The sequence below is a fragment of the Colius striatus genome, chromosome 1 (genome assembly GCF_028858725.1).
Source record: "Colius striatus isolate bColStr4 chromosome 1, bColStr4.1.hap1, whole genome shotgun sequence".
NCBI lineage: Eukaryota > Metazoa > Chordata > Aves > Coliiformes > Coliidae > Colius > Colius striatus.
Window position 1 is genome coordinate 44,533,731 of NC_084759.1, and position 144,179 is coordinate 44,677,909.

The following is a 144,179-nucleotide window of genomic DNA, read 5'->3' on the forward strand; positions in this document are numbered from 1 at the left end:
TAAAACCTCAACACAGCGAAGAATCTGTCTCTTTTTTTGCACGACAATGTATACTGAGTTTTCTGCTAAAACATATTTGTACATACATTTTGGCAGTTGAAAAAAAGCCCCCCTTAAAATTAGCGATGGTCAGATGCTTCTTGCTAAGATGATGCACGAGGGACAGAAGGATGATTCTCTTAACATGAGGTCTGAGTGTCTGATGTCTTTCATGTGTTTGTATTCCCAACACCCTGTGGAACAAGGAAGCCTTTTATTCCTATTTTTAATTGTGGGGACAAGAAACTGGAAAGGCTATGATGTGGATTCATGAGATAATGCAGGTGTTTGAACACTACATCACCTAACACAGGCACATCCAAACTGCCTGCCTGGTGAGTCGGGCTTACCCCCATCTCCTTTTGTGCACATTTTTGACAGAAGCATTAAATGAACTTGTTAAGGCAGTAGTTCCTTTACTTTTCCTTCTACTCTGCTCCACTTCCCACAAAACCAAACTGAGCCTCAGATACATTGTTATTGGATAGAAATGGGCAGTCCTTCCAGTCCATCTTTTGTTCAGTTTTGAAGAAACGGCTTAGCTTCCCAACCTCAGTAGTGGGTTGAGACCTGGGAAAAGCTCCTGGTGGAGCTGAGCAAGAGCATGTCTGGGTGAGGTTTCCATCAGTATGTTCCCTGCTGCCTTGCTTGCTGCCTCGCTGCAAACAGGGACATTTCATCTCTGTATTTTCAGTTTCTCTTCGCACTTTTTGTCTGCTGTGTTTATTTTGACTAGAAACTCCTTCTCAGGGTGGTAATGAAGGGAGCACTGGCTTCTGTGGTATATATGCACAGCACAATATACTTCTGAGGTGATCTGGATGCTGCAAGCACACATCACCAATGCAAACAGTAAGAATAAAGTTACATAGTCTTTCCCAGTTTTGAAATACATGAATTACCCTGGATGACACATCACCTGTTTACCCTTTTGCATTTCTAAAAAAAGGCAAATCAAGATCAACTTGTTTGGGGTTTGGGTTTTTTTGAGGGTTTTTTTGCATGGTGAAACTTGAACAGGAATGACATTCTCAAATCTTGTAAGAGACTTCCTCACGACAGACTTTCTATACTCTTTCAGAGCTGCTGCTGATTTTGTTTGGTGCTGCGCTCTTAGAAGTCAGGGGTGTTAAAATCGATCCCTTCTCTGTTCTGTTTGTCAATTAAAAATCTCCTTTCACTTTTGTGAATTCAGGAGTTAATCCCTTCTTTCAGTCAACACTCTCTTCCTTGGGCAGCAGCCAGCTTCCAGCCTGAACACCCTGATCTTGCCTGGGGAGTCTCGTCCCCATTGCAGCCCCTCACCTCTGCACAAACTTCTCTGGTTTGACTGCACAGGTCAGCTAGCAGGACAGAGACCTCAGCGCACAGCCTGAAAAGTCATTCAGCCCCAAAAGTCGTGGAGTAATACAGTAATGTAAAGTAATACCTAAACAAACCCACAAAACCTAGAAGGGAAGAAATGTAAGTCCTGTAATTGCCCTAAGCTTTTCTAATTGTGAGACCACCGGCTGTGATAAAGGAAATTGATTTCATCAGTTGTCAGTCATCCTTCTTTTATTAATGATCAGAAGTTCACATCTCCTTCAGGCGGTGCAAAGTCCTGCTCTGCTCTTCCCCTCTCTGTCATGCTAAAGGCTACAGAAAACCATTGTTATGCAGCAAGTTTTCTTTCTCCCTGGTGGTTTCCCTTGCTGAGATCATGCTGAGACGAGTCCTTATCCCAACAACATCGCTTCGAAGTTTCATGTCAGCCTTGTTCCTTCCTCCTTTTTCTTATGAACTAATATATCTGACTTCTAGGACAGAATTTTTCTATGCTATGACTAAACTGGATTCTGTTAAGTAGAGCTGGGCAACTACATGATTACCCTGAGAGGGTGTTGCTAAGTATGACAGCTAGTATAGAGATGCATGACAATGCTGACTGATTGTAAGGGGAAAAAAAAAAGGGCATGCTTCTTTCAATTTTACATGAAACTGAATTGAAGTTACCCATACTACTAGTAAAGTTTCTTTATTTGACAATACAACAGGGCATGTTCCTCACCACCTCTCCACTTCACTCCAGTGCAAAACTAACTCTTTAAAAAGCTGTTGAGAGATGGAATTTTATCAGAAGAGAATTTGAAATTTTGCTGGCTGCGTATCCATCAATTGTTGCTTGTTAGGGTTTCAGTTTCAGATAGATGTGTATTGACAAGCCTTGGTACTGCTCTTGGAAAAATGAGTGAGGTTTTAATAATAAACAAAAAAGACTGAAAAAGAAAACCAGAACAGACATGTCCTCCCTCTTCATTCTAAGCAAATGGTTCTGGCAATGCTTTTCCAGCAGTGCTGACTCGGTTTGTACAAAGAAAAGAGCTGCATGATATTTTTAAACTATCAGCACTAAACTTTATACTCAGTAGAAATGGATAATTTTGAAATCCACTGAAGGAGCATTGTGTGGAAAAAGATATGTTTTAAGGTTATATTGGAGGTTTTGCTTAAATGTTGTCTTGACTTTTACCTCTTTCTGTCTAGTGTATTGAGACGTATCTAGCTAAGGTTTAGACACCTGCAGTAGTGCACAAGAAGCCCAGCCCTGCAGTCTCACAGAAGAACTGGTGCTGTGGTATACAAGTGCTGCATTTCATTAGGGTTCCTGTGAAGAATTGTAAGGTTATGCATCTTTAGTGCTTCAAGTAAAAGTACTGTAGGCTTTCACATTGGAGAATGAAAGGAGGAGAATGAAAGTATCAAGCAGGGTCTTGAGATCCACACTGACTAGGCAGTACTATTTGTTAATTTTGCGCTTAGACTTGTGAATGATGACCTGGGAAATTCACTACCTTCAGTGGTATTCATCTGTGAAAAACTTGTCTTGTAATCACAAAACTCCAGTGTCTCATAGAATCTCAAAACTTTATAAAGTCACATTTGCACCATGGCTGAGTAAAAAGGTAACTTTCCTGGGAAGGAAATGGATCGTATATTCCAGAAATGGTAAATAGAATGGGGATCTAGTGAGCTGGGGTAGAAGAGATGAGGAAAGAAAATTTTTGCAGAAGAATAGTAGGAGTGGAAGATGACAGAGAGGGGAAGAGGAATGGGAGGAATTAGAAGGTGAGCGTCTGGGTACAAAATCTCATTGGAACTGAGGCTTGACTGAGAGCTGGGCCTACAGAAAATACCAGTCCCCTCAGAGTGCAAAGGAGGTTGTGCAAAAGCTGGAGTCTTGTGTTTTCTGCAGCAGCAAACACGTGCCTCAAAGGCATCCACAAAAAAAAAAAAAAGAGAAAAAGGGGAACTGAGTGTTGCCCTTTGTGTTGTGCAGAAAGCTTCTCTGGAAAGCTCACACAGGTGCTGCACAGGGCCAAGTGTTGTGGCGAGGAGGAGTGCACTGCTTGTTACACTTTCTCATCACTCTATGACCTTGATATGTTTTATTATTCCAAACACTTAATTGTGTTATTTAAAACCTCTTACAATTACACAGCTCTCTAGAGACTATGCTTATGGCTTTTGCATAACAATCCTGGGTAGATCCTGAAGCAATTATTGAGGAAATCCTGTGAAATACTATACTGTAAAAGCCCTCTGTGAGTTGCTTATATTTTAACAACTATGGGAACATACATAACTTGATAGCTTACTGTGTCTTCGTACCTGCAGCAGGAAATGGCAGTTCAGAAGGGGTGATACAAGGGACAGTAGGGCAGTCCCTGTCAGAACTATCTTGCTCCACAGTCTCTACCTGAGCATGGCTCTCAGTCTGAGGCAATGTATAGCAATACTCTGTCCAATTGGGATGCAGTCCAACTCGGATGCAGACAGTCAGAGGCTGGAGAACAGAAATGTCAGGTGTTACCACTGCTGGATGACTCTCTTGGTTTAATTAATATTTATTAGCTATTTAGTTCATAGAATCTTAGAATCATAAAATTATAGGGTTGTAAGAGATTGTCTAGTCTGACCCCCCTGCAGAAGCAGGTTCACCTAGGTCAGGTCACACAGGAATGTTTCCAGGCGGGTCTTGAAGACTTCCAAGGAGGGAGACTCCACAACCTCCCAGGGCTCCCTCACCCTCACAGTAAAATAGTTTTTTCTTTTGTTGAAATGGAACTTTTGGTGTTGTTTTTTTTCTAGTTACAACTGAAAGAGCTGTAGATTGAGTCAGATGTGTTAGAAAGTAATAAAAAAAATTAACCTTTTCCAGCCTTTTTTTTGTTTTCATCTCCACTTTGGGATATGTAGCATGATTTCTTCTTTCTGTAAAGTGCTTTGGGACTTTCCTCTGTACTGTTTATTTTACAGATTTTTCTTCGCTCTATTGTAAAAACATGAAGTGATGTGGAGCAAGAATGTTGTGTTATGTGTAGGCACCTTGCTGTGACTCTACCTGTCTGGAAGTGTTACCTCTGACAGGCAAGAAGCCTGGTGTCCATTTGATGAACATCTGCAGGAGAAAGTAAATATTTTTAAAGGCATCCTCAGGCAGAAAACCAATCGTTACCAGTTCATCTCTGTGTTTAAACAATAATCAAGTCTTCCGCTCTCAGTTGGTAATTCACAGTAACTTTGTCCTGTGTAGGCTCTAAATTAGATGAAGGCAGCTGCATACATTTGATCAAACTCTCACATCAGCTGAAGTTCTGACAGGCTGGCACTGCCCTGTTTTAGCACCATCCTTCATGCATGCAAATGTTCTGGCATGAGGGTTTCTTAAACTGTATGTTTGAGGCTGACCAGCATGGGAACCCTGCTACTGCTGAGAATGAATAAGTGCCTTGCCTACCAGGTTCAGGCTATTTTGTTTCCCATTCAAGTTGCTGTGCTGGTAACGTGATATGTCCAGTTAATCTTCAACGGGCGATCTCAGACATTATAGATCCACTTATACCTTGTGATGAATTACTTCAGTGTTTGGCAAATATTAAGTAACATTTTTTTGTTGACATGGAAGTGTGACCTGCAGCCTGCAGCTGGTCCCAGTGTTTGGTGCTGTTTGTGTCCTGCTGTCTGGCTCTTCCTCCCTCTGTTCTCTCTCTCTATTGAGGCGCAGCTGGTTTACGTCTGTCACAATCAATGGATGGAAAGACATTTCCGAGCTGGTAATTGCCGAGAGGATCCGGTGCTGATGGCTTCTGGAGCTGCCAATCTGGGCAGCAGCTTTTGGCTCCTGCTGTGTACAGTATGTCTGCAGTTTTACCATTTATCTCACTTTACATACTTGAACTGAAAGAAAGGTTTGTGCAAGCACTTGCTGCTCGTTCCCTGGCATGTCTTTCACCCCCTCATCCTCTCCCTCCCTCCCTCTCTCTCTCGTGTGTTATCAGCTATTGCAACAGAACTAAATTGTGTCAAATAAGGTGAACACTGTTGGCTGGTTCTGAAGTAAGGCTCACTTCACAGCAGCCACATTCGCAATGTTACTTTTAAATAATCACTGTTTCACAATTGTGGGAAGTTCGTTCTGGACCACTTTACCGGCTACATTCTAACTGAGTGTTGTAGGCCCAAACTGTCAAACTTTAGTCTTTGAATGCAGCTACAGAAAAATTATTTAGGCATTTTCATGTGTGTTTTTAAGCTATAAAACTGGTGAAGAGATGCTGCAGGTGGAAGAACAGTGAGATCAGTCTGCTGCTGTAGGTAGCTGAATTGCTTCACTTAAGATATCAGATGATAAAAATATTTAGTGGCATCCAGTCTGCAAAATCCTGCTTATGCTGTGACTTAAGGATCCTAAAAGCCACTCAATTTCCAGTCTTGTTTAATCCTGTAGGCATTTAAATTCACTAAGCCACAAAGCCTCACTATCTAGTTGAAAGCTTCTTGGATTCCTGGTTTTATTCACCTGCAAATGCTCTGATTGCTGTTGCTGGGAAGTGGATGTCTGTCTGTCATCTAAAGCAGTTTAGGATTCAGGCTGAGGAGAACAGGCACTCAAATACTGCCCAAGCCCCTTGGAAAGGAAAAAGCCAAAATGGTGATTTCGTCAAACCAATGATTGCTTTCATTTGACATAATGACACTGCCCATGTGTTGCTCATTAGCTGAGTGTCTAGCTTGCTGACAGAAGAAGGGAGAAGCTGGGTGGTTAGCACACTGACAGAGAATTGACAACAGCACAGAAATACTGTTTAGCATCTTTCATCCAAAGAGCATGTGGAACCCTTAGAGCTCTTAGTGGTGTCTAGCTGGACCCAGATAACTGCAGTGTGCACCCTCTTTATGTTAGATTATCAGTGGATAAACAAAAAGGGGTCAGAACAGCTAGAGTCTATCTATTTCCTATGCAGTTTCTCAATTTTTTATCAAGACACACAGAAATTATGTTGAAGAAAGGGCCTCAAATAAAAATGTTACCCTTTTCCCTTCCTTTCTCAGTCCTGCTCATTCCCTTTGTTTCATCTGTTTAACTTTAACCATGCGCTACTCTGCATCACAAATTTCATGGCCCTGCTCTCTCCTCTGCGGCTCATTGTGCACATATTTGTATGGAGAGGAATGCTGTCTTCCTGCTTTGGCATCTTCTTTGTTTAGCTCACCTGTAGGTCAAACCTGTTCACATTCATTTGTTTCTCAGGCTCCGTGGAGACTGCGTATACATACAAAGTGAGGTGACAAAGATATCATAAAAAAATATGTTTGCTGCAAGACAGATGTTGAGAAATATCTGATATGTAGCCACCAGGTAAGTGGAAGTAAACATCCTCCCAACTTTACAGGATAAAGAAAGTTCAAAATAACCTCTCTTGTTTCTTATCTCGTGCCTTCAATGAGGTGTCACCAGATGGTAAGAGCTGTAATTAGACTCCCACCCTATTTTTTCTTCCTCATAATTTTCATCATTGGTCTATCGTATTAGACCTTTACTAGGTGTAGTATGGAGAACATCACTCTTTTTACAAAAAGACTGAGTTTAAATAACTACTATGCTGATCCAGCATAGTAGCCTAGGTCCATATATGCCAGACTCATGTGTTTGGCTGTGTTCTGGTATGCATATAAATAGTGTGGCATGGTATTTGGAGGAAGCAAAAAGAGTCTGTTCCTCTCTCTTACACTTCATTCACGGATGTACACAACTCAGCTTTGCAAGGATGAGCCCCAGGAGGAGGGAGATCAGCTCAGTGCTGTGTCTGGTGTGGCTGTGGAAATCCATTCCCAATTCAGTTCCTGAGAAAAAGAAAGAAAATCTTTTGGAATGGCTCTCTGGCTCAAAACTGCTTAGTTACTGAAATGTGTCAGAACAACATGGAAGGTTATTTGGGATTAATCTGACAACTGACAGAAACAGTGTGGAGCAATCACATATTATTCAATGGTGCACATTAAATTATATCCTAAAACATATTCTTAAAGGGAAAGATGTTCAAAACAACAGGACAAAATGTGTGTAAGACCTTCTGTGCTGACTTGTTAGCAGTGTCTGGCAGCTTTTTGTGGCTGCAGATGACTATGAATAGAGCATGATAGAGCAAATCAGGCCACAGCAGAGAAGCAATGATAGCTAAACCGACAGTCAATAAGGCACATAGGTAGCTGATAAAAATACTTGCCTTTTTAAAAAATTAATGGAAAACATGGAATCATAGAATTGTAGGGGTTGGAAGGGACCTTTAGAGATCATTTAGTCCACTCCCCCTGCAGAAACCATTTCACCTAGATCAGGTCGCATAGGAACATGTCCAGGAGAGTCTTGAAGACCTCCAAGGAAGGAGACTCCACAACCCCTCTGGGCAGCCTGTGCCACTACTCCTTTACCTTCACAGTAAAATAGCTTTTTTCTTATATTTAAGTGGAACTTTTTGTGTTCCAGCTTCATCCCATTACCCCTTGTCCTGTTGCTAGCTACTACAGAAAAAAGGGATGCCCCGACCTCCCGACACTCACCATTTAGATATCTGTAAATGTTAATAAGATCTCCCCTCAGTTTCCTCTTCTCCAGACTAAACAGCCCCAGTTCCTGCAGCCTTTCCTTGTATGAAAGATGTTCCAGTCCCCTGATCATCTTAGTGGCCCTGTGCTGGACTCTCTCCAGTTCTCTGTCCCTCTTGAGGTGAGGAGCCCAGAACTGGACACAGTACTACAGATGAGGCCTCACCAGGGCAGAGTAGAAAGGGAGAAGAACCTCCCTCGACCTGCTGGCCACATTCTTCTTGATGCATCCCAGGATGCCATTGGTCTTCTTGGCCATGACGGCACATTGCTGGCTCATGTTTAGCTTATTATCAATCAGTACTCCCAGATCTCTCTCTGCAGAGCTGCTCTTCAGCAGTTTGACCCCCAGCCTGTACTGGTGCATGGAAATGTTGTGCTTTATTCCTATTTTTATAGGACAGAGAACACTGGAGTTAAGGATCTTCGCTATGACCTAGGATAGCCTTGTTCCATAGTTTTGTTGAATTTTTATGGAAAGCTTCTGGATGTTTGAGTAGCAAAAACATCTCAGAGAGAATACTCACAGATTTCCTACTGTCTACGAGTTACCTGAGGGAATAGAAATGTTTTCCCTTATTTGAAAGATATGAAAAATATAAACTGAATATAAATTTTGGAAAAAACTGTTCTAGGGTTCATTCTCAAGAAAGGTGAATATATAGATATTTTTTAAAGAGACTGATGTCACACAAGGCTTAAATACTCCTAAGCTGCCACATAGTTCCACAGAACTTACTGCAGCTGATATTGTCCTTAAGAGGATCATAGTGCATGTGTTCTTACCCTAAACCAAGCAAAACATTTGCAAATAGGTATGACATGTTTGTCTGTAAGTTAAAAGAATAAACATCTTAAATGACAACACATGCACAAAACTGCAATAACGACAAAGGAACTGCAGGAAATGATCTTTCCAATTGCACCAAACAACAGCAGGTGGATTAATCCATTTGCGCTCCTTATGGGAAGGGAAAAACAAAGAGAAGAACACAGCTTATTCATAAAATTGTGAATTTCATTTTTATTTCCTGAGGTAAACAGTGGAACTTTATATCAAACACCAGGTGTCTATCGCATTACAGCCTTGAGTACTAAATCAAAATATTTGCATGTTGCAAAAATGTTGGGATGTGAATATAACTGAATCTTCTTTGGCCTTAGTGAATGAACACTTAAGGAAAACTAAAGAATAGACTGTACCACTCATCATGCAGCTCTGAATCACATGAAGACACTAAAAATGACTAACTATACCTTCAGAACTGATTTAAACCACTAATTCAGTAGTAGACAAAGAGGACAATAAGAAAAACAGTCATAGATAAGTGCAGGATACAGGTTTGCCAATCACAGCATTCTTTGGCAATGACTTTATGTGTTAACGAAATAGCAGATGCACAGCACACTTTTTGGTTATCAACAACTACACACACACACACACACACACACACACACACACAAAATGAATATACATTTAAACAAAGGGGAAACAATGGCAAAGAACAGAATGCGAAAAAACCATCTGTACTGGATAGTACTAAAGGTCTTTTTATGCCGGTTTTCTTTCTCCTGTGAACAAATTCATTCACTCACTACATGGGCCTCATAAATTAATAATCACTATTTCTGATACCTCTGTATTGAGTATGAAGATGAGGAAAGATAAGGTCCTTCAGGACTTCCTTAGCTCGTCTGCTACCCTCTGTCACATGTCACCCAGTCTTTGGGGCCTATGTGACCCTGCAGCTTCCCTCTCGCCAGTAAATACTTGGCATAGACCAACTACCTGACACTGAATTTCCTGATATGTCTCAAGGTATGATTTTAATGCAAATCCTGCCATCTGATACAGTGAGGGTGGCTATACCCCTGTCACTTGACACAGTTGGTGGTCCATCCACTCTTCCGGTTACCATCACCCCATCATCTTATTCAGAAGTTACCTGTGCAGCAAACGAGTTTCTTGAAGAGTTATCAAGATTTTTTTTGACAGTGATTTGTCAAAGCTGTGTGACTACATACTCAGAAGAAAATTGGATTATATTCTCTTCAACTTCCATCTTTCTTGAGTCAGTTTTGCTTCTAAAAGAGATACACTTTCACTTTTAAAACAAATAGAACTAAATGATAAGGTTCTTGGTCAAACTTCTGCAAATAATTTTTATATTTTGTTTGACCCGTTCACATATTTGCAGCTACACCCTAAGTACAAAGTGACTGCTTCCCTCACGCTCCTGTTGTATAAGAAACTGCGCTCTTAAGGTGGTTTCTGAGCCTATACCAAGAATAGTTTGTCTTGTGTGTATAAGTTTCAGCATTACTTCATATTAATGGTTTTGCAAACTCCTTTATTGTCCACTGTCAACAACATTTCTTGCATAACATTTCATTTTAAAATGCAATGTGTACTATCTATTTTACTGTTCTTTATCACAACACTTTGCATTCCTCCGACATTGCATTACTACTTTTCCTATTAATGTATGTCAGAAAAAGCAGAAAAAGTGCTTTCTCACTCACCAAAGCAATGCTTTGAACCTCTACCCCAACTTTAAGTGCTTTGACTCACATCTCAGAGGTGTGAGTAGAGAAATAGAAAACACTACCTGGGAGATATATTTGGTTTGCAAAATTCTTTAAAACTCAACCTATGAGAAAAAGCTGATTCTCTGATTACTACATTCACCAGATAATGTTGAACTGCACCAGGTTTTGATGCACTGTCTGAAAATGAATTTAATTGAGAATGACAAACCCACATTTAATTTTTTAAAAATTGTTTAATAAAAAGATTCAGAACTTACCTTCCAGAATTCCTCATTTAACATACTTACTGTTCACACAAGGCTGTTCACATTTCTGACTGTTCTCTTTGCCTTTTTTCAGTATGGTTAGTAGCTGCAAAACATAATTTCCTGATCAGAGGTCTGGGAAATAAGAATTTGATACTAAAAATATAATACAGATGCTCATGGGTTTTAAAATTAAACTTTCCTTTTTAATTTTATTTCATTTTCCTTCTTTTTTTTTTTTTTCTCCCAAAATTAGCATTACTAATGTAATTCTCAAAAGCAGAAGCTCTTATTTCTTACAGTCAGAAAACTTTGCTGGAAGGAGAATACAATGGGTTATAAACTAAATTTTTCATTTGTTTTTCTCCTAATTATAGCATCTCGCTTGATTAAAATAAATTATTAACACCGTGAGTTCATAAACAACTTGAATAGCGTCCTTTCTTAGAGTATTTTTTATTTAGTCCAGTCAGTCTGAATCCAAAACATTCCTGTAGCTCTAAAAATATACATACTCCTGGGTTCTTCTGTTACAGATTGGTTATTACACTTGATACTAAAGTCTACACACTAGCAGCTCCAACATAGAATTTTTTAACACATTTGTTTTTCTTTGTCTCAGTTGTAGACACAATAACACCAGTTAATAACTGCCTAGTTGTACTTGCTCTCTAAAATACATAGAGCATTTTCTGTCCTGTGCTATGATAACCAAAGGAAAAATGAATCGTAGTAACATTTATTTACTCTGATGTTGATGAGGTTAGACTGTGTCATTCATCAGACTCTTCACAAATATGCTTCTCTACATTTTGGAGACTTAATTCCATTTTCTTCCTCTCTACTAAAGTCTCTTTCATACAACCGAATTGCATACTTATTTATTGAAAACTTCCTTTAGAGTTGTAAGAGCTGTAATTTCTACTATTTCATCTGGAAATGAAAAATACAAGAGGAAAATAGATGTGAAGATTTGTCTTTTTTTTTTTCTCTTTTCCTCCCTTCAGCTTATTTGAAATATCAGAATCATTTTCTCCTTGCAAATAGCAGTTAGAGGCTACTTCTCTTTTTAAGTGTTTCTAACTTGCTCAATGTAATAGCTTCACAGTGTGAGTCTGGCAAAATAACAGATATTATCTAGTTTTTTTTATTGAGACACTTCTGTTTTTCTTCTAAGACCACTAAAAATTTAGTGATCTGAAAGAAAGAAAAAGTGCTTCTGGATCTTTGGTTACAGGAGGAAGCCTCGGAATTTCCAATTCAACTCCCATTAAAGAAATTCATTGAGTATTAAAGCTTTAACTAGGTATTTAGTCAAAGGACAGCCCATGTTTAAAGGGTACCATGTACAACCATATTAATAAAATCCAGAGTCTCTAGATGGAGAATAATGGACAATTTAAGCTCTTTAAAAGTGAATTGGTCACTCATGAGTGAAAATGTTTTTTCAAGCTCTTCCACTAGCAGTGGAAATGATGAACCTACTGTGTTATAAATGAGTTTCCTACATCCCTACACCCTCACAGTTGTTATATCTAGTGAAACATAAAAATAACAAAACCCACAATTCTCCCTGAGAGCTCAACAAACTTGTAAATGGCCTGGATTCCCTTTCTGTGTCCCCTCTGAAACATGAGGCAGCCTGTGGTGTGTTTGATCTTGGACTTTGCACATATTTATCGACTTGATAGGAAGCACAAACCAAATAGTCAGGTTAACAGAGGATATCTGTCATCCTTTATTGGGAAATACAGCTGAAGATCAGTGGATAAATGGAGTAAAAGGGAGGACTTATACATTGACTTGCTCGTGGAGTCTTGATTCCTGAATGTGGAGGAGTCAGTGGATATTTGCAGCATACGTCTCATTGTCTAACATGTCTATCCTCATATCAACCTTCTGTCAGAAGTAGCAGCCACAATCACAAAGATTACCTCTCCCACAGATAGGTTTTGCAAGGCAAACCTACTGAAGCAGTGATGAAGCTACTGTGAACTCCAATAGGTCCCATAGCATGACCAGGAAATGTTATGACAAACTGTGTGCTGTAGCATGGTTTTCCCATCAGTTCTAATCTTTCTATGCAGTTATAGCTGCATTAGTTCAAGTTATGTCCAGTCTGAGGCCACAGTGGTCTGAACTTGGAGCTGCTGCCTTTAGGTGCCTTATTGGGAAATCATCTCACTGACATTCATGTATCTCCTTTCTGGACTATGGAGAAAGGCTATTTGTTAAATGGTTTCACCTACATTGCTAAGAAAAAGAAGGCTAGTGTATGAACTGAAGCCTCTATTGAACCTCTGACTGTCCATATAGCTTAACTGCTTGTTCGCTTCCTGTCTGGTTTTGGGTCATTTCAAAATGTCACAGGATCACAGAGTGGTTTAGGTTGGAAGGGAGCTCATGAGATATCTTGTCAACTCTCTCCATTGAAAAATAGTTACCTAGAGTAGAAAATGTAAATCAGATTTTGACCCTCTCTGCACCACTTGCTTCAGTATTTGACCAGCTTCACAGTAAAAAAATTTCTTGCTTTCACACGGAATTTCAGGTGTTTTAAACTGTACCCATTGCCACTTGTCCTATCACTGGCCATGTACATTTTCATAACATATGACCATAAACAAAATAATTTGTCTTTATGAGTGTATAGTTTTTGGTAGGACATGCGCAAACCACTGATTTACACTTTTGCCTGAAAACTATACTAATAACAGCCTGTGGAGGCACCTGTGGATATGAAAGGATTGAGGCTCCTGCACTAAATTTTGTCCCTTTTCAAGAATCTTTTCATCATATCTTATTCCCAACTTTCCATTGTAATGGCCACACTCTTGTATTTGTTCTTCCACTGTTCAGCCAGGCAGGCCACAATTGCCCTGACCTTACTGCACTCCATTTTATTTCCTGAAAATCTTATTCTTATTTGATGGAATTTCTATTTTACTATTAGAAAATATTAATTTTGTTTAGTAGAATATCTCTGTCTCCTTCTAAAACTGCTTAGATTCACTGGTTATGGTCCTCCATTATTTTTCCTTTGGAAAAAAAATGATATTTACATAGACCTTAGTAGTCTCCTTAACATCATAACATTTACGTTATTTTCATTGAAAAAACTTGTTACCAAATAGGAGCCAGATGGTGACTTATTTTTCCAGAAGATAATGTTTAATATAGACAAATGTGATGGTATGTCTCCAAGGGTAGAAAAATATTTTATGTCAATAGTATGTCTCAAAAAAACCTACTTTGTGGAGACCATATTATCTTTTTCTACATTTAATATATCTATCTTTTCTCTCTACAGAGTTTCTTTTTTGTCTCTTTTACTTACTATCTGATTCATGGAAAACTTAATCTTCCTCTGATTTTGCACAAAGGGAACATCACAATGAATAGTCTAGAAGCTCAGTTTTGATCATATGTTGATGGCATTTTACATTATTTTTAGCACTGAACAGGTGGGAGCTTCCTCTCATATCACAATGAATGATGTTGATTTATGAATCTATTATTCACATCCACTGTATAAATTCCCCTTATAAACTAATCTTTGAGAGATGCTTGAGTTTTATCTCATTTATTTCTTCAGTTTGGACTTTTATCGCAGTATTAATATTATCTCTATATTAACCTGTGCATCTATCCAGCTTAAAATGAGTGATATTCCACTTGCTTACATGATATACCGATGTTTGCCTGTGACATAAGCAAGTACTCTACCTCAGAAAATTCATTTAAGGTAAGGCTTGTGTTGCCATCTTCTTTGTCTAAGCAATGAATGTCCTGCTACCCTTTGAATAGTTTTGACAACACACTCCATTGCAATCCTGGCTTTTCTCTTAAGTGCCAGGGATTTTCTGGGCTTATTGGCCAGCATGTATTTAGCATGTTGTGTTTCAGGGACATAGGCAAACTTTAGGGACTCAGAAATAACTTAGTGATGTATGATAAACAGACACGGTCTTCTCCAGAGAGGCTAAAGCTGAACAATGTGGGTATACACTACTTAAAACATTTGTACCACATGATGCTGGGCATATGCATCACTCTCTGGGAATAATATTTCTAACAGTGCTGTTATCTACCATATGAGCTGATGAAAGGCTGGCAGCCTTCAGGCTCAGCTTCCCAGCAATCTGTTTGGTAGCCTACCAGCAAGGCAAGTGAAAGGACAGGAACAAACAGCTTTTGGTTGGAAACTTTCAGAATTAGCAGATTCTGAAATCTGCATGTGCTTCTTGACAACTTTGTCAGCCTCATATGATAATTCCCTCCTTTGCATACTGAAATTGTTAACAGAGGATATACTATTCAATTCCAGTTCCAGATGTCAAAGCTTTTGTTGCTTTTCTTTCCAACTTGAAGAAAGGTTTCTGTACCTAAAGGTTTGTCTGATTCCTCCACCCACATCAGCTGATCAAACAATAGATATTACCTCTGCCAAAAAAATATTGTCCTGCCTGTAATTTTTTTGGTTATGATTACAGCAAAATACTACTTTAGAGGGAGATGTTTTCTAGACGGTATTTTGGAGAGCCTCTATCTCTTTTTCCCTTGACTATAAGGTAATGGAAGAGACACTGATCTCCTAGTTTAGGCACTTTAAGTAATTTGAGATCTGTGCAAGGTATCTACTTAAATCTTGATCCTGGCTGCTTCATCAAGTAATCAACTATTCAAGCAGCTCTAAAGATGCCAATATAGAAAAATCCAAACCATCAGTCAGAACACAGCAAAGATTTAATTTTAGATTTCAGGAGTGTAGTGTTTGGGCTGCTTAATATTCTTCCACAGGAAGAACCACAGATGCTTAAACTGTACCTAAGAGCTCCTTATCACCAGAGACCCTAGTAGGAGGACGTCTCAACCTCTGGGGACCTGCAGTCTCACATCATTGTGATGCAGCTTCTAGGAGCACGTTATTTTCAAAAGAGGATGAAACCAGGGAATGCTGTGTTCACTCTGTGTAATTTGTTATAGCCACCAAGAAATCACTTCCTTGTGATAGCTCTTGAAGGGCTAGAAATATCCACTTCTCCTCCATGCCCTGAAATTGCCTCTGTGGCAGTGCTGAAAAACTATGCAATCTTTCAGGGGCTTTGTGTGGTTCTGCTTTTTCTTTCACCAAAGTCAAAGGAAACTGTAAAAAGAAAGGCTGCACAAGTTAACAGGAAAGGTGAAACAAAGACACAGATAACAGCTTCAGGTTCACAGCTTCAAAAGAGTTCAGATAACAATGGCTAGGCCATCAAGTGATGGGAAGCATTTGTCTGCCTGGTTCCATCAAAAGACATGGAAAAACCTCAAAGACCCTTGAAAAGGGAGGGGACTCAGGAGAGTGCCCAGATTGTGTCAGTGAAAAAAATACCGGTGGGCTCACTTACACCCACATTAAAGGAGTGAGTAGGCCACTTCTTTTAACACAGAAACTGGGAATGAAACAGACCTTCCTTTAGATAGGGTGGAAAAAAATTGGTAAATTATGCATGTGAGTAACAGAATTTGAAAAAAATAATTTTCCTAAGATTGCATTGCTTCAGGCAAAAAACCAAAATGCTTTGCTTTCTATTAGAAGTGTTTTCCTTCTTCTGTAAAGATATTCAGGCTCCAGGAAGAGAGCTCTTACAATGAGCCAAAAATAGTTGTATTGGTCTCCTGTTCATAAATAAGAGAGTGATAAAATGTCAGAGGATGTCTTTTAGATACTTCTTTAAGAACAGGCTAAATGAAGCCTGTCACTTTTGAGGGTGCATTTGTAAAGGGTTGGTAGTCTCTTACACTACGTATGTCACCCTGTGCATAGTAGTAAAAGGACCACATAGACCACATTCAGACAGAATATTTGTTTTTCCCTCAGGAGACGCCTCTGAACACAAGTATTGTGGTCAGCAGATCCGCTCGCCCAGCATGCAGAGCATTTACTGCTTTTCCATAAATGTCTGCAGCCCATGTGCTAGCTGACTGCACCAGAACTATTGATCATAAAAGCATATGAGCAAGAACATAATTATTCATATTGTCAGGAAGCTATCTGGCTCTATCTGGGCCTGTGGTAGCTATTACAGGAACATGTCACAGGTGTTGAGGCTTTCAAGCATTCAGGATTTATTGATAGACTTTTTAGCAATTGTTCACAAACAATCATATCTCCCTTCCTTCTCTAGCCCTTATAGAATCATAGAATCATTTTGTTTGGAAAAAGCCTTTAAGATCAAGTCCAAACACTAACCTGACACTGCCAAACTCAACCACTAAACCAGTCCTCAGCACCTCATCTACATGTTTTTTAAATAGCTCCAGGGATGGTGACTCCACCACTTCCTTGGGCAGCCTGTTCCAATGCTTAACAAACCTCTCAGTGAAAAGACTTTTTCCGGTGTCCAATATAAGCCTCCTCTGCAGAAACTTGAGGCCATTTCCTCTTGTTCTTGTTTTAGTAGTTATCTGTAAAACATTTCACTGGGAGTTTATAAACCTGGACTAATTCTGTTGTCAGTGGAAAGAAACAGGTATGCTCAGAACATAATAGTTGTACCTCTTTTATCTGGTTTTGGATGAGATGACTCAGCCTTGGGAGCTGTGTATGTCTTTATGTTGACAACAGAGGGGTAGTCAATTTACTGATTGAACTTATGCACTGTAGCTTGTCAATATATTGACTTAAATACCGTATATATGTATGTGATATTAGAGATCTGCAAACCATGAGCCACAGAAAACTTTCAAATAATTTAATATTTGTAATTTTAAGAAGAAAACACTGAAACTATACATTTTCATCCTGAATAATTAAACAGTAGCTACAAAGAGAAAACAGTTCTTTCATTAGTTCACTGGGTTAGGAAAATAATAGCTCCCTAACATTGGTGTAGGATGTATTTAGGTCTGAAGAAAAACAAGTATGGTTATCAATTAAATGAGCAGCCAGTGGAGATTATGGGATCTTTGTCTCTGGAGGTTTTGGAGAAGTGGGTGGACAAACATCTGTCAGGAGTTGTAAGCATTTGTCATGCATCATCTATCCCAGCACACAAAACAGATGATCTCGTCATGCTCCCTGTATCCTTGTGTTCTAAGACTACATCTGTACTGATAAATTGAATCTGCCTAACACTTTTTTTTTCTGACATAATTACAGCTAGTATAGAGCAACATGTATCTATAGTATTAAAATGCGTTGGCCACCCAAAACAAGGCAGCCAACTCCACCCTACTCAAGGTGGACACTGGCTTATGTCAGCTGCCAGAAATTGTTTGAGAAGCTACTAATTGATATTAACCAAAGTTGTGTAGAGACCCTTATAGCAACTGACCAGTGCAGATGATCAAGACAAATTTTTTTTGAATATTCCTTAGCAGTGTTTAATTTTCTAGCTCTAATCCATAATTCTGTGGTGAGATCTGTCCACACCCTCATCAGAACCATTCTCAAATTGAAAAATGACATAAATCTGAACATTCCTGGAAACAATCAGTTGTTTACTAGTACTAGCTTGTGAAGATTCTCTGTAGCTCTCATATTTAGACCTATCCTTTTTTTCTCAGTAGAGGGCATCCTTAGTACAGTCACTTCAGTAGTCTGTATCCATACAGCAAAGGGTGGAAGCAAACTTCATATTGCCTCCAAAGTAGACTAAACTGAGTAAACACTTGGTACATGTGCATATTTATGAGAAACACTAGGTCTTGTGGAACAACTTGTGCCAGTATTCAATTGAGCAGGCTTTCTGCTCTTCACTGTAATAGGCAAAAAAAGGGGAAATAAGGACTGCGAGACTAGAAAGTGCTTATGGAAATTACTTGCTTAACTTTTTTTTGAGTACAGAAAAAAGAGCCAGTATGAGCATGGAGTTAAAATATCATATTTAAGTTCTTGTCAGAAGAAGGAGGGGAGATTTCTCCATTTATTTAATTAAAGTTCTCCGCAAGCTCTTCTTTTTTTTTTTTTTTTCCCCCTTAGATTTAGGAGCTTGGCAGGCTCTATGTTTTTTAAAAAACTCCAGCTTGCTCACTAGGCAAATTTTCCCATGCTTTCAAAGCTGTACTGTTTAGGCAATCAAATGTAAATCCAACCACAGTCTAGCTTTTGCTTTCTTCCCAACAGCTTGATATCTATTGCCGCTAACGTTATACCCTCAGATGTAGGGTAGACAGTGCTGTCGCTGTCCAGCACGTAAGTGGTAACGAACTGCAGCACAAATAATGAATTGATAACATGCATGTGTTCCTCACCCCCAGAGCATGTGCATGGGTAAGCCAGCTGCAAATGATTTCTTCCACGTACCAAAGCTGTACTAAATCAAGCCAAACAATATTGCCTTAAAAAAAAAATACATATGTGTGTGTGTGTATATATATATATATATATATATATTTCCCGCAAAGCTGCTAACATCTATCTATTAGCTTATAATCTATATATCTCAAATGTTTTGCTTTATAACACTCTGCCAGTGGTAAGCATCAAAAAAATTGAAGACAATCTGTAGCGGAGAGTGAGCATATAACTGAAGAAGGCACATCTATAAAAGAGACTATAAAAGCAAAAGTCTAAACTGGTTAAGAGATCTCTGCATTTGAAGAGAGTTTTTTTTTGCTGAGTCTGATCTGCAAACAGTTACCACCATGAATACTTTGAAAAGCAGTCTGATGTAAAACTTGAATTACACACCTTAAATCTACCTGATCTCTATTGCTGGGCATTGGTGGCTTTTAGTGATACATTTAACGTTCATCTAACATCACGGTTATAACTGGCAATAGGGGAAAAAGTGGAGAGGAAGTTTTAAAAAATACATTGTTTCATCTTCTTCTGACATCTCCATTATAAGGGAGGTTTGCAATGAAACTTGTGATAAAAAGTGTAGCATTTCTTTATTGGAAGCTAAATTTGATTGACAATAATTTTGCTATGATTGTTTTTGATGATAAACTGGAAACAGCATACAGTGATCACTACCACATGTATTTAGACTTGGGTTGGCTAGACTTGTATTCTCCCAGGGAAACTGGGTACTTCAACTGGATTTCATTTTTCAAAATTTATATCTCACTGAGAAATTTCCAACTTAGTTTCCAATCTATTTAATCACAAGAATTCTTAGGGTTTCCACTAACTGTTGCAGATGTTCTTTGCTAGCCTGGGTTCCGCAGTCTTGGAACAAGCTCTCAGGAGAGAAAAGGCCTATTTTATAGGATCAGGCTGTTTATTCACACTGAAGTCAAAAGGACTAGCTGTATCATGTTGCAAACAACAGCAAATTATCTGAGGAGATAGATTCCTTTTCATTGCAAGGATAAATGTGCACGTACACACATACACACAGATAGCCACACAGGCATACGCACACGTACGCAGGAACTGTTTGGGAGTAAATCTGAGAAAAAAAATGAGGGAGGGATGAGGTTAGACAAATTTAATGGGAGAAAAATAACCCCCTTGGGCTTAAATCTACTCCTGTCAAAGAGTAATAAAGAGTGTCTGTTTGGTTTAGTTTGTTTTCTTTTTCTCGCAGTGAAAAGAGATGACTGAGGTCTGATCCTGTTCTCAGCAAAAGTATAGTAAAATCTAGAGCTGTTGTGCTTGCCCAGAGAGGGGATTTTGAAGGTTTAGGGCCTAAAGCAGTAGTGTGACATTAATGTCAGACAGTTTGGTCTTCTTTTTTCATGAAAAAATGTCTATATCTTTTTAGGTGCAGAAGTTAGAAGGATGCAATGGTAACAAAGGACACAGTTTCTCAGAGATTCTTAAGAGTTGACAGATAAAATTAGGGTTTCATAAAAAGCTGAGAGAGTGCAGACGCTCGTAAATAACGATGCTGTCCTCCTTCCTTCAACTGCACTGCAGTGGTACTCTTCTGCAGGCACTGTGTTAACACTTTTAATATGCTTTCAAAATGAGGTTTATTTTTTAATGAAACAATCTTGCATGTTTTGAAACAGATTTTTTTTTTTTTTTTAATGGAAAACCAAAAGTTGTTTTTGTTGAAACGATATAGACACCTCTTCTTCCTCATCCAGAATGTGGAATTTCTCCCCTGAAAACTCATAATGAATTGCACAAACCTCATTGACATGAAACTCCTTGAAGTCACTCTACCTCCAAGAGGTGCATCTCTGGATGTCACTTGTACCCCAGAATGCTTCTTACATGGTTGGGATGGGAGCAGAGGGTGGTCACAGTTTGTCACTTGTTATATTTACAACAGAGACTATGCTGTATCATGCTGGCTTTGCCCCAGCGGTCATCAGAAAGCTGGAAGTGAAGAAAGGTGATAGAAAGTTTTCTTCTTTAATCCTTCCTCCCAGCCTAGAAACAACCTAAACCTTTCTTCTTATAAATGGGGAGGTTTAATTTCATTTAAAATAATAGCAGAATGCATATCTGTGTATGCATATCTAACTGCTAGATGGTAATGTTTTGTGTCCCAGAAAGCAGGTGTTTGCACTGGCCAAAGCATTGCCACATGAGTCAGATGACTCAAAACAGCTCAGTGTAAATGAGAGTCAGGGAAAATCCCTTTTCTGGTATGTTTCTTACTCCTTGTCTTTTAGAAGAAAAACTATTTCACTACTCTTATTTTTTTTTTTTTTAAAAAAAAAGCAAAAAATGCGGGCATGAGGACAAATCACCAAAAAAATCCCAGGCCTAAGCAAACACATACTATTTGGCTGAAATCATCCTTTTCTATGAAGGAAAAAAACCCCTCCTGAACAATTGAAGCAATAACAATAGCGAGTCTTCCCTTACTTTGGAGTATGGGCATCCTCCATGCCTTGTGGTTTTGTTTCAGAAGGAAATCCACCTTCCAGCCATTCAGCCCCAGAAGCTCCTTGGAACAGGTGGTCTCTAAGCTCCAGAGGGAACCAGCAGACTGAAAGGGAACAGCTCCCAATTGCCTCCTGCCATAGCCTGAGAAAATACTTCATTATTTGTGTTTCTTTATTGAAATACAGTCTTTTTTATAGCTGAGGCCGTACAGACAGCTGTTCCATTTATTTCAAATGCTCTCTGTTTCTGAGGTAATCATTTAGAGCTGGTAGCTGAACATCTGAGCAGAGTCTGCTTGACTTCTTAAACAGGGATGAAAACACAGAGTCTGGAGATTGACAGAAACTTTTCTAGTAGTTATGGTTAATTAATTTAAATTTTCTTGTTATTGTTTTCTTTATCTTACAGATGGACAGTCTTCATACAGGAACAGAGGAAAAATGATAAACTAATTAGTAAAAGCCTGCCCTAAAACTAAATCTTAATGTGCAATGTAATCTCTCCTTGGGTAAGGAGTTTGTTTTTCTCAACCAGGCTACATCGCTGCCAGTTCAGTGACTCCAGAATTTGTGAGTCACATCTGAGTGAGTAAAGGAGCTGGGGCACATGCATCATCATACATTGCACTTGCCTTTCCCATTGCTACTGTCAGCAAGTGTTGCCAATTTCATTAGTGTGGCTAATGGTTCTAATTCACTTCTAGTTTATATTGGCTTTAGTAAAAGCAAATATAGTAACTCTTCACTTTAGGTGGCACTATTAGTAGTAACTCTTCACTTTAGATGGCACCAGTAGAACTAGATTTGTCATGCCACAAAACAGCCAAAAGAAATACAGTTATTTCTGGGAAACAGACTTATTTACATGTAATATTCTTGTTAGTCCTATATTGTTATAGCTGTCTGTATACTTAACAGGCTTGGACACAAAAGGTCAGGATAATGGTTGTAAAAGAAGCAGGGAAAAATGGAATAAAATAAGTGAAGTACTGGAAACAACAAAGAAAAACAAAACCTGATACTTAGTGAAATGTAAAACTAAGACAAGAGAGTAGTGAGGAGGAAAACATTGGTAACATAAGAGAAGGAATTGAATGTGGTCAAATTCAGGCCCTTAACCTCAGCTGGGCCCTCTTTCCTTGTCGCTTGAATGTCTGGGACTTTTGTTCTTATTATATCTTGGTAGTAATTATGTATAAGCAAAAAAATACTCATAATGTATATATAAATATATTAATGTTGATTACTTTACTCGAGTCAGGAATGAAAGTACTAGATGAATCTTTTACAACATTAATTAAAATCGCAGGATGGCAAAACATTTCCAAACACGCTTGTGTGATGACAATCAAAATGTTGGTCCCCAAAAGGGTGAGAGCAAGAGGCTGACCTTAAGACACCTAAGATGTCAGAGAAACATGGAAAGCTACTGGGCCTTGCCAATCTCAGAAAATACCGTGAAAATTGTAATCATGGCTTGTGAGATAGGCATTTTGGAGAAGGCTAAAACATTTACCGATTGATAAATAAGCATATATGTTTTTAAAAAGTGGTCGGATATAAACCTGAATTACAGCCTATACTGAACTTGTGAATCTGCAGTGCATGCTGAAGGAGTGTTAGAGGGAAATTATGATCTTCATTCAACGGCAAACTGGCAGAAGAAGAGATTAATCACTATCATTTTCTTCAATAATTTCAAGGGGTGTGGAGAAGCCTTTCTGAACAATTCAAATATCTGAATTGCAGAGCACTGAGTGGAAGGAGACAATTGCAGCTGATTTCTGTGAACTATTGCCCAATAGCAAAATATCTTTTCTTTTTGAGGAATGCATATTCCAGATATCCGCTGCTGGCACTTTGTCATCTTCTTCATCGGATGCTGTGCTTCCTGTTTTGAATCATATACTGAGAACATGTGGTAACTAACTTTTATCAGATCTGACAGTAGACCACTGTTTGATAGGCTAGTTTCTGAAAAACGTGTGTAACTTTTTCAACTTAAACACAAGGAAGCTCAAACCCAGTTGGCCACTCTCCAGTGACCTTTATGAAAAACTACTCTGGTTGAAGATTATTAAGAGCATTCTATTAGAAATATCTCTAAATCAATTTTGAGACAAGTCCATAGCTTGTCTTGCTATAGGGAAAGTGTCTGGAAAGTTTAATTTCTTGAAGGCAAGTAAAGATGGCTTTTCCAGATATCAAGCAGACGAAGCCTGATTGTGACATCTCCATAAATGCTCAGGTTACAGCTGCCAATTTTAAAGCCAAGAAATACTCTAAAAAGAGCGATGACAAAAACTGTCTTTGGAAACTCTAGGTTCAATGTCTATCAGGGAGAATACGAAACCTAAGAGGACATGACTCTATTTCTACACAGTTTCCAGTCTTCAGAGGAAAGCCCTATGGAATTTAAAGAGAATTTTTACCTTTCAATCAACTCATCAATTTCTAGAGTAGAGTTGTAATCATGTGTTGAATTTTATTGGATGACTTAGAGACTTTCAGAAAAGCTCTAATTCTAAATTATTTTCTACAGAACAATTCTCTACATTTTTATCAGCTTCACCTCTATTATCTTCTATGGGATTTTCCGCACACGTGAAGAGAAGCCCTTTATTATCTGAAAAAAATAAACCTGTCCATTTAAAAGCTATGGGGTGAGGACTGCACGTATGGCAGAGTTCAGTGTCATGCAGAGATATTGAAAGCCACTCTGGATAATCCTCCTGGGTTATGGGAATCATTATTAGCTGTATTAACACAAGACTTCATCTAGGATCATATCGTTTGCTTCTCAGCTGAGCTCATGAGCCTGTAGAAGGTGTTGTACTGATGCAAAGAGCGGTGTTTTTTGTGGTTCACAGTTAGCTATTTAGGTTTCGCTTAGCCTTTTTGAGTCGTCACGTGCTGTTGAACAGACTCTCCAAAAGTGTCTAGAAGGAAGAAAAACACTTATGTGAGAGATGACTCAATGTTAAGTTAAATTCACTGTATCCCCTATGGAAGGTGTCAACAGATGGGTATGCCAAAGGCAAGTTATTTACTGTTGTTCCTGATCTCAGAGATTATCTTCCAAGAAATAAGTAGACTAATGTACAGAGAGGAGGAGAAAAGTGCTTCTAGTGTGGTTGAATAGGTTAGCCACAGGCCCAGTGATCTGATCTAAGACTCTTGAGCTGAAGTTTTCAAATGCCTCTACCTTCCCACTTGTGCACTTTAACATAGTGAGAAACTAGTTCTTCCAAAGCACATACAAATCTGATCTTAGACTATGTCTGAGATTTTAAAGTGAAAATGTAGAGCTTCCTAAAATGTACCAAAAATGAATACTATGTACTCTAATTCACACTATTTGGTGGTGATTTTTATTATTCAGATGTCAGTGTCCCCCTATCATGCAGCTTTGATTTTTCAGTAATAACAAAAGACGGTATTTCTTTTATTTGGGTTTTTTTTTGCAAGGGGCCGGCTGCTTAATCTGTACAATGATAACTGAGATTTCAATTTAAAAATTCACCCCTTTTGCCAAAGCCAGGAATTTTGTTCACCACATGTGTCTGGATTTCTTTATATTATCTTAATACACACACACAATTGTCAGGCTAGACTTTGACAATGAAATTAGTGTCATGGATGAAAAAAATAGGAGCTTTAGCCCCTAGGTGCACCTGTTTAAGGCGACTAGTCAGGCTCAGCCAGGGGGTGTGTGTCTATGTCAGTCTGCCACTGCAGCTGTTGCATTACCATAAAAACCATAGTATTTATAAAGTTTTAAGCCTTTCTGAACTCCATAACTGTGGCTTACAAAGGAAGGCTGTAATGCTATGTCTGGACTGTGATAATAGTTCAGATAAAGATCCAGCATGTGACTCCTAATGACAGCATTAAGTCCATTGGAAGGAACTATATCAAACTATATGCAGTAAAGCAGACAGCAAATATGAACCATGAAGAATTAATGATTAACTACTCTCTGCATGCTTGACTGGGAACAGCACTGCCATTGAAGGAGCCTGCAAACTCTGCAGAAGACGTTAATTCACAAACTGGAGTTACACAACAAGGTAGAAATCACAAATGCCCTGCTTAAACTTTGAGTGAGTGTTTTTCAGTGCAAGGAAGTTATTTTCTTTGCAAACAAATGTCAGTTCTTGCTCATGTCTCCAGTCCTGCAGCTGATTCTACATAGACAGGATAGCCTTGTACCTTCAAACGACCCCCCACGCAGAGAGTGAATTTAATGTCAGTCCCAGGGATGCCCACATGAATTCAGCTAAGGCACAGGAGTTCCAGTTATGACAAACAATCAAACTCTTAAGACGCTGCTTTACATGTTCGTTATTCTTTAAAGACTACTTGTTGTTTTTATTTTTCTAGGATAAAATTGTGGGGGGTTCCACTTGTTAATCTTTGCGCATTCGGTAATTTCAGCAACCCATGACATTTGAAAACTAACTTTGGAGGTGCAGCCTTGTAAATTACTTCTATGTTAACATTCACAGCTTCAAACTAACATCACTCAGAGAACTGGCTGCAAACACTAGAGAACCCAATGCCATGGTTACTGATAGGCTGTGAAGATGACATCCATCTCCTTCTGTTTCTGTGAGGAATTTCTGCCTTATAACTGCTCTTTTAGTTCTGTGCAAGGCACAAGCCTTGGCTCCCTCTGCTCTGGGAACACAGTGGGAGCCAGAAAAGTGGGCAGGAGCACCTGCCTCTCCCAGAGATGAAATCCTGTGGTCAGTTGCTGTATTGTGGGTCACCACTGTCCATCTCAACAGCTTAAGAGCCAGCCCACTCTGCCAGTCCTGATTCCCCACCCTGAGTGCCAGGGATGAACAAGTGATCAGCGATGCTGTATGAAGCTCTTTCTGTAATCAACAGAGGAAAGCAGAAAACCCAAAAAGTCAATTCAGCCTGCCTCAGGTTTAAATCACCTAACTGTGGAAGACTGCATTGATAGTGTGAAATGATGAGGCTCCAAACTTAAGGCTTACTGGAAGTGCATAGTTGTTTACCTAAGTCAAGAGCCAAGTACAGAAATTATGTTTATGCCAATACAGTTCTATTTATGGCACTTCTATTTATCTTGCAATCATGAATGGGTCTAATGAAAATGAGGAGGAGCTCCAGCATATTGAGGAAAGTAGGTTATGTTGTTCTCTTCCTAAAACTGCAGAAAATTTTCAGTGTTAAACAAGAAGTACTTAATGGTTTGGGTCAGTGTTTTGGCCTAGACTGCTGCAACTTTTGATTGCTCCACCTGCTGACACTGTATCCCATCACTTTATACCAGAACAGTGTACGGTGATTCCATTTAGATTTTTGCAATGTCTTTAAATTTGTTTTCTGCTGCTAGATCAATGGGAATTTGAAGGACTCTGAATTATGTTTTATGACACGTGTGAACACCTTAACCTCCTGTGGTGGGCTGACCTTGACTGGCTGCCAGAAGCCCACTTCCCCACCTCAACAAGACAAGGAGGAGAAAATAGGATGGAAAACATCATGGACTGAGACAAGGACAGGGAGATGACTTATCAGTTACTGTTATGGGCAAAACAGACTTTACATAGAGAAAATTAATCTAATTTATTGACAGTTAAAATAAAGTCTGATGGTGAGAAACAAAGACTAAAACTAGTACATCTTCCCCCTCCTCTCTTTCTTCCCAGGTTCAGCCTCACTTCTTTGTTTCCAGCTCTTCTACCTTCTCCCCCAGAAGTGGTGCAGGCAGATGGAATCAGTCCATTGAGTCTGCTCTAAATATTAGAATCATGTATGGGAACTCTCTCACCTATTTTATTCATACAAAGTCAGGTCTCTAGTCCACAGTTACCCATCAGGGGCCTTCTACGATCAGCTGCAAGAGACAGGCACCTTCAGATGCACTTTCAGTATGCCCTAAGCTATGGATAGATGGCTGGGCTAGACATTCCTTAGTGAGCCCGTCCACCTCCCCTGGCTACAGAATTAGAGAGGAAAAGATGTTATTCCCTTCTTTCTGTTTCCTGGAGGCCACTGTCTACTTTAAAACAATGTGTTTTGCTGCCTTTTTATTCCTCTGTGGATCAAATAGCTTCTAGAACCATAGAATCGCAGAATGGTAGGGGTTGGAAGGGACCTCTAGAGATCATCTAGTCCAACCTCCTTGCTAAAGCAGGTTCACCTAGATCAGGTCACACAGGAACCTGTCCAGGCAGGTTTTTACAAATCTCCAGAGAAGGAGACTCCACAACCTGTCTGGGCAGCTTGTGCCAGGGCTCCCTGACCCTCATAGGAAAGAAATTTCTCCTCCTGTTCCAGTGGAATTTCCTGTGTTCCAGCTTGTGCCCATTACCTCTTGTCCTGTTACTGAGCACTACAGAAAAAAGAGTCATCCCATCCCCTTGACATCTGCCCTTGAAGTATTTATATCATGGCAGTCCAGCCTCTTGTTATGGAGAAATCAGAGCCTAGTACCACAGCAGGATTCAATGAAGTTTCACTCGGGTTTTGGAGTCTTTGGGTCTTGGATATGTACCTACATGTGTGTGTGTGTGTGCATACAAAGAGGCTTGAGTGTGTATTTGTGTGTATGTATATGCATATATTACTGAAGGGGAGAGGTTAGAGAGTAGATTTGAGTGCAAGACCTATGGTCATCCACTCTGGTCAAAGAATAGCTCTTTAACTCTGTTTTATATAGCCCTAACTAGCTGTCTCCAAGTCCTCTCAGAAGGGCTGAAGCCAATCGGTTCCAAATGACATGAATTAACAGCAGAGACACAGCTATTGCCTGTGCTATAGCAACATTAGATTACTGTGTGTTGAATGGGCCCAAGGCACAAATAAAGTACTGGGTTTCAGGGAAGAAGTTAGGAAATGTTTTTAAAAATAAGGATGTGGAATGATGACTCTATGGGAGAGGTCAGATTTCTCAAACAAAGGCATTTAGAGCCATTTGAGATGCCCTGAGATACCAAATGTCCACCCCGTGCTGGGGGACAGCACAGAGCCTATCCTAGGGGATTTGCTTCTGGCATAGAAACCAGGCATGCGCTGGGCTATCCCGCGGTGCCTACAGTTACAACTGAGCAGTATGTTTAGGAAACTGTATCATACCCATGTTCATTAATTACAGATTTACACATTTTCTTTAGGGAATTGATTTCAAAATCAGTTTTTTTCTTTTCTTCATTTTCTATATAGCTATTTATGGAATTATGATATCCTTAGTGAAAATGAGCAGCACTTTACATAATGAGTAGACTTAGTCTCGGTATTATTTATGCCAGTGACAACCCTGCTGATGAAGTGAGAATGGCAAAACCAGACCGAAAATGAATGTGTGAGAAAGCGAAACTGTTCCTAATATTCACCTTTAATTTGAATTATTTTTGTTTGAAAGGATTTTTTTTTCTTTTCATTTCCTTTTTTTTTTTTTTTTAAGAATTTACAACCAGCTAAATCTTTCTGATTTTTAAATGAATCATTGCTTTGGATTCTCCAGTTTGATAAACTTAAAAAAAAAAATCTTTACATTACAAAATAATATTTTCTTTTAATTTAGTGGCTACTTTCCAAAGCAGGAAGCTAAGAAAATAAAGCAACTTTATAGCCAGTTTAAGATAAATGGTACTTTCCTAAGAGGGAACACTATTTATATCCCCTTTGTATTTATATTTCCCATTCTATCTTCTTCCCCATTCCATTGACTGTAGTTAAAATCATAGCTTCTCAAGTAATTTTACATTTCCTCTCCAGTGCTAATGCTGTTTTACCCCCTACAGAAACTATTATGATCTGATTACTAGTGTAGGCAAGCTAATAAGGACAGCTAACACTTTAATCGGTGCCATTTAAACCTGCTCTTTGTAGACAAGTCATTATGATGAAATAGGTAATGATTTCACCAATATCTTATCATGAGTAGTCTTGACATTTGCACATATTCTAATAGTTATGTTGCTGTGAAGAAATACTCATCTTTCTGAATGTGGATTCCCTTATGTGCATCTGCTTCTCAAAAGAAGGGGAGGTAACCTGCGTTTCAGGTGGGGTAGAGTCATACAACATTTACATTGTCCATCATTCACTCTATATAGAGAAATAAATACCTGGGGTGCTTGTTTGTCTTCTGGAGCTCTTTGTAGGCACGCATGCATCTTCACTGAGAGTAGAGGGAAACATTGCATCACTTATTAGGACCATATTGCTCACGGTGATACACATCAGCTGTAGACACACATGTCCTAGAGCTGGGTGCTTAAATTAGCCACTCTTGACCTGGATATAGGCTATTACACAAAAGTGCTGCTATTATCATCATCATCATCATCAACTTGACAAAGAAAAACTTGGAAACAGTTCTAGCTCATGGACCCGAAGCAGCTGAGATCAGATAAGAGACAAAGAGAGGAAATGTTTCAGGAATACCCTTGTCCTCAGTAGCTGTAGCGGCGATGGCACTGGGGCACCAGCCATGGACAGCCATGTGGGCTGGTGGGAGCGATCCCAAGTTCTGTCTCCTTAAGAAAGGTCACAAGTCTGGAGTCCCAGAGAACCAGTTGCTTGCTTTGAAAAGAAAGTTGGAGGACTAATTAGTGCTTATGAATTAGTTTATCGACATTAGATAATCGGAACTGTAGGGAGGGGTGCCAAGATATCTGTCAGTGTAAGAATAACTATTATTTCCTAAATTATTTCTCCATACGAATAACTTGTTGTAGTGAAGTCGTCCTGAAACACCTGTGCTGCACTGACTAACTAATTATGTGAAGCCTAACTAAGGATCTGGACTTCACTATAGATACACTTTGGGCTCAACACTCCTTTAATGACTCTAACTATGAGGGCATTCATAATGTGATATTGTTTGTATGTGGTGCTGGACAGGACCTTCATGGGACTGACACTCATTAATACAAAATGTACTCATAAAAAACAGAGACAGAATTATCCTACTATCATCAACTCCTATCTTTTGGGACTTATGAGTCATTGTAAGCAGATGGAAAAAACCAAACTGAAACAATGCAGTGATAATTGGCAAGGCTTTTTTCAGGATGAATAAATGTTCTTTCACACAAATTCGAACAGTGTCAGACACAGAGGAGGCTGATCCCTATTTGGGATCTAGAGGCAATATAGGAAAACTGTCTCGAGGCTGCCTCATCACACTCCTTTGAAGGTGAAATAGAGGTGGCAGCACTAAATCCTTCAGAATACCAGAGCTTCAGTAAGAACAAGTGCTGCCCAGTGTCAAACAACATGAAGAAATGCTGATATAAAACAGTGAAACATACCTTTATCCATTCTTCCTCTAATGCCAGTGACTGGTTTGAGTAAAACTCAGTCATACCTAGACCTTTCCCAAATTGGCAATGTGCGTAAGAGCTGTCTAGCAGATGTGGAATAAATCCAAGACAAATGCAGGACATGCCGGACAGGCTGCACGTGTGCTCAGGCTGCCTGTCTGCTGCTGCTCCCCAGAGGTGTCAGGTGAAGGTGGGTGGCCAGAGAGGACACCTTGGAGGGGATGAGACTGAGCTGTCGGATGACGGGCAACTCCAGGTATAAAGGTTTTGACTTGTGCCAGGGCTATCAGACATCCAGAAGTCACAAAGAAAACTATAAATGTATCAAAACATGCCTAGAGGGAGCCTCTCAGTAGAAATTGGAGGCAGGAGAGAGGCATGTTCAGAAAAACTTGGAAAAGACCTCTTCGTGCTAGAGTGCTTGCAGACTGTGACATGAAACAGCTCTCGACTCTTCTCAGTGTTTTTGAGGTGAGAACAGTTCTTTTTTAAACATCGCTAGCTTTTGTGAGCTTATAAAACACGGTCAGAGTAACAGTTTGTTCATCAATAATATGCTCTAGAACTGAGCAGTGATTCCTAATTGCAAAATGGGTAGTACTCAGCCCAGCCTTCTGATTGGCTTCAGGGAGCTTGAATGCATGGCCTTATTTCACTGCAAAGCCCTGGCAGACTTTGCACATTAAAATTCTAAACTGTCTAAGTAGGTGTGAAACTAATTTCGTGTTTATTTTTTAGAAACCACCTATGATCATTTAGGGCCATCCACTTCACTTTGGGAGGCCCTTACCTTGCTGCAGGTGGGCCCTAGGAGACAATAAAGCCCACCTCAGAGAGGATAATGTCTTGAATCTCGTAACCTGAATATTTATAGTTTCTGGAATCGTTGTAGCTACTTATCCATGTTTCCAGCCACAACTTTTCTTAATAAGAAGGGCTTTGAAAAACTTGCTAAATCTGGACATAAAAGGAAACAGAAGTTTTCCTAGTGCAGTGGAATTTTTTGAAAGTCACATAGTAACTTTATTGATGAAACAGGGAAGAAAGCACTTTTCCACCAGACTTTGCAGAGCTTATTTACAAAACACAAGATTTTTTCATTAATGTGTAGGCAAGGCAAAGTCATGATGAGGTTTTCTGCAGAGCGAGGATGCTTATGTGGCTAGTCGTTTCATCAGGGGGTTATCTTATTTCTCTGCTTGTGGTGTTTTAACATGTTTATGAGAGACAAAACTTGGGAGGAAAGAAAAAAAAGCATTCAAAGAGAGAGGAAAGAACCCTGCGACATTTTGGTCTTTTACAGTTTTATTTAACACTTGAAAATGCATTCGACATCTCATTTCCATAAATGTAAAATGTTTGAAAATCACCTTGTGCATCTAGAATTTATATTTTAACTCACTCTGCTTTGCAGTTCACTTCAGAAACAGATGTCTAACTCAAGGTACTAGGAGAACTCATGAGCTAGAGCAGGATACTCACCTAAGTGTGAGCATATGGTGTCATGTGAAATGCCCAAGCATTTCTCACCAGGTTCTTTCTGGTGTCTCAGAGAGGTTCAGGTCACTTTTAGGTGGGTTCTGTGCCTATCTGTCAGCCCCATGGGGGTGATCACAGGATATCTCAAGTGGCACAGGTGTGTTAGGTAGCAGAACAACACTTTTAGGTATTTGAATCTGGAGCTGCATCCTAGTCTCAGTCACTGAATATGCACATAAAGTGTAATGTTGCTTTTGCTGTTGTGTACTATTCTCTGCATTATTTCTCAGTGCTGCTGTTCAATAGGTTTTGAGAGTCAGATCCCTATCTTTCTCACCACCTACGTAATGGTTGCATGTAGCTCTGAGAAGTCAGAAACTATGGGTTTAATAATAGTCAAGTAGAGAAATTAAGAGAGCATAATAACTGTTAGCACGTAGTTAAGTAATAGCATGTAGCTGACATAAACATGCACATACTCATGACATATCTACTGTATGGAAGGATGTGTGACTGATAACTAATTTTTATTCTTAGTATTTATTTATTTCTCAGACTCCAAAGACCTAGAGATGAAGGAACAGCCAGGATGCACGTGCTAAGCAGTTGGGTGTCCCCTCTCAGCATGAATGACAATGGAACTACAGCTAATAGTGCAGACAAAAATTAAATTTTCAGAAATGGAGCCAGATTTTCAGACATCCTGCAACCCATAACTTCATTGTCTTCTGCAAGGATGGTAGGGTTGAAAAAATGCCTTTGCAAATTGTGACCCTTTTTTCTCAGAGCTACAAAAAGATCTTGTCACCACCAAATGAGGTGAATTTAGTTGCTGAATGAGGTTTGAAACTTAGTGGTACTAGGTTATAAACCATCTGGGGAAGCTTTAATATCATATTGTGAATGCTGGGGGCTAGGAAGTGTTGCAGTTCTCTGGAAGTGTTATTACTATGAATACTCAATATGCTACTACATGTGCTTATGTTTATATTACTATGTAAGCTTGTGTTATTATAATGTTTATAAGTGTAGGGACTAAGCTAAAGTATTATTTCTCCACTATGTATTGCCCCTCTAAATTGGGAGTAATGATTCTAAATGCATAAAGAGAGTGAGTCAGTGATGACATTCTCTGTCCCGTGAGTAAATCATGGCTCTGGAGACTATCTACCATCAGTTTGACAGCTTTTACCATAAGATATTAAAAACAAAAAAACCACTCTTTCTAATCATGAGGACTTTTCTCATTTAAGGCAACTCTCACAAATAATAAACTGAGCTGGATCCCACCAGCTTTGTATCCAGAAGGAGGAGCCTTTGGTTCTTTAATTAAGCAGTTTGAGTCCTTTTTTTTCCACAGTGTTGGAAAATAAAATAGAAAGACTGATTGATTATCACAACAAGCTGAACACCAGATGTTTTATGAATATATGTCTTCCTCAGCCCACACCCATGTGCATGTAAGAGAAAAAGAAAAACAAAGGACTGTTTATAATTGTCAGAATATTAAAACCTTTGCTTATTCAATGTTCTTTCTTCGCTGGCCTGTTCATGCAGCCAAAAAATTGATTTATGACATAGACCATTCATTGCTTGAGTTTTGCTTTCCAAACTTGGTAGAAGTATTTCATGGCCATAGTCAGATGTCTTTCTTTATGTAAATTTTGATAATTTGGAGGCTATCTTTAAACCAGTTCCTGAAACCGCAGGCCGTAATAACTCACAAGGTTTCATGTGCTCTGCTCAGTCCCATCAAGACAAATTGCTGGGTTCAGTGTCCTTTGCCAAAAGAGAGGAACATTCCCTTCTCCTGTTACGTAACACTGAGACACTTGAGTGGGAGAGACGGGAACCAAGGCTTGCTGACTAGCAGGTATTCTGCAGCTTTGAGGCTTTCTATCACGCTTTAGAGTATCTTTTATGGAAATCCAAACACCGTTCTACAAATTTGCGAATGTAGCTATTACTAGTGCATCAGTTTTTCCTTAGAGAAAGGCCATGGACCAAAGCTTTGCTACTGTACTCATACAAACGTTTCTCTTTGCTTTTAAAGGATTTTTTGTTGCAGCAATAGAAGAATTAGTCCAAGAATGTACAAAAAAAAAGAAAGTCATCATACTGTTTTATAGTTTATATAAAAAATTCAGGTTATTTTTCTGGAGCTCTCAAAGAGCAATATCTTTCTTAGGATTCATTGCTACTTTTAACTCCTTGGATGACAAGATATCTGAAAATGGTTTTTAAAGACTATTAGTTTCATAGGTTTATTTTTTTCACGTCATTTGATAGCGTTCCAAAAGACACATCAGACTTCACAGATTGGTTTGAGTCTGGTGCAGCCACATTTTAAAGACAGACAGTAAAACTGGAAAGTATGTATTAGCGGCAAACAATAACCTCCCTGCGCAAGGCTACTGTTGACTTGAATTAGGATCCCAAAGTGCCCAAATTCATGCTTTGCATATGCTACTCTTTGATGTAACTGAGAAATGACGCGACTACCTTGTTTAAACTGTGAGATGGCTAAAAATGTGTCACATAAAATCCCTTGCTTTTCAGTTTGAACTGTTCTTTAGCAGTTTTTATAATCTGTATATTTAAATTGAGATAACTCCCTTAGAATTTTCCTTTGGTTAACTATATACACATATGTGCATAAGTTTAGCTTTGTTTCTAAGAGAAATGAGGCTTAGGCCACCACATGGTGAAGAGTATGTCTATATGTCTTGCTCATTCCTCCTCTGTAACAACTTTTGAACTAGTTGCTATGTGACAACCAAAACTAACAAGCAGTAGGTCCCAGAAACACTAGCTTCCTACATTTAATGGAAGCTGATGAGAGACCCAGATAAGGGTTGCCTTTGAGGGAAAAGTCGTTATGATCCAATTCTGTAATGTTTGAAGGTGATCGGTTTGCCCACACAGCTGGCCACAGGACAGCACATGTTGCTTTCTTACCAAAATGCCAGAGCACATTGGAGACAATCTCAGAGGACTGTGGAGGGATGCATGGAGTGACAAACAAAAGGGAAAACAAAGCTAGTTCATGCCACTGATCACTGAACAATGTAAGTGTGTATCTGTAGGTGTATGAAATAATTGGAAACCTGAATAGGTTTTATATGTACTACTAAGGGCAGTGAGAACTGATCTCTCCTGGTATCATGTTGGCAGCAGCCCTCTGAGGATCTTGTGGTTTGCTTAAAGAGTATTTAACCAAAGAAGGAGAAAAAGGGAAAAGAGAATATTCATATCATAGGCTAGTTATTTCTGGGTCTTAAATATTTTGTTAGTTTACTAGACTTCCCAGACTAGACTCCAAGTCTTCATTGTAATGGACAGATCCAGATCAACAGGTTTTTTTTTTTCTGATGCAGAGAAGGATACAAGATTCTGTCAGCACACTTATTCTCAGTAAGACCATCAAATACACTATAAATTTCCTCTTCAATCTATAAACGGAAACATCTGATAATACACAAATGTTTATCACTTTTCCACTAAAAATAAAAGCACCAGGCTTGCCTTTTACCCTCCAAAATTTAGAATGCCTGATACTAAAATGCTAAAAAAGTACATCAGGTTATGCTGTAGCCTAGAGAAAACATAGTGTATTTTTAGCCCTTTTACTAACAATTTTGATTTCTTGTTGAAATTTTATTTCCATTCAAGAAAGGATCATTGGAAGTCTTCCAAATCCAAACTTAGCACATTGAATTTTAGTGCAAGGCTTTTAAGAAGCCTTATTTATCCCTAGTAATAAGTTGAAATTAATCTCCTCCGGTTTTTGTCCTGTATTTTCCCTCCTAACATGCAGTCATGGACTGAAAAAAACCTTTGTGAAACAAGGTGTGGATTAATTTTCAGTACCTGATGTCTGTGCACATAGTCTTTCTATAAAGATATGTAGTATACAAATCTATAGGTATTTATAGCACTCTGTAATATTGTCACTGAAAAGGAGATTCAAAGATTTCAGTAGCTGACAGATGCTAGATGGTTAGCAGTTTAAATATATATATATAATTTTAAGTGATGGGGCCAATAACAAGAAATACCTTGGACTGGAAGCAGTTTCCTTATAGACTCCCTCTATATTCTTTGAAGAAAGTGAGGCACTTGCAAAATGCAGGTAAAGGTTTTGATGTGTTAAGTCACCCACTGCAACCAGGCCCAGGAGGCCCATGTGACAACACTTCTCCAGGCACCTTCAGGAGCCAGGTGGGAGGCTCAGCATGTCATCATACATCCTGTCCACAGGTGACAGTGATAGGATGGGCCTTCATCTCATCAATAACTTACCACTGAGGAGGAGAGAGTATGTTCTGTGAAGCATTACGGCTAGGTCTTGGGAGATTTAGGAGTAGAGCTGATTTTGTGCATTCAGATTCTTCTGATTTCATTGGGAGCTTGTTCATGAAGGAATTTCTACAATCTTGACAAAACCACTGTTGGAATCTTCTCTTTGCTCAAAATCCTCAAATCTATTCAGCTATCAGGCACTTGGCATATATAAGAGTCTATGCCTAAGAAACATCTTTGAGCTTTGCCACATGTCATGGGAGCTAAGGTGTTATTGCAATTGAGCCCCCATGGTAGTAGGGAGCAGGCACTCTGAGCATGCGTTATAGCCTGCGTTTTCTGCTTACGTGTTTCAGTCTCAGTTCAGAAAATCTCCTTCACAGAGGGCTGTATTTTGTGATTTTTATACCTTATTTCACCTAAACTTACTCTGTAATATACCAAAATTCCTGAAGATTTCCACTGGTCTGTGTAAAGCACTGTTCTCAGTACCTAAGTGCGGATTTAGAGAGCCTATATGTATAGCAACATGTCAAAAACTGGAACTGCTGGTTCGACCATGACCTAAAAATATTCCATGTAGCATTTCAGTTAGTTGTATCAAGACTGAGGAGTGGACCATGTAATTTTGAACAGACAAGATTTCTTTTAAACAAGTGAAGAATGGAAAATACATGAAATATCAGACAGTTTGGCAGTTAAAGCAGACAGAAGACAGAAAGAGGAATCGTGACATAATAAATATATGAGGGGAAGAAATAATTCTTTCCCTGTTTTTTCCACACAGAGGAACATTTAGGTACACCTTTCTTTTTTTTTTTTTTAAAGGCACCTATGTCAAATACACGAGGAATCTGATAATGACATTAACACTAACAACAGACGGAACTTGATAGCCTAAAATATGCATGCTGTGGTCTTAGATTTATTTTACACAAACCAGATAGTATCAGCCAAAGATAATCCCTGTCATAGAACAGAGAGAGTGTTTCTCAAATATAGAACTCTGCTATATATAGCCTACTTTATTATAAACCTTATTCTTCAGAGATTAAATTATTTAGCTCCTTATGAGGTATAAGAGTGCAGTCCAAAGCCAAAAGCATCTTTCAAAGCTGATTGCATTTCACTATTCTCAGTTTCTAACTTGGTAGGATAACGTGACAAGTATTTTGATTCCATTCATTAAAGCAAAAGAGGAAAGAAAAACAGCAAATCAGTTGGTGAACACCCTTCTTGGGAGCCAGTCCTACAATGTTTGTTTTTGAGAGACACACAGAGCAAAACATCTGCATCCTCTTCTATTCAGAAGCAGTAAAGATACTCGACCTTTGTGCAACAGTCCAGAGCTCAATGCAACCGGGAGACCTGAGTGCAATTGCATGAACAATACCTGAATGGAGAAAATCTCCATTACTTCTGTGTAAACTGGGCTACCAGTCAGGCAAAGCAGAGAAAAATCCCACATATCAGAAGCAGAATAGTTTACTCCCCTTTAGACACAGATTCTAGTCATAAATATATTAGCTGGAAGAGAAGGAGAGACATATGCATTGAAACCACTCTGCATCTAGCTCATCAGATCTGGGCTCTGGGTTAGGGCTTTCCGCTAAAGAACTGAACTTCAATAACTAAATAATAGGGTTCTTGAAAGAAGCCTTATTTTTCTGTCCTATTGAAGCTGGTGCACTTGAAAAAAGTATGGATTGGGTGAAGAAAAGGACCAGAGTTCATAGCTCAGATAGCTAGGAAAGAAAGGCCATTCTTTGACTTCAGTCCTGGTGACTTCCATTTGCCATGCAAACCAGAACATCTTTCCCCAGAAAAGGTCACGTGTTTGCTGGGCTGGTTATGTGCTCTGGAATGTTGAAGGACACATTTTAAGCTCATTTACCGAATGAGGCAAAGAGAAAATTTGAACATTAGCTTCCTACACTGGACAATGTCATTGTAACCAGCAAGACATATACCTCCTCTGGTGTGTGCATTATTTCAATCTGTTTTATAAATGTAGCCTCTCTGCTTTTTTTTTTTTGTTGTTGTAGGTTTGGTTTTTTTTTTTTTCAGAAAGACATAGATGAGCCAATTTGTAATGTTTGAATGTTTTCCTCATTTTTTGTGCCAATTCAGATTTGCCAAACCTGATTCATATCGAAGAGCCTCCTCAAGTTGAAATTGCATTTTTTTTTCCCTCCCTAGAAAGTACATTATTGAAAATGATTCACTTGGCCACCCTATGGTACAGCATTCCTGGCTATGTTATAGGAGAGCAAAGTATGCTCAGTGGCTGGGTTCTTTGTGCATTTTCTGAGGCAAGGTTGGCAGATTAATTTCGTATTAGCCAAAGAGTGTAATCAAGGGGCCAAACACAGTGGAATATTAATTTTCCATCTGCATAAGCCCCTGAAGTGAGAGGTATGAGCAAGCTGGAGTTTTCTAACCCTACACGGCAGAAGTGTGAAGGAAGAGATTCAGCCAGGCAGCAGCATAAGTTGCCAAGTGTTCGGATAGGAATAAGAGAGGAATCTCTGGCTGCTAGTGCTAATCCTCCCAGAGCTACAGTTCGCTGATGGCACTGCCAATCATTCTTACCTTTTTTGTGCACTGCTTTCCCATATGCTTTTATTTCTTTCTTTATCCATTTATTTATTTATTTTCCTTTAGGAAGCAAATCATTAGGAATTACTTTTGAGTTTATGGATTTTCCTGTTGAACATTGTGGTGTCAAACCCTATACAAATGCCACGTCCTCATGTGACATCATTGCTTTAGTCAACATTTAGCTAACGCTAAATAAGAATATTGTTTTTGAGGAACTTTGTTCAAACATGGGAAATGTGGGAAATTTCACATGCTAACCTAATGAACGAGAAAAATGATGTAACAAATGTCTCTGTAGAGATTTGGGGTTTTTTTTTCCTCTTGCATTTTAAAGCAATGCAGAATGTCCAGAACCATAGAGGCTCCCAGAAGTTTGCTTAAAACAAAACAAGGGCCGCTGTTTCTTTTCAGCTTGAAACCACCTGATCCTCATCTAAACCTGGAAGACTGATACTCTCTTTGTTCTCCACTTCAATCAATTAAGTGTATGAGCACAGCTTTTTTGAATCTGCTTACTGCTTACTTATGACACTAGAAGGATGTTCCAAACTGGTGGTCACTGAATTCTTTTACTTAAATCAAAACATTCTGTGGAAATCTAAATTTAACCATCTTTTCTTTCTCCAAGGCTGATAATAAGCAGAGTCATAAACTAAAGAGGTACAGTATCTCTTTCCAAAACAGTGTAAAGACAGAACCGCATCATATATTTAGGCTAGTTAGTAGAGGCCAAATTCAGTCCTCTGCTGCATTCTTTGGGATCATATTGAACTCAATGAGAACCACCTGCACATAGAATTTGACCTCAAAACAAAGCCTAGCCACAGATTTGACTTGAGTTACTTGACTTAGAAGTGAGGTAGCCTTTTTTATTTGCAGTAGTATTTTTTGGAGTAGCTATAACAGTAATAATAAAGATAGGACACTTTTCTGTGGAGTATGTAAGAGAATATTTATACTTTTCTGAAAATGGTGATGACTTACTGTGCTGTACCATCTTTTGAAATGTGCCATTTTCCTGTGTATTGGTGTATCGGAGCCAATAAGATCAAGATGGCAGGGTTTTTTGATGCCAGATGACTCACATATTCACCTGTGCAGCAGTTTATGAATGGGTCAAGTCCCATTAAGAAGCAGAACACTGTTCTGCTTTGATTTAAGCAAACCTGTGTACCCACCACACACTGTGGCTAACTTGGTTTTAATGTCTTGATAAATGACAAAAGATATGGATTAAGAAATTTGTTTTCTATTTTGTTTACAAGCAGGAAGTTAAAAATTATTACAAACCCCTAATAATTTTAAAAAAAGAGAGATACTACTCACCAACTGAAGCCTAATACACTTCTGTTAACTTTACTACATCTGAGAAGATGACTGGAAAATTTGGTCTAGAGTTTCTTGAGTTTTCCTTAATTCCTCAACTAATCATTGTAATAATGAAAAATAAGTGTTCCGCTACTTAATCTACACCTGACTGTGTGACTGTCAGTGAAGGCAACATGACTTCTGAGGTCAGAATGTCTCTGGTTCATGTTCCTTCTAAATAATAGTCCAGTGGTGGCAGCAATGCTTAGTTGTTAGAAACTAAAAGAAGTACCCTTGAAATATTTCAAATACTCTCATGTACTTGAAAGTGAAATGCACATTTAATAAAAGTGTAATCTTGAACAATAGAAAGTGTGAGTGATTAAAACATGTACACTTATCTTTTGAAATATAGTTTCTTTCTCTTTCTTTGTACCCTTTGTAACCAGTAAAAAAAACCCAAAAACCCAAAAAAACAAAACCATGAATGCATTGTACAGGCAGCTCAGAGATGTGTATTTAAAATTGAGTGACTGGATGCCAATGGTATTTTCAAGGACATGGGAGACATTGACTTAAAGCAAGGACTGAAACCACTAGAACACGTTCTTAGGCATATTCTCACTCCCCTTCTTCTCTTTTGCTCCTTCAATTCCTCTTCTTCTCTGAAAAAAAAAAAAAAGTGTTTGATTAAATAGAAGAGCTCTTTTGCTTTTTGAACAGTTACCCATTTATGGCCAGATCAGATACCTTTTCTTAGAATGAGTAGTACCCTCCTCCACAAGAGTCCTTAAGATTGCAATAGTACTAATGACAGCATACAGTGTTCCTTCAAAGTAACAGTGTTCTATCCATTAAAACATATATCTGCTAAAAGGATACCTATACAAGATGCTTCCATTATGTGTTGCAAGTGCATAATTTATCAAGAGTAGTTTGGACATCAAAAATCAATGTCACTGCAATAAAAAAGCAATACACAAGCTTTTGCAGGACTCTGAACACAGGTGTGGATAATCAAACTATGCAGAACCATAGAATCATAGGTACTGCTACCAAGAGAGGTCACTTTGGTTCATGCCAGAAAGAGGGAAACTCATCTAGTCCAAGCTTCAGTAAGGTTTAGCCACATGCACCCATTTTCCCCACGCAATGTGGGCTGACCTCAGAGTACGTGGCTTGGCTACATCTGAAGCAACTTGCCTGAAACACTGTGAGTGAAGGTCATGGGCTCTCAAAAAATTACCTTTGCTTGATTATCAATAAAAGGACAGTTTTGCATCTCTAGATTTGCTGTGATCCTATGGTGTGGTACAGAAGGTACCAGAGCAAGCTTTGAGTAACAGAGTGATAGCAGCCAGAGGATATCCACTCTGGGAAATTTGGATGCCTGGACTCAGGACCAGCATAGAGATGATTTACATGTCCAGCTATGACAGCCTTCAGTGGAGATATTTTTCTTTTGCTTGAAAGCAGCTTTTAAGCCCTGGCTGTCACCTTTGGTCTCTGCCTGAGAGCCGTGTCTGTGCCTGGTGTTCTTTCTCCTTGATTTGTACCTTGATCCTGATCTGTTGACTTGACTTTTTTGCTTGGCCTTACACCTGGTTCACCACTATAGATTTACAAAGTGATTAACAGGCTCTCAGTTGATGCTGATTACCATCCCCAGACCTGCCCTGCTCTGCACTTCCCTGCCCAGGTGCTGTGGGTCTGGGTCCCTCATCAGGCAGGCTGACTTGTGGCTCCCACAATGCCTTCCCTCTCCCATGCATCTTTTTCTCACTGCCCCTTGACTCCCAGTATGGAGTTCTTCACACCCAACTGTGGGCTTCAGGCAGTACCCACATCATATTTGATCTACAAGTTTTCATTGACTTACACGCAAAAAGAGAAAAACAGATACATGCAGACCATTTGACTTACAAGGTCAGTTTCAAAGCCCTGGAAGGGCAGAATTCTCTCTGTTGATTAGAAAATGACCATAAGCATACACTTTGTGGTTTTTGAAAATTGAGGAGATGAATCCCAGCTATGGTGTCTGCACCTGTCTCGAACCAACTGTTTCCTTTCTATATTCTATTCCAGGTGTTTATGTTGTTATATGTTCTTCACTGAGGCAAAAGTTGTCTTTTGCTGTGTAGCTCTGTGGACCACAATACTACATGATAACAACCCCCTCCAACCTGGGTATCTGGACTCTATTGTAACACAAATAGTATCAGTTTTAAGCATTTCATCAAATAGAAGCATATTAGCTTTCTGTGGCTAAAATTATACTGAAGTAAAAACCTAATCTCAGAAGAACAATACAGCTTAGTAAAAGTTTGAACTATCACCTTTCCTCCCATTTGAGATATTGTTCTGTGCATTCCTATCAAATTTGTCTGTATTTCCAGGGGATTTAGGGTAATAGGGAAGAGCTTGGTAAGTGAACCAACGAATCTGTGACTTGATGTGTTCTAGTAATAGGTATTAGTATCCTTTTTAATCTCTGTAAATTGTATGTTCAGTTTCCACAGCCTCCTTTCAGTCCAGCTAAACTGATTACTCTCCTAGGAGATGATATTAACATAACCGCCACTATGTCATCTCTGAGTTGACAATGCTCTCTGCTGTGGACAGTCTAATTTCTAAATCTGAAAGTGATATTGTCTATCTACATTTGGTCAATTATATAACTCCTTTCTGTTTATTGCATTTGGTGATCCTACAGTCACCTGCTTGAGATATTCATTAAAAGAGTAGTTCAGATTTTTTAAAAGAAAATTTGAAGGGTTTGTTCATAGTAAGAACCAGTCTGATTTTTAGAAACTTCTGACAGCATAAAAGCTCACATATATCTGAGCTACAGGCAGTTTTTTTTCCTTGACCATCCTTACCTATCAAGCTGTGTTTGATTTTAAGCCCTTGTTCTGGGACCTCACAGGTTTCCATTCCAACACTCTTTTCTTTGTTTTCCTTCTTCTGGAATGTTAGCATGGATCCTGAAATCCCTGTTTGGCTACAAATGTGTCCAAAACTCAGCTACTGAAGGTCTGTGATATGTTTCATTGCTTGTTAGTCTTATTCAGCATGTGAATGTAATTTTGCTTTTTTGATAGTTCTGTGCATGAATTAATGAGTTAATCTAAATTAGCAGAGAAAACAATTAGCGGAATTTCCCGAGGGTTGAGAACACATGAATGCTCTCTAATCTGCATCTCCCAGATGGCATCCCATTGCTATGCCCACTTGAGTCAAAGGACAAGAAGCAAGTACTCCTTTGAAGTACTACCTTAAACAAGAGATAAGGAATAGTAAACTTAACTGAAGCCTACCTGATGGCAAACAATTCTGTCTTCTCATGCACAATAAGCAATTGCCGAAACTGTCTTTCAACTTGTGTAATATAATCATGACAGCAATCAACCAAGCCCAGTCTCTTTTTTGCTCTTTGCATGTTATTCTTTTACTTCATCAGATCTCCCCTATAAAGCTGAGTGATAAGACTTTGCAATTGCTTCCATGTTTCAGAAGAAACAGTACACAAGGTAATGACAGGTTTCGTCACCATAGTGGTGGCTGTAAACAATTCCCAAGCTTCCTGTTCCTGAATGATATTGCAATGGCTTCCTGCAATTACACAATATATTGTCATGCAGATTAGCTACGGGTCACTGCATGGGGATAGGAAACTACAGAGGTTTCTGTTGAACCTGTCAGGTCTAACAGATCTAATATGTTATTGGGATCCACTCTAAAATTCCTCTCCATAATCCACAGTTTATTGCAAGCTCTCTGAAAAAAGAGTGTAAAACAAGTGATGCTGTTCCCCTGAAGCAATGCCTCAAAAGCCAGTTTTAGGAACAGTCATTTCGGAGTATGTAATTCGTTGAAGGAAGATGATGACTGTAGACTCACAGGAAGGAGAGCTGAAAAAAAAAACTGTAAGGATAAAGAAGTGTCTCTTTTGGAGAGATAGGAGCATTTAAAATCTCTGTGTACTTGGTCTGTCTTCCTCCGAAAAAGGGACATAACAAGCATACACATATAACTACTTTTCTAGGAAGGGAAGGAAAGGAGAATGACAGGGAAGGTGTGGCTTTTTCACAAAGGTGTCAAGGACAAATCTGGGGAAGAGATGCACTCCTTGTGCTCAGGAGCTGGCATTTAACAGTGGGCTGGTTATGTATCTAAAGTCATGGAGAAAATATCCAATAAAACAAAGAGCTGAGAAAGAGACATCAGAAACAACATGTAATGTTAAGTTCAGAAGGAGTAAGCTGAGAAAATGGTCAGGGCTACCAGAAGCAAGAAAAGAACCAGTTAGTCTGTCTGCCTCTGATTTTGAAAATCCCGCACATCCAAAATTAAGGGCAATGTATTTGGAGTACATACCATGTGCTGATACTATAATATAAGCCATGTATGTTCAGAAATGCAAATGCAGATTGCATTTGATATGGAAAAAGCCACGATTTGGAGATTTTATGACAAAATTAAGCCTAAGAATTAAGTATAGGCTTAGGAACAGATGTGCCATGAGAAAGCACAGTGGTATGCTATGGTGAGATTAGACAGTGTTTTCGGGATCTAGAAAAGATGCTTGCCCTCGCTCCCTGTCCCTCACCACAGTGTTTTTGTACATATATAATGAATTAAATTGTGTTGCAAATTTAAGTCATTCTGAAGGACATTAGCCATCTTTTGAGATGTTCCTTTAGGAGGACCTTGAAGAATTATTTTCTTCGTTTTAATGTGATCACCTGCAGGGTGGCTGGACTAGATGATCTCTAAAGGTCCCTTCTAACCTCTACCATTCTATGATTCTATGATCTCTAAGAGGAGTTTACACTTTCCCTACCTTTGCAATAGTGAAACTAATTGTCTCTGACAGTATCAGCAACTATATTAATCTTTCCCTTCTTTTCAGGGATACTGTGAGTTACAAGTTTGATAGTGTGCACATCTAGGAACTATTAGAAAGACAGTAGAAAACTGGACAGGCTTTGGTTTCTCTTCCAACTCCTTTCACTTAATTCTTCTGCTGAAAGCAGGAGTTCTGGTCCAGGCACCCTGAAAAGCCAACTGCTCCCTGGTCTGTGATATTACTATGGTGGAAGAAGGAAGCATATACTTATATTCCTGTCTTGTTTTAAGCACTCAGTCAAGTCACTGATATGAAATTTTTTTCATAAAAGTGAATAAATGTACAGAAATCATTTAAAAAAAATTATCTCTGCTCTCGCTCAACAGATGTCTGTCCTTCCTTTCTGTGTCCCCGTTGCTGCAATTATCTTCTTGAAGCCATATGGGGAGGAGCACAGGCCAGACATTCACTGAATTGACTCATTTATTAATCATTCATTATCTCCCGTAAGAATGAGTGAACTTGCTGGCTGTGTCTGAACAAGACTTTTCTGAGCAGATTCTACAACTCAGCATTTTCTGTGGCTGAAAACAGCCTCAAAATGAGAAAAGCGCTGTCTTTCTCCATTAACAGTACTTCCCCCATAATCTGCTGCTTACTCTTAGTAGTCGGAGTAACCAAGATGTGGTTTGTGCTCTGGCACAAGCTTCATGCATGCAGAACATCTTAACTTCTGTCATGGTGGAGGACTGTGTTCTAACAAGCTAGTTGAAGCTTATGCTTCAGCTTGTCATGGTATGTTTATTTAAGGGCTTAACAGCTTGCCATGGTTTCACTTGATGTTATTGTTAATAGGAAGTGTTTTGTTTTGACTCCCCTTTCTGACGTAGGGTCCTTTTTGCACTGTGTCCATCCCCAGACATCTAAAAGCATCTTTCTTTGGTCTCGTTCCACATGTTCTGCAGTCACATCTGTGTGACCAAGTAGGCAGCACGGAGTTCACAACAGCTAAAATAAGGCCAAAATGATCACAGCATGCCTCAGGATAAGGCTGTCCAGATTTAAAATTGTCTATTTGGAGGCATTTTTCAGCATATAAAAATATCCTTTAAGCCTCAACACTCCTTCTGTCCATCTCTCTCTCCTCCACCAGAGACAAACTCTGTTGGAAAATCTTTCGGGGAAGTATTACAGAGAATTCATGTTTCATCTGTCATTCCAATTACAATAATGTAATAGATGACTATCTTAAAAGGAAAGATTTTACAGAAAATATAAATTAAATGACTATGTCTCTAGGAATAAAATAAAACCCTCCCAAAACTTTTATATTTCACTGGAATTAAATTTTAGAGTGGAAGAATGCGTCCAAACCACAATCTGTTAAAGTGAATGGCATGACTCCTCTTGACCCTTCAGGCCCTGCCTGACTTATTTTACCCCAAAGCAGGCCACTTAGTAGGTAGTTGATTGGTGTAACTAAATTCTGAAAACAAGTACAGTAGCTGCAGTGGTCTGATGAATATAGCTAAACTGCTGTTCTCTAAACAGTCAAATAGCTAAATATCACTTAAGTGGCTTGGCTTAAATTACCTTGGAACAAGTTACTGTGAAAGGGAAATGAAAGCATATAAATGAGTCTGAGACACTTGTATTCATTTGCAGAGAAGTGAAGAGAACAATTTAGATAAACCAGAAAATGGCAGGCGTGTCGAGCCATACGGCCCTTTCCTGTTTCTAACACTTCTTTTGTTTAACTTTTCCAAAGCAATTTTGTCACTATTATAGCTGTGGTTGTTTCAGTTTTAAATATGTTTTCCTAGCATTCAATCTTCTCCACAGCTGCCCGTCTCCCAAAAACCAAAAATAAAAAGAAAAGAGAAAAGAATAAGAGGGGAAAAAAGAGTAAAATAAAAAATGGAGAGAAGAAAAGAAAATCCCAACTCAGTTAAAAATAAGTGCTGAAAAAGTCTTTAAGATGTTCTTCGGCTCACATTGCATTTAAAATTTTGCACTATATATTAGTATCTTTTGCTTTCTTCCCTTTTTGCCTTCTGCCTGTTTTGTCCAGCTGTTGGGCACTGCTATATTCTGGTGTAGTAAAACAGATGCAGACTATAGATTCCACGGACTGATTCAATTGAATAAAAGCTTTGGTTGTTAATCCTATCTATAGGCTCTTTGGCTTTTTCTTTCTTTTTTAATATCAAGTTGTCTTTTTTGTGTGTTTTTTTCCCCCCTATTCTAGCTTTTAATCATGGTTTACAAAAAATTAAGAAACATCTAAAAAAAAAGTGTGAGAGACAGAGATCAAGCAGACTGCTGTGAGCTTTGAAGCATAAAAAAGAAAAGAAAAAAAGAGAAGCTTTTATTGTCAGGAAACGGCAAATACCTAGCTCAGTTTAACAATTCTGTCCGACTGCTAGATAGGGAAGTAATGCCTTTGGCAGTACATAAACTCTTGTTTTCTTGCCCTTTGTCTTCCGGTGTAAAACACTGTTGAAAAAATCACCTGTCCATTGCAAAGTTAAACTGCTGGCTTTAACACAGTCGCATGGGAACTTCGGTTTATTAATGAATACAACATACCCTCTTTGATTTGAATGCTTTCAGAGCACTGAAAAGATTCAAAAGGCATCGCTTCCTGCACCAGCGGCGTGCCTTTATACATCTCAGTGGTTCACTCCTACCCAGCTGCTATATCTCATTAACAAGCGTTTGGCCATCGCAGCAAACTTCGCAGTGTTGACACTTGAAAGGCCCAGGCAGGCGCTGGCAGGCTATCAGCTATGGCAACAGGAAACTGCCCCAAGACAACACTGAGAAAACAGCAGCTGCAAAAGCCAAAAGCAAAAGAGGACGGAGAGAGCTAGGTGTTTCCAAGCTGTGCTGTTTTCCATATGGGCTGTTTGTGCAGCAGAGCCATGCCAAGGCAGGGGAGGGGAAGAAAAAGAGAAAAGAAAGGTCTAATAGGGAGGTTGATATAATCTCAGTACACTGCTAGGGCATTAAATACTTTTTTGTTACTTTTTAATGGCTTCCTAAAGTCTATTTTTATGCAAATAAAATCCTGTCTGTCTGTCGAAGGAGTTCACAAAAGCCAGGCCTGGGGCCTGTCTGCAAGTTGGGCTCCCTGCGCCATCTCTGGTCTGGGTGACTGCAACCTGTCACCCTTCCTGAAAGGATATACTGCCCCTGACTTCTTCTTTGAGAAAGTCTCCTCTGCACACATGCTGGAAAGTTACCTTGGTACCATTATACCCTACATAACTGTAGCTGCAGCCCTCAGCCTCAAATGGGATGTGTTTCCCAAGTGTCACTGGAGTGGTGAGGACCACATCTGTTATCCAAAATGGGAGCGTCACCATGCCAAGAGCACATGCTGTACCATTGTCCTGCTCTAGGTAAAGTGTGATTTACACTGACTTTATATCACAGAGAGCTACTGAGCTCAGAGTGAGGGGGAATCCTACAGAAGCTGGTGGGCTGAATGAGTTTATCACTGTACGATGGTATGGATGAATCTCCTTTGCAATTGATGACAAAGGGATGAAGCAGTAAAAGGAATGGTGAAATGTGGAGCATTTTAACTAAGATTCTCGCTTAACCATGTTGTACAGCAATTTTACATATGTAAAGGAAAAATAAACCCTGGGTGCAATTTATCCTACGTATTACTCTACGTTTCCACTGGCGTACCTGAGGATCGCCTGTGAGCAGGCATCAGGTTAACTGGTGCAGATTAACTAAAGCTCATTCCGCAAACATCTGTGGCAAATCTTGGAGCAACAACAGTCAGATTCATACAACAGTAATGAAAGCAGAAGCAACAGAGAGCAAACTGACGTGAGCTCAAGGCTCACCACCACTTTAACATTTTCAATGGTCTGGAAAAAAAGCTCTCAAACAGTTTTAAGTTTTTAATAAGGATCAGTCATTATTTTTCCAGTGGTTCAAACGTAGCACTAACCGTTGCCATGTTTCTTCCTTCCACTCCTTCAGGGGTTTTGCAGCTGTGAGAGGCTTGCTGGCGGATGTTTAGATAATCCAAGTTTGTATTTTACATTTACAGGTAGAAGTTGTATACACTATCACTGTTACAGAAAATGGAAACTATTTTCTCAAGCCTCATGCACGTCAAGCTCCGTGGTTTATACTAAAAGTGGATTTTATAGCCTGTTGTGTACACTTTGTGTTTCCTGTGCCAAGGAACCACAAGACAGAAAACCTGCAACCTGTGAAGTTCCCCTGCCTTAGACCTCAACATAGCATCGTCACCGATGGTTTCCAGCACGGCAGCAGGGCAGCACATGCTTCCAGCTCTCTAATATGTGGTTCAGCTATGGGGTGACTCAGGTGGTGATTCAGTAGGTGGCAAGCTTCCTTCTGTCAATATTGAACTTATGCCCCACTATCCAGGTACATATCACTGTTTAAAGGACTATCCTTCTGATGGGATACAGAAGTAATGTAGTGACCGATGACTGTTGTTCAGGATCCCCTGGCAGTTAATTTCCGCATGGATGGAAATATTAACTCCTGGGCATGGGCCAGGTTTCATACGTTCTGCTTAAGCTTTCCTTCCCCATTCTTATGCTGGTTTGTATCCTGCTTTTGCTAATGGCTTCTTTCCACATGACACAAGACTGCACAGTCTGGTATAGGAGATGACTTCTCTAGGACTGATGTTAAACCACATTATTGAAAGAGTTCACTCGCCCTTTATCCAAAAGTACAACAACCTGGAGATGTCTGAGATTAGTCCTGGATTCTCATATGGTATCTGTTGGCAAAAGAGCATGCACGTGACAGGGTGGAGCAATTGCAAGCTTGCGATTCTGCTTGTTATCTCAATACAGGCCACTTGGAAATATCAGTTAACTCTAGAAAATGTGATAATAAAAGCTAATAAGAGCTGTATGCTGCAAGAAGTGTGTAAAGTCAGTTCTCCTGAGTTCATACTGGTTCCATTTTATGTAATCAGACTACACTACTATTTTCTGTTTCTGGTACAATATTAAGTGTTGATCCTGACATTCCTAAAAACCTTTCAGATGTTTTCTGGTTAAGAAGTGGTGCTCCTGACAATTAAAATGAGCAATGCTTGCTTTCTGTCTGGCACATCCCTGTAACAGAGCAGTTAGCTACCACACTTTCATGCCAGGAGTATGTGGGTGTGCTCACCTCAGCTTGTAACTCACTCTCCTTTGCGCAGCTTAATTTTTTTCCCCCCATCCTGATTAGATACCTTCATGTTTTAGTGTGAGCTACCCATCTGTGCAGACACAGATTCTACTCTCTTCTCTTGCTTGAGGAAGAATTGTGGGATTCCCCCTGTGCCTTGCAAAACCATATCTAGAATGTATAGGGGTGTTTCATGATTTCCTTGTCATTTCTGTCACCCAGATAGGGAATTACTGGTCTGATGAAAGAGCAAAGAGAGAATTTGGAGATGTGCTGTTATTTCTCCTGAGTTTTACATTAAGATGACAAAACGTTTAATGTTAGCAAAGTTGGTTCTTCACTGTCATGAAAAAGAAAACAAATTTCCAAGCAAAACAGGCTTACAGAAATAAAACAGCATTGTTTGAGTCTATGCTAAGAACTACTTATTGTTGATTTTGAGAAGCAGCAGAATATATAACAGAATATATTCTTGCTCCAGAAATGTAGAAGAAACTTTGTATCAGTCCCAGTAGATGAAACCAGTGCTCTGGCTTGCTCATCTGACTGCACTATTTTATATTTATACACATGAAGACAGATATACAAGAAGTAATTACCAGGTTAAAACACCAAATAACTACTTTATTGTATAACTGTGACAAACTATAGATATGTCTGAAAAAAAACCCACTGTTAAATACAGTGCAAGTCTGTGCTCTTGTTTATGAAGTAATTTTTTTTTGTAACTTGATGACTTCAGTGTCACTCATTCTACAAAAGCAGACATCTCTCAGGTAATACAAAACATTATTTATGCTGTTAAGATGAAATCTATTATTTTAATGTGATGTGTTACAAATATTCATACTAGTATGTCTTCTTTTTTCTCATCAGATCTGAAAAAAGTACATCTGATCTTGCATGGTTAAAATTATTTGTCCATATTATAACTTTGACCTTCACACTAAAAAAGGAATATTAACAATTTTGGGTTTTTTTTTTTTTTTTTTTTTTTTTTTAATTTAGAGATGACAAGAAGGGGTTACAATTTTTATTTTTAAATTCTATCACTTCACTACAACCACACTTTCAGGAACATTGACTATAGAAAACAAAACAGTGTACACATCAAATAAAACATAATAGTTTCTGGAATGAGAATTTTGTTCCAAGGTATTTTTTTTCTCTCTTTCTTAAACCCAGGGTAAGATGAAACTATACAGAAATGTTAACATTTCCTAATTACAAGAATACAACTGAGTAATTTTTAGAGAAATCCTTGTCTTACAAATGTCTTTTAAAGGAAGCTAGTTTTGAGGTAATAACTTGGCCACATAGATTGTTTAGAGGACTTTTGAGTTTGCTTCTTCATGTGAGTATCTAAGATAAATTTTAGCAGACAAAACAGCTAAGCTTGGATCCCCAATGCACACGAACATTTACACAATTTCCAGTTCATAAAAAGTGCCATGAAAAATAACTCATTATAGGCATATTTATTTGAAAGAGTTCTTGGTGTTCTGCTTCAAGAAAAGATGGCTGATTTGAAATTGAGAAAAGTGCCATAAAATGGGTTTCTTCAGCTCGATCGGGTTCAGTGAAGATTGTAAAGGACTGTAAAAGCCTGGATTCATTCAGTCTCGTGCCTTTGCAAAGCTCTTGTGAATGTTTTGTATCATTGCTGTCAGATGTGATTTTCTCTGCTGCTGCAGATGTGCACAACAGATTTACTGTTACGAGTAATACACAGTAAATTCCTGACATAGAGGCATTTAGGGCCACTACCAGATGTCTCATTTTAATAATACATTTGTATATCCTAGTTCTAGAGGGACAATTAAGCTGTGAACAATAAAGATAAAATCAGTGGAGGACAGGTATTATCACTTTATTGTTGTAGTCAATCTATGGTCCTCAATAAAATGAACAAACTTAGTTTTGGTTTTGTGTTGTTACAACAGGATTACTATCAGATAGGTCTCATTCAACAAATAGTGGATAGGAACATGTCTCTATTACAACTATCTGCATGGGAAAAAGGTCACCTGTTGCTCCATCTATGATAGTTTGGATGCAGAATTATCTCTGTCAAGCTCCAGGATGAATTAGGCAAATGCGGTCTCATTTCCATTCTCAGCAAATTAGTGATGTTGAAAGATCCGTTGGCTGGGCACTGACAGTTTGTTATCTGTGCAATTGCCTGGGAAACATTGCCCGACCTTGTGAAGGGCTTATCTGTTTTCTACAGGTACAGAAAACTGGTGCAGGGAAGTTTTAATACTTACCCTCTTTCTAGCTTTCCATTGGATAGAGTTCTTGAAATAGTTTTGTTTAGCTGGTACAAATAGCTAAAGGGCTACTTCCACAACTCAGGATGCCTAAGAGTTGCTCACAATAAAAGCCCCAAAGAGAAGGAGAGGGAGAGTTCAGGTCTAAATCACATCATTACTTAAAATTGGTGGGATCGTGCAGACACTGTTAAAATAAACAGTAAAATGTCCCTAGTGTTTACTGTAGCATTAGGCAAGTCAAGACCTGACCTTTACAGAAATTCAGTATTGTTTGAATTGGATGAGAAATTCTGAAACTGGTACTTGCTGCTCTGTATACCCCTATGGTGCTTTCCAAGATACACTAGGATTTTATATTTAGGTGTTAATATTAAGAGATGGATGGATTATAACAGTCATAACACAAAAGAAGTGAAGATGTAACTGACGAAAGCCTTACCTAAAAATCTGTTGGTTTATGTAATACTCCTTTCTGGCCTTAGATAACCCAGTTTTACCTCACCTAAAGATGTCATAATTTCTTCTACTTAACTCCTACACTGAAATCCACAGCCTGATTTTACATAAATTATATATTCCAGGACATTCAGTTTTGATTTAAAAGCTTTGAGAGATGGAGAGTCTCTGGGTAGTTTGTGCCAATGGTTAATCACTGACATGGTGATGAAAGAAAAGAGAAAAATCCATCCTCAAGTTTAAAACTAATTGGCTTTGACTCTTACTCTTGCAAGAACCTAAACTGCCCCTGTTCTGGCTTGCAGGTATCTGGAAAATGGTTAACAGAAAGTGGTTGTAGGTAGCAAGCCCTTCAGACTGTTGCTTCCAATGATGGCAGTTGTCTGAAACTGACAATTTCAGAATGTGACCCAGCCCCTGCTCCCGTTTCCCATTTGCAGGGCCTTTCTTTGGCTGGCTTTATCACCAAGTCTTGCCTTTAGGGTAGTGCCCTCTCTCTCCAGCTCACCTGGCCCGTGCCCCCACTGAAGGCTAAGTAAGCTAGGCAATGTGTTATGTGGTGATATAACCCAGTAATTCTGGGCTGCACATTAGGATTGTAAGCGGCAGTGCTCTGTCCTCACTTTGGGGAAAAAAACATGTGCAGAGATGAGGAACAAGCCCTGGCATCTTCTAATATGCTCACTGGATTGGAGTGCTGAGCAACCAGGATGGTGGTTTCACAGCCTTCACTTTATACACGTGATACAGAAGAGACAGGAAAGAGGTATAAACCTCATGCTTTTTAAAGATGTATTTCTGAGGCTGATGTTTGGAGAATCTCCCTCTTTTCAGAGCCATAGTAACATAGTTTAGTATACGTTACAGCTTCCCACTACAGCTCCCCCCACTAAATTCTGGTCTGAAACAAGAGTGCTTGACTACAATCAATCTGGATCATATGCTTTAGTAAATTCAATTTACAAGTGTCCCTCTTCAAGCTACCCCTCCTTTCCTAGTAAAAATGAGACAGCATGTAGACAGACAGTTTTAAGAATTATCCCTGGGGCCCTGTTAAAGAAACCAATTCATAGATACTCATGTGTTAACCACATGTGTGTCATTTTGCCAGTAAGTATTTAGAAGCTAATGGTGATAGGGTAATGAAAATAGCCAAAACCAGGGAAAGCCACTCAAAAACAAAAGCACAAACTTTTTGAAAAATAATCAATTAAGAAGCCACTGAGCTAATAACATGGAGTATCAGAATGAGAAGAAAAGCTACTAACAGTCATGACAAACCATTATTAGCAATTTTTAGCTTTCTTCAGGCACATCATCCTCTCCCCACGCCTCCCGACATTTTTCCTTGCAAATAGTAGAGGCTGAGTGCCAAATTACTTCCCTGATTTCAGCTGTCTAGAAAGTCTCTCTGGCATAAATCAACCTGTTCTGGAGACATCTCCCTTCCACTGAGTCTGGCAGATTAACAAGGAAAAGGGAAGAGACAATGGTACAGTCAGACAGCCCTCCAAAAAGCACATTAGTTGAGAGCTAATAGCTGATTAGTAAAATCTTCCCGTCATTTAAAGATGCATTTTGCTTAGTGATGAAAGCCAGGTCTCTGAGACCTCAAGTCAAAGTCTGGTCTTTGAGGTCAGCTCCAGAGCAGGTTCACATTGCGATTAGCATAGAGTTTGCAGTTTTGGTAGGCCTATGTGCAAGTTAGCTTTTAATGTCAGAGCTTGGACAAGATTCAACAGTGTAGCTGCAGCAAAACCCAAAAAGCAAACTCAAATTGAACAGCTGTAAGGGTCCAATCAAGCTAATGAACCACGTAAGGCCTTGAGTGAGGTTGTAGCAGAATATACACTTCACCATTGTCCTTATCATTGCAGTGATTTCAATGTTGCCTTTGAATTTTAAGGCAAGCAGTTTTATCTTCCTTGGTGATAAAGAATACATTGATGTTTTACCTTGTCTTTCTTCTGTAAGATGAAAAAACTGTCACTGTGGATTTGCAACATGTAAGCTATGATTTTCACAAGCAATGAGAGTGACATTAATTACTGCTAACTACTGTTATCTACTTTAGACTCTGCCAAGTGACTCTGTGACCTGTTTTCCTTCTTGGTGTGCTGATACATAAAACCAACTTAAAAAATAATGCTGGAATGTAAAGTTACACAATTATGAAGGAAGCTGCAATTAGATGAGTATTCAGGGTCAAATACATAGATATTTTAAAGAATATTTATGAATAATTATCTTCCATTTTTAATCCCATTTTACTATCAGATTGTAAATTCTTTATAGATGCAAAAGTAGATGTTATTACAGAAATAGCTTCCTGATAAAGAGTTAAACAGTTATGAGTTTTTGGTCATGAATAATTTGTTGCTGTTGTTTCAATAATACAAACTGTGAATTATAAAGAATATATTCTAACTCTATGGTAATTTATTAGAAATCTGTTATTGGTGGGAAATATTGAAATGATCTTTAGTGCATCTACTAAATAGGTAAAGAACAAATTGACTGCAATGTCCAAAGGCGTAGTTTAAATTGAGTTTAGCAGGAGATTCAAGTGTATGTCTGTTTATATACATATATAAAAGAAAATAGAGCTAGACACATAAACACTCCTCCTTTTCCCAGAAGAACCTATACCAATGCCTTCCAGAAAACAATTTCTATAGCAGGAGATTACCTTACAACATTAATGTTCCTAAGTCCTGTGATACATGTCTCAGCTCTTTTCCAAAAGCTTTCATTGTCAGAGTAAGGTGATTAAGGAGGAACTTCAGTTTTCATTGAAAGTCTTAGTGTTGTCTCATATCTGACATCTTGCACAAATGTATCAATTAGATCTGTACAACTTTTGTGGCAACCAGAACCTTAACATCCACAATGCAGAAGCTAAACCAGCATTTTCTGAATGTTTGGGTAACTGCATGTCCTCCCTTATTTGACTGTATGACTACTCTGATAAACAAAAGAGAGGCCACGATTGCTTAACTGTTATTTCACTCCCCAACTCCATTTTGGACTGCCCCAATTAGCTGTCACTGTGACAAAGCTTGTGAGTGGCTGAGGAGGGTTCATTTCAGAGGACATGACAGTACCAATCTGGCCTCAATCTATCCTAAACAATCCTCTGACAGCATCTCAACCCTCAAATACCCACACAGGCCATCACAGCACTCACTAAGGAAGGCAATAAATTACTTTAGTCCTTCCTGGCAGCTGTGACACAATCCCTAAGCTATTTTAAACACTTTTAACTGGAACAAAACGTGCAATGAATAATATGAACATCTCAAGGAGTCATGGTACTGCAGAAGACTGTGGACAAACTGCTATGTAGTCTAGGCATGGTCAGCCTGTTCTAGGTGGCATTGGTGTTGGAAAATAGCTAGGTTCTAGGTGTCACTAGCTTTGGGATCCATGCCAGCCTCCAAACAGTATGGTAGACTTTGGAAAAGGAGTCTTCTGTGTTTGGATGCAAATTCAATTAGTACATTACTTTTCATTATGTCATTTTTCCCCAGCAGCCAAGCCAGATCTTCATTCACCAGGTCATTAATGATTTGCCTGACAACCAGTTCTAAGCTGATTTTAACTGTTTTAAAACACTGGAAATTGGAATACCTGGATGTTTTAATGCTCTTGGGGAACCACTGAAAACCTCACCAAGTAATGCGTGGTACGTTTGTTTAATTAATCCTGACAGCTCCAGCTTGTTACAACTAATTTTATACCTAGATATCTGCCTGAACGCTTCAGTGTATTCTAAAACCTCATGTATAATTCTTTATAAATCCCTTTAAAGTAGAGAAGTCTGAACCCCATATTTACTGGACAGAAAAGTTTTAAAGCTTAGAAAGCATTTGTCTGTGCACTAAGATAGAGCTCTGCTTGGTTTATCTTTTTTAACAGGCATTCATACCTGGGCTTAGCTTTAGTTTGTGAAGGGTTCTACTGGAACTGGTGCATCTATGCTTAAAACTCACACTATATATACAATTGAATTGACTGGGTTAAGAGCTCAGTTCGATCAGTTAGAGCAGCCCCAACAGCCATTCTTGATGGGAGACTTAACATCAGGAAGGAAACATTTACCTATAGGCCCAATTTTCCTCCAAGTACAGTTTGCAGCATGCAGGAATTGCAACCCAAAAGTGTTTTGGTACAGATGACCTTGTTTTCTGAGCCCAGCTCACCTTATTCTCAGTCCTACAACAGAAACAGAGGTAACCCACTTCCCTCATTTATGGGGCTATCCAGAGTCTGTTTTGCTCTTCCCAGATTAAATGCACCTGGAGGCCCCTGCTGGGTTAATGGCTTTCAGTAGGTTACTAAAGAAAAGATAGGGAACTTAAGTATGGGCAATACTTAAGTTTCTAGTTTTTCTCTTAGTAACAAGATCTTCTGCAGCACCTACACATTTCTACAGAAGCTCAGTTACCAAACTTGATTGCTACTAGCTTCCTTTGCATTCAGGTCAGGTAATGATATCATGTATGAGATAAAACAGGGAAAAGTAAGCATAAAACTCCAAAGAGATCACTCTCAAGTATTCTGCCATGCCCTCGTGCAGGGCCCAGGACTCCCATCTTATCTGCCACCTGTGGGCCATCTGCCTCGAAGCATTGGTGCTCACCATCTTTATTACTGTCTACCTAGGTGTCCTTTATGACTTAATCTTTGCAGGCACAATTTAATAACTCAGGTCTCCAACCTTGAGGCTGTGGGAGCCTACAAAATCAGGGGGTGCTTAGCTAGTGTAGCTGTCTCTAGCATATTTACATGAAGTAAAATGTGACTGTGGCTGCAAGGGAAGGGCTAAATGAGGGGAGGCTATAGCATTTCCTCTGCAGTTTATAGTCAAGACCATGATTTGAAACTGTTGCACCATACTTCTCACACCTCTGTGTTTCCTCCATTGGAAAACATAGAATCACAGAATGGTCGTGGTTGGAAGGGACCTCTAGAGATCATCTAGTCCAACTCCCCCCTGCTAAAGCAGAGTCTCTTCTGTATTTTGTTTCTGTACCATTTACAAACTTAGGCAGTAAGGGTTTAGTGGTTTCTAACAACTCTATAAACAGAGGAGAATCAGGAACTGTTTCTTGTGGGGTTTCTAAGATGCATACCTTCTCACTGAGAAGTCTTCACACTTGAATTAATTATACTTTGAGACTTAGTGCTAATAGTTTGTGGTTATGATGGAGCTATTGGCTCTTGGCAACGTTGCAAGCTACCCAATTTCTCATCTCCCAAGAAGCTTATGCACAATCTGGATGCTCTGCTGCTGTCAGGAGCTACTGGATGTTCCAGAAATGATGAAGTGTGGTCAATCCACAGGAGAGATGTTGGAGGACAGCACCATCTGCACTGATACCAGCTCTCATTCTGAGTCATTGCAAGTTAATAAACAGACTGTTATTGGGTAAACATGATTTATTCTTTCAAGTCAAGAGCTCATGCCACAGCAGCCTGTCAGACCATTAAACCAAAGATTTCTTTAAGTAGAGGCTGAGGTTTTATTCAATGTCAAGCACATCCAAGGCCTGACCTGTGACTCTTGCAGAGGAACACTTGTCTTCTCTTTGTACTCAGTTTATTCTGCCTGTGAAGAGCTAGAGAGACAGTGATGGACTCAGCAACACCTTGATCACCAGTGCTTTTGGTCAGGGAAGAAGGAAGCTCCTTTGACAGTGGTACAAACTCCTCCTACACTGCATCTCAGGCAATTCACCTATTCAAATAGATGTATTTGGTACAGGTGACTTCACTCGTGGCTGTCTGAGCATGAAGGAGCCAGAAGAGCTAGAGGTTTGTCAACTAAGAGAAGATATTGGCTGGAAGGACCTATTGGACTGGACAGCGCCATATTCTTATAAAAGAAAAGGCAGCACATCATACCAGACCCACTGAACTTGAGGATACTACGTCTAGTAGTATGAGTCTCTGGGGACATGTGCAGTGTTAGTGACCTGCAGAAATGTATCAGTAGGTCATTCTCAGGCCACCTGGAAAAGTCCATGGGAGGATGTTGGAGGAGGTAGATGCACCTGAGGAGTCATTTGCATTCAGAGGGCTTTAAAAAATAATTCTGAAATCTATGTAAACAGGGAGTTGACCGCTCACATCAGGAACTCATATTCTGAGTCAATTTGTGCAAGCATTCACTAGAGCAAGGAAAGGGTCCATAGTCTCTCTCAGAAATACAGGTGTCTTACAGATGCTGACTAAGGGAATATGCAACAGTGACCTTCTAACCCCTACCATTCTATGGTTCTATGATTCCACGACCAAAATGACTGACAGTAAGAACTTAGCACTCTCTGCCGGTCCACAGTATCACAGAATCACAGCATAGTAGATATTGGAAGGAACTTCTAGAGATCATCTAGTCCACCTTCTCTGCAGAGGCAGCTTCACCTAGATTAGATTGCACAGGAACGTGTTCAGGTAGGTCGAGAAGACCTCCAGAGAAGGAGACTCCACAACCACCCTGGGCAGTCTGTGCCAGGGCTCCCTTGCCCTCACATGAAAGTTTTTCCTTGTGTTTAAGTGGAATCCCTGCTAGATCTCTCTCTCTTGCTTTTCCTACCCCCAGAGCAAGAAAATTTTGGTTTTTTGACAGCTGTAAGAAAAACAAAAGGCTTATCCTAAGCCCTTCTTACCTTCCTCGCAGAGGGAGGGCCAGAGTGGGGGGAGCTCACAGCAGGGGCGAGGTCGGCGGTTTGGAGAGCAATGGCAGAGCTGGAGGATGAGGACAGGAACAAGAACCGACAGTCTCCCCACCCGGTGCAAACACACACAGACTTAACCTACAGCTGAACTTTTGCCCTTGAGTGACCAGTGCCATTAGGATGCAGGTCAAAAGGTTGCAGGGTGACAGAAAATGGAACTTTATTGAATGAAAGAGAAAATGAAAAAATTCCTTTGTTTGCTTAACTCTGTGTGGTTTGTATAGCCACTGTGATCCCATAATGGAGTCCAGAGTGAAAAAGTAACTTGATTTATCACATGCAAAGAAAAAAAAGAAAAAGGATGGGGGGGGGGGAATTTTACTAAGGGAATAACTAAAAAAACAGTGCTAGAATAAAACCCACAAATCCCTGAAACATTAGAATAAATGTGACTTTAATCAATAAAAGTCCTTTTATATAAATGAGGCAGAGAAAGAATTTTCATTCTTTAGGAGCATGTGTGTATTAAGAACACCAGTGTATCTATCAGTGCATATTAAGGACACCAGTGAGGCATGTTAAAAGAATATTCTTCCTGTTTGAGTTAGGAAAAATGTGCGTGTATATGAGCATCTGGCTTAAAAATACTTTGGTTTGACACATGTTTTAGTGCCAAGGTCATAGCTTTATATGCATGATCCATCCGCATTTATATGCAAATACAAACCCCTGATATTTTAAATCAGTCTGAGGAGAGGACGGATCTCTGGATAGGTAGAGAGAAAAAGGGCTCTGGCTGAAATAGAAGATTCTGAATGAACTCAGCTAAGGATAACCTGAAATCTCAGCAGATTTAGCATGCTTAATATGTGCTGGTTTGTTGGTTTTGTTGTGTTTTTTTTTTCATTTCTTGACAGGATGCAGTCCAACAGTAATGATAGGATTGGTTACAATCAGATGTTTTAAAATATTCATTTTTTACCAGACTGGCATACTCTGAATCAGATCCAGAGAGTCACAAAAAGTCTAACAAAGTCCAGATCTATGTCAGGCAGTTAATTTAATAGGTACTCCCAGAAAATAGGTACTCCCAGAAATGTCTAAATAAAAAATGCGTGGAAAGTAGACCTTCAGTGAATTAAATGCTTCATTATCTGTCTTTCAGAGCACTAAGGAGTAGATTTTGCCACTTGTGCACAGGAGCTGTGAGTGCAATAGTGCTGTGAGTGTGCTGAGTGGTACCATACTTAGTGTGTACTTAAATAGTACTTGAGGGACAGGAGACCAAAATGCTATTTGGTGTGAACAGGGCATCAGAAACTGGCTTCCAGATGGGGATCCTCATCTCTGTTACTCTTCCTCCTTCCTTTGCAGTGTCTGCTTCGCTCTTGTTTCTATCAGTCAGTCTGCAACCTGCATGGCTGCAACAATTACATCTATATCCACAGTGTGCACCACAGGTACTTCTTTTTGATCACTGTGAATGACTAAACCACCTGGCTTACCACTTAGCTCCAGAGAGTGACATACTCTACGGATCATGTCTCCAAGGGTCCTCATTTCCAGGATATGTCTATGTCTTGCTAATTCTTTTTGCACTTCATCACAAGCACAGGCTTTTTTTTTTTTTTTTTTGATGATCCACACAGGTAAAGCTCTTACCCAGACTCATTCTGGATGTTGCAGTCACGTATCTTGCTTACTGCAGTATCCTGTGTTTTTGTTCCTGACAAATGCAGCCATGCATTCTACATATCTATCTGGGCTGCTGCTGTCAACATCAATATCCCCATCTGTGGCCTTGAGTTTGTCTTCACTCTATTTGTTTCTTTGCACTGTCTCCTTCTTCTCCACTGTGACAAATGCACTACTTTTCCCTATTCCCACTTAAATGACACTGTAATCTGTACTAAAAGGCTGACTTTTACCTCCATTCTGACTGTGACACCACTTTCCATCATCTGCTCTTCAATTTTCAGGAATAGATATCCAATTGTTCATCTTTCTCTCCATCCAGATGTGGAAGGAAATCTTCCATAAACTCCATGTAAACTTGTTTTCTCTCCTGACCTAGAAAAACTCTATTCCATTGACTGGTGTTATTACATAGTTTCCTTTAGCTCTCCCATCAGGCTGTCTGATTCCATCTAGTGTAAACACTCAGACCCCTGAAATCTTCCTTTTTTTGTCCTCATTATTACAATGCCTAAAGCAATGGGGTCCTCATTCCAGACTAAGATTTCCAATTTGCGTGGGTAATACAAACAGTAATTATTTGCAATAACCTCGGTTACACAAAGCTAAATCCAGAGTAACTCCATTGACTTTTAAGTATATATAATCCATCTTTATATGAGTATAATGGAGAATAAATTTTTCTTCTTATTTTAGTTTTTCTGTTCACCTACAGAGACTAAGTAATTACCAAATATCTCCCCTTACACCCACCAAGGCCGTAGAAATTGTGGTTTCAAGAAAAATAGAAAAAGCTAAAATGTATAATGAAGTGTATTTCACATACAATATTATAAATGAACTTTGAGACAGTGAATTAAATGCCTTAAAGTGAATAAAATGCCTTAAAATGCTGTTTAAAAAGAAACTTGTTTCTACATGAAATCTTGAAGGCACTTTAGGTTTCTTTTATCATTCTGTCTGTTTTCACAGGCATAGGTAGACACAGCATAGTTTACTGGCTCACAATCTGTCTCTGAAAACAAAGAAAACTGCTTTTAGGGTCATGGAAAGAATCTGAAGGAAGGATATTATATTTTTTTAAACAAACTTGCTTCTGCTATAAGATCCTTTATGCTGAGTTTCAGTGAATTTTTACAGCCAAATTATACACAATTTTTTAGTGCAACCAGACAATTTGGCTGCCTTCTTATCAAAATGCTAAAAGAAAAACTCGACAACTCATTATGTTGGGGAACTAGCGGCACTAGACAGTTACTATGGGTTTTTGGGTTTTTTTTTTTTGCATTGTTTCTGTTCAACAGGTATTAACATGTTTGGGAAAAAGGAAGAAAAGATGGTAATAAAGACCAGAATTTTTTTGTGGGTGGATGAATGATTAGACTTCAGCACACTGCCAGAGACAGAATGTAATTTGTGGAAGACATTGTTCAAAGCAGAGATATTTTGGGAGTAGAACTATTGTGCATTGTGTACCATATGCCAACCTTTTGGAAGGTCATGTCAGAGGGGTAGAAGAAGTTTAGAAAAAAAACCCAACAATAAATGCCACACTATTTCATCATCTTCACCTACTCACCAGGAATCTGGTGCCTGGAAAATATGAATATAGCAATTAAATTTGCCTTTCTCAACAATAATGTCTGCTAGACAATACAGATGCATCCTTATAAACAAAGTCAGTATATTTGGTACAGTGATAGATATATATATTCAGAGAATATACAGAGATATTCTGCAACTATTACAGAAGGGAAAGTAGAAAATGTTGAAGACTTACAGTAGACTTCTTCTGTAACCAACTGACACCTATCATTGATATGGAATATAAAGAATATTAATCCCGCTCACAGAAACTACCTATGGCTGTTATTTTGACAATCCTCATTGTGCATGTAAAGAATCAACTTCTGATCACTGGTGGTAGCATCACAACAGCAGTCATGACATTGAATGTGGCAGAATGTATTTATACAAAAGCAGGAAGATGATCCTACCTAATATTAAAAAACAGCCCACTATAAAAAATGGATCATTTGAAAAAAAACAAGCATCCTTCTTAAAAAAATAGAAGGAAAATAGGTTAATTACTTTTCAGAGACCTGCAAGTGCCATGTGCAATCAGTTCATAGCTGCTCTGTGAAAACTGCCAACTTGTCCTGGTAGTGCTACAGACAGGCTACTGCCGGGAAATAACTTAGATGATCCATCATTCAACACAGACCACAGAACAGCTGCCGGATATGAATGCCTTTCAGTCACCATTGATCAGGGATCGATTCAAATTAGTGACCTAGAAATAAAAGCCTGCATATTAAAGAACAAATTTCCTATACCATTCTGTCTCCAGTAATGAGAAATGCAACTGTCTGCCATGTTTGACTTTCAGCTGTCAAATGTAAAAGAAAGAGATGACCTTAAAACATCACAATATGAAAAAAACCCCAAACCTACAACTTAGGACATTTTTCCTGTGAAGTGCTTTTTAATTTTGTTGGTATCTGACAGCTTTCTCATTGAAGTTGGTTGGTAGGTGTTTACAATGTAAGGCAAATCTAGGAAACAAATATTTTGTTTTCCACACTTTCTCATAGAAACTTGTTTTAGAAATGGTTTCTCAGTCCCAAACTTCTTATATTACATTAAAATCCACAGGGAGGGTGTCCTTTCAAATGCTAGGCAAGAGCACTCAGGATTTGGATTCCACTCCTTGGCTTTGCAATGACTATTTCTGTGGGCTTGGCAAGCTGCTTCTATTTTCTCCATCTCAGATTCCCATTTACAAATGGGGAAAAGTAATTCTTCCCTGTCCTGGGAATATTTTGAAACTAAAGTAACAGGTAACTCAAAGACATTCAGCTACACGTATACAAATGATCAATTTGACAATCTTATTGGGCTCTTTTGACTAGCTAATGTTTCCTTTGAAGGCTGAGTTGGGAATATAAGGCTGAAACGCAGGGTTTATGGATATCATTTTCATGCTTATGGTCCTTAGAGATAAAAACAAACAACACTCCCCTCTCCCCAACCACTGAAGAAAATGGGTCAATCGAAAATTATCACAGTGACAGGTTTTTCCTTTCATTAGGATTACAAAACACTCAGCGTTAGTAAGAATTGTAGAGATTTTTCTGACAGAATTAATTATTCTGAATGATTAGTTTGTTATGCTCCTTGCAGGCACCAAGTTTGGAAGAGGAAGTGCTTTGTCTTTCGATTAAAAATATCCAAACAGCTCTGTGGAGTCATGATCTGAGAAACCAAAACAAGTCCTTAACCGTAGATAAATGAAGGTTGGCTGATCCCAGTTTGTAGAAAGCCAGAGGAAGCCCTCTGCTCTGACCCTGCGCCCTCTGGCATCACAGCTGGTGCACGAGCACAAAGACAACTTGGATGTAGATGCCGCTGTGGGCACTTTACACAGCCTAGATTGTAAATTTCTCCATTTATGAATGTCCTGCGGGGGTTCCCACCAACTCAGAAGACAAAGCAAGAGTTGAACCAAACAAAGCATATCCATAAAAGCTCCTCTGATAGCCACTATTAATAAAATGGAGGCTATAAACAAATTTAGTGTGTACTGTTTCTTAAGTGGGGGAGCAGGAAATCGGGGGATGACTCCCTTGAATGGAAAGAGATGGGTGTGCTATGGAGGAGTAAGTGCAGAAGGCATACTATGAAAAATAAATCTATCTGCCAGAAACTTTTTCCTTTACACTCCTTACTATTGGTCTGCAAACATTAATTTCTTTCTACCTGAAATTTCAAATTGCCTTGGCAGAAGCTTGCAAAATTTCCTTTGCAGCATATGAAAAACAGATATATTGAGATTTCTGGAGTGATTTTGTTTTTTTCTTTTAGTAAATCCAGAAAGGGAAGAATAGTTTTGAAATTTCCTTGGCATGTATCAGCGTATTCCAATGTACTTCAAGGTCCACCTCCAACTTGCATATTTTTCATTTCTATTCACGCTTTCTAACAATAAGGACAACATGCTTGAGTGGAAGTGACAGTGCAGAAACCCCTTCAGTTGTCTTGATGCAGAGTTTTTGTCTGTTTGTGTGTCAGTCATGCATCTGTTTTGCTATAGTCCACCCTGTACTGCTGGTGCCCATCCTGAAAACTTTACTGCTTCCCAAAGCTGCTACTGTGATGTCAAATGTATTAATTGCTGACTGCACAATGAAGGCAAAAAACAGCCTGCAAGTTAAGCAGATGGTAAAGAGTATCTCTGCAGCCCAACAGTGGGATCTCCTGTGGAGGGTAAAGACCTTTAGTACACCTAGGATCAGTTCCTGGCAGCGTAACCCACTGAAGTGCATGGCAAATGCCAAAGTCACAAGGTATTAGAACACGAAGACACTACTTGTGCTGTAGCTTTCTGCATTTCACTTGGATACTTTTTCAGATAATTGGTTTTTAGGACTTAGAAGAAACTTTATACTGAAGAAAACTGGATAACTAGCATGACACTTAATCTGCTCCTTAGGGGACCAAGCATCCAACATTGCCAAGAGGTCCACGTGGAAGATTATTTTTTTCTTAACCTTAATTAGTTCCAGGTAAGTTCTGGGTAGAAACCAGACACCTAGCTTAGCTGGAATTCATGGTCTGGAAACCACTAAGAAAAGCCAGTTCCCGTGTTTTATATCTCAAGCCTAACATCACATGGTCATACTCTGTCATGCAGTAACACTGACAGCAGAGCAGGAAATAGCCTGGAGAAACGCCCTCATTCTGTTTCGTTTGGAGCTCATTTGTTCTAAAACTTCCAGTGACAAAATTATGGTGCAGTTTTAATAGAGTATGTGTCTAAACTCATATTCTTCTTTTTTTTTTTTTTTTCCCCTGCAAATCTGGGTTTCAAGATCTCATTTTTCTCCTCCCACACAAGCACTCTCTGCCAACTGCACAAACAATGACCTGTATTCATCCACACTGTAACTCTGTTGACATCATCGAGCTACAACAGAGATAAATTTGGTCCAGTGAGGCAAAGGGCTGTGAAATGGTTTGATTTTTCTATTTTACCCAAGGAAAATGCATCTGGAAACATATCATTCTTTCATGCTGACACACAGGAATGTCTTCATCATTGATTTTCCTGCAGATTCATTTTTAAATAGATGATTAAATTGGAAATGCAGAGCATGATATTTTAGTTTATATTGCAATACATGTCTATGAGTTCATTGTTATTCTACTTATACACATCTTTTTAGAATCATCAGCATGAACTATTTTTTTTCCAAAACGTTGGGCATTTCTTGCCTTATTTCTGTTTTTATGAACATTTAACTTCACTTTCATGAGATCCATGATCCAAAGATGGTGTGTTTGAGAGTGCCTAAGTGTTTCTGGAGACTAAATTGGATTTTCAAAAGTAGCTTAGGTAATAACATTAATAGGACTTAGGAACAGAGAGTCAGGAAGAACTCAAGAGTGTCACTCAGCACAATAATGTCTTTTAGCTAGTTAAATGAGAGTGGTGCACACAATCCAAAGTTAGGAATCTGTGTCACCTGATCCATGAATAAGAGGCAGTATATCCTCGAGACAGGTGATTCTGAAAGGAAGATCTAGAACCAGAAGTTTCATTTGGAAGCATATGACGGGATTTCTCCTTTAAAATGCAGCTTTTTAAGAGCAAAGTGTTCTTTACTTGAAGGAACGTGGACTTCCTTTTCTTCAACAGTACAGTGGAACTTTCCATTCCTTTGAATGGATTTAATTTTTCTATTTCATATTTTTAACAGAAAAAATAATCGTGGGTGCTCTTCACAGAACAGAAAGCTCTTGAATAGTCTAGATAGTATAACCAACAAACTGTGTTGCTAACAAGTCAATTATCAGGTTATTCACAGTGAACTATGAATGGCCAACAGCTGATACTGGCAGAAATTTTTTTCCAGAGCTCCTTAAAACATGAAATACTGCTTTAAAATGTATTGCAAGGGCAACATTTCAGATTCATCTGTAAACTACTTACTGCAACTAGTTTAGTAGGACTCAGAAGCATTCACATCTCAGGTTTTTGAGTTTTCTTTGCTTTTGGTATAATCAATTTGAGATTATTTTCTTTATCAGTATAATATATAGACACTTGAAAAATACTTAATTAGTTAATTATTTTGTTTTTACAAACATAGAATCACAGAATCACAGAATCTTAGAGATTGGAAGGGACCTCAAAAATTCATCTAGTCCAACTCCCAGAGATTCTCATCTGTGAGATATTGTGCTAATTTTAATAACAAGAAATTTCATTCAAGAATTAATTTTTAAAAATGTAATACAAGGGTTTAAATTCCTTACTATATTTGAATTTAATGTATTTTTTTAATTCTTTAATACAAAAGTTAAAATTAAATGTCCCCCCTCAAATAAAGAAAAAAATCAGGAAATCAAAGCCATGCAAGCACAAGTATGGGAGGATGATTTTGCAATAAATAAAGAATCATCTGATGGGTTTGGAAGGGAATAAGATCTTTCCTGTATGCCCTGTGAAGCTGATTTTCATCTTATTGCCTGGTTTACACATACCACAAATAACCCCGTGCAGAGAACAGTTCTGCATGATGGGAGTTCAACCCCTGGTGCCAGTCCTTCAAAAACTGACTCCTTGTAGTGCCTAGAAAACTGGACAGAAGTGAAAACAACTGTCAGATCCAGAGTGAAACTACAATCTGGTTTGGGACCACTTACTCCCAGCCCAGGTAACCTCTTTGCTTTCAGTGCCTGCTCAAGAGCAGAGAGTTCTGTGTTAAAACACACGTGCTGCCGACTGAGGTTTGTTTGTAACAGGACTGCCTACAGTACTGGCTAGGCAGTCTTAAAGGTAAATGAAGTACAACTAGAGTCCATAACCTCCAGATAAACTGAGATTGATAAGTTTGTTGTTCCCAGGCAAGTAGAAATTAGTGTCTGAATCCATGCAATCTGTCACCATATCAGGCTAAGCCAGGCTGGCGCATATGTGAGCACCACAGCTCAGCTCAGAGTGAGATAGATCACAGCAGTACCTGTATTGCTGAGGAGTTGTGCATAGGCTGCCACAAGTCATTGTAACAAATTCCTAAATTGGAAGGAACCATTTCTTTCACAGAATTTTCCAGAACAATAGAAGGCTTGTGGTGATGTACCTCACTGCTGCTGAGTAGAGGGGAAGGATCATCTCACTTGAACTTCTGTCTGTACTCTAAAGCAGACCAGAAAGCTGTTTGCCTTTGCTTGGAAGGGCACATTGCTGGCTCATGGTTGAACATGGTGTCCACCAGGACTCCCAGTTCCTTTTCTGGAAAGCTGTTTTGTATCTGTTTGGCCTGCCATGTGTACTGAGGCATGGCATTTTCCTACCCAGGAACAGAATGTGGTGCTTCCCTTTGTGGAACTTCATGAAGTTCTTGTCAGCTCATTTCTCCAGTCTGCCAAGGTTCCTCTGAGCACACATATCTTATGGTGTATCATCCATTTCTCACAATTTTGAATTGCCTACAACTTTGACAAGTTTGTCCCATTGGCCAAATCATTAATAAAGAACCTTTGAGTTGTTCGGTGAGGTAGATGTTATCTACAATTACATGAGACAAGCTCACTTGTGAAAATGATGTGTGTGCTGTGTATATCACTATACTGAACATCTCAAAGGGACCTGACAGCTCCATACTAGTAATTCCCTGACAATGACACTGAATTTTTCTTCTCTATTTGGATCACAAAAGTTTGAGTGGTCTTTGTTTGAATTTTGTTGTATAATCAGTTAATGAACTGGCTTCTCTCACCATGCAGATCTTATTTTCCCATAGTTAGGAAGCCAATTTCAAGTAAGTTTTTGATATCCCTCTACACAGAGTCAGAGTTGCACATGATATGCAGCACTATGCATGTCTAGAACATTCTTGGAAAAACTAAATTAGGTCCCTCTTTGTCAAATTCAGCCTTAAAATGTACTCTATTTAAGCACAAAATCTGTTTAGAGATCAAGGAATTCTGGGTAGCTTGCCCAAATCCATACTGTTTTTCTTTACAAAACAGTCAACTGCCCAGTGCCTCATGCCTAAGCTTGATGGTCTGAAACCTCAATAAACCTTTCAGATGCATAAAAGCCCAATTAGCTTCCTGGCGCTTCTACAGACTAATTCTTCAGGGCTGGGCGTGTGAACAAGGAGACAAGGGGGAAGAACACCTGGTGCTCTCCATGGCTAGATGTCATCCCTGACAGACAGGAAATTTCAGCACGGCAAGTGAGGAGCATGCTCCGACACTCCTTATGTGGAAATCCAGCTGGTTGCAGATGACGTGTTTTGAAACTTGTCAAATACTGCGGAAAAGACAAAGCTGTAACTTGAGTAATAATGAACCTCTTCAGTAATCTTTCTTTTGCACTTTATAGCTGGAAGGAAATGAAGGTGTTTTCACCTCCAGTTCTTTGCATGCCATCTCAAAGGGATGCTGAGTGATGCAATATACAAATCCCATTGCTGCAGAGTGAACGAAAGCTAAATCTGCTTATCAGTACCTGTGAGAAATGTCAGTCTTGGAAGGAAAGCTCCAAAGGGAAAAATATTACCTACGTGCTGACAGATCAAGCTTTCATTTCCCATCTGCTGATGAGAAATGAGATGAAGGTGATCACTTCTTGAGAGATGGCTGTATATTGATCCCCTTCCTAAGGAAAGGAAGATGTGATGCATGATACTGTCTTATCTTCCTCTTGCACTTATGTGCTGAGAATGGTAAGAGAGGTTTCCACAAGATGGACAAGCTCTCAAATCCTATGGCTCCCTATGATAAACACCTATGTGTATACATGGTATGACCCACCAATCCACCACTGTAAAAAAATCTCAGAATCAGCAGAACTTTAATCTTTTGTTTTGAGAGTGATGTGTGATTTGTCCTAATCAACCAGGTCAGCAGCACTTAATCATTTAAACCTGGTCCTTACTGTTAAACTGAGGTTTCTTACAGATTTTGCCTTTGACTACATCACTAAAGAGAGTCCCTGTACAACTTTCACGTTCTGTCTCACCTTGGGATGTCCTCTGTGTGCATGTAAGTGTGGATTTAAGATCAGCTCTTTCAGTCCTGCAGGCCCATCCAAACCCATGCTGCCAGCTGCTGTGTTACAATCTCATGTATTCACAGTGCAGCTCAACAGCTTCTCCCACTCAAGGCACTACTCAGTGTACTGTTTTCTGAGCCCCAGGAAAAAGTGCTGGTATTATGCTGGACATTTCTGGAAGGTGTTTTGTTGGTAGTAGCCTGACTTCAAGCCTTCTCTACCGTATTCGCTCACACTTTTCTTGGCTCGTTCCTCAAGCTGCACCAAGAAACTGCACCTGAGCTACATGACTTAGACATGTCACATGGCTGCCCTGCTGCCAAATGGGGTTTGTCAAGAATATAAGATAATTACATTTTTTCCAATCTTTGTACAATAAAAATGTTTTTGTCTTATATTTCCTAACTCAAATCTGCTCATACAGTTTCTTCATTAAAACTACATGATTCAGAAAGGAAATATTTGTCTAAAAGATATTTCTGATAATGTTCCTAAACTAGGCCAAAAAAAGTTAGTACGAAATCATTTATTACAGTCTAATTTACTAACACAAATAATCCCATTGATTTCAATAGACTTACACAAATTAGTGAAATGAGCAAGTTTTCCCTGAGGTAAACCTTTAAATTAAAAGTTGATGGAAGTCTTGATATGAAGAACTGTTGACTGAATTTGAAATATGTAGCTCTGAATCTGGACTAATTTTTTACTTTAAGACTTGGTATGTTTGCCTACGTATATTTTACCCAGCGATGAAAGGAGTGTCTCATTAGAAAAATTAAACATCATCATATTTCTATGTTTCTTTGCTCTTAATTTGAGATAACTGAATGTTGCTTTTTGGATTTTTTTTTTTTTAAATAAATGAAATGATTGTAGAAAACTATGTCAAAATATTTGGTGTATTCTTTTGAATTAGGTAAAATTATGTTCTTATCAGCTTCATGTTGTATATTGTTTGACATATTTGGTTTGTAGCATCTAAAAGTCTGGATTAAGATGGCAATCCCACTGTGCTATACATGCTGAATCCTGCTTTCCATGGGGCAGCAAAGAGATTTCGTGGCCCATTCCAACATCTATTATATGCACAAATGTAAAGAAGCACATTCCAGAAGTGTATTCCTACGCACATGGGTGTGATTGTGTGTGGACACACTTACTGATGCACGTGTGCACTTTGCCCTTGCTTTGAGAATCTGATGTACAGTGAGAGAATTTTAATCTCATTTATTGACCTTCCTAAGAAGTGAAGGGGAAAAGAGAAGGGGAAAGCATACACACCTGCAGTTTATTTCCTTTAAAGAGATCACTTTGAGATAATAGAGATGACATGGAGGAAGAATACTGCCCATTGCCAGTTTTGTTTGCAGTCCACACAATACATGACTCAAGCCAACAGGGAACTGTTGCCACTGAAATGAAGAACAGTATTGCCAGGGGGTCACAGAGCAGTGAGTGTGACTGATTAGAGTTACAGGTCTTAAGATGGCAGCAAGCAAAATGTTCAGTGACCAAATCAATCTACTAAATGACCTTTCCTCCAGATATATATGACGTTACTCTTTTAAAGCTGAGTTTGCATTCAGGTACTTTAGCTTAACTGGTTTTGAAGGCACTGGAAGCTGGGTGACTGTCTGTGGGAAGACAATTTAGAACAAAGAAAGCATTTATTTACCATGAAAAATACCTGCCTGATATTTGTAAGTGGAACTACAAGGGAATCCAGAAAAAAGGTGCAAGAAGCATAACTTAGCTAATGTTTATTGGTGATAAGTAACTGATTACCTCTTAAAGGGCATTCCTAACCCACTGACATCAGTGGTAGCTTTTCAGGAGGTGTTTGACGGGGTCTTTGGTGAACATCACCTCCAGCCTGTAGAGATCATTTAGAGAACATGATTGGATGCTGTTTAAGGCAGAAGACTCCTAAGTAATTATTCTGTTTATGACAAGCCACATTTATGCCTGTTTAAGTATGACACACTCATGAACTTTGGTGAGAGTTTTGGCAGGTAAAAATAAGACTGGGTTGTTTTAACCATGTTAGAGCTGGGTACTTCCTTGGCCCTACTTCCTTCTAGATTTTCTTTGCTCGGTAGAGAAGAAATACACATTGCAGTATGCTCAAATTTAACCCATTCTTGTATTCTGTCACGTATTTTGTGTACTGTCATTCAATCCTGACAAAAAAAACCCAGCTCTTTTTTTTGATAATTAAATATTTTTTAACACCAGAAGTTCTTCCTTCTTCAAATTCTGTTTATGTCATACTGTGCCCTGATTCTTACTGATGAGGAGAAATTCACATCCCTTTTATGATCTAAAGCAGATCTGAACGTAACATTCCAAAGATGAAAGCCACACAGCAGCAGCATGGAGTTCCTGGCAGAAATCTCTGTTCCCAATATCCTCTGTCACGAGAAATGTTTATAGCTACAAGACCAATTTATGATCTTCTTAACTGAATAATGAAAGTACCTGCTCCCAGATAAACTGTAGTATTCTGCAGATGTGATTGCATTGTTATAAGTGGCAGGAAAATTACACTGGTTGTGTTGGTATCTTGTATTGACACTATAAAAGTTTCAGTCATGAAGACAAGTTACAGTTTTTGGCTTCAGATGTTTTCTTGATGGGCTGCAACATATAAGTATTTTGATTTTCTTGTGATTTCTGTTAGAATCTACTCTGCTAAAACACTATTAATTCAGACTGCATGAAAAAGTAGTATTTTGGTATAAAACTTGATAAAATGCTGCATCAATTTATTTGACATGTTTCAAGGCTCAAGATCTTTTCGCAAGACATTTTCATTTCTTTTGTCTGACAGCTAAACATATTCTTTGTTATGACAAAAGTATTGCTGCTCATGTCTAAGAAAGACAGCAATGTGATGGAAAATGACAGAAAAGATTTCCATCCCCATGCTAGGAAGAATAAAGACCAGAGTCTGCTGTGCTCTCATGTAAAACCAGTATAGATTCAAATACCTCAAACTCTTATATTTGTTTCTTTTTGTTGTAACAATTCTTACAGTAGAATAATAGCTAAACTTGTCTTTGAATAATATTTGTTGAAAATTTGATACTGCTGATAATGATGAATTTCCCTCAGTTTGAGTACAAATATGCAAGAGGCTTTCTGTTGTTCTCACATCCTGTTTTGTCCAGTGTTTTGGTCTCCTGCAGCTGGCATCTAAGAAACCCAGTAAGGACATAGTATAAGAAACTATCAGTGTTGTGCTGACTTTAGCAGCTATCCATAGGCACTGCTCTCTCACACACCTCTGCAATCAAAACTGAGTCTCCCGTTTCAGCTATGATATACAGCATTGAATCACTCAGTTGCTATAGCCAGGAGAGAAAAATGTGCTCAAAGCTTTTTTTTTTTTTTTCCTTTTTTCAAAAAGGGTAACACACTTCAACAATCAAAGGACAAAACCAACTAAAAAGTCACACAGAACTGTATTTAAAATCATTAGTTTGGGAATATGGGGTGTGTGTAGGGGGTATGTGTGGGAGAAATCCCCTTAACTAAATGCATTAGAAAAATGGAATGAATGTAAAATTCAACAGTTTAATTGGATCCTGAGGAATTATCTTGGAACTTTCAAACTGGCTTCCAAGCCCTGCTAACCAACTTACCTTCATCAAATGCTTAAAGGCTTTCCTCACATTGTCAAAAGCATTTTAAGCAAGCACAGCACTCAGCTACATACCATGACAAATTTTGCCTGTAGGCTGTTAAAATGGCTTTAAACTACTGAGGCGTGCTCTTAAAAATATATCTATATATACTTTGTACATATTTCATCCCAAGCTGCTCCCTCCTCCCTAGCTGCTTGCCTTTTTTTTTTTTCTTTTCTTTTAACCTGTGTATCTTTGAGTCTCACAGGGTTATTAATTAATGAACTTGTGTATTTTCCCTCTTTAGCTGCTGAAGAGCGAGGAACTGTCAATCAGCAGAGACCCTCCTGAATTAGGTGAATGCTGACATTTGGCAAGTGTCATCACAGTTGCCTGCCCATGCCCTTGTAATGCTCTAAGCCAGTGACCCTTCCCACTTTGTCACACATTTCAGGTAGCACTCAGAGCTCATTGTGTGCAACTGAGGTCAACCGACAACCAACCAAGTGCTCTGTCCTGCTTGCACAAAGCTTTCCCTGAAGGCAAGAGAAAAGAATAATAAAAGGGGGAAATGGCCTGCTGAGCAAAGGCTCCGAGTCTTTTATAACAGGAGGTCGTTTTTGATTATAGGAGGGAACCTTCGGTGGCCATGGAAACCAAAATGCCACACAAAAGCCAGAGGGTGCTTGGGAGGTAAACAAGATAGATGAAAGGTGATGGTGCTTTTAATCTCCACAATCAATGTGCTTAGGTGGATGACTTTTAATTTAATCCATGTCTGATTAACCCTGTCCCTTTGTTTACACCATTATAGGAGTTTTTCTCCTGTAAAATTTTTAAACAAATGTTAACAAATTCCAGGAGAGGGCTGGCGCTGCAGTGTTTTCATCCTATTCACCCCACTGATGTAATCATGGATGTTCTCATTATCCACATAAATGCCTAATCCTTCTTACTCCTGCTAAGCTTATCCTCAGTGCTATATTTTTGAATGAGAGAGTGAAAGTTCTTATACAAATACAAATTCTTGTGACTTTCTTTTTTGGACACCTAGCAGGATGAAATAACTGGAAACAATAGCCCTCAGTAAGGAAACCTTTTCCATCAAGAAGCCTTGGAGCAGTTTGGTGAAAACTGGTTTTAATTTGGTTACGAGCCCTTGAAAACTGCACATCGTACATGCTTAGAGGTTTTTAAATAACAGCAGTGGTTTTAGTGACAGCTGAATGTTCAGAAGGAAGTTCTGCCGTGCGTGCGTGCGCGGCTAATTTACCTACTTACTGAAAAATATACTCAGGGGTAGCGCTCCGAATGAACCCTGCCACATTCAGTTTGGGTTGGCTTACACAGCCGAAAATTCTCTCTGATGGCTGCACAAAGTTTTCCACAATAATGAGCATTTTATGGATGACATTTTCGAATGCCGTTCCCCATTTAGGAGAACAGATTCCATTCAGACCGGAAAGGGAAGGGAGTAAAAAAAAAAGACCCAAAGGAATTTGTGTTCTTACATCCCCTGAGGTTAAGTGGTACAGTTCAATAAAGACAGGCATTTAAGCACTTATCTCAGTATCATTAGAGTATGAGCTTAAAAATCTCTCTGAATCTTGTCCTAACTCCAGAATGAAAACAAAGTGCATGCTCCTTCAGTTAGGTTTCCTAAACAATCTTGAGGAAGTGAAAGATGCTTCAAAATAACATATGCAGAAAGAGCTGCCTAAGCTCACTGACTTCAAGTTATCTTAGCCCTTTCCAGAGCTAAGATGGCTTTGCTATGGCAGCCAACAGCTGCCTCTGTCCAGCCAAAAAAAACCCTAAGCCTAGGTCCTTCCCTGAAAGTGGCTGCCCATCTCAATTCTTTGAAAAATTAAAACAGACCTTAGTATTTTAAAATGCAAAAAGACACACTGTAACTGATGATGCTCACTCTCTATGCAACAACTAGGCAGTAAGAGTTCTTGTGCAGGGAGCAGGAGAGCTGATCACCTTCCTCAATGCCAGGATGCTTGAACCTGACTCATTGCTGCCCAGCCAAGTAGGTTGAGCCAGGGGAAGAGAGCATTGCTGCAGCTGGGCTGCTCCTCTGAAATTAACATGATGATGTGAGGCCTAGAAAGAAAAAAAATGTGTGTGAGCTCCTAAATATGTGACCTTGGCAAAAAGACAAGTCCTTCTGAGACAGTGAAACTGAGGCTTAGCAGTGAGTAATGCACCTGGCTTGATGCTACACCAGAGTAGTTCTTTGTTTGAACTTTAGTAGAAATGCAAATGCTTCAGAAACTGCAAGGTAAAATAAGAAATTATAACAGAAAAAGAAATTCCAAGCACAGCTTTCTGAGCTACAATTTCAAGCTAACCAACCAAGTGTCTATAAGTTCTGTTTTTTTATTTTACCCTAATTCCATAAAGGGCCAGAGAAGTTGCAATGCTGGATTTTTGATTGACCTCCTGTTATTTGCTTGAGGGGAATATGGGATGCAGATCCTAATTATGAACTTCCCAGCAGTTGCAAAGCAAGAGCATGAAGCTGCCTCTGCTAGTCAAAAGAAAGCGTAAAGATCTAGTCACTGTCTCTAGGCAAAGGAAAGTTTATCTTTCAGTGAGTGCTGACAGCTGTGACCCCTCCTGTGGATTTAGATGCCTCAGCCAGGTAACACTTTCTGAGGAAAAACACAAATGTTATTAGTTGCCTTCTGCTAACAATGAGTACTTATGACATCTGAAATATTCAGATATTGCTCTTCTGTTAGGTCTGGAGCTTGACTCTCTCCATAGCTCCCCAATGGGGCCTCTATACACTAAGCTGAAAGCTATTCTGAGACAAACATCAGAGAAAGCTCCTTGGCCCAAGATAGCTTCTTCTAAACAAGGTGAGAAACAATTTGCTTTTCATCAAATCCATGGCTATTTGTTATTGAGGAGACTGGATCCAAGAATCTTCTGCTTTTCTAAGTTAGGGTCCTTCTTAGTCAAATGGCATTTAAATAATTTCTAGAAAATGGTGCAACATAAACAAGCAGGGAGTGAAAGGGGTCCACTCAAACATCTTTCAGTAACTGTCACCCTGAGAGCATAAATTTGTGTGAAATGTATGATAAGTATGTAATATTAGGTACACAACCAGCTCCTCTTTATTCTCTTCTACTTTGATTAGCCACTGTCAGACAATACCTTCTGGAACTCCTTGTCAACAAGTCTCCACCATACAGCTATGCAGTGTAAAATGTTTGAATATTACAAATAAAATCAGAATGAGAAATGTCAGTGTATGGAGCCTTTCAGGGGACAAATCAGCAATTATGGATTCGAGGTGCTTTCAGGATTAGCTATCAGATGAACAATTGATTTTCAGGGTCTTTGTTATAAAGAAGGACTTTCAAAGGGCAGACTTTGACTTGTTTAGGAAGTTACTTGATAGAATCCCTTGGGAGACAGCTTTGAAGGGTATAGGAGTCTAGGAAGACTGTACACTTTTTAAGAAGGAAATCTTAAAGGCCCAGGAACAGGCCAACCTCATGTGCCATAAGACGAGCCAGAGTCAAGAAGACCGGCCTGGCTGAATAGGGCTATTTGGCTGAAAATCAGGGAAAAAGAGTGAGTTTATGGACTCTGGAAGAAGGGGCAGACCACTCACAATGAATATAAGAACATTGTTAGGTTATGTAGGGAGAAAATTAGAGGGTCAAAAGCCTAGCTAGAAGTGAAACTGGTTTTAGAGATAAAGAGCAACAAGAAAAGTTTCTATAAATACATTAACAATGAATGAAAGACCATGAAGAGCCTCCGTCCCCTATTAGATCCAAAAGGACATTTGGTAATAAAAGATGAGGATAAGGCTGAGGTGCTTAATGTTTTCTTTGCCTCAGTCTTTAGTAATAGTAGCATTTGCACTGGGGAAAGTCAGCTCTCCAAGCCAAGAGACAGGGGAGAGCAGTAAAATGTTCTCCCCACAATACAGGAGGAGGTGGTCAGTGACTTGCTGCTCCACATTGATGTGCACAAATCTATGAGGCTGAATGGGGTACATCACAGAGTGCTGAGGGAACTGACAGGAATGCTCTCCAAGCCACTGTCCATCACTTATCAGCAGTCCTGGCTGACTGGGGAGGTCCCATCTGACTGGAAATCAGCCAATGTAACACCTATATGTAAGAAGGGATGGAAGGATGATCCGGGAAATTACAGGCCTGTAAGTTTGACTTCAGTGCCAGGGAAGCTGATGGAGCAGATCATCCTAAGTTCTCTTATGCAGCACATGCAGGACAACCAGATGATCAGGCCCAGTCAGCATGGGTTTATGAAGGGCAGGTCCTGGATGAAGGAAAGGCTGTGGATGTCATTTTCCTTGAGCAAGGCATTTGACACTGCTTCCTACAGTGCTCTCTTAGAGAAATTGTCTGTTCTTGACTTGGATGGGCATGCACCTTCCTGGGTGAAAAAAATGCACTCTTAGTAAGTTTGCAGATGACATCAAGCTGGGTAGGAGTGTCCGTCTGCTTGAGGGTAGGGAAGCTTTACAGAGAGATCTAGATAGGCTGGATGGCTGGGCCAAGGCCAATGCCATGAGTTTCAATAAGGCCAAGCATCAAGTCTACACTTGGGCCACAACAGCCCCCAGCAGTGCTACAGGCTTGGGGAGGAGTGACTGGAAAGCTGCCAGGCAGAGAGGGACCTGTGAGTGTTGACTGACAGAAGGCTGAACATGAGCCAGCAGTGTGCCCAGGTGGCCAAGAAGGCCGATGGCATCCTGGCCTGGATCAGGAATAATGTTGTCAGCAGAAGGAGGGAGGTGATTATTCCCCTGTACTCAGCTTTGGTTGAGGCTGGACCCTGAATACTGTGTTCAGGGTTGGGCCTCTCTCTACAAGAAGGACATCCAGATGCTGGAGAGGATCCAGAGGCAGGCTGACAAGCTAGTAAAGAATTTGGAGCACATTTCATATAAGGAATGACTGAGGGATCTGAGTCTGTTTAGCCTGGGCAAAAGAAAGCTCAGGGGGGACCTTATTGCTCTCTACAACTGTCTCAAAAGAGGTTGTAGTGAGATGGGTGTTGGTCTGTTCTCCCTAGTAACAAGCAACAGAACAAGAGGAAACCACCTCAAGTTATGCCAGGAGAGGTTCAGGCTGGGTATTAGGAGGAATTTGTTTGCTGAAAGTGCTGTCAGGCCTTGGAACAGCCTGCCCAGGGAGGTGGTGGAGTCACTGTCCCTGGAGGTGTTTAAGAGAAGGTTGGATGTTGCACTTAGGAAAATGGTCTAGTGGTTAATAGGGCTGGGATAAGGCTGGACTCACTGACCTTAAAGGTCTTCTCCAGCCAAAACAATGATATGATTCTAAGAAGTTTTACAACTCATATTCATGATTTTTTCCATGACTGAAGATTTTCATCTCTTTCAAAAGCCCCATAAAATATTCCATATCTAATATTTTGAAAACTTTGTGACTACTCAGTTGGCATGAAAATTGCTCTTGAGTGTGTAAGCTATGTGTGAATGCAGTGGGAAGCAAGGAGCTTTCCTTCTCCCTTCCTGTAGGCACAAATGTGACTTGGACCAGCCAGCTTGAATAAAGATGGTAGGGACAAGTTAATGCAGCTGACAAGCTACTTCCAATTATCAGAAACAGGTGCTGCAAGTTAATCAATTGGGCCCTGGGTGATCACATGGGCCAAAGCAGCATATAAGGAAGTAGCTAGCAAAGGAAGGGTGGCTTTGAGTCGCCTTTGTTGGTTGTACTGTGTTGCCTGTGTATGTCTCAGCATGTGCATTACCTAGATTCTCTATATCTTTGAATGAATATTGCTTGTACCACTGCAATATTTGGTGACCCCGACGTGATCAGCCGAATTTGTTGGATTAAGAACCCTCGGCAGAAGATCGCCTGGATTCCTGTCTGAAAAGGCAAGTGACACGATTAAATCAGTATAATGGGAAAGATGATGAGCAAAGAGGAAAACCCTATTGACACTCTCCAGCATATCCTTGCTGAGAAAGGACTCAGTTATGAAAGAGAGGATTTGTTAAGACTTGTAAGGTGGGGACAGGAAGTAGATTTCTTTGTCTCCTCACAAGAAGTATATGAAATGGGACATTGGGAAAATCTAGGAGACATGTTGAATAATGCTGTTGGCCTCTGTAAACTAGTATCATCCATTCTACAACACCTTCCTACTTGTATACAACATAAAGGTTGCCTCCAGCTGCAGTTATGAAGATTCACACTTGAATTAAACTTACTTTAGACTTCACGTGAACTGGTAAGCATCTTTTAAGGTGTGTTAATCTCTGATAAATATTCTTCTTTTGCCTAAGTACGTTCAAGAAAAGTTTTCTGAGATTCTCTGCAGCAAATGAAATTTTATTTGCTTCATTTAGCACAGTAAAGGATTGTTGTTGACTGTATATTGTGTCACACTGAAGACCTCACAGCACCATTCTCACAAAGAAGCAAAGAAAAAACAAATACTCTAACCATTCCCCACTTTTGCTCAAACAAAACTGAGCTTAGTATACTGGTCTATTTAATGAGAATCCTGTGGTCAATAATACCAGTTGGATTTGTAGTGTTCTGGCTTTTGACATGGTATGTTGAATCTAAGAGCCTGTGAAATATTTCTTGGATAACTATGTGGTGGGGCAAGATAAGCCTAGTAGGGTGGAAAAGGAAAGAGAAGGTTTTTTTGGGGGGTTTTGACAGGTTTAAAGGACCTTCCACTTATCTGTCAGAGGGTCACATTCTCATTTTTCCCCTAGATTTTTTTGTTGATCTCTGAGAAAGTAAGGAATGAACAAAAAAAGCAAAGAAAGTAAGTAGAAATACATCAAATAAAAATCTCACTTTGTAAACATAAAAATAATGTATTACATTGTTTAGAGAGCAAATTATAGGACTGCTCAAGAAACAAAGGATAATATCTGATTGGAAGGGAAAAGGCTTTTTACAGACCTGAGGGAATGTCAACAGTACCAAGACTGAGAATATTACTATGAAGATGAACTGAAGAGAAAGATGATGAAGTGCTATTTTAGATTTTGTTTGTGTTCCTATCGGGACTTTTGAGTTATTCACCCTGTCATTTTTGATGGCTTTTGTTAACATTTTGCAGCCACAAAACAATAAAGACTCATTATTTTGGGTGAATATTTCAACATTTAAAGTGCCAACTTTTCTGGTATATTTTAAAATACTTCATTAAAAAAAACCCTAAACCAAAACACCTCCACGCTCAATAACTTGAACACATCAGAATGAATGTATTATTTATTACATGATTCATTCTGCTGAAAGAGTCTCTAAGTGGGTAAACCTTGGATTCTGAGTTAGGAAAAGATCTTTTCTTTCTTCACTGTGTGGTCGGATCGTGACAGGCATAGCATCTGAGTCCAGACAAATTGCTAGGATCCTGTGAAGTTACAAGTGTCCATGCTTACTGCAAATAACAGAAAGGTTATGTGGCCAATTTAAGCAACCCTGTGACCACCATGAAATCTATTGACGTTTTCCTTAGACTTAATGTGGATACTTAGCCAAACCTCTTTGGCTGAGTAATTGACCTTTATCATACTCCTTTCCTCTTCTCCCAGCTAAAAATATAAATACCCTTATATTTATGCTAGTGCAACACCACCTACTAGGAGGCAAGGGTAAGAAAGCTAGCTCTTTTAAAAATTAATGAGCCTTGGAAGGAAATGAAGCTGAGAGAGTATGAAAGCATATGAATTTCTCCTATACAGAAGAACCAACATTCATTAAACTGTAACTCTACACTGCTCAAAGCTCCTGTCCGCTTCAGCAGTAGATTAGTATGAGTAAGGACTACAGAGTTCAGGGTATGTATTTTATTCCTGCCTCAATAAATATATTGCTGTATCTGTAGATAACAAGATTAGCAAAAACATTAGCTTTGTCTGAATGACATGCCCCTACTTGTGCATTAGATGCAATACAATTGAGTTTTGCTATAGTCTGAGAAAATGAGAGATTTATATGCAGTGTTAGAGTTGGGGCTCTTTGTGATGGTAGCAATTGTAAGCATAATCCTGTTCTTAGACTGTCGATGATGGGCATCACCAAGTGTGTTGAGAATTGCAGGCTCAAGTTCTTGGTATTAGTTAGAACTCAGAAGAAGTGAAAATTAATGTTCCTACAAACAATTCTATTAAGCATTTTAATGATTTTTTAACACTTAAAAGAATAAAAAATTTACTCTTTTATGTCTCTTTTAAGTGCAAAGGGGTAGGAAACTATTGGAAACCAACAGATTACATTATTTACAGATTTTTTTTCTCAGATATGATCACGTAACTTGGATTTTTGTACAGAAGGATGTTACTTATTCTTTCTTATCAGTCAAGAAATGGTTTCAAAGAACTCGTGTTCCAGATCAGAATGCTAAAAGAGAGAACGTTGACCTGGATTCCTCTTGTTTTGTTCATTTCGGACTTTCTCATATTTGATCTACTGAAGGTCATTTCTGTACTTTTCTATCAATATACCTATATAAAATGAAAGTTGATTGTTACTTATATATTAGTGCAAATGTGCTGTGTTCATAGTCACATAAGTATAAATGTTATTCCTAATATCTTGGAATAAGCTATACACATTATCACAGATTATACAGAAATGACTGTACTAATGAACCATTTTGTCAGAATAACCAAAGGTAAATAAAGAAATTCAACCTTAGAACTCTGAAAGGAAATGACTGTCAGATGTGATGGATTGTATTTCCTGTCTCTATGGAATGTAAATGTATAGTCTTCATTTGATTATCAGCTACTGGTATCGTGTTTATTGTGTTGATCACTAAGGGATGATCGAATAATTTCCGTGAAGGCACAGATCCACAATTAGAAATGGAGAATTTTGATGAGAATTTGCTTTGTCTTTCAAAGACCAGATACACAAACGATTTACAAAAAATGAGGAACACTAAGTCTGTATTCCTTCCAGACAACCACTGTTGTTATTTTAAACAACATTAATAAATGCAGATAGAGTTGAGCTGATGGAATCCAGTGTCTGCAACAGTTCTGCTTCTTTCAGGATGCATAATCCCAAAATCAGAATAATGTTCAGGTGCTAGTCACAAGAGGGAGCTCAGTGCTTCACAGCTATAAGAGAAATAGGTCTGGACTGAGAAGTAAAATTTGAATAGTTAGTAAAAGGACATAGAATTTATAATTCAATAGCTATTTTCAATGTCTGAGTTATGTTAATGCATCTCTGATCTATCTTAGAACATCAGCCTTTGCCATGAAAATAAAGAGCATTTGCCGCTCAGCAAATATATAGCTCACTTTTTCCATCCTTTGTCTTGCCAGTTCCTCATATTTCTATTTCTGGGTGAAAAGTAAGTTTAAAATGAAGTGGAAGCTGACAGCAGTTTAAGGCAAAAAAAAAAAAAAGTAATACTTTATTAAGACTAGACCAGTATTGAACCTTCTAACATGGTGAAAAACATTCAGAAATATCAATTTGAATTATCATGACTTTCAAAATGGTTTGATAAGCAAAATGCAGTAAAGTGGAAACAGGATTTTTTTTTTATCTGTTTGTGTACCTGAGATATCTTCACTTGATAACTGCATGTTACAGGGTATTACAGCCATGGGCACCATATTGATACACACCCAAATGGTCAGGTACACCAACAACCTAGGAATCAGAGAGTGGATGAATGCTCACAGAGATAACTTGACTATTTTTGGAGTTAACAAATTTGACTGGAATATTTAGGTTTAGAAAAATGACATTTTTGAACTGAGAAACTGTTAACTGATTAAATTATGGTCAGATGAGCTTGAAAGCATGTCCCTAAAGCTAAGAATTATGAAAACTAATTTAAAATTTTCAAGAAACCCGTACTTACTCTGGTCTTTGTTAATGTATACTACTTGAATTGTTTTAAGTCCACCTCATAAGTCATATCATGGGAAAAAATTATGATTTGGGCTTTTCAGTGTTTGTTGTTCCAGATTAAACTAGGCAGATTTTTAAATAGTGATTCTTTTCTTATTTGCCTCACCCACTCCTGGTGTTGCCTGGGTGATGTAGTTGTTCAGATGTTGTGGACTTCGAGTGTTTACTTATCAGCAGTGCAAAGCCTGTGGCATGGATTGGCTTTCTGAATTGGATTTACAACTGTTTTTCTTCCCCAGAACAGTGGAAAGTAACTGAAATGGTAATATATTTCTTCCTCCTTCCTGTAGATTCCCTTATCTTCACATGTCTCTTAATATACATTATCTTTGACATTTTCTTCCTTTTTCACATATTCCATATTCCCTGGCATCTTTCCCATTTGGTCTTGAAAAACCTGCATTATCCTCATCTGGTCTTGGACATCTGTTTTGAAAATGACTGGTGAAATGGGTTTTAAAAAGTAAAGTCTGTACATATCTCACCAGAAAAAGGTTTGTGATGGTTGCAAGCTAGAAGCTGAAGCAGATAACCTCTGCAACACCTTTCCTAGGAAGTTCTGGTTCCCATGATAATTAAAATGGTTAAATCAAGTTTAGAGTCTGAAAGATATGCTTTCAACCCATAGGCATTGTCTTGATGTCAAAAGTAATTGTGTAAATTCTATACTATGTGTTGTGCAGTTCTAAAAAATAAGTAAGCCCAGTGATTCCTTCTGGCCTTCTAAAGAGTTGCTCTTTTGATTTAAAGGGTCTGCCATGTCCAGCCATTTTTTATAAGCATAAAGTCAAGTGTTGGCATGTTACTAAGGGGATCTAGTAGGCAAAAAAAGGAAATTCAATATAATAGCATTTCATTTTAAAATGGAGACTTTAAATAATTCAATTAATGAGTTAAGAATATTTTATTTGGCTTTTTAAAGAATGTTTTCTAAGTTTAAAGAGAAAGTACAGTAAGTTTGGTTAGCATAAGCCTGTACTCGCAAGGAATTGAATCCTCGCATTAAGCAAAAAAACCCCTCAGCAATGAATGCAAGCAATGATTCTGTGATAGACATGCACAGATTTCCTTGTATACGTAATGGATATATGATGTATGAAGAAAAAAAGTCATGATTAAATTTTTTCACTGAAATTTTCTTTTGCAGAAAACAGTACTGTAAGTAGCATACATTTTATTTTGTTTGAAGCATCTTTTATTCATGAAAATTTTTTCCTTAAAACTATTTGTCCAGACTATGTGAACATCTAGTTTTAGGACTATTTTCTTCCTAATTTCTGAAAGCAGTAAGGTATATGTTATCATACTGTCTACACAGCCTTCCTTCTTTACATCTATTGTCAGACCCTCCTTACATTTTAAAAATGTGTTGGAAATTTTTTTATCAAAACCTTGTGAGTTTGATCAGTGTTAAACCTGTTATGGTCCTAATTAAGGAGAATGTATAAAGGGATTTTCTCTTGTCTTTCCTATATGAGAGTTCAGAAGTCAAGATGCAACTGCTGTCTAACCAAGTAGCATTTGCATGAATAACCGGCTTAACACATAGATGATTCAGCCATAATAAACAGCTTTCTTTCCAGCAGGTCAGAAAGTGAAGGATTCAGGAGGGGAATAGGAGTCTCGCAGTATATGGAATAGAAGACAAAAATTTGTAGGAAACCAGGATTCATTAGTTGGTTTTCTCAATAACAAAGACAACTCGTGACCGAGGAGGAACCTTGTGATATAGCCATGAAGTAAGTTCAAAAGAGGCCAGGTGGCAAACCCCGAGTGAAAAAATGGGAAATCCTGCTTCTAACCATTTAAATGCTCTTGCTATAAAGGCAAAAAAGCAAACTATAAACTAGCACAGGGCATTTTTAGTTAATTCCAGGAGCCCTTATGGGCAATGTCTTCACAGCCAGGATCTGATGTCTGTGAGACTTCTCAGCCACACTCCACCTAGAGACATCCCATCCTCAAAGGCTGGTAGCTGTAACTCACTGCTCTTCTCTGAGGCAAATCTAAGGAGGCACAGATGGTCCAACTATACATCTGTAAAGGTACTAAGAACATCAAAGTCAAGACTTCATTTCCCTCCAGCACAGCAGGTTTTAAAACAACAACAACAAAAAAACCCTCCTAAACTGTCTATAGCTCAGGAAGTAATCTCAGCCCAAATTGGCAAGAACTGGGATAAGTTTGAATTGGAAAACATGCAATTAATTTGTTAAATAGAAGGTGATGTGCCTGAGAGGACAGTCTGTATTTGAAATAAGGGAAAGTTGATGAAAAATTGTGCTCTCTACTAAGAAGGGAAGATTCAACCTGAATCTGAGATTTAGCACATGATTTTATTGTACTGTCATTCAAGTGTACAATGCCTGATTGAAAATGAAGCAAATCTAATTAATTAATATTGGCCTCCCACTATTGTTCATCTGCATGATGCTCCTTGAATGACAACCCTAGACATCAGAAAAATACTGAACTCTTTTTAATCAAGGACCTCATAAGCAACAAAATAAGAAAAAAATAAGAGAGAACCTCCCCAAACCGTATTCTACTGCTAAGAATAATCCAACGGCGTTTTAACCGCCCTGCTGAACAGACAGGCCTTACATCGTGCTCTGAGCTTCGCCAAACTGGGGATCTGGCAGAGGGCCAAAGGAAGCAGGTTTGAGCGGTGCAGGCCCTCCACTGAGAACACCCTACTGCCAGTCCAGTCCCCCTCCCGCCCTGAGCCAGGGCACTGCGCGTTCATTTTATGTGTAGTGCTCCTGTGTCTCACAACTGCTATGTCTGATATTTTCTTTATGACTTCAGCTTACTAGCAGATTTGGCTGCAAGATGTATTTTCACACAGTACTCAATACAAAGTCTAAAACTGAAGCTCAGAAATGCAGTCTACCAAATTTAACTGCATTAAATTGACCTCTAGAAATAATAACCATAGAAAGACAGAGGAATCTATTTCTGCTCAGTTTTGACAATTTCTGGCATGTATGATGACACCAAAAATTGTTATACCAGAAGTATGACCTTAGTATATGACCTTAGCTGTCAGTCAGGTGAAATTCCTTCACAGATATCTGACAGAAACACAAGCCAGAGACAGAAGCCAGAAAAGTTATGTTAAGTCACTAGTAGCAGATAAAAACCACAAATACTCACTGCCACTTTTGTACTTTACATCATACAGTGATATTCTAGCCTATCTAATTCTTCTCACTGCAGCTTCCCTTTAGAAAGCTACCAAAGGTTTTCTTTTATGGATGATTGTGTATGAAGGGATCAGGTAGGTTTTGGAGGACAGAAAAAAAAATTGGTCTGTGCAAGGAGAAGAGTCACAAATGTATGATCTGTGGGTATGATGTCTGCAGTCTTTGCAACATTGCAGATTGGTGGATAGGAGAGAGGATATCTACTAGATGGCCTTAGATTTTCTTTTATTTTGTTTTTGGATTTCCATATGTTTTGCATTGACAGCTAAACAGTAAGTTCCAGTCTTTGCAAACTTAAAATAAATGCCAGCCTACTGACAAATAACATTGTTTCAGATTCTTATGTTCTTGACTACTGATCAAATCCTTTTCCAACTTGTGTACAAATTTACATTATTAAAAAACAGCTCCTTTTTTTTCCATAAATACAAAGTATCTATTTCAACAGATCTTCTTGAAATGTTTGAAAAGACTGAATAATATTCAATAAATGAAAATAGAGGTGTTGTCAGTTTCAGAACAAAATCTCTAAGCAATTAGAAGAATGCAGTGGTTGTATTCTTCTCTGTCCATCCTATTAGGCTTTAGGGCTTAAAAAGAAAAACTATATCTGTATTTCTCCATAGAAAACTATGCCAGCGATCTGACCTCAATCAATGAACTCTTAAGAGAAAAGCACAGGTGTTAGACATGGCCAAGAAGAGATGGCTGCAGAGGCATATTTATTATTTTTATTGTATGCCTCACACTAACACTTGATGGATTTAATGCAAAGCATCCAACTCCTTCCAGCAGCTGGAAGAAAGATTGATTTTTATCTCATCATTAACATTCCTGTCAAGTGATGAACTATAAAACTTCTGGCTGCAAATCCATGTTGGAAAAAAGTCAGACAGAATCTATGTTTTTTTTGGTGCAGTAAAACCTTAAAACAGATCTAACTGGGTATCTTCTGGTCTGCTATTAGTATCTGGAAGTGAGTTTCATTGACAATACTATGATTTGCCAAAGTATTTAAGCACACGCTTGATTTTAAGCTCCAAAGAGTCTCATTTGCCAGCAACAAAATTTAAGCAGGCATACCAAACTGAGGATGGAGTTGAAGCTAGAAAGTAGTCCTTACACATCAGTCAGTCAGCACCTCTAGGACTTCTGCTACCTGGATGCAGGTCGCCCAGCTATTTTGAATGAATTTAAGTTTAGCAAACAGGTACCTGGAGGACAGGGTAAAAATGCAGGAAAATAATTAAAACATACAATGATGAAAGAGCAAAAAAAACCATTATTATGAGTAATAAATAGATACTTCCAGCAGAAACAATTCTATGATTCTATTCTATGATTTAAAAGAAGCTTAAGCATGGCTTCAGAGACTTAATTTACTTAAAAGTGCTATTAGGTGTTTCCACAAGAAAACAACTGGTTTTATTCTGGTGTCTTAAATTCTGAATTTTTTAAATTTTATAATCACCATTGTTGGCCAATCAGTCCCCACGATTACCCTGTCACTGACAATTTTCCTCTTGCCTTCACAAGGACAGAAAAAACTTCCATCAGTCTGGATTCATCACGCTGAAGGGCTTTACTGGAAACTCATTGCATGTGGTCACTGTGGGTTGGAGAGTCCTGGATTTTGTTAGCAAACTCCATCCTCTAACCTTACCACCAAAGTTGAACCTGCCAGAGACCACTTTCCCTCATGGCACTACTGACAGAGTCTTTGTTAAACCTGGAATGGGCAAATAACTTGAAACAAAAGAAGAACTGAGTTAAACAACTGTGTGAAACTCAAAGTGTGTTTCCAATGAATCAGTACTTGGGTTTTTTGAAAAAGCTGACATAACATTTCTTGACTGCTTTTTATTCTGCAGTTACTTTTAAAATTCCTTGTTTGAGCTAGGCCAGGAAGTAGAAAAAGCAAATGCTACAGAACTACCTTTCCTTGTGGAATTTTTTAGCATCTCCCCAAAAAAACCTCAGAAAAATGACTCAATCTTGTACCACGAAGTTTTACAAACTCAAGATCAAACCAATTTAAACCTAACTTTTCCTCTTCCCCAAACTCATAACGGATGGTGACATTTCACATCAGAAATCTTATGTGACTCCAAATTGAGTTTAGAAATGGATAAAAGATTCTTTAATGGCTTAAGAGATAGAAACATTAACAAAATTCTGTAATTATATGAAGCTTAGTTTCACATAAATAGTCTGAAAAATATTTAGACTTTATATTTGTAGCACCCTACTATAGCTGGGTTTGAGATCTGGAACTTTTCAATAATCTCTGAACCAACAGGAGGTAATGGTTTTATCATTTTTATTTTGGCATATGGTGAAGAGATAATGGAAACTCGAATTATAGTAGATAGCTTTGAATCTTGATCTTGTTTAGTTTAAATTAAATATAAAAACAAACACAGGCTAGACAGCTATGATGATCTTCATGTCAAAAAGCAGGCCCAGCAATTCTCTCAGCAATGAGAACGAGATTTTGACTGAACGCAAAGAAAATGTGACATAAAGAGCAGAATGAGTGTTTTGAGTCATCCAGAAAAGATGACATTGATATTATGGCCAATAAATTAAAATAAAATATGTAAATATATGTAAACAAGAAATATATGGAGCAATTAATACAATTGTAGACAAGACATGGGCAAAACTCAACACATTAAACATAGATGTCTATCTCATGTTGCTGAAATAACTGTATCTATACACTTTCAGGATCTTATATCAAGGACTTATGATATCTATTTGGATGTGGTAACTCATGAGGTGATGCAGCAGCTTACTAAAGTTAAGGAACAGGGATGTTGTGAAATCACAGAATCGCTTTGTTTGGAAAAGACTTTTAAGATCACTGAGTCCAACTGTTAACCTGACACCTCCACGTCCACCACTAAACTATGTCTCTAAGCACTACATCCACAAGACTTTTAAATACTTCCAGGGACGATGACTCAATCACTTCCTGGGGCTGTCTATTCAAATGCTTGGTAAACCTTTTGGTGAAGAAATTTTTCCTAACATCCAATCTAAACCTACATCCCTGGCAAAACTTGAGGCCCTTTCCTCTTCTTCTGCCATTTGTAACTTGGGAAAAGAGACCAACTCCCATCTCGCTACAGTCTCCTTTCAGGTACTTGTAGAGAGTGATAAGGTATCCACTCAGTCTCCTTTTCTCCAGGTTAAACAACTCCCATACCCTCAACCACTCCTTGTAGGACTTTTTCTCTAGACCCTTCACCAGCTTCATTTCTGGATGCATTCCAGTGTGAACACATACCGAACACAGTATTCGAAGAGTGGCCTCACCAGCCCTGAGTACAGGGGCATAATCCCTTCCCTGTTGATCACACTCTTTCTGATAAAAGCCAGGATGCCATAGGCCTTTTTGGCCACCTGGGCACACTTCTGGCTGATATTCAGGTAGCTGATGACCAACACTCTCATGGTTTTGCCCAGCTAGCAATGAAAAACCACGAAAGTGTCTTGTTTGGTACCCTCCCATCCACCCCCATCCTCCTTTGGAGAGCAGAGGCTGCAGCAAGATGGGAGGAAAAAAGATAACCAAAGATGTTGTGGATTGAGACAAGGGCAGGGAAGGCTCACTGCCAAATATGGTTCTGGGCAAAACAGACTCAAGTACTCAGAGAGGAAAGTAGGAAAGTTTATTCTACTACCTACAAGAAACTGAACAGAACAGAAAACAAAAAAACAGGGCTCCATGATGAGAAAAATACAGTCAGCACTTTAATATCTCCCACCCCATCCCTCCCTACCTTCTCCCCCTTCAACAGCTTGGGAGGGTAGGGAATGGGGAATGTGGTCAGTCTCTCACAGATGGGCTCTGCCTTTTCTTTCTTCTCAGAGGAGGACGACTCCTCCCACTTTTCCCCTGCACTGTTATGGGGTTCCTCCCATGGGACACAGTCCTTAATGATTTTCTCTGGTGTGGGTTCTTCCCAGTAGCTACAGTTTCTGTGGCTTCCCTCCCACGGGACACAGCCTCCTCTGGGCATAGTCACTGTCCCTGGTGTGGGGTCTTTTACGAAGTGCAAACAAATCTCTGCTTCACCAGTCCTCTCCACAGGATGCAGGGGAGTCTCTGCTCCAGCACACCTCCTCCTCTCTTCCCTTGTTGACCTTGGGATCCTCATGGTCGCTTCTTGCTCTCTTCCAACTCCATGTATCACCACCAGGCAGGAAAGAAGGAAAAAGGAACAGGAAAAACCCTCATTTTCTGGCTTCTTCTTAAAAAGTGATTGTAGAGGCGTCTAATTGGCTCAGCCCCAAAAGTGGATCTGACTCGGAGCTGGGAAGAGTTTCAAGCAGCTTCTTACAGGAGTCATCTTTACAGCCCCTTCCCCATTACCAGAAACAGCTCCACACAAAACCATGACACACCCCCAGGTCCTTTTCCTCATGACAACTTTCCAGTAATTCTTTCCCGAGACTGTAGATTTACATGGGGTTGTTGTGACCCAGGTGCACTTGGCCTCATTGATCTTCATACAGTTGACTTTGGCCAATAGATCCAGCCTGTCCAAATCCCTCTGCTGAGCCTTCCTACCCTCAAGCAGATCAACACTGCTGCCCATCTTGGTGTTGCCTGCAAACTTACTCAGGATGCACTTGATCCTCTCATCCAGATCATTAATAAAGATATCAAAACAGAACAAGCCCCAGCACTGAGCCATGAGTACACCACTTGTGACCAGCCACCAGCTGGATTTAACTCCATTAATTCACAACTATCTCTAAGATACTGAACTGCAAGGAATTGTGAAGTCACTTTCAACTGCTCTGACTTAGGATAGAGAAGAATAGCTAGGAGATGACTCCACAGTCTTCTTATGAGAGTAGCTGGACTGTCTGAAATTCTGGCTTATTACTCTACCTTTGCATTTTGTTCAATGATAACTTAATGAATACTGAATGCACAGTTCATGATGCAGATAAAGAGAATCTAAATTCTCTTTCGTCTCCTAACAGACTGTGCTCATCCCTAAATAAGAGAATTATCTTCTTGCCTATATTCCCAATGGCCCCATTTTGCACAGTGGAAGATGTTCAGCTCAAAGCACTGTGATGGAAAAGAATCTTAAGAGGTGAGAGCTTTGGGACTATATTTTCTGCAAGTGAGGGAAAGGGTGTTATACATCTGGTGCTCTAACTACTAAGGAATTGTGCAAAAGTCTGAGTGCAGTTTGTTCCTGTACCCATATATTTAAAAAGAAATTTTCCAAATACATAATGAGGGGAACCTCTTTCTTACCCGCAAGTAAGGAGATTTAAAACCATGAAACCCAGTTACATGTAGGTTTTTAATTCAATTGTGAAAAAATACTTCTATGTATGTGGTACAGTGGTGATTTCAAACATGCTTCATTCCTAAATATTACTCTTACCTGTCTTGAAGCTTCCTATCTCTAAGTACAGACATCTCTCAAGTCTGGAGTTTAATGTGGATGAGCAGCTCAGAACTTGGAATACTATTCTTAGTCTGCACACTGAACATCAGACACTGTTATAATTTGCCGGCTGTTGTCTGTATCCCTTTGGAAAATGTTTCATAAAGGTCAAAACACTCCATCATTATATGTCTGTCACTCCAACTTCTCTGTGAGCAAGCTGCCTTTCTTACCTTTGTACATGTCATTTAGGCATCTGAGAATAAGAACAACCCGTTCAATCTTATTGCACATTAGTCTTCTCGGATTGGTCTTTTCCAGAAAACAATTGCACCTTTTCTAGAGTCAGGATTGCTAGGAGCAACCCAATCAGAGTGATTGCTTTCCCAATTATTTTGAAGCTGTCAGCAATATTCTTGTCTTTTAGAGGACATTAAGGATTTGATCTCTTAAAATTAAGCACTCCTAGGGAGTTCTGATAGGAAATGTTGAAACCACTAGCCAGTTTTGATTATATAGATTTTGTCCCATAGTTAACAGAACACTGGCATAGCTCATCTGGAAAGGAATATTGTGTAAATTCCTCTGAGAGAAAAATACAAGAAGTAATTAATCCCACTTACATGGTTGGTACAAAGTTGATGGGAAGTTAATATAATCTAATTTTTGTCTTACTTTACTATTGTTACCACTCATAATATTTTTGCCTCATTCTTTAACGATCTTTTTTTTCCCCAAAAAAATCTTATGAGTGGAATATTGTAAGATTTTTTTTTTTTAGGACATCTTAAAAGAATGTAGTTACTACAGCAGGTGTGTGTTTTACACTTCTGAAAATCAAGAAGTAACAACTGATCTAACTTCATTTCTCTGGAAAAACAGGGAAACCATCTCACAGATCACATTCAAAAGGACAGCTTTTTACATGTATGGGTTGATTACTGTAGGTTTTGTTTATTTTTCTTCCATTTGATTCCATGAACTTTATCAGATCTACAGAGGTATGAAGTTGAAATAATTTGTTAAAATGAAAAAAAGCACCTTCAGTGCTGCATTGATCCAAATAAATCTGCAGTTACATTCTCCTACCCTTTACCAGATGCTGTTTTTGTCTATAGTTTGTAGGTTTTTGGGGAAAGAAAGTGTCACTACTTCTGTTTTTAAGTTTACATAAACTTCACTTCTTAGTACAAGATAAATAATGTATAAAATTTATTCTTCTTTATTCTTTTTGAAGAAGTTTAAAGAGGCTTGCAAGAAGAGAGCTGGCAATGCAGGCTTAATAGTTTGATTGGTCAAAACAAAGATTTCCAACAACTGAATCACATTCATTCCCAGCAACCACCAGACATTGAATACATTGTGATTTTGCATTATCAGTTGGAAGCTGATTTAATGACATCCCCTGAGCCCTAATCTCTTTCCTAATTGCTTGTGATGTATTTTTCAGGAAAGTAGAAAGGTCTAAGTTGTTCTGTTAAAATTATCTGTTTTCTTATCTAGTGACATAGATTAACTGGGAATACAGGGATACTGGGGTTTTGTGTAATTTCCAGACAGATTCAATTACGAGTAATTATGTAGTAAAACAAACAAATAACCTTTCCCACTTTGCTTTTCATCACGTTTCTGTCCCAAAACAAAATGCAAAAGCATGCTTCTGAGAGAAAGAGGAAGGCTGAGAAGAAATGTAGCGCTGTCTCCATGAAGTAAAATTTGATTCACTGGAGGGTCTCATGGAGGAAAACAACTGATCTGTGGTGGACATCTGCATCTGAACTAGATGCCTGAGCCCTCTTTAAAAATGAAATTAAAACCAGAAATTATACAGACAGGTAAATTATGCCAAATCAATTGTTCTTGAAGAGTACTTAGTTCTGGCTATGAGAACAACTTAGTGCAATTAGCTCAGGTGAAGGCATCTACACTGAAGACATGCACAACTAGTTAGGTGAATCATCCCTTGAGATTTTTTTCTGAACTGGTAAACTAAGCAGTGCCAGTGAGTATTCCAGGGTACTGAAATTCAATCATCTATAATATTTAGTCACTGAAACAGCCCATGGTGTGGTTTTGGTCTAGTCCTTTTAGGATTACACCAAACAATTTCTTGACATGGTTTGGGAGCACACCTAGGCCAGTAGCCATTTGCAACAGAATATGAATGCTTACACTCTGTCTCGGAAGGTAAAGGAGCTTAAAAACATAAATGCAGCCCAGTCCTTGCCAACTGACCTCAGTGTTGGAAAAACTGTTAGAGTGATATTTAAATTTCCACTATAGATGTATCCTGAATATCTTGGTTTGAGAGTAATGGTAGAGGCTTCATAATGGTAGGCCTTCATAATGAAATACGTCATATATTTTCATCAGTGTTGACTACAGCATCTTATTTTACCTGTTAATTGCAAATCTATACACAAATGAAACCACCATGAGAGTATTTCCATAGTATACAGCGTGAATCCCATGTTCCTGAATAACACAGTACATTGGAAAACCATAACATGGCCTAAGTATCTGTGAGTGCTCTAATCACTTCAGCACAAGCTTGTTCCTGAGTGTCCTGATATAAGGAAAATTATAAGAACAACTGACACACTTTTTGGTGCAGTCAGTTTGCTATATTCTATCTGCATCCTTTTCTTGTCTACATATTAAAATGGAAAAGTTCATGAGGCTTATGGCATATATTTTAATTAAATAGCTACTATAATGTCATTTCTCTGTTGTGAAAAGGTGTTTGTACAGCTTAATGACAGTTTATTATTCTCATTGTACCAAACTAGTACTATAGACTAAAGGTAGATTTTCTGAGGTAATTAGGACTTTCATATGTGATACAGAACCATCTCCTTGGAAGATATGCACATATGTAAACTTTGCATAGGCACCAGTATAGAGTAAGTACATTGATTTCTTCTCTCTTCAAAAATGTATTTTGAAAAAGAGAAGGCCTAAGAGTCGATCCAAAATCTGAGGTGGATTGTTACATGACGATGACTTCTGCAGAGCATATATTTTAATGTGAAACATATAACAAATAAATAAATTATTACTTTTAAATACATTAAATTCCATATATGTAGTAGGTGCTATGGTCTCTGATTCAAACGAAAAATTAAAAAGTCAATGAGAAATGAAAACAGATTGTTTGCAGTTTTGTGAGATCACAAGAAACTGTTGAGCCAACTAGCAATTTCAAATCACTTGCTTGTTTCACAATTAATGCTAGTGTAAAATAAAGAATAAACAAGCTTTGTGCTGCCTGTTGTTTAATTAGCCATAACAAACTTTCTGAAGTGTGGTACCTCAGCAATTGAAAGTATTATGGTTGTAGGCAGGGGCCTGCCAACAACAATACGAAAAACTTCTGAGCCTTGCCAAGACTGTTCCTCTGCAAGGCTGAGGCTTCCCCAGGTTATATGAACCATTTCCTGCAGATGTGTTGGACTATTTCCTTCAAGACAAATTAAAAAATTTAAATATTTGTCATATTATGAGTATCTTGATACTGTTGTGGTGTTGTTTCTGGAAAAACTCAGATAATTAGATCTGGGTTCCATCTAGCAACAATTTTGCTTCAGGGCCTCACGTTTCAGTAAATTCCTACAGTTCGTTACACTGTATAGTATAAACAATATTCCACTGATTTTCCACAAGCATCTGAGATGAAGAAAAAGTTTTCTGTAACATCCTTCATGGACTTGTTGCTGAATGGTCATTTGGATTACTCAAGTGAAAGAGTTACGTGCCAAAGAAATGATGCCCCTCTGTCAGCAGTCTGCTGAGAGCAGGTTGGATACGGTGGATTGGGAAGGAAAGGGTGAACATGGCCTTTGGTTTTTTACTGACTGGCTAAGGCATCTGAGCTAGTGCAGACAGGGAAGTAGTTCAATGCTGATGTAAGCCTGCAGAAAATTAGTAACATTTGTGAGCAAATGGGAAACAGGAAGGAAATTGTACCTCAGCATCTCTGAAATGCTCTGCCTCCCAAGAATTTTCTTGGGTAAGTGCCACTGAAGATACCATTCTTTCATCTGGAGAGGAGATAAGTTAAAATCTGGCTATTGTCGAATGCCTGCCAGACTCAAGAAGGCAGGAACTACAGGGAGACCTGGCCAAAGGCATGCACAAGCACCCATGACTTATATGGAGACCTTTTCTTGAGGAGAATACAGAAACTGTGGCTCTGTGTGTAATGTATCTATATTGAGTTTGTGGCTACAGATATGCTAATATCCTCCCTGTTTGTATTCTTGAGGTCCTCTTTGACTGTAAATATTTCCTTTGACAGTCATGCTATTCTAAACACACATTTGCCTTACAACAAAAGGAACACTAACTGTAACGCAAACTTGGCTCAGAAATGCTCTGTTTTCTTAGGTTAAGTTCCTTTCTCTAGCTGCATCTGTTTTAGGGTCTGATCAACTTTATGGTTGGCTCTCATGCATCTGAAGGGTAATGAAAACTTGTGTAAGTACACATTATTCACCAATGAAAAAGAGCAAAAATCCTCTTGAATTACAGATTCCATTACCATATCATGCACTTGACACCTCCAAGGACATTTTGGTCAAAATTATAGGCTCTATCTTTAGAAAAGAGACAGGATAGGAAATATTGGTGAGAAAAACTGTATATCAAGCTATGAAAAACCAGCATGAGGCCTCTCCAGACAGCACTGTCCAACTGTAACTGTGCAGAACCTCCTAGGTACAGTTTGCAAGCACTTTAGATTTTCCTACCATTTGATTAGGCCTGTTTGCTTACTTACTGAAGTGTAACACATGTTATGTGATAGAAGACATGTCCAAGAGTCCTGCTTTGTAGACCAGCAGTATTGCCCACAACTTCCAAAAGAGTCATCTAACCGCAATTTGCTCTCAGCAGGCAAACTCCATTAGCATTGCAAGATGATAGAAATGAGGATGGAAGACACTTTCATCATCTCTTTTTTGTAACTAACAGCTTTTGAGGATGATTGCCACCCATGATGGCTGTCCTTTCACTAGAAATATTCACTGGAAGAACAGGAGATCTTAATACAAAGACTCTTTTAGGCTAAATAGGAGTTAGCTTGCATTCAAAAGCAGGGTAGCTACTACCAAGCTCCATACACCCTCATTCCCCAAAGTCAACTGCTGTACTTTATGCCTGTGCTGGCCTTGGAGGTGGTCTGTTTTGTGAGCATGTGGGAAAAGCAACTCAGTGAGTGGGACATGTTCACTCATGGTCATATGAGTGTTATGCTGAAGTGAAGATATCAGGCTGGAAATAAGAGGTAGGGAGAGCCTGTGAGAACAATGTTTGTGAAGAAAACACTTATGAAGTTAAGTCTTTACTTTGACAGATCTACAGCCCTTTATTCCTTTGGAAACGTGAATGCAAATTGGTAGTATTTGGTGCTCATCTTGCAATTCCTTTGGATAATTTTAAGTGAGTGTGTATATGAGTGAGGCAATGGATAATCAGGTTCCTCATGTACATAAGTATGTATCTTACACTTTAGAAGTCAAGAGAATGAATTGTGTGATGTGGTTGCTTTGAAGTGTTTTATTTTACTTTTTAGTTGGTTCTCTGAAAAAATGACAGTAGTGCCAAGCCTTCTCAAGTGGAGAAAGAAGATGCACAGTTCTTATTTTGGGACACTTTTACTGGGTGGAAGGGACAGAAAGGAAGGATTTCAGAGAAGTGGAAAAAAGAATGAACAGATGAAAAAAATATTAATTTATTTTTAAACATTTCAGCCAAGATTTTTTTTAAATAAAAAAGAAATGTTATTTAAATTTCCAGGTGCAATATTGTAATGTGAACTTTCTGTTCTCTGCCTGAGAAGAAAATTAATTTACAGGTTTATTTTTGATAGTTTAGCTTTGGAAACACTAAATGAATTTTATTTTTAAATAACATTTTGGCATTCTTAAATCAAAGATTTATTTTCCACTCTCCACCCTGAAGTTGTTCCCCACCTTTCTTAAAAAAAAACCAAAACCCCAAACCCTCAAAAAAGAGAAAAATTAAATTAAAATATTTTTAATGTAATTTACAAATGAGATTTACTGGATTAGCACTAGCTACCTTCTCTGTTCTTCTTTTCCTCCTTTCAGATTTCAATATATATTTTTTTCTTTTTTTAAAATTATTTTTTTAAGAGATAAATCTAAACTTCTCTCTCTCCTTGTTACCATTGCAGCAACAGCACCAATGGCTGTTGAATTTGGTTTTCATGCTTCCCTTTACTGTGATTCAGGATATATGGCATGTGAACTTTTTAATATTACTTGTTTACTACATTCCTTTCTAATCATACTAGTCACGGAAACATGAGGAATACTAGCATGTCAGGTAAATCAAATGAACATCAACGAGACTAGGTAATTATTTCTCTTAACACTTCCCAACAGGTAACTCTTTTAAGAACAGCAGCCTGGGTTGTTTGTACCTTCAAAGGAATTCCGTGGGTAAACCTGGGCAACATGTAACAAAAGCTTTGTTTCAAAAAGACAGCAGCAGGAAGTAGAGAAGCAGAATTTCACCTTCAGGCTAAAAAAACCGCCTCTTGGCCCAGGAATTAAACATAGTGCTGGTAGGATGGGTCTCGGTTCCTGAATTCGGCTACTGAAATGGTCCTTCTCTCCATTTGGGACTCAGGCCAGACCCCAGCCTGATACGCCCTGTTCTGTTGCTCTGGAGATTCTGACCAAGTTTAGCACTGTCTCTGCCAGCAGTTAACAAGAGTTGTGCCCTAGAGCTTGAACATGATTACCATAAGGATCTATTATGGTAAATATTTCATTAACATGACTGTCTCTTTTTCAAACTAGGTCCCATATATTTTATTTCACATCTTAAAATAATAATTTTGTGTTGTATACTGCACCTTTGAAACAGAGATCTCAGAGCAATTGGCAGACTTTATAAAAAGCGTGCCAATTCCTGCAGTCCTTTGACTGCATCCCTTCAGTGAAATCTTGTAATGAATTCAGTTGGTTTTTTCCTTGAGAAAGGAATGAGTAGGAGTTGCTTCTGTCAGAGTCAGCTGAAGCTAAAAGTGAGTCACCTTTGAGGAAAGGGCAAGCACCAGGGATGAGAGAGGAGAGAAGAAAGTTCATAAACATCTTTCTGGTACATCACAAGAGCTGAGGGCTCAGCATGGAAAATAGTATGCCTGTCTTAAGCAAAGAGGGATATTTGTCTAACTGCAGAGATATTACCTGGGCTTCTTCCTGGCCAAAAGTGGTCATCAGTTTGGATCAGCAACTGCCTGGAAGTCTGTTCACACAACAGTCTGCCATTTCCTGAGCATATTGTGTGAAAAACGAGTGCTCTTCTCTTGGTAGAAATGTGTTCCTATGGTATGTTAGGCTTTGTACAAATACTCTAAATCCCAAGTAGATGGGAACCAAGGCAATTATATGAAGTCCCACATGTTGTAAAAATAGTGTTGCTTAAGAGCATTTAGTATTATTAGACTGGATTTCCCAGAAGAAATGCTGCTCTGAATGTAAGATCACTTTATATTTTTAGTCTCTTAAAGCCATCTTCTTATTACAAATGTCATAATTTTTTTTTTTAAGCTCAGTTTCTACAATGGAACTAATCAGTCTGTTGTACATATTTCTGTCAACATCAGTATACATATTTCCTGGTCAAGGCAGTCAGTAGCTATCCAATTGCACATCTTTAACTAGCTCACTAAAAAAGGAGCTTAAAATAATGTGGAAAACGATATTTCTGTGTGTAGGGGGATGTGAGTGAGAACGTATCTCTTTCCCTGAGCCCTGGTAATTTACATGCAGTAACATCATAAACTTGTCTTGGTATGAGAGGCTCCATGAATGTAGCATGAATCTGTCAAATTCCAGTCTCTCTAGTATACTTCATGCCAGTTCAAAATATTCTAGAGACTAAAAAAAAAAATCCTAAAAATAACATCTCCCAGATGTATAAATTAAGCACCACAGAGTGCAGTGATAAGCATTTCATGAGGATATTAATGGAGAATTGCTTTCCTTTTTTGGTTATGTTTCACTTCCTACAGTTTTTTTTCCCTGATTATAAACCCATCTGCCTTTTCTGCAATGGAGTCTGCAACAGAATTGTCACTTACAGAGTGGTGAGTCCCCATAGGACTGCCTCCACTGGAAAGAAACAATAAATTTCAATAAAACTTTTATCTATGCACTTGGTCAAATACAATTTGCTTGGACTTTGAAAATCTGCATCTGTTCTGTATACAATTTGTATTGCCATTTGTTACACAGATGTGTAACAAGACAAATACCTGTCCAGGCTTACCATGTGATTCAGAAATGCATATGTTAATCATGCTGGTGGAAAGAGGTGAAGGAAAAGACAATAAATCAGCCTACAAATGGTTTCACTTGGAAAGGTCTAACAGAACAGGGTTATTTTTATCCTAGGATGCTTTTAATTTGAATCAAAAATGCTTTACCACATGTTCTGCCAGCAGTTCAAAAGGATTGGTAACAAACATTTAATCTTTTTTATTCTGGGATTGGCACTAAGCCCTCATCAAAAAGCGTATGCAGTCAAACGGCTTATCTCCACTGAGCTGTTTCCCTTAATGTGTTCCTAATTATAATCCTATATATTGCTCACTGTGGCCGATTGAACAATATGGCAGTAATTTCTTTACAGGCCTTGCTGTTCTTTGAACTGTGAGTACAGAGGGCTAGAATGGAACCAGATCAATGGGATTTGAATGCAGGGGAATCCAGCCAGATGCAATCTCTGGAGAATCCATTTCCAGCTGTTCTCCAGAAAGGAACTGGAGCAGACAGCTGGTAACTGTGCAACCCCTTTCATACATCCCCATGGATCCATGCTGCAAGGTGTAGTTCTTCTCATCTTTATTGCATTCTGTACCTCTGGGGAGAGACTCATCCAAATTCCACATAAAGGGTGTTTTTTAACGACAGGGATTTGAGTAATAGCCTGCCCACCTCCTCCTCTTAAGATTTCATTAGACTGCTAGAAAGTTTCTGAAGGAATATTTGAATCAAACTTAGGCAAATGTTTCTGTAAACTGAAAGCTGTAATATAAAGCTGAGAGGAAGTAAAAGCATTTGTGTTATGGTTTTAGCTATGTTTGTTTGTAGAGAGTTTTTGAATACATAAAGTCTGAAAAGTTAAGCCTTTTATTCTTAACATGCCTGTAGCCTTAGGAATTGTAACCCCCTGTGCCTCCTTTTCCCTGTATGTATGCCTGGTTCATAAAGAACATGTAGAACTGTAACATGACAGATATCAAGTAATTGAAAATTGTTATACCCAAACAATTGTTTGTGTTTGCCAGCTTCCACTTAGCTCTGATGCAGTGGTAGATAACAAAGGAAAAAAAGGCAGACAAATAAGGGTTTGTTACTCCCGCATCTTTAGTAAAGTTTCCCTGTTTGAGTTGTATTTATTCATTCCTGATTGGTGTATTCACTTCCTTTAATGTGATGTTTTCCCATTACCCACATACTTCTAATTTACAGGACACCTGAGCAAAACATAGTATAGTGCTTAATCTGTAAAACAAAGCAGATCAGAGAGGCAAACTTCTCAGACTACACCAGCTTAATTTGCATACTGGGTAGTCTGAGCCTGGGGATTAGTTTTAAGGGAAAAAGGAGGCATTGCACAAAGTGCTTCTAGTGACCTTCCAGTTCCTCCAGAAGGTGTTTGGGCAGGTACTGTCTGCCACAATAGCCCCAAGCCTGGAAATTGGGAAATGGTACTTTTCATATGTGTATGCTGCTGATGCTAGAGAGACTGAAGGCAAATGAATAATTTTTACCACCCACACAAGATCTTAAACTCTCTTGCATATTAACAGGTTTATTTACTGAAGCTGCTTAGGGGCATGTGGAAGTACCACTGGGAATCACAGAATTACAGAATCTTAAGGGTTGAAAGAGACCTCAAAAGATCATCTAGTCCAACCCCCCTACCAGAGCAGGATCACCTAGAGTAGGTCACAGAGGAACACATCAAGGTGGGTTTTAAAATGTCTCCAGAGAAGGAGACTTAACAACCTATCTGGACAGCCTGTTCCAGTGGTCTGTCACCCTCACAGTGAAGAAATTCTTCCTTGTGCTCTTTGGAACCTCTTGTGTTCCCACTTATACCCATTGGCCCTTGTCCTATCATTGGCCATCATTGAGAACAGCCTGGATCCATCCTCCTGACACCCATTCTTTACATATTTGTAAACATTAACGAGGTCACCCCTCAATTTCCTCTTCTCCAAGCTAAAGAGCCTTAGTTCCTTCAGCCTTTCATCATAAGGGAGATGCTCCACTCTCCTAACCATCTTTGTGGCCCTGCACTGAACTCTTTCCAGCAGCTCCCTGTCCTTCTTGGATGAGGGGACAGAGTGTACCCTCAGCAAGTTGGCTGATGACACCAAACTGGGAGGACTGGCTGATTCCCCAGAAGGCTGTGCTGCCATTCAGTGGGATCTCGACCAGCTTGAGAGTTGGGCAGAGAAGAACCTCATGAGGATCAACAAGTGCAGAGTCCTGCATCTGGGAAGGAACAATCCCACTCACCAGTACAGGCTGGGGGTCGAACTGCTGAAGAGCAGCTCTGCAGAGAGAGACCTGGGAGTCCTGATTGATAACAAACTAAACATGAGCCAGCAATGTGCCCATATGGCCAAGAAGGCCAATGGCATCCTGGGATGCATCAAGAAGAGTGTGGCCAGAAGGTTGAGGAAGGTTCTTCTCCCCCTCTACTCTGTCCTGGTGAGGCCTCATCTGGAGTCCTGTGTCCAGTTCTGGGCTCCTCAGCTCAAGAGGGACAGGGAAGTGCTGGAGAGAGTCCAGCACAGGGCCACCAAGATGATCAGGGGACTGGAATGTCTTTCATAAAAGGAAAGGCTGTGGGAACTGGGGCTGTTTAGTCTGGAGAAGAGGAGATTGAGGGGAATGTTATTAACATTTACAAATACCTAAATGATGAATGTCAGGAGGTTGGGACATTCCTTTTTTCTGTAGTAGCTAGCAACAGGACAAGGGGTAATGGGATGAAGCTGGAACACAAAAAGTTCCACTTAAACATAAGAAAAATCTATTTTACTGTGAGGGTGAGGGAGCAGTGGCACAGGCTGCCCAGAGGATTTGTGAAGTCTCCTTCCTTGGAGGTCTTCAAGACCCGCCTGGGCAGGTTCCTATGCAACCTGGTCTAGGTTGACCTGCTTCTGCAGGGGAGTTGGACTAGATGATCTCTAAAGGTCCCTTCCAATCCCTACCATTCTATGATTCTATGATTCTATAATTTTTCAACTGAGGGGCCCAGAACTGGACACAATATTCCAGATGAGGTCTCACAACAGCGGAGGAGGAGGAGAATCTCTCTTGACCTACTCACCACAACCCTTCTAATACACCCCAGGATGCCATTGGCCTTGCTGGCCAAGAGGGCACATTACTGGCTCATGGTCATCCTGCTGTCCATCAAGACACTACTACCATCAAGACCACTACTTTCTAAGAGTTCATTCCTCAACCTCTACTGGTACAAAGGGTTCTTCTTTCCCAGATACAAACTCTACACTTGTCCTTGTTGAATTTCATTAGATTTTTATGAGAAGTAGCTGCCATGGCTGTTATAGCTGCTGGCAGTCCAACTGTGCATGCAGAAGTGGACTAAACACTGGGGAGTACTGAGAAGGATAGATATAAGTCTGTGTAGAAATTCCTTCTCATCCATAGTCCATTGGAGTCATTAGGAAGACATCTCATGATCACAGTAGGCTTTGCACCTGTTTCTGCCTGTGTAACATCTTCAGATCTACTGAGACACATCAAATTGTTCAGAGACTGAACTTCTGGCTTGAAGGTTTCATAAACTCCATTTATTCTGTAACTGGGTCCAACTGCCTTCGTCAAACAATGCTGAGAGCTTCACAGTACCCCACTTATGCAGTTCTAGAGGCCTTGTGTCTGTTAAATGAAAGTGTGGAATTATATTACTTGAAAACCAGCATTATTTAAAACACTGTTGCACATTCCAGTAATAGATCAAATAAACTTTCTGAGGATGTTCAGTTGATCTCTGAGACAGTCTAGGTTCACTGAGAGTTCCCAAGGAATAAAGACCATTGCTTTCAGAAGGTACCACTAGTTTTCCTTTTGGCTTTCATGTCTTGTGCCTCCAGTTCTTCCACTTTTGAGATTATTGTCTGCCATATACCTCAGTCTTCCTCCTTCAGAAAGATGGAAATATTTTGCTTTTTGCCCATCGTTCATATCTGTCTAGGATGCCAGCTTCTTCAGAGTGCAAGATTGTTCACTGATTATTACTTCTGTTCATGTTCATTTTTTTCCCAATCACAGTATGATTGTCACAAAGTATGTTCAGACACTAAATAAAATTTTATCGTACAAGGTGGATGTCATTTGCCATAATTGCCGTTTATGTACTGGCAAGTCACCAGTGACCTTGCAATTTCAAACAGAGACCGCACATAGTTTCTTGCTGAGTACTGATCCTTTCATTTTTGTTGAGTCCTCCATAAAGTTTTCCTGTGACTGTCATATTGATCTGTAAATCAGCCATTTGTAATTGAAAGAGTATTTCCCATGGAGTGGGTATTTATGGGACTCTTTTTAGCCTTAAGAACAACTTTTTAGGAGGTTTTAGTTACTAGTGTCTTCACATAAAAGAAGCATGACATTTTTTGTACCATTGACCAAGGCCAAAGCCCTCTCTATTTCTCCAGACAAATAATTATTATTTGCTAGAATCTGTGATGAATAGAACATTGGTTGCCAGTTTCAGCTGTGCTGTTTTAATGAGACTGAGCCAATAGCTCATTTGTAAGATCTTTTAAGAACTTAGTTTTGCTCCTTGAATCATTATATATCAGGATCAGCGCCTCTTTTCTCAATTTCCCATATCTTTGCATTGTAGCATTCCCAAGTAGTCTGTTTAGGCTGTCAGATTAAACATGTTTACATAAATTTTAATTTCAAAGAATTTTGTACTAGTTTCCCATCTATTAAGACATGTTTGCTATTGATGGCCTCAACTTTGATGTGACTTACCTCAGCACTCTCACGTTACTGTCTCAGCTGCATCTCTTATTGTTTGCACACAGAACTTACTTACCTAATTATTTAGACTTAGCCCAGCTGTTCCATCTTTTTCCAAAGTTTGTGGTTATGCTATATAACTTTTTTTTTCCCCTGTAGTTAAACATCATCTTCATAGTATTCTCCACAACAACAACAACAAAAAAGTTACATTTTGCAGTCAATCCCCTCAGGGGCTGGAAACAACCCAAATGGTAGTCTGCAAAAACAATATTTCTCTAAGGGACTGTTGAGTGTGAACAAACATCTTCTGTTTTTCTTAGGGCACTCTGTTGAAAGCTATTTGGCATTATCCGTGTTCCCCAACATGATGCCTTTCATAGGTAGAGGAAAATTGTCCTATTTTATACGTCTAATTATTTAGACCTAAGAAAGACAGAGATTTGTCTCTTCTGTAGTCTAAGGGGCTAGTAAACATATATGCTCTAGCAGTTCTTTTTTTGTTGCATGATGCCCATAGCAATAAACAACAGTCTGTTTAAGGGTAAGAGGATCTTTCCTCTGCCTTGCTGAAATTTTGGCTCTTTCAGCTCTATTCCTGCTTCTGCTGGGACTTTTCCTACTCCTACTCTTCTTTCTTACTGAAGTGTTAGACAAAGTCGTCTTTCAGTAAGTTTCATTCTCAACTTGGAGCTTATGCCACTTGTCAAACTAGAACTGTTTTGGTAGCAATGATTTCTAAATTCTTCATATTGATTTTTCTCCCCATGCTGCTTCCCCTGCCCTTCATTCCAGGTTCCTATGAACTGTTTTCCATCAGGGAGTTGCTTGTTATTACTGCAAACTTTTTAGCCTCAGATCAATCACAAATTGCTATAGTGGTTTGCCCTCCTCCTGCATCATCTCTTAGATAAGATTCATGCTTTTGGTAATCTTAGATTTCTTGTTACACTTTCATGGCTGGTCTTGGCTGACTGAAAACTATTAAAACCATCAAGTGCTTCAGAACCAACTGTTGTAAAAATAGGCTGTTTTCTGAATTTTATTGTCTTGACTGCCACTTGTATCTCAGAGACACAGGATGAAAGGTCTGTTTCAACTTGATCCAGCTACCTCCCAATTTTCCAGAGCACTACAGGTTTGATACAGGTTCTGACTGCTGCACTATTCCAACTTTCACATGGTGCACTTTGTTAATTTCTTCCTATTTTAACATATGATAACCATATGATAATCAGTGACCAGGTTTATAAAGGATGTAACATTTACCTCAAACCCTAGTGAAACATAAAAAATTATGTTTGCAGCATATGTGACTTTCAGTTTCATAATATGACGTTTAGGCAGTTAAGTCACATTTTAGTACAAACCCTTTAACAAGGGTTATTTGTTACCATTAAAAATGTGTGCAATATGTGAGCAACAAGTGGATTGAATGTACAATTCAGAGCATCAGTACTTTCACGCCTAGTAGAGAGGGACTAATTTTCCATTAAGAATCACTAAATTTTAAGTGTAATGAATATGGACAGTGTAGATGAGAACTCATAGCTTTCCTTATAGAGAGGACTACTCTAATCACAGAACACCACAGTAACAATATGTCTGTTTTGTCTTTGACCTATAAACATTGAATTCTTCCTTGAACAATAACATAGCTTTGCGAGGAAGAATGTATTATGACCTTATCCTGTCTTTCCATAGCCTTTGCTGCAGTGACTAAGATTGTCTTCTGGGAAATAAAAAGCAGGAAGTTTTGAATCCCCTCAGATAGAATTTTATGCCTGTTTTCTCATTTCACAGATACATGCTTTAACTCTTGGTGATTGCGCCTTTCCTCTGCTGGTTTCATATTTGTCAGGTGATTTCATACAATACTGCAGACTTTGTCTTTTTTTCTTCCACATTTCCTAATGAGATAGCTTGAAAGTAAAAAGGCTATTCATTTAGGTTAGATTCAGTTCAGAATTAGGCTGGATTCGTCCCATTGAAACTAAGAAATTAGCTATGGAGGCTATTTTGCCCTAAACGCATTTATATTCAGTACATCTCCCTATAGAGAGTGAGCAGGATGACAAGGCTCCTATTTTAGGTACATCTCATCTAAGTGGTTGAAGGTAGGTGGGTAAATCCAAGCCTGAGGTATGTCTTCTTAGATCTTCAGGACTCTTCTTCAATACTGAACTTAATCACTTGCATAAATACACTTCCATTTGGAAAAGCACGTAAGCACGGGCTTGCAGTTAAATACCCCCAACTTAGGCACAGAAACCTGCAATAAATCATCTTTTTCATGACTACTGACTGTGACATATTTTTTAAAAGAGAAAAGAGTCCTGCATTTCTATTTTGCTGAAGTGATTTTAAACCTCCCTATGGTAATAAAATATTTCCTACTAAGCTAAACCTTACTAACTTTCTCAGATTTCGATGTTATATTTCCATCTTGTCTTTCTGGTTTGGAAAACTCCAGAAGTTTACAATTCCATTCACTTAAGTTTGGAAAGTTGACATTATATATCTTATTCAGATTATGGGTTATATTTGAAGAGATAATTTGCTGTACTTGCAAAGATAAACTATAACAGAATGGAATTGCAGCAATATGAATAACTGTTCCACTTTCTGGTTTTGCAAATCAGGAAACCCAGCATATCAATAGAAGCATATTAAGTATTTGGTCTTGATTGGTATTTCAGTGTAGCTTCTCAGCCATCTTACTATTTAGTACCTAGTAAAATCCATGTTCTTTGGCTGATGAAAGTCTAGTAGTCACTTTTGGGATTCTCTGAAACAGCTGATCTGATTTTTCAAAAAATAAAATATATTCAAGATACAATAACTGCAGAGATGAGAGTTTACAGTGTGTTTATAAAATATGACCTCAGGGAGGATCTGCCTGTTCCTCAAATATAGAGATTGATTATGCACCAGCTAAGCCAAAAGAAAAACTCCTCTATTGGAAAAGCAGATGAGGTCACTAGTCTTAGACCTCTTGACTCCAAAGGGTCAGAATTTCAACCTCCATCACACTCATAACAGGGAGTTTGCAGCAAAACAAAACTGAGAGCTTTATTCCACCATCCCTCCTTCCAGAAACTTGAGCAGCCTCTCCCGTCTCCAGGGCTCCAGCTGCACTTTCTTTTCCAGACACCCTCCTTGTTTTCTAGGGTCCCTTTCAATTACTTCTCTTGTGCATGACTTCTCCTTGTCTTTCCTCTCTCCACAGTGAGCCTCCTTCCACCCTATATTAGTGTCTCTGTAAACAGCTTCTCCAAGTCCTTTTTTGAAGCCAGTTTGGGGATTTCTATTTGTAAAGAGGGACTAAAGTATTTCCCTAACGAAAGAAATATTTAAGTGAATGTCTACTTTGCCAATGTTATCTCTTTTTGGATTATGGTAGAAACCAAAGTTAGATAGAAAGCTATCTGATAGATAACTGCTGAGCCTGAAATTTTGTGTGAGGAGGACAAGTACATTTTAATCTGTATTGTATCCGGAGATGGTTCACTGAAATTGTCATGTTCATCTTGCTGAAAATGTAACTAAATAAGATCAAAATGAAACAGCTGAGGCAGAGGGTTTTATAACTGGCGCCAAAACAAATCTATGGGACCAGAATTTTTCCACCTAGATTGTTTCAGTCTAAACAGACTGAAAAGTTTTCCCCCTAGCAAGAGAGAAGCCATTAAATAAGCGATTTTAATAGCTCAGTCACCCCCAATTTATTTGGTGTCCCTTTGAGATTATCGAGTGAAACAAAAATAGTACCTATAGAAGTAATGAATACAGAACATACTTTCACACTTTCCAGACTTTCTCTCCATGCTGTTCAACCTCATTTCCTTATTTTTAATGATAAATAAATTATCATTAATTTTCTGCTTTCACAGCACATCATATACATCAGCTAAAAAAGAAAAAAGAAAAATGGTTAGTAACTTCTTTTTAATGGAATGCAGCATGTGCTGCCCCTTCTGTGAACTTACCACTCATTCAGGAAATTGATTTGTCAAGATGTAAAATAAAAATGCATCATTTCATCACATTTTTAGAAAATATGGGTCCAATCTTATAAGATGCAGAGAAGGCTCAGCTCCCTTAAAGTCTTTCAATGGAAGCTCTTAGCACCTCACAGTAACAAGCTGATTTTACATGTCATTTTAACAACTCCTTTAATAGTTCATTCTGGAATGAGCAACACAGAGCATTGCAGTGCCTAATGCCCTTGCTGGGCCTGGCTCTGAGCCAACTTTGTGCTTTGCTGTTTATTTGTGCCCAACAATCTCACCTTAAAAAATGTTTGTTTTCCTCAGGATGCAGGTGTTGATATGGCTGCATTGTAGGTAGGATTCCTGGATCAGGTTGTAAATTAGGGCATGGTGCTGACTGGGGAACAGAGTCTAGGCCTCAGGGCGGATCTGAACAGTTGCCTCCCTCCTCTGCAGTGATCCTGTGCAGCCTGAGAGTTGTCCAAGAAAAGCAGCTTGTACAGGCACTATAAGGTCTGGAAAACCTTGCTAATATTGATTTTCATACAAGAGATGTAGATATATCAGGCATGAATTTCAACACCTTACATGAGTTTTATACCAATGTAACTTGACTTTATTGAATCTTTGCTGGCGTTGAATGGGTACTACACAACAGAGAATATTGCTACTCATTTTTTTTTCAATATGAGATACAATGATTACCTTTGCTAGATTTTAGGCTATAATTAGTCGTGACAGAATAATTCATGGAACCCTGATACATCTGGTACCATAGTCTCCAATGACACAAGGTATAATGTCCTATTATTATCCTCCAATAATAATAATCAGTCATCTTATTTATGAGGGAACAGAGTGTGCCCTCAGCAAGTTCACTGATGACACCAAACTGGGAGGACTGGCTGATTCCCCAGAAGGCTGTGCTGCCATTCAGCGGGATCTCGACCAGCTTGAGAGTTGGACAGAGAGGAACCTCATGAGGTTCAATAAGGAGAAGTGCAGAGTCCTGAATCTGGGAAGGAACAACCCCATGCACCAGTACAGGCTAGGGGTCGAACTGCTGAAGAGCAGCTCTGCAGAGAGAGACCTGGGAGTCCTGATTGATAATAAACTAAATATGAGCCAGCAATGTGCCCTCGTGGCCAAGAAGGCCAATGGTATCCTGGGATGCATCAAGAAGAGTGTGGCCAGCAGGTTGAGGAAGGTTCTTCTCCCCCTCTACTCTGCCCTGGTGAGGCCTCATCTGGAGTCCCATGTCCAGTTCTGGGCTCCTCAGCTCAAGAGGGACAGAGAAGTGCTGGAGAGAGTCCAGCACAGGGCCACCACGATGATCAAGGGTACAGAACATCTTTCATAAAAGGAAAGGCTGTGGGAACTGGGGCTGTTTAGTCTGGAGAAGAGGAGATTGAGAGATGAGCTTATTAACATTTAAAAATATCTAAAGGGTGGGTGTCAGGAAGTTGGGACATCCGTCTTTTCTATAGTAGATAGTGACAGGACAAGGGGTAATGGAATGAAACTGGAACACAAAAAGTTCCACTTAAACAGAAGAAAAAGCTATTTCACTGTGAGAGTGACAGAGCAGTGGCACAGGCTGCCCAGGGGGGTTGTGGAGTCTCCTTCCTTGGAGGTCTTCATGACCTGCCTGGACAGGTTCCTATGCGACCTGATCTTGGTGAACCTGCTTCTGCAGAGGGGTTGGACTAGATGATCTCTAAAGGTCCCTTCCAACCCCTACCATTCTATGATTCTATGATTCTATGATCTCTGGAAATGTATCATAGAAAGCTAATCTCTTTTTATCTGACCATATATTTGATTTGTATTCAATTTTTATTTCATATTTTGCAGCTTGGACTTTAACCTTCCTCCTTGATGATATCTCTCCAATGACTTCCATTAATTCCCTCTGATAAATCCAAAGCTTTTGAGTTCATAATATTGTCCTGTAGTACTAAGACAAGACCAGTTCTCTTTTTAAAATCTTCACTACCTTCATTGTTATCTGTTTGTTATCTTCTTTATCTCATCTGTTACATCTTTCTGACCTGGACACCTACCAGATGCTAGAGTCCTACCCACTAGTTCATTTTTTCATTCATCAATTCATCACTATTATTCTGGAATTAAAGTTAGCAAATGCAATCCAGAAATTACAGACATCAGCTTCAGTAAAGTATGAGAAAAGACCAAATATACTGAGTGTCGCCCTGGAAGAAACCCTCAGAGTTTCAGAACAAACACCTGCCTGATCCCTTTCTCTGGTCATTGACAGATATCAATGACAGATATTGTCTTGGAATGATAAGGACAATAACAGATATTTTGGTGGGCCTGCCAAATCCTGAAGCTGGTACCTGTCAACTGCAGTTCTCTCTAGCTGCAGATCTTGACAAGCCACCTGTGGACCTCTGGGTTTCCAATATACACACACCTGCCACAGCATCTACTTCTAGAGAACCTGAGATACTGAGAATAATTATTTTGAGCTCACTACTCAATGCTCACCTCTTCTAGGTGTAAGCAAGCAAAGTAACATTTTATTTGGTGTGATCTGTTCCGCATGGGATTCAGCACAATGAGGAAATACAAATTAAGTGAATAACTCCAGTAAAATCTTGTGATCTTCACTCTGATTTACACAGGCTGGCTAGCACTTCTCCATTCAAGGGAAATTATTTGAGTCGGGTATGAGTAAAACCTGAGTAAGGTCCTCCTGAGTAAGGAGGTAGTGGTCCACAGTAACTCATAATTTCCTTTCTGTCATTAGCTCCATGATTTTGGGAAATGTGGTAAGCAGAGACAGGGTGTGTTCTGTGGGATAGTCATATAATTTTAAGATCAAAGGCTGTTAGGAATTTTTAAAGATGGGTTTTCTGTGGCTTTATAGTGCATGCTTGTTTCAGAACTTTGGGGTATTATATCTGTAAAGAAGTTGCTAGTTATCCATATAATATGTAACACAAACCAAAGTGATCCTTGCCAATATGAAATTGCTTGTATTTATTTATAAGTTTCTAAAACAGATAATCTATCTGTTAAAACAATATTGAAAAGTTTAAAAGACATACTGGGAATGGAAAGGGTCTGGCACAGGGTGCAAAAATGGAACTACATGAATATTTCAGAGGCTTCTACAACTTGTACATACATAACACCTCAACTATTAGTCTATGTGGAACGTGCAGCAAGAGTTGACAAGTAATGTTTTATTTCAGAGTAGGTAGTGGTTGGTATAGTGCATTCAGTACATGGGATGGTGATGGCTGTGGTGTGACTTACACTGTTAGAACAAGGCTGTGGTGTGGCATTTGGCCAGTGGCTGAAGTGAAAACTGAAAAGTGACAACAGTATCCTGCCAAAATCCAGTATTGTCCCACAGGCTTCTCATTTTATTCCAAAGGTCATAACATACCATATTCAGCCAAATCTACTTCAAGAAATTCCTACTCAAGGAAAAACACTTCTTGACAGAATAAGTGCTATACTGATCTTTTATAATTTTTTTTTACAAATTTTATTTGTACAGAAATAAGCTTGTAGCATAATGTCTGTGTGCAAGAAGGTAAAATTCTGTGAAAAATGTGGCACTGTAAATGGATAAATCTTGTAGCTCGGCCATTTATGTCAATGTTTTACATAGGAGGAAATCCTCTGTGACATGTATCTGATAATGTAATCATTTCATATAAGGGTGCTTACTGTATGAGAGCTCTGCTGTTCACAGTACCATACAATGGAGTACATTAGCAGCACAGCACTAGTTTAATACCAGGCATTGAAGGCTGAGCCTTGCTTTTAGTTATTGCATCAGCACGAGTTAAAGAAGCCTTGTTCTAAAGGTAAAGGCCAGAGTGGCAGGGTTGAGAACCAGCAAATACTGAAGAGTGTGGCTTTTTGCGTAACTTGGACCAGATTCCCTTTCCATTGCTGTTTTTACATACTGACTTACACTTCTTATTTAGAAAAACACTTCACAAACCACTGGTTTTGAAAATCAAATCTATTTTTCCATCTGTCTAGGTTCTTTCACTTCATTGCCTAAGTGCCTCCATCATCCTAAGTACCTAATACCTCTCATTATCTTAGTGAGTCATTTAGAGGTTGGCTATTTAATATCATTAATTCATTATGAATAAATATTAGGGCTAAAATCTACATTTTCTCTGGAAGATGGAGAGCTTTTTTTAATTTCTGAGGCCTAGGTTACTTAATAGTATATGAAACCACTGAAAAGGTTTTATAAAAAACCCTGAGAGTGAAATAAATACTAGCTTCCTACTGAGATATAATAATTTGCTAACAATAAACAATAACTATCATTTTATTTTAAACCAACAGGTGTTGCTGAGCAGGTAGATTAATTTAGTTCTGAGTAGGATTTCATTCCGTATTGAACTTTTCAGGTCTATGAGGAAAGCTTTGCCCTCAATTTGAGGCAGGTTAGGCATATCAAAGCAAGGTGAAATGTGTTTCTTTTTCAGTACCTAGCCAGCTAAACGTGGTTAAAAGGTGATGTTGCATTCTGACACCGTCTCTTTGATGTCTACCACCTAATGTTATGTTATGATGACGGAGCTCTCGTCACTGCAATTTCGTTTGCAGGATCATCTTTTTGTAGGTCACATTTTACCCTCCCCAAGACTAGAGTACCTCTGTCTACACTGCTTTGGGACTCTTCTGGTCAGAAATGTCCTTCAATAATTTTAGTTTCCACACTTTTTGTTTGTTTACAGTTCATGCTTACACGTGTGTCTTCTATAAGGCATCCCAGATGGATGTGGTCCAGTATGGAAATATCTGATGTCAGGGTCAGATAGGTAAGCCATGTAAGTGCCTAGAAGGGTCTCATGTTAAATATTGCAAAGAATGATGGGAAATGTAGGCAGAGTAACTTTGCAGTTGCTCATGCTTTGTGGTAGCCCTCACTGCAAATATGATGTAGTCTCTCCTTCTTACTTTTTTCTAATATTAAATCTCCTTTTAGTCTGAGCTAGAAATCAAAATATTGAAAAAGCTTTTTTGAATTTGAGAGTCTAAGAAAAGGACAACTTATTATTCAGAAAATAGCTATCTAGATTGAACATAAATTTGGAAGGTAGAGAGATCCATGTGTCAGTCAATATCTTGTTTTCCTATATGTCTTACCACTTGCTCACAACATTACCTGAAAGGAAAAAAAAAATCTTTCCCATTGGCTGTGAGAAACATTGCAGAGCTCAGACAGTGTGTTACTGTATGGGAGCACAAGGCATGCTGCGTTCCAGCCTGAGCTCTCCTGATTTGCTTCTGACTGTGTAAATACTAGTCTTTCAGACAGGTCTGGTACCTACTCTGTTCTTCCTACCAAATCTGAGCTTTTCTCTTGATCAGACAGGAGCAGAAATTTGGAAAGCAATTCTTAAAAGCTATCTACACTGTGCCTCTAGCAGATAGCCTTTCAGAAACACTTCTGATCTGATGTTGCCATATCAAGCCATCCCTTTCTCTCCTCCCAGCAGTCTATTGCTCTTTTTTACTATACAAAGACCATTTCTTATAACTGTTTCTGTCTTTAGAGTCAGGAATTTGTCTTATTTCTTTCTCTCTCTTTTTTTTTTTCTCTTTTATTAATATTTCTATTACCCTAATAATTCTTGGCCTTGTTTTTAGCAACATTCTGACCATCGGTATATCTGCTGGTCTTTGATCTCCTCATCCTTATTCATAAAAACTCTCAAAATCAACCTTAACATAAGTCAATATTGTCTTAAAACTGTAAAGTTCCTTCAAGCTTTGTAATGATCAATGGATAATTAACAGTCAAACACCCTAGACTATCTAACTTTTTTCTCTCATGGAAAGATTCTGAAGTGAACTACATAGTATCTGTTCTGGAATGCCAGCTGGCCTCTCCATAGTTGTCTTCTGTCTAGATCATCATCACATAGAGTCATAGAATGGTAGGGGTTGGAAGGGACCTTTAGAGATCATCTAGTCCAACTCCCCTACCAAAACAGATTCACCTAGATCAGATCAGAGAGGAACATGTCCAGACAGGTTTTGAAGGCCTCCAGAGAAGGAGACTCTGCAACCTCTCTGGGAAACTTGTGCCAGTGCTATGTCACTCTCACATTAAAATAGTTTTTTCTTATGTTCAAGTGGAAATTTTTGTGTTCCAGCTTCATCCCATTATCCCTTGTCCTGTCACTAGATGCAACAGAAAAAAGGGATGCCCCAACTTCCTGACATCCATCATTTATATACATATAAATATTAATGAGATCCCTTCTCAGTGTCCTCTTCTCTAGAATAAACAGTCCCAGTTCACACAGCCTTTCCTCATAAGGAAGATGCTCCAATTCCCTGATCATCTTGGTGGCCCCGCGCTGGACTCTCTCCAGAAGCCTTTGTCCTTGTTGAGCTGAGGAGCCCAGAACTGGACACAAGACTCCAGATGAGACCTCCCCAGGGCAGAGTAGATGGGGAGCAGAACCTTCCTCGACCTGCTGGCCACACTCTTCTTGGTGCATCCCAGGATGCCATTGGCCTTCTTGGCCATGAGGGCACATTGCTGGCTCATGTTAAGGTTATTATTAATCAGGACTCACAGATCTCTCTCTGCAGAGCTGCTCTTCAGCAGTTCGACCCCCAGCCTGTACTGGTGCATGGGGTTGTTTCTTCTCAGGTGCAGGACTCTGTACTTGTCCTTGTTGAACCTCATGAGATTCCTCTCCATGTAGCACATGGGTCTATGGGTCTATGAGCTAGGAAGGAGGAAGGCAGGAAAAAAACAGGGTTACTGGGAAATTCAGATATGGTACCAATGGACATGACCTCAAATGGATCACAGTGTGAAAGTTGCTGTAGCTGATGGAAGAGAGGCAGATACATATTCCAGACATTTCTACAGCTTAAGACACAACAGGCATTCTGTGCTTAAAAGGACTTATAAGTCTCTTTTCTTGTTATTCAGGGCTTTAGTGATTATGTCACTGACATTGACATTTCTTATCTTTAATCCCAATTTTGATACATGGCTGTACCACTTTGTGATGACTCTTACTTGATTTCTAGCCATGTTGTGTGGAAACTAGGATTTATTTTACCTGTGGTACTTACCACATTTGCAGGAGAGATAAATACTCATAGGTTAAGAAAGAACCTTAATTTGAAAACTGAAGAAAAGAAGCCACTGAAATTCCCCAGAAACTTAATTTGAATTTACAGTCACAGTTTTCTCTTTCAAATTTTATTAATGCAATGGTTTTCAAATCTGTAATGCTACAGCTGTACAAGTCAACAGAGAGTTTGGCAATGTATTTTTGGTTATTATGTGTAGAATACAGATGCCAAAAATAAGTGCAGTCAACCCCCATGCATATTATTTAATAAAAAATTTTTTATATCAGCATGGGCTTTTTTTCTGTATAAAGGGTAAACTGCTGATGTATGTTTCCAGGAAAATCCCCCAGTTTTGTTTCTTAGCCAGAATCTTTTTAGATTATTTCTTTAAAGCAAATCCTTTTCTTTCATGTAGATGCAAAGATTTGAAAGGAATAAAACCAAATACAGACTCAGCATTTTGGGAATGCATTAAATGCTCCTTTGTCACTTAATTTCCCCTGAGTATTCATACCTCTTTGTCAGAAATCTCTAGGGAGTTAGTAAGTCAACTATATTATGATTGGGAAAAGGAATCAAAGTATTTCTCCCAATAAATGACAACTGAAGTTTTTACTGGAAAATTAACTCCTTTTAGGGTACTAAAGAACTTTGTAGCCTTTCAGTGCCCATGTTACAGAAAGTAATTCATATATTAGAGTGGTAATCCCAAGGAGGATGTGATGCGCAAAAGTGGTCTGGGAAGACGGGATGTTTTTTCAGCTCACTGTGCCTAACAATGCCAAAATGTTTTTTCCCTGTCCACTTACTTTAACAATGTGCCATTCTGTACCTCATAAGCACTTAATTTATTCCAACTCTTTGGCCTGACCTGTAATCCTCCCTCTCCTTACCCATCTGACCCATCTGTGTTTCATTTCCCACTCATCAGCATCCAAAGAACTAGGCCCAGACCCTGTTTGGAGCCATTAGACAGAGATTGGCACTGTTCCCTCTTCCTGCACCACATCCTCCACTGAAAAAAATGACCATCAGATCAGAGAACAGAGCCTGCTTTGTCCCCAGCAACCAAGATCTGGAAGCACTTTCAATCATTTGCACTCTATACCCACTCAAACGCATTAATGTGATCAACATTGGGCCTGTTGTGGGCATTTTTTCCAGCAAATAGCTTGCTAACATTCCAGGCATGTACTTCCCTGAAAACAAGACTGAGACAGGGCCCTGAATATTCAATTGGAAAATCACCAAGAGCAAGAGCTTAGCTTGGCACGGCTGGTGTTGATTCTTAATAAGTGACTTCCTAAAGCTGAGGCATGGGGCTTACAGCTTCAATGACTTGTTTGAAAAATATTTTGTAGGTGCCTCATACCACTTTATTTCCTGTGGTATGCGTCATATTGTGAGCTATTCTGAGCCAGGCTGTTTAAGCACACTAACATTTTTTTCCAAGATTGTGGTGTTTAACTAAAAATGTGCTTATACAAGATGAGCTCATAGCTATTAGTGCTGATGTAGTTTTAACTACTTGGATACCAATAGCCCAAGGCCTAAAATCTGCTGAAAAGGGAGGAAAACCTAAGCAAAAATCATCCTCCACATTTGTTTAAGGCTTTTCAAAGACAGGGCAATGGGGAAAATATTTTAAAAGTTTGATTTTGTTCCTATAGGATCTTTGCTATACAAAATACTGTTCAATCTCATTACAAAGGCTCACTATGGAAAGACTTACCGATATGGGCAACTGGAGAGATTTCAGACATCCAGTGAAAATTAGTGTCTTTAGTGTTTCTATCTGTGCTACATATATCACATCCAGCAAAAGCAGCTTAATATGTTCTTCTCTGCTGCAGCTGGACAGACTAGGTACATCCTAATGTTTTATTCATTTAAACAGGTCTTTCAGTGACACAGTTGCCATGATAAGGCAAGTTTGACTGTGCTGAAGGGGGTCAGCAAAGATTTTTGTCAAGGCACTCCATTGTGGAAGAGGATGTCTGGCTGTCACAGTGCTATTGTTCAGCAATGCACTCTTGTATGATTCCCCATTCTCCTAGCTGAGAGAGAAGGCAGCATTTTACACAAGACACTTGAAACAGCAAGGAATGGGAGTTTTGGGGCTTTACTTGATGCCTAACTCTGTGAGGCACCTTACAGAAGGCCAAGTGCCTTGTTTCAATAGCTGTTTTAGAGAAACTACACCTTCCTGAATCACATCGGTTGTGTCAAGTATAAAGGTCTAAAGATCAATTTAAAAGGAAGGGCCTGGATATCTACATGAAGTGTTCATTTTCAAGACAAAAACTGCACCCACAACTTCAGCTGCATCTGAAAGTTTGATGTGGAAAAGAGAAAATTGAAATAATTTAGTGTCCCAAAATATTATAAGTATGTAGCAAAGATAAAGAAAAAGGCAATGACTTGCAAATGACAGGTACCATGATCACTTCTTTAATCCAAACTATTTTAGAGACAAGGACTGAACTAGAGAATAGCCTGTATAAAGTACATTTACATGTATGAAGTTTAATTTCACCCAGACTCCTTTTCCTGTATTTTAGTAAAAAATAACTGAGATGGGATTTACAGCCAAAAATGTCAACACAAATGTTTAATGTTTAGACTAAAAAATCTATTTATAAATTTAATTGATGACATTGTTTTTGTTATAAATGTATACATGCAAATTGAATTCAGGCCCTTTTTCTAACATGGAATCTAGTAGTTTCTTCATGATTTGCATTAAAACAAAATCTTGTAAAATTTCATCAATTCTGCTTATCCTTTTTTTTGTGAATTCCATGGTAATTTATAGCACTGTGCTAAAGTAGTAGTACATTTTGTCAGCATTTGGGTATGTATGTTTGTGTTTGCACATCTGAGTCTTAGCTACATCAGTACCTCACAGGAGACACAAGCCTAGATTCTGTCAGAAATCTGCATAAATCAGTGATTATGCTAATACTCCCCCTCCCCTCTCAATTTTTATAAGGAAACTCTTTGAAGTGGGTTAAGATCTCAGTGGAGTATAGTTTCAGCTGTAGCTACCCACAAGCTCCCTGCAAGGCAAATTTCAAAGCTTCCAGCCCTTTTTATAATACACTATGCTTATTACAAATTGTTTTGTATTATAGAAAATAAGCTTTCCAATTTAGCAAAGTAATGGGAAGAGAATGCGTGTAATAGAATGTCACAACAAGAAACCCTGTGATCAATCACAGTATTTCAGGGCAAATCCAGTAATGCTAGTGATGTCTGCTGCAGTGGTGCTGAAGTTCCAACCTCATGATGTTTGAGCTGATTTGAGTTTCCCCCTTATTTGGCCCCATAACAGAGCTTTAATGTTTAACATGGGCATAAATTCACTGTAGCCCTCAAGTGAAGACTATATTTGAGAACTGAATAGAATGCTTGAATATACTCTCCAGATTTTTCTTCCATGATCAAGTAAAGTTCCATGTAACTTTCCTTCCCAGCGTAGTGCACACAAAATCTCAGGAAACAGCAGGGCTTAATTAGGACCCTGGTTTATAGTTTCACCTGAAAAAATACATTTTAAAAATCATATATGTTTGGCTGTGCAGATTTTTTAGTCAATAAATTCTTGCTAATTAATCACATTAACGGCACTCCTTAAAAGTTGAAACAAAATCACAAAACAAACCAAATACCCCATAAATATCATATATAAAGAACCATTCACCAATGCATAAACTGCATGTCTAAAAACACTTACAAATATTTATTCCCCATTTCTTTATTTTCCATTCTTCTTACACCTTTTTTTCTCCTTCTTTTTCTTCTTTTTCTTTTTCTTTTTCTTTTTCTTTTTCTTTTTCTTTTTCTTTTTTCTTTTTTCTTTTTCTTTTTCTTTTTCTTTTTCTTTTTCTTTTTCTTTTTCTTTTTCTTTTTCTTTTTCTTTTTCTTTTTCTTTTTCTTTTTCTTTTTCTTTTTCTTTTTCTTTTTCTTTTTCTTTTTCTTTTTCTTTTTCTCTCTCTCTCTCTCTCTTTCTCTTTCTCTTTCTCTTTCTCTTCTTCTTCTTCCTTTTCTCCTCCTTCTCCTTCTCCTTCTCCTTCTCCTTCTCCTTCTCCTTCTCCTTCATTTTCTTCCTTTTGTTTTCCCTTTGCATTTTCTTTTTTCCTCTCATTTTTTTCCCATGTTCCATCTCATTTTTCTTTCCCCCCCACCCTTGTTTTTTTTCTCTCTCTCTTCATTTTCTTCCTTTCTGTTCCTCTTTCCATCTCTTCTTCTTTATTACAAACGTGATGCCAAGATGACAGCTGCTATCAGAGGTTAAAGTTCAGTAGATAAAACCAAACACGTTTTGGGTGGAAAATATGTGGTGTTGGGTTAGATGACGCAACACTTTTCTCCTTTTATCTTGGCTTAGATACCTGGTTTAGAATTTTAAACACAAGTGGATGCAGTTACCCCCAGACAAAAAGTAAAATATAAAGAAAAATCCCATTCAAGCATTGTTTTGTCTCAGGATGTTGAAAGCAGTAATCCTCAATGTAAACAGTGACACTGAATGCTGCATTATGATCTGTGACTGTCTGATATAGAGTTGATGGCACAAAGACGGGATTATATTAAGCCTAACTTATAATGTAAAAGTCTAACTTATAATGTAAAAAATAAACAAAGAAACAGAAACAATCTGGGTTTGCTCGATTATCATTTATGACATTGTTTAAAAACATGAATGCAAAACCACAAAAACTCAACATCACAGCAACTTACAAACCAACAGATTCCTGAATCAAGGAACATATATTTTTGCTCAAACTGTTTTGGATGAAGGGTAAGTGACAGTAAATACAACTTCTTATTCCTTGCCCCAGTAAGGAGCAAATGATCCTTATAGTAATATGATTCTTCCACTTCTTTCACTTTATGTGAAGACAGTTTCTTTTTTGTATACAGATGCTCTTCTTTGAGATAGACCTGAAAGACTACCAGGTTATTTGTGCACATAGAGCATATTCTATTATTATATATAAGTAAATGCACTACCATTTTCATTGTTATATGTAGAGGATTTATGTTGCTTTCCTAATATCTGAGTTTGACATATGACAATGTCTCTGTGAGTTTTTAAATGGTAAACTCAGAAAACAATCAGTCTAATTGTTATTGAAAACATGTGAGAAATCAGTTATTTTGAATGCTTGTGATTTTCCAAGTTATCCTCCATTTTCCACAGTTATTTGTGGGTCATTGTAGCTTTTTAAAATATCCATTCCTTCCCTGATGAGAGTCTGACCTCAGGAAACTTGCAAGATGTTCACAGCAAGGAGTCCTTCTGCAGTCTCATGCAACAATACCTTTGTCAGCCCACGCATATAAGACATGACTTCAGCATACAAAGTCATTGTTCAAAGGCCGTTAATTTTCCTTTAAATTCATTATTTTTGTTTAATATTTGTTATTATTGTTTAAATTTATCAGAAGTATTTAACTTGCTTGAGTACTCATTTCAGTGGGACAGGCAAGAAATTACTTTAACTTTTACCAATCAGAATGTGCCATTCAGAAAAACAAGGCAAATCAGAATCATCTGAATTTTATTGACTTTGACAATCTTGCTGCATATTCTGTTCCCCAGAGGCAGAGAGCTTTTCCAAAGAAAATGGGGGTTGACTGTGAGCAATTTGTCTTGCTGCAGCTTGATGATGCTGATGTGGACAAATGAGATTCTGCTGCCAGTGCAAAAAGGGTAACAGCTCATGGTGGTGCAGAGATCTGAGTACAGCTACAGATATTTACTACATGCCCCGGAAACACTGCCAAACTGAGCAAAATCTGAACCCTGCCTGGGCCTTTGGTAGCATCTGTCAAAAAAATAGTTGCAGTCTGTTTTTGATACGGGACTTAATTACAGTTGGTAACTACAACCGATTGCTCAAGATTTTTATGTGTACAAAAACTTTCTCCTGTCTTTATTTTACTAAACTTTGTCCATGTCACACCTGTTAAAATGGATCAAGACTCGGGATTTGAGATGAAACTGAAGTCAGAGGTGGAACAGAGGTTTTTCTGGTCAAACATAGTAGCCTGCAAATGATGAACTAGCAGTGATGTAGAAAAGCAAGGTAATCTTTGCTAAGAAGGAAGCCATTGGAAATGATGGAAACTTCTGAGAGTCTGGGGTAGTAAGACTGGTCAGTCATTTAGTTTGTTTGGGTGAGCTGACTGAATATATTTCCTCTCTTGCTGATTATCAGAGCATGGGATATGAATCTCATCCTTTGTTACTTCCCCCGTTTCAGCATTAGTATAATCTTTCAATTTTCCTCTTCATTATCTCTATAGCCTCCTGAATAACATACTCAGATTAATTAAGTAACACATTTATACAGTCTCTACTGCTTCTGTCGTCCTACAGATCAAACTCATTTCAATTTGATGTTGAAGATGCTCAGATTTTAGACTCTGTAATATGAAGATAAATATTAAATTATCAAGAAAATACTCTTATTTGTAGGGGTAGAAAAAGTAAATATAGTTACTGATGAAAAGGAAAGAATAACCCTTGAGGAAATTTTACATTAATAAAATTATTACATGTTTCAATGCAAGATCAAATTATTGATAAGATACGACAGCCCACACTGTAAGAAAAAAGACATATTATATGCATTATCCAGATGCAGAGAGTAAAATAAAATACAGAGATACTTGTAGGCTCAAGACCTCTTATTAAACCTTGTACTCCAGACCTCATACTGGTAAATTAGTGGGGTTAAAAAAAAAGTCCTCTTGGCATCATTCTCAGGGGAAAGGAGCTGTGGTGGACACTGAAGCCTACCCAGTATCTGTCCCTTTGTTTCATCTCACATGCAGGTCTTTTTGCATGTGACTCCAGTCAAACTTTCTTAGAAGAAACAGCTAGAGAAAAGAAAATATAATATTGCACAATAATATCTTTGAGACTAATCAGAGATATTTCCTTGCTAAAGAAATTCCTCAAGTGATCATTTGTATGCTACATGGCAAAACCCATGGTTTTATATGAATACATAAAGTAAGTGAATAGATAGGTACTACATGTCAGTGAAATATATGTGGATATATAAACAGAAAATGGAAATTTCAATTTCTTGAAATTACTTTCAGCTTCAACTGTGTAATTAGGTATATCATGAAATTAAAAAGTAAAAAAAGTGGTTTATTTTGACAAGACTTTTAAAAATTTGTAACAAAGGAGGTCTTATGCAATGAGGAATTTTGAAAGAAGCAAAAATTAGAAAAAATGGCCACAAGAGGACAGTTTCATTTCTTTATTTTGATTATTATCTTTGTAAGCGAAGTAATCAGGAAATTGTTTTATATTAATATATGTGATAGTTGTAAAACCCTTAGAATACAGCAATATCAATTAGCATTCAAGGTATTGTATTATTGTTTGTAGATTAACACTGAGATCTGAAACCTGGTAGTTGAGACAAGTGGATACTTTCCATAATTGTGCTCCCTTCAAACTTCTATTAAAAAAAAAAAAATTAGTGACACTATTTCTACTCCAGTTTATCCAGTTATTTTTAAGATAAATCACACTACTGAGTTGTTGGGTTTAAAAAAAAAAAAAAAGGTAGGTGATTATCATTTCTCATTACTTTAATATTTATATTTTTATCAGTTCCTTGTCTGATAAAATACACTCCTTTCTGCAAGCTTGATGAGCTGATTTAGACTCCTATAAAGCACTTTTGACAAATATATCAGCTTATTTCTACTTCTTATATAAATATCCACCTAAAAGTACTGCTTTGAAAATACCTACCCTATGGTGATTTTCAGACTGTTTTTCATACTATTTTCCCAAGAACTTTGGCAGTCAGTGTCTCATCAAACACCCAAAGACATGGACCTGAACAGTGTCTAACAGATCTGAAAAAATGGGCTACTTTACACATTACATCACTGAGCATTCAAATCTATGAGAATACATGGAGACTGAAGGCTTGCAGAAAAAGAGATTTAAACTGTAAAAAAAGATGCAATAAAAATCACATTCAAACTATTTTAAGACGAAAAAAAAAGTCTTTGGATCACCAGATCATTCAGGTATTATTGTTTTATGACATAGTCTGCAGCTGTGCACAGAAGAAAAAGATTTGGGTTGATTTAAGTTGAGACATAGCCAGATTCTGACAGGTGTAAACTGGCACAACTTTGTGGAAGATTGGCTCAGAATGAGTCTCTGGCTCACGTTATGCATAATTGAACATACAGACATAATGACTATTTGATTTAACCTTGGTTAATGCATCTGAGCCTGCAGTATTGCTTAGGGGAATAAAATAAGTGGCTTTGGATTTAACCATTAGCTTTTTGCTTTCTGATTACTCCATTATGTTTGATCTCTGATTGAGTTTCTTTTTTTTCCTACTCAGAAACTTCAAACCATGAATTGGGAACAACAGTAAAAAACAAAAGTAGAGATAAGTAAAAAGCAGATGGATTTACTAAACTTTTGTAGTTTTCTTTGATAAAAAGACATAAAATATTGGAAGATAATGTGATAAATATGCATCTGTTTGTAGAGATATAGAATAGATGTAGAAAACACTCATTTCATAGTCATTTCGTAGAGGTGATATAGTGGCACAGTATTATAATGACAGAATGACTACAACTTTTTTATATCAGAGGTGCAACAATTAGTTCTGACTTGCATTGTTATCATCTTGGGGAAGATATTCCAGGGACAAGAATGGGATCTGCTGATACAGAGGAAAAAAACAAAGGCGTTGTCCTCCATAGCAAATACTATGACTGGCTTTGGGGGATTCTGCTTTTATTTTTAGTTGTTGTTGCTTTAGAAGGAAAACAGTGTTATATACCAGATTTGCTGGGAAAAACAAGTTGTCAATCTTCAATCAAATTTTTCTCTTTAATAAATATTATGCAAAGTATTCTCATGTCATATATACGGTTTAGATTTTGTTAATTAAAATTTATCTTTGTCGAAACATAGAGCAGTTCAACAAAAGATATATTCTAGAGAAAGCTTCTTTTAGTCTTCCATTTTTCGGGAGGAAGGGAGAGAAAAAAGAGAAAGGAATATATTGTTTGGAACCGATTTTATTTTTGAGATTGACAGATAAAATCTAAATGTTTTCTTTCATGTGTTTTGCACTTTTTTAGAAAAAAAAAAGTCCTGTTTGTAAAATATAAAAATGATACTTTATGGAATGTGAACAATTGGCTTTAGACAGGCTCAAGAGGAGAATAATTATGGAAGAATTAAAAGCAGAAGAGAAAAATTAATCTTTCACTTCTCATAAATGGAAACTTATGTTTAATTTATATTACACATGAACTAACAACTTCCATATTTTCTTTCTGAAAGGTAGAGGGATGCTGGGTAAAGCTGGTTGAAATTTTTGAGTTGTTTTTGCTGAGAAAAATTACTCCTTAATCTTCTATTTCAATGAGTTTATGTTCTTCCTAATAAATAGGAAATTTGAAATCTCAGTTTAAATGCCAAATTTCTCATGTTTTCTTCTTTTATGGATGAATTTTAAAAAAATTAAAAACCCACAAAAAAATTGGTATTCTTCAATTCCTTTTCACTATTCATGATCTCTAGACAACAGTGTAATCAGAGACACCTTCCTCAGGGAGTAGTATGGAACATATTTTGAGTTTTGACTGAGTGGTGATAAAATTAGCAAAAATAACCAGCTCTTCACACAGCAAATTAACAATGGGAAACACTATCATAGAAAAGAAGTTCTCATTGTATTAAAGTGCATCAGGAATGCATACATGTTTATCAGTTTCTCAAAACAAACTTTGTCCTTCTCCCATCTCCCTACAATCAATATACACTGACTGAAAAGGTGTTTTACATGAAATTTTTTTCTGGAATGATCTTGGGAACATTACCAAACTGGACATAATCCAGAGTAATAGTATGTGACAAGAAAATAACAGATGTACTTAGGTCAACTTATAGTTCTATCTCTTCCCTATTAATAGAAGACCAGCCATATGTAATCATGAAGGAAGATAAATTACTTCCTGCCTACTTTTTTATTTTTATTTTTTCTATAGTGACTGGATGAATTTAGTCCAGGAATTCAGTAAAAGAATGTAAAGAATGACCAACATTTTTCCACCCCTGCACACAAAATAATATATTAAAGGCAAAATGCTCCATTTACTGTGACAGAAGTTGGGAGATTTTTGACACAGCCAGGAAATTGTGAGCTGAGTTTCTCCTGGAACATTTGCTATGTCTTTTTGTGGATAATATTCTTAAAGGGACCTTTATAAGGGTTATTTTGTACTTTGGTTGGGACAATGCCAGTCATTCTTAAGGCTTTTTGTGTCTCAAAGGAGGAGGACAGATGATAGCTATCAACCATTAAAGAACTTTAAAATTTAAAAAGCCAGGGACCAGGGCATGGAGATGCCAGGGTCAAAAAAGAGAAAATGGCATAGACGGATATCTGGATGGGGCAAGAGAAAAAGTGAGGAGTGGGATAATTTTTTCTTTACATATTTTGTTCCCAGAAAAACTTATGTTGTGATCTGCAATGTCTTAAGGGCACTACTAACCTGATTGTTCTCCACTAGCAGATGCAGATCTTTCCTCTTTAAGGAATTTTTCCTTTAGGAAATCCTCCCTCCTACACACACCATCTCTAGAGCAATTTAAAAGATGCATAGATGAGGTGCTGAGGGATATGGTTTAGTTCAGTGATGGGCTTGGCAGTGTTAGGATAGTGGTTGGACTCAATGATTTTAAAGGTCTTTTCCAACCTTAATGATTCTATGATTCTAAATTACAATGCCCTTGAAGCCAGCTTCCCCTTCAGCTGCTGGGAATTCACTTGTTTCACATGAGATCCCTTCCAATCTCCTAAAGTTCTCATAATTTATTGCTCTCTCATGCTGGTCATACTAGTGGAAACCTGCACCTGCAGTTGATAAGCAACAACAATGGCAGGATCAAAATGGTGGATTTACTGCACATTTGCATTTGCATGTGTCCCAGTGTATCTTCTCTTCGTATACATCTTCTAGGACTTTTAGGTCTCCTCTTGAAGAAAATTCTTTCCTATAAATTTCCTATAATTATGGCTTATCTTTATTTGTCCTGTTAAAAATAGAGATGACTTCTTGCCACATAATATTCTAAGGCTATGTCCATACATAACTGATGAAGAGTCTTGCCTGATGGGTTCGGCCTCTCTACTGACTTGAGTGGAACTTGGAAATTCCTTTTCCTAAGCCCTATACACAAGAGAAATAGAGTTGCAGCTGGCTCAGGTACTGAATGCAAACTGAGGTCTGGTGGAATAAATTTGACCTAAGAAGCCAAGAAGTAGCTAACCTGCATGAACCACTGAACATGACAGATGTAACATGCTATTCAGCAACACGTACACTCTAAAAAGAAAGGGTTATTTTGGATTTTTTTCTACATTGCCAATCAGGGATTAGAATGCGAAGGTATTAGAATGATGTGTGTTTCATTGGTTGTTCAACTCTTTTCAGCCTTATGAGCTGAAATGACAGCAGAAATACTTTTTAGGTAATATTGTTTTCAAACTACATCTGCACACTATGTGGGTGAAAGATGGGGGCAAGGAAAAAAAATCCTGCACTTTGCAGGCCAGGATCTGGCCCAAATTTTCTGGTTGCATTAGCTAAATTGTGGGTATTGGAACTTCAGCATAGAGATTTCTTTAATTAAATGTCTCATATATTCCTGGCATCTAATCACCATTGGGGAAGAACTAGTTCTATTATTTAAAGCCACCATCAATGGTTCTGTCACTGAGATTAGACTCCTAGATAATACTTTCTAAGAGTAAGTGTCCAAAAATAAAATAAATTTTTTAAAAGTTTTGGAAGACAAGTATGGCCTCATACTTGAGGGCAATAGTCAACCTCTAACTATGGGATATTAAAATACAACTTTCAACAATATCGTGTAACTGACTATTCTGAGGTTTTTTGGTTCTGCCACTGAAGCAACTGACACCAAACACAGTTTATGATGAAGAGCTTGTATGCGTGGCTTCTTCTCCAGTGGAAGACATTTTCATATCCTAGAAGGAAAAAAAGTATAGGCATTTATATCTACAAACAACTTGGTCTTCATCAAGTATTGAATATTCTAGACATCATTGGGATTCATGAGAACATTACACTTAAATGGCTTTTCAGTCGTTGACAAGGATTGACTTGACCTGTGTCAGCCAATAAGCAGATACCATTGTAGCACAAGTGGTGTACACAGGTTATTACTTAGTCTGAAATGGCATATAGCATAAATTATTGTATTAAATTCTACATAGAAATATCATTAGATAGATCAGTACTTACAATCATGTGTCATTTTGGGGTAAATATTTTCAATGAGCTATTGAAAGTAGTTACTATACTCAGCCAGTGGGCTGGCTGGACATTTCTTGTGAGGGACTTGGACTTGCAAGGAGACAAACTGATATTTGTTGATTAAGAGGACTGAGCTGAAGAGAAAAACATATATTTGTAATTGAAATGGTGGAACACCTATTTGTTTCTAGAGTCCAGAGTCCAGAAATGTTCTGGTCCACCTTTGCTGAAATGAAGAAAGGATGAGAAATAACTCAGAAGCAATGACCAGAGATTTTTCTTTCTTGAGCCTTTGCCAACACACAGTCCCCATCAGAAAAAGCGGGGGGGGGGGGGGGGGGGGGGGGGGGAAAGAATATAGTAATATTATTTTCCTCTAGATTTGATTACTGACTGATTTTCATAGAATTACTTGTTATATCACCTCAGATTATGTCTCTTCCTGTCTGAGTGTAGCCCTCACAAATCTAAGCTACAGAGAGGGAAGCAAGGCTTTTGACACTGTCTCCCATATCCTCATCAGAAAGCTCAAGCAGCGTGGCTTGGATGAGTGGACAGTGAGGTGCATCAAGAGCTGGCTGAATGATAGATCGCAGAGGGTGGTGATCAATGGCACAGAATTGAGTTGGAGGCCTGTGGCCAGTCAAGTTCCACAGGGATCAGTTCTGGGCCAGTCTTGTTCAACATCCTCAATAACGACCTGGATATGAGGAGACAGAGTTTACCCTCAGCAAGTTGGCTGATGACACTAAACTGGGAGGACTGGCTGATTCCCCAGAAGACTGTGCTGCCATTCAGTGGGATCTCGACCGACTTGAGAGTTGGGCAGAGAGGAATCTCATGAGGTTCAATAAGGACAAGTGCCGAGTCCTGCCTCTTGGAAGGAACAACCCCATACACCAGTACAGGCTGGGGATTGATCTGCTGAAGAGCAGCTCTGCAGAGAGAGACCTGGGAGTCCTGATTGATAATAAATTGAACATGAGCCAGCAATGTTCCCTCGTGGCCAAGAAGGTCAATGGCATCCTGGGATGCATCAAGAAAAGTATGGCCAGCAGGTTAAGGGAGGTTCATCTCCCCTTCTCCTCTGCCCTGGTGAGGGCTCATCTGGAGTCCTGTGTCCAGTTCTGGACTTCTCAGCTTAAGAGGGACAGGGAAGTGCTGGAGAGAAACCAGTGCAGGGCCACCAAGACAATCAGGGGACTGGAATATCTTTCATATGAGGGACGGATGTGGGAACTGGGGCTGTTAAGTCTGGAGAAGAGGAGACTGAAGGGGATCTCATTTATATTTACTAATATCTAAATGGTGGGTGTCAGGAGGTTGGGACATCCCTTTTTTCTATAGCAGCTAGTAACAGGACAAGGGGTAATGGGATGAAGCTGGAACACAAAAAGCTCCATTTAAAAATAAGAAAAATCTATTTTACTATGAGAGTGATGGAGCAGTGGCACAGGCTGCCCAGAGGGGTTGTGGAGTCTCCTTCCTTGGAGGTCTTCAAGACCCACCTGGACACATTCCTATGCAACCTGATCTAGGTGAACCTGCTTCTGTAGAGGGGTTTGACCAGATGATTTCTAAAAGTCCCCTCCAACCCCTGCCATGCTATGATTCTATGATAATGGTGAGATCCAGATGTGCACCAGCACAAAATATATACATATACACAGTATACTCATCATACACATGCATATCTGCATGCACAGGCACAGAGATATATATATACAATATATATACACCACATATACATCTCACCACTCTTACATAAATACTCGAGTTTCTGTACAGAGAAAATCCAAACGCATGCCTCCACTGAGAGCAAAGGCACACTCCAAGAAAGTGACAATCAAAATTGATGCAAGGCAAAGACCAAAAATGTACTGTGATAGATATCAAAAGAGGAAGTCTATGTGTAAGTTCTAAAACTAATTGTACTGCAATACATGAAAGCATTTATGAGGGACCAGGTGTCAGTTCTTGCCATATATGTGGTGTCAATACTCTGACATGTCCTGGTTAGTTAGTGGATTATGAGTAAAGCTTAAGACATTGTTTCTGACGTTTAAAGCACTTCATGACATGGTACTTGGCTGAAGAGCTGTGCCACATACCCATACAGTGGATTACAGATGACTGTTCGAGTCCAGGGGAGACACCTGAAGGAGAGGGGGCTGTCAAGTGGGTTGTCTCAGGAAGAAGCCTTGAACAAAGAAATTCAGTACCACAGTCTTTGTCTAAAAATCAGAGTAATTCCCCACCCCCTCTTGGATCTATGCTTCCAGAATTCCTTCCAGTTTATGGTTAGGGAGTAGAAACCAGGCAACGGTATTTGTCAGAGACGTAGCGGTAATTGAAAGAGTGACTTCACTTTTCTGTTGCATCTATGAAGTTAAAATTTCTGTTTTGTCCAAATCAGAGATAGATAATTCCTATTTTTATGTTTATTCTCGTAACAGTGACAATGGTATTTGTTAATAGAATCTGTCCTTTTATTTTCCAGGAGGTGAAATTGATTTTAATTTTTCTTTTTTGTATGTATTTTCTGGTTAGGAAAGCCTGTCAGCTATGCCTTGATACAATTTTGTTTAAGGTATATACATAAACCAAGTTTAGAAAGTTCATATAATTCTTGTGCTCTGTGTGTAGTTCAGCACCTTTTATATAAACTTTCAAGTCTGAAAACACAAAGTCTGCACCTGCTTAGACACACTCTATTTTTGTGCAGTCAAATATACCTGATTGATATATATTTGTAAAAAGTTTTCACAATAATCTTCTACTTTTTTTTTTTTAAAGATGAGTGACTATGGCGTGCAATGCAACAAAGATTAATGTGTTTTCTCCTCTGATCTGAGCACCTGATAGGAGCATGCTTTGTGTTAAAGGCAATAAGTGAAAGATGTTTCTTTTTTCTTTCATCATCCTTTAAATACCATTCTGACATTACTCTCCTATAAAACACGTTTCTTTCACAGTCTGGAGACAGAAAGGGGTAAAAGAACGACAACAGTCACATGTTTGCAACTTTAGATTGAATATTTGTCACGTTAGCTCTAAGCACAAATAGAAGCACTCCAGTCTAGTTCCACTGACATCAATGAGAATTTTGCCAAGACCTGATTTGCAAAAAAAAAAAAAAAAAAAGAAAAAAGAAAAAAAGACTCAAGAAAAAGTTTTAAAACTGGGATGAGTGAGGAAATGTACACATTTGGAAAAGAAGGTTGAAAGGAAAAATAAAAGTTAATGGAGATAAGTCTGTAATGGCATGAACAATAGGGTGTGGTATCTTCTAGCTCGCCTCCCTTCAGTCCAGTAAGATTTCACAAAGCTTCCTGCATAACTCTAAAACTGAAAAGGAATGCTTTCCTGAAGTGACTTCAATATCACAGAACACCCCAGGAGGTCTATAAACTTGTTAAAATATTAAGAAAGACATAGCTGTTAAAAGAGCAGTTCTTAAATCAGCTCCCAGGTGGAATATGAAAAAAAAGCTCCTAAGGGTTCAAAGTAACACTGTTGCATTGAAGGCTGATGTTGCTCAGTTCACTTAGAAAATACTATAAACTACTTTACTATGGGAATTTGGTAAAGGAATCTTTCATTAATAGGAAAGATTGGACTGTACATTGCAAATAAAGTGATGTTTACATAATTTTGAAAGATTTTTCAAAGATTCAATATCCTTCTGCTGTGGCTTACTGTAAGGACCATATTAAAATTGTTGTTTTTAATAAAATCAAAATGTCATGATTAAGTAATTACATTGTGGGAAATATGCTTGCACTTTGGACAGATTCACAATTAAATCTTTCGTTTTTCCTGAGGTTTATTGTTTTGCTTGTTTTAAGCAAAAGTCTTTGAACTAGTATCATATTTAGTATGAGACCAAATTCTGTGAAGTTTCTAAAATGACAAGTTTTAGGAAAGCTAAATGATTTGTTTAATTGCAAACAAAACTCCTCAAGTTTGTTTATATCCAAGTAATTTTGTGTTAGAATAAAAGATGAATATTTCTTCTTTTCAAAGTTCAACTTTTCTCCGATCTACAGCTTTTAAGTCGTAGAAGGCCTTTATCACTATGGCCGGAGCAGGCCTTGTCCCGAGAGAGGGACCCTGCAAATGCAGAAACTGCAACCGCGGTGAAGAATCCACGCCAGGGATATTCACCAAGGACTGTGTCCCGTGTGAGGGACCCTGTATGGGCAGAAGCTGCAGCTGCTGGGAACAACCCACACCAGAGAAGTTTGTTAAGGACTGTGTTCCGGGGGAGGAACCCCGTGTTGGAGCAGGGGAAGAATGTCAGGAGTCATCCTCATCTGAGAAGACAGAAGAGGCAGAGCCCATCTGTGAGAGACTGACCACATCCCCCACTCCCTGCCCCCCTGAGCCGTTGAGGGGGGAGGAGGTAGAGATATTGGGAGCAGTGAGCTGGGCCCGGGAAGAAAGGAGGGATGGGGGAGGGAGATCTTAAAGTGCTGGTTGTAATTTTCTCATCATCCTACACTTTTTTTTTTCTTTTATTCTGTTCTGTTTCTTGTAGAATAAACTTTCCTACTTTCCTCTCTAAGTAGAAAACTAGAGTCTGTTTTGCCCAGAACTATAATTGGCAGTGAGCCCTCCCTGCCCTTGTCTCAATCCACAACAACCTTGCTTATCTTTTTTACTCCAATTTCGCTGGGGCCTCTGCCATCCTAACAAGGATGGGGGTGAATGGGGGCACCGAGCGAGAGACTGTCGTGGTGCTGCTGTGCTAGCTGGGACAAACCACGACAAGATATTTATAAATGCTAATAAGATCTCCCATCAGTCTCCTCTGGACTAAACAGCCTCAGTTCCTGCAGCTTTTCCTCATATGAAAGATGTTCCAGTCCCCTGATCATCTGAATAGCCTTGCACTGGACTCTCTCCAGCACTTCCCTGTCCCTCTTGAGCTGAGGAGCCCAGAACTGGACACAAGACTCCAGATGAGGCCTCACCAGGGCAGAGGAGTGGGAGAGAAGAACCTTCCTCAACCTGCTGGCCACACTGTTCTTGATGCATCCCCGGAAACCATTGGCCTTCTTGACCATGAGGGCACATTACTAGTTCATGTTTAGCTTATTATCAATCAGGACTCCCAGGTCTCTCTCTGCAGAGCTACTCTTCAGCTGTTCGACCCCCAGCCTGTACTGGTGCATGGGGTTGTTCCTTCCCAGATGAAGGACTCTGCACTTATCCTTGTTGAACCTCATGAGGTTCCTCTCTGTCCAACTCACAAGCTGGTCGAGATCCCGCTGAATGGCAGCACAGCCTTCTGGGAAATCAGCCAGTCCTCCCAGTTTGGTGTCATCAGCCAACTTGCTGAGGGTACACTCTGTCTCCTCATATCCAGGTCGTTATTGAAGATGTTGAACAAGACTGGCCCAGAACCCATCCCTGTGGAACTTGACTGGCCACAGGCCTCCAACTCAATTCTGTGCCATTGATCACCACCCTCTGGGCTTTGTCATTCAGCCAGCTCTCGATCCACCTCACTGTTCACTCATCCAAGCCACACTGCCAGAGCTTTCTGATGAGGATGTTATGGGAGACAGTGTCAAAAGCCTTGCTGAAGTCAAGGTAGATGACGTCTACTGCTCTCCCTTCATCTATCCAGCAGATTTTGCACTCATACAAGGCTATCAGGTTGGACAAACAGGATTTCCCCTTGGTGAAGCCATATTTACTCCCCCTGATAACCATCTTTTCCTTCATAATGATAAAATTCACGATGAATTGTTCCATGACCCTTCCAGGGATGGAGGTGAGGCTGACCAACTTGTAGTTTCCTGGGTCGTCCTTCTCATCCTTTTTGAAGACTGGAGTGACATTGGCCTTTTTTCAGTCTTCAGGTGCCTTGCCTGTCCTCCATGATTGTTCAAAAATGATGGAGAGAGGCTTAGCAATCACATCAGCCAGCTCCCTCAGCACTCTAGGATGCATCACACCAGGACCCATTGACTTATCAGCCTTAAGTCTTTAACCTCTTCCTCTTCCACGTAGGGCAACTCCTCTGCTGTCCTGTCCATTGTTTTATCCTTGCAGCACTGGGCTTCCTGATGGCCGGTCATAGCCATAAAGACTGAAGCAAAGAAGGCATTCAGTACTTTGGCCTTCTCTGCATCCTCGGTCATGAGGACACCCTCAGTGTTTAGCAGCGGGCCCACATTCCCCCTCATCATCCTTCTGCTGCTGATGTACTTGAAAAATATCTTATTATTGTCCTTAGCTTCCCTGGCTAAATTTAAGTCTAGAAGGGCTCTTGCCTTCCTAGTTGCACCCTGCATGTCCTGGCAATGTTCCTATACTCTTCCCAAGAAGCCAGCCTCTGTTTCCACCTCTTATAGATGGCTGCTTTCTGCCTGAGTTGTCCCAGCAGATCCTTGCTCATCCATGGAGGCCTCCTACCTCCTTTTCCTCCTCTCTTGCACATTGGGACACACTGATCCTGGGCTTGGAGGAAGTGGTACTTGAAGATTGACCAGCTCTCATTGGCACTTCTACCATCTAGAATCGTATCCCATGATATCCATCCAAGTAGATCTTCGAAGAGGCCAAAGTTGACTCTCCTGAAATCCAGGGTCATGCTCCTGCTTTGTGTTCTGTCTCTTCCACACAGGATCTTGAACTCTACCATCTCATAGTTGCTGCAGCCGAGGTTGCCTCCAACCTTCAGATCCCTAACCCGGCTCTTCTTATTTGTCAGCAGAAAGTCCAGCAGCACAACCCTCCTTGTTGGTTCCTCAATCATCTGTGACAGGAAGTTGTCATCCACAATCTGTAGGAACCTCCTGGACTGTGTGTGCTTGGCTATGTGGCTATCCCAGCAAATATCAGAGTGGTTGAAGTCTCTCATGAGGACCAGGGATTGTGATTGTGAGGCAGCTCTCAGCTGTTCGTAGAAGGCCTCATCCACATCCTCCTCCTGATCAGGTGGCCTGTAGCAAACTCCCACAACAATATCACCTGCCTTGCCCTGCTTACCCATAAGTACTCTACCCGCTCCTCATCCCAACCCAGGCACAGTTCAGTACACATTAATTGCTCCCTCACATAGAAAGCAACTCCACCTCCACGCCTTGTCAGTCTGTCTTTCCTGAACAACATGTAGCCCTCCATGGCTGTGCTCCAGTCCCACCATATCTCTGTGACTGCAATGAGGTCGTAGCCCCACATCTGCACCCACATCTCCAGTTCCTCCTGCTTATTCCCCAGGCTATGTGCATTGGTGTAGAGGTAGTGCAAGAGCTTACCCAAATGCACAGATTTCCCTGGATGGATGCAGGAGGATCCTCCCTGGTTTGACTCTTCTTCAGGGTGATCAGCCTTCCGCATGTCAGCCCAGTGTGCAGATGAAGGTCACTTATCATTGCATTCCCTGTTCTGCCCTGTTTCCCAGCTAGAAGGGATAGCTTGTTCTATTTTGCTTCTCCCCCCACCTACCGCGCCCACCCTCCAAGTCCCTTAGTTTAAAGACCTCTTTATTAAGTTTGCTAGCCTACTCCCAAATAATCCAGTGCCTTTATGGGAGAGATGAATCCCATCCCATCCTATCAAGCTGTAGTCCCCAAGGAAGGATCCATTGTCAAAGAACAGAAAACCCGCCAGCCATCACCAGCCTCTCAGCCAGGAGTTCACTTGGCTGATTTTTCCATTGCAGATTCTCTCTTTAGTGAACAGGATAGAGGAGAAAATAACCTGAGCCCCTCTACCTTTTACCTGCTCCCCCAAGGCTTTAAAATCCTTCTGGATCCTGGAGATGTCATGCCTCATGACATGATTCATCATCATTCATACCTACATTCAATTTTCCTCCAGAATGTTAAAAGAAAGTATTTTTACATTTGTAACTCATTCAAGAACAGGTTGAATAGATTTCCTCATCATTTCTGCCATTGTTTGATACCCTGTAGATGTTTTCTTCACAGAAACACTGTTGAATTTACTCCCACTCTCTCACAGTTAGGACAACAGGCAAGACAGGCTTTAGCACATACCTTGTCTTTGTATTAAGCTGATAATTTCAGAGTTTGGCTGTCACGCTTTTCATGTCTGTTTTGAGACTAGTGTGGAACCAACTCAAGCCTTCAAGGACTACACACTGAGAAACATAGATTTCTGAAGATCTTGTTGCCCCACGAGACTTTTCGGAGATCCTGAAGAGCAATGTGCATGATTAGGACTGTGGGCTTGCTGGTGTGTTGTGTTAATCATCATCTACCTGGCCAACACATACGGTCCAAATGACACAACCTAGTATAACAACAATCCATATGCAGTGCTGTAGAAATGTAGAAGAATGCGGTTTATATCAGACTTGGTTGCAATGAAATATTTAAATTTAGATATATATGATATGTATAAGGTTTTTATAAGTATTTTCAAACTTAGTCTTTCAGATTTTGTAGAAATTTGTTTATTTTGAATACATGAAGTGAAGAGTTTACACGATAAAAATATGTGAATTTCCAATGGAATGGCAAATACTATTTTTATCCAACTATGACAACTACCTCTCAATTGGCAACAATGGAAAGGAATTTGGAAGCAGAACAAAAAGGCTGGTTGAGAGGAAGAAGGGAAGAGAAGAAAGAAAAAGAAGGAAGTAAACAGTAATGAGCCTTAAATTTAAGCTTCATTAAGCTTTTTTCATTGAAGATTCACTATGACAATTATTCATAGATGTTTTAACAGATAATCCTTTGTGCAGCATCAGGTATCAGTGTAATGAATAAATAAAATAACAAGATGCATCAGCAATTTCTTTAAGCCAACATTTATGTCTGGTCAAACCTCTTTTTAGTGCCATAGTTAAACTGATCTAATAACTGGGATTTTCTGTATTTTTAGAATAATACACAGAGTAGCCTTGTTCACTTGCATCGAGTAGAAAAATATCACAAAATATTTTCATAGCTTGAATGAGAAGACATCTAAAGTTTCCTGCTTTTTAAGCTTTTGTACTGTTTAATGAAATCAAGGTAACCAAATTTGTCTGAAATTTTGACATATTCTTCACAGTACAAGGACTGCAGCTCATACAGGAATCCTGACTGAAAAATTTATCTTCTGGAAGAAATCCATGTGGATAAAGTGGCTAGATAAGAGAGGATGGAATAGCATACAGCAGAAACAGGTTTTTATGCTTTTTGCAAATGGCATCTTTTGTTCATTGTGTAAAATATTTTAATAGAAAAGTTCAGTGTATATATTAATTGATGAGACTTAGGAGCATCAGATATGAAGACCACACACATTACCTCTGATTGACTCAGAAATCAAGTTTAATGAAGTATAACAAAATAAAATATAATTCTTTCTTTCTGGGTCATCTGAGGAGCACCTGAATAGCACTCAATTGGGAATGTGTGCAGAAGAATAACAGGCTTGCCTCTGTGGGATGTTGTCCCAGTAGGTAGCACATTAGGAAGCAAGTTTGTTGCAGAAGAAGAGCAGGGCTGGATCCCATTGTTATTTTTATCCTTATAGCAAAGTATGTTTGTTTACTACACTGGTTGAAGAGCAGTTTGTCTTTTGGGTGACTTTTCATTTCCATGTAGCTGAAGGTTCTGTCAAACTTGAACACTTAATCTAATAAAAAATATTATTTCTTCCTGTGAATCTTGCTTAGGTACAAAGGCATTCTGTTAAACCTTGGTGTGGGCTTGATTCAGGAAAATAGTTGAGTTTGTATTGAAATCTGTCACTTTGCGAGTAATGCTTCATGTTATGACTGACTTCAAGCACATATTTACTACATTCATTGATTTCACAAGGAGAAACACAGACTTTAAATTAAGCATCTCCTTAAGTGCTGTCCTGCAGAAAGATGCTTTCCAGAATTGTAGCAGTGGTAATCACAATAAGATTAAGCTGGACATGGCTATCTTGCACACATACAACTTGTTTTACTTCATCTCTCTGATTATCAATACTTTTAAAAAGTATTGCTGCTTTTTATCAGTTTGACCTGTATTTCACACATATATAAAACTTACCATGGCAATTTTGACAATGCCTTTTACAGTCCCTGACAGGGTTCACTTGTGAAAGTTGAAATAAACAGAAATTTGGTTAGTACAGGATGGTTAAGAAGTGTTTATATGGTATGCGGTTGTAGTCATCTGTATCCACTTGAAGGAGAACCTCTTGTTTTCTAGTTTATGTAATTTTATTTTTAACTGGTGAAAAAAAATTTTTTGTTTGTTTTTGTATTTTGTTTTGTTTTGTTGTTTTCTCTGAAACAGGCTCTAATTATAATGATTGCAGGCTGTAACATTACAATAGACCAGTAAGTGGTCTAATCTTGATATTTCCTCTTCTGGAAAAAAACCCTAAAAACAATCCACCAAACCAAACCAAACACATCACCTTCCCCCCAAACCTAGAGGAAAGACCTGAATGTTTTACAAGGAAATTATTTCTTGTAATAAAAATTGCTTTGTTATTTAGTCAAGGAATTTGAGTCTAGTAGGCACACTAATGATTTTAAAAGATGTATCTAACAGATGCATGTTTTGTTTTACACTTTCTGTATTTGTCTCATCTCCATAATTGGAACATATGCTCTTTTTGTATGAACAGTTAATGACTAACAAGTATCTGAGAAACTGAAAAGCCATAGGCAGCCGTGACTTGGAATACTGCCATAGAAAAGAAGTGACCCAGGTATACTGCTTTCCTCTTAGACCACATTTTGCTGACAAGCTTCATCTCAAACAAAGGAGAAAGTTATTTGTGGTAACAGCTATAAAATATTAAGATCTATCCGGATACTCACAGAGAGATGAGCAGTGCTTCAAGGACTCTGCAAATCAAAGTCAACCACAGTTAAAAAAATGATGGAAGGAAGGCACAAAGTCTGGGGATTAATTCTGTGTTTCTTGACATTATAAACAATCAAATGCAGGAGAACAAGCAATTTCAATGACAAATTATGTTTTACCTCTAATGTTATAAATGAAGCAACAATTCCCAACTCTTCCTTCTGAGAAAACATAGCCACTGTAAAGTGAAGGATAAGTGGCATTTTTTCCAGGCCTTCTGCATTTATGTTATTTATTAGGATGCTTCCTTATTAATTAATTTGACAGTACCCAGATCTACCATCCCTCAAACTGTGTACAGATGTCTTCTGACTCAAAGAGGCCTCATAGGCTACCTATGAGCCTTCTTTTTGAACTCTCAGACCTCTGCCTCTTTCATAGTCAGTCAGGCTGTTATGAGATGTTTTTTGTTGCAGAAGTAATGCACAGAAGAACTTCATGGGCATCAGTTTAAGTGTGATTTAGAGCTTAGGATGGGAAATTTCACCATCTATACTCTTCTTCAAATCCAGTCTAGGTCAATATGGTCTTTTGTAAATGGCAACCTCAGTCAGTCGGACTGAGAAAGGCATGTTGCTTCCCGTCTCTGTGTCTTGCCCTTCTTAGGTATGTTCCATCCTTCCCTTCCCCACTGATGTTAGTGGAGAAGACCAATGGGGTCTTGTTTTGGGCAAGAAGTGTCTAGACATGGAAAAAGAAAGAAATCTTTTCATTATGCTTTCTCTTTACATGTTGTTGAAAATCTTCACAGAAGCCAGAAGATTTCTTTCCAATGACCTGCAGAATGATGTCATCAAGGGTTAATGCATTTATCAAGTGTATAGAACCATGCATTGACTCAATCACAAATGGTGTAGGGAACAGAGGAACATGGACAGAGCTGGCTACCAGACAAATAACTGTCTGGACCCAACTTTCAAGTCAAGAAACTCTAATACAAGAAAGTGATTTGAGCCATGAAGACTAATGCCACAGCATTCATTTTCAATACCTTCAACACAGTATTATCTTCTTCCAAATATGGGGAATTCATTTGAATATTTGTCTTTATCTCTATATCTACTGTTACGATGTCTTCCACAATTCACATGGGGCTCCTTTCTAATGTCCATTAAAATGAAAAGGAATCTTTGTATTGCTTTCATTGATCTATGAATCAGACTTCCAAAGAATACTCTAGTGAGGTGAATTTTTAAAGATATGAATCGCATCTCCTTTTGGACAAACATTTAAAAGCAAAAATGTTTCTCTCAATTTCATTGAAATTTGCCTTCTGATGATATCTAGAAATCATTCTGATGTCCTGGAAGAAAGGGTACAATTCAGTTAATTTTCATTTTGCCTGGACTAACCTGTATCAAAGAATCTGTTGTTATCCTTGTCTTTATATAATTTCTGTTTACAAATTATCAAATATGCAATTCAAATAATCCTGGGCTCATTGGCAAAATTCTCATTTATTTGATAAGCCCGACTCTGTGGGAATATCTGTCAAATCTTTTGAATAATTTACTGAAAAAAAAGGCAGGAACATTTGCATCCCTGGGTTAATTTGCCTGCTATTACAGACAAGAAGGTTTCTGCCATATATTGATTAGGAAACACAGGAACTAGGATAAGTCAGTGCATAAAAAAAGAGTAGGAATAAAAAAAAATGTTTAAAATACAGGAATGGGAAATGATGTGCATTGATCTAGACAATTAATGTAGTTATCAGATAATCTTAAAGAGGAAAAAAGATTGAAAATAATCAGGAAGAAACAGAAGCTTAGGCCCCCAGAGATAGGTATATAAGTCAGCTTCTCTATAGTCTTTACCTATGTATTTGCCTAAGATGTCTGTTTTTTTGACTGATGTGCAGGTAGAGTAATTGGCTCCCCAAAGATGAGAGATCTATCTTAAGCAAAAGTCTCATTTTTTTACACAAAACTAAACCCACTCCAGAAGTTTAATTAACTGCAGCAATTCCTAATTCCTTAAAATACTCAGCAACTTAGACAGTTTGGGCTCATTGTATACTTCCCAAACCTTCTTCTGATGGAGTATCTGATCCAAGTATATTCAGCTATGGAAAGCTGAAGATAACTCCATGCTACATGATAAGGCTCTGATATGACTTCTACCTTGTCCCACATGGACAATTCTAGATGTTGTATATTTGTGGAACTGAGTTAAATATCCCAACTTCCCAGTTAAATATCCCAGTCTTCAGCTTGGAGAAGACTGAGGGGAGACCTTGTTAATATTTACAAGTATTAGAAAGATGTATGTCAAAGGGATGGGGCAACACTTTTTTCTGTAGTGTCCAGTGACAGGACTAGAGGTATTGGATAAAAGCTGGAACACACAAAGTTCCACTTAAACTCAAGGAAAAACCCATTTACTGTAAGGGTGAGGGAGTCCTGGCGCAGGCTGCCCAGGGATGGTGTGGAATCTCCTTCTCCGGAGGTTTTCAAAACCCACCTAGATGCATTCCTGTGCAACTTCATCTAGGTGGACTTGCTTTAGCAGAGGGATTGGACTAGACGATCTCTAGAGGTCCCTTCCAACTCCTACTATTCTGTGATTTTGTTACCCACTTTGTATACTTTTGAAATAAACAATGACACCTATTTCTCATCAATCAGCTACTAAAACATCAAATGTACATCTCTTTCTTCTCCATTTCATTCTTATTAGTTGTGTTTGGATTGTTTTTCAGATGTCTAGCTCCCCTACAACTATTGGAGGCAATCCTGGAAATATAATCATGTCCAAGAACCTGGGAGCAGAATCTTTGAGATTTAGTTATTGAAATGTTTACAAGCTTTTAAGGAGTTCTTCTGCATGCAACTTTTAACTTGAACATTTGGGGAAAAAAAAAAAAAAAAAGAGAAGATTTATCTCTTCAAAATATTCCAATATATGAAATTATTCAACAATAAGGAAGGGAAACATTGTGAATTTACAGAGCTCATAGTTTCAATCTCTGCTTCAGCAAGCCAAGACAAAGGAGACAGACTGAAAAAGACTGGAAAACCCACTAATCACTACGTATTTTAATAGTACACTAATAGAAATTAATAATATATTTAATGGTATTAACAGACAAATATTATATCATGAAGGTCCTTTTTAATTTATCACTTGGGTTAGTAGAGTACAATCCAACATGAAGTAATTTGGAACTTGCCTGAGCAAAAGGTGAGTAAGAAGTGAGTAGAACCTGCAGAACAACTTTAAAAAAGCAGATGAAGGACTATAAGTCGCAAATGGAGATCATTGTGACTGAAGCTGGAAGAAATCTATTTAATGCAGGAATACCTTATTTGTGCATCAAGATATAGAACAACATACAGCTGAAGACCAAAAGAAGTTGTATCTACACATATACCACACTGTATAACTGATAAATCTGTGGAAGCCACAATCATTACCATCTTGTTTCATCTGACATTGGCTACTGTCAGAAGTAGGATGCTAAAGAGAGTTTGGTTCTCTAGGACATGATCTCAGATATTATGGTTGCTCCCTGGGAGAAACAGGAAAACACATTCAACATAAGTCCTGGCAGTAAGAAAGTTACTCTATGTGTGCCTAAAACATGCTTTTATTCCCTATTTTCCTACCCAAATTGTTATACTATTTAGCAGCACATTTCTGTGATAAACAGGTCTAATGAACATGATAAATTCAATGTTAAAATTAGAAGAGGAGGTAAGAAAATAAAACTAGTGATATTGAGAGTTTGTTTCCATTTAAATCTTCATCTTAGAATTCAGTATCAAAAGCCATTGTTGGCCTTACACTGATCAATGTCGGTGAACACCATTGAGGAACCAGTTAGCTGCAAGAAATTTTATCCATTACTCTATTACACTTAGAAATATTTTTTTGACTCAGTAGAGTACTTCCTTATTCATATA